The 144,179-nt window shown below is 42.9% G+C and overlaps 3 protein-coding genes and 1 pseudogene across 4 annotated transcripts; all 4 read right to left on the bottom strand.

Moving 5' to 3' along the window:
• Positions 1-5,797: 5,797 nt before the first annotated feature.
• Positions 5,798-25,638, bottom strand: LOC310778696 (G-protein coupled receptor family C group 6 member A-like; the record flags this gene model as incomplete). The annotated part of the gene is made up of 11 exons (XM_083639182.1): positions 5,798-6,897; positions 8,048-8,183; positions 8,286-8,390; positions 8,666-9,544; positions 10,089-10,213; positions 16,905-17,080; positions 21,289-21,352; positions 21,666-22,440; positions 24,204-24,320; positions 24,433-24,552; positions 25,387-25,638. 11 exons carry the CDS (start codon positions 25,636-25,638, stop codon positions 5,798-5,800), a joined length of 3,849 nt encoding a protein of 1,282 aa, XP_083495308.1.
• A 7,088-nt stretch (positions 25,639-32,726) lies between these two features.
• On the bottom strand, positions 32,727-87,664 carry LOC310778695 (V-type proton ATPase 116 kDa subunit a 2-like; annotated as a pseudogene). Its single transcript has 19 exons — positions 87,473-87,664; positions 64,074-64,083; positions 63,839-63,936; positions 60,705-60,832; positions 60,362-60,463; positions 58,619-58,745; positions 54,503-54,597; positions 54,285-54,378; positions 52,975-53,187; positions 52,805-52,880; positions 50,704-50,881; positions 50,418-50,508; positions 48,478-48,596; positions 47,173-47,326; positions 46,946-47,060; positions 37,634-37,712; positions 34,956-35,095; positions 34,819-34,863; positions 32,727-32,849 (listed from the first exon to the last, which is right to left on the bottom strand). The product of its transcript is annotated as a V-type proton ATPase 116 kDa subunit a 2-like (transcript).
• Positions 87,665-87,711: 47 nt separating this feature from the next.
• On the bottom strand, positions 87,712-93,953 carry LOC310778350 (fasciculation and elongation protein zeta-2-like). Its single transcript, XM_083638748.1, has 5 exons — positions 93,840-93,953; positions 93,557-93,673; positions 91,378-91,510; positions 89,654-89,781; positions 87,712-87,848 (listed from the first exon to the last, which is right to left on the bottom strand). Exons 1-5 carry the CDS (start codon positions 93,912-93,914, stop codon positions 87,840-87,842), a joined length of 462 nt encoding a protein of 153 aa, XP_083494874.1. The 5' UTR covers positions 93,915-93,953; the 3' UTR covers positions 87,712-87,839.
• A 35,620-nt stretch (positions 93,954-129,573) lies between these two features.
• Positions 129,574-133,003, bottom strand: LOC310778943 (uncharacterized protein). The gene is made up of 3 exons (XM_083639416.1): positions 132,961-133,003; positions 132,192-132,310; positions 129,574-130,671 (listed from the first exon to the last, which is right to left on the bottom strand). The coding sequence occupies exons 2-3, from the start codon at positions 132,294-132,296 to the stop codon at positions 130,339-130,341; spliced, it is 438 nt and encodes a 145-aa protein (XP_083495542.1). The 5' UTR covers positions 132,297-132,310; positions 132,961-133,003; the 3' UTR covers positions 129,574-130,338.
• Positions 133,004-144,179: the final 11,176 nt, after the last annotated feature.

The following is a 144,179-nucleotide window of genomic DNA, read 5'->3' as shown; positions in this document are numbered from 1 at the left end:
CGTAAAGCACACTTAAAGACACACATGATAATCCACACAGGAGATAAACAATTCAATTGCTCAGTCTGTGGTAAAGGTTTTGGTCAAAAAGGGGACTTGAAGAGACACATGATAGTCCACACAGGAGATAAACAATTTAATTGCTCAGTCTGTGGTAAATGTTTTGGTTGTAAAGCAGACTTGAAGAAACACATGATAGTCCACACAGGAGATAAACAATGTATTTGCTCACTCTGTGGTAAAGGTTTTGGTCATAAAGCAAACTTGAAGACACACATGATAGTCCACACAGGAGATAAACAATTTATTTGCTCACTCTGTGGTAAAGGTTTTGGTCATGAAGCAAACTTGAAGACACACATGATAATCCACACAGGAGATAGAAAATTTAATTGCTCAGTCTGTGGTAAAGGTTTTGGTCATAAAGGAAACTTGAAGAAACACATGGTAGTCCACACAGGAGATAAACAATTTATTTGCTCACTCTGTGGTAAAGGTTTTGGTCATAAAGGACACCTGAAGGGACACATGATAATCCACACAGGAGATAAACAATTTAATTGCTCAGTCTGTGGTAAAGGTTTTGCTCGTAAAGCACACCTGAAGGGACACATGATAGTCCACACAGGAGATAAACAATTTATTTGCTCACTCTGTGGTAAAGGTTTTGGTCGTAAAGAACAGTTGAAGACACACATGATAATCCACACAGGAGATAAACAATTTAATTGCTCAGTCTGTGGTAAAGGTTTTGGTCAAAAAGGACAGTTGAATAGACACATGAAAGTCCACACAGGAGATAAACAATTTATTTGCTCAGTCTGTGGTAAAGGTTTTGCTTGTGAAGTCTACTTGAAGAAACACATGATAATCCACACAAGAGAGTAAACAATTTAATTGCTCAGTCTGTGGTAAAGGTTTTGGTTGTAAAGGAGACTTGAAGTAAGAAACATTTAACTCAGGGTTCCCACGGCCATGGAAAACCTGGAAAAGTCATGGGATTTCAAAATCTTGTTTTCCAGGCCTGTAAAACTCATTGTTAAAATCCTTGAAAGTTTATGAAAAGTTATGAAATGTGTGTAATGAAATTGTTACAGTAATCTTCCCGTGGATAACCTTCCATGTAATGTAACATATAACGGCAAATTGATTATCTGTAGCTATTGACATAACGTAGCTCTAACTTGTGTCGATTTTAGTGCTTCTTGTATTTTATATTAATATTTTTATGGAAAATTCCTGTTTTAGTTCAATAGCTTCCATGATGCAGTGACATCAACGCACTAAAAACCAATATAAAGAGCAGCTGTGTCTATTTGTCTATAATAATCATTTCTGGTATTGATTCAGAGTCACTGTCTTACAGTAAATGGAAATTATATTTGGTTGTTAATCATCTACAAATGTATGTTCATGTTTTGTAAATGGTTAGTTCATCATTAACTAAAGGCCTATAAATGAGTTACGACTGAACGTTATTATAAAGTGTTACCATGGAGGAATAGTGATACTAGATCAAAGATAAAGAGGGATGGCCAAGTAAAGCAGGAAAAAAGTGCAAAAAGCAACAATTTGAGGGGGGGGGGGGGGGGGGAGGAACCACTGACCGCAGTTTCTTACACCAGCAACGCCATTCCTTCCCTTCACTTCCTTCCTTCCTTCGTTCCTTCCTTCCCGGTTGCCAGTGTTTCCCTAGCTGCTCTCCTTTAAGTGGCTGTGATTGACAGGTGCGCTATATCCATGCAATATCACCCGGCGCACGTTCCTATTCCCTCCTGGTGCCTTCATCCGCCGGTCAAATTAACCTTCCGTGCCAACGGGACGGGGCCCTGCATGGGCCAATCAGCAGGTGATTAGGCCGGGGGTGGGAGGGGTGAGGGGTCACCGCGATGGGGCCATCGCAAGCCTGATTGGTTTCAATCAGCGGCCAGCCGCAAGGACAGCTGGGAGCTGAGCCGCAGCCAGCGCTAATCAACGCGTCCCACAGTGAGGCATGGACAGTCACCAGACACACGCGCACGCACGCACGCACACACACACACACACACAGATTGATGTTGCTATATACACACTGACAACACACCACGGCGGATGTACACAAGAAAACACACACAGCAGGACATGCAGAATGAACAGTCGAAACCACAACCGATGAACAGAAAATCCCATCATGGAAAAACCAGAGAGAGAGAGAGAGAGAGAGCATATAGGCCTACACACAAAGCAGCCACAGAATCTCACAGTAAATTGAATGACTAATTGCATTGGACTCGTTAATTTGGCCACTGGCAGATCTGATAGGGGCCCGTGACATTGGTTAGCGATGCTCTGTCCTACAAACCACAACAGCACATCTCCTGTGATGTCCTAAATGTGGAAAAATCCACATTCTCTCCGCTATGCCTGATGTCACGCTACTTCTTGACGAAAACTTACTAAAGGCCAGCATAGACCAGTCACTTATCAGATGAGATAGGATGTCTCCTACAGCATGTTATCTGTCTTGTTCTGCAGGTTGAGAGTGGAGTAGAGACAACGATCTGCTCTGTTTTCTACGTCTTTCATGGTTACCAGTGATCATAACAAGGAAGGAGGATGAGGGACATGTCTGCAAAGCTGTCTGCTGCAACTTGCAAGCCAGGAGGATTTGGATGTGTCTTGTGTACACTGTAGTGTGGATTTCAATATAGCCTCTTTGGTAAACAAATTGAAATTGGAGAGTTAGCCCAACATTGAGGCTGGCTTGATGGAATTTTTCTCAGGAAACTGTAATTTCATCGGTCTGTCAGTTTGTTTCTTCCGTCACTATTGCTCCTCTCTCTCTCTCTCACTCTGTATCTCTCTACTAAACAAATTACAATAAAACATAGCATGTGATGTCAAAAGTGAGTGTTCAGCTTCACTCGAGCGTAAAACAGTTACTACCTTCATCCAAAAATACATGACAAGGAAGAGGATGTTTTAATGTTTTTACTTGTTGTCCAGCATAGCGAGTGCCATTATCAGTTCAAGGAAACTTTTCATAGCCTATAAAACAAATGCCAAACCCTGTTACATGGAATACAAATAGAAAATATATATATAGATATAGATATATTTTTGGCAACTCCGGGAAGAAACTATGAGAGAAAAAACAAGGTCAGAGACCCTGATTTCTATATATTGGAATATATTGACCATTTCATGGTCTATCAGAAGAAAATCAAACAAAATAGAATAAAGTGATAGCTTATCTTTTGGCCAAATTTCTCTCTTTTGTTAATTTACACTGAGATGTAGCAATATCAACATACATTTAATTGTTGTCCTTTACACATAATCTTTTTCAGATACACAAATCTTCTATACGAGGAATCAACGTGACGTCACGACACTGCAAAACACCCTGCCATTGGCAGTTAACTAGTACAGTATGATTTGTGCCAAACAAACGTTAATATCTCAAAAACCATACACCACATCGCTTATATTTTGACATTTTGAGTGAGAGCAGAAGTAGCTCAAGAGTCTGATGTATAATATATGCATGTTTAGTTAAAGTTGTGTGAACTGTTTCCACCCAGTGACGCGGTTTGGTTACCAAAATGCTGCTCGGCTGATCCCTCGTATGGAAGCTTGAAAAGCGAGTTTCGGGAGCGGGACCACACAATCAACCAATCTAGCGTTCACACCATAGACCATGTGTGTCAAACTCAAGGCCCGGGGGCCAAATCCGGCCCGGCACCTAATTTTATGTGGACCACGAGTGCTAGCAAAGAATACAATTTGTGCAATACAATTCTAATTCTAATAAGTTCTAATAGTTGTATGTTACTAGTTATCTATTTGCCATTATTTTTCCTATAAATCTGCTTTCAGACGTTTCAGACCTAGTTATTAATTATTAAGGTATTACTAAAAACCAATAATAATCTAATCAGAGGTAATTATGTAATATGATAACAAGTAGTCTAAATACATTTACATCATGTGACATTTAGAACCGGCCCTTTGAGGACAACCATAATGCTGATGTGGCCCGGGATGAAATTGAGTTTGACACCCCTGCATAGACTGTAAGGTTCACACCCACGCCTCCCCAGGTGTACCTAACATCACCTAACCCGTTCTCTCCTCTTGGCTCTTGCTTCTGCATCGTCGATCAACTAAGTCAAGTCAAGTCAAGTTTATTTGTATAGCACATTTCATACACAAAGGCAATTCAAAGTGCTTCACATAAAATGGTTGACACAAGAAAATAAAAGAATAAAAGAAGAGAATAAAATAGGCATTTAAAAACATCACAACAGAACTTTAAGAAAGAGCATAACAAGTGCATTAAGCGACAGGTGCAGCAGTTACAAAAAGAGCTAAAACTGACAGAGGACTCATTGGCTTTGCATAATAGAATAAATCAATTTTTCTATATTAAATCCCCCGACATCATGATGAAATATGATTACACACACATGATCGGAAAAATGTCCATAACCTTTATAATAGTTGGACTCGAGCCTTTAGAGGCCACATGTATCTCCTAAAAACATCTGTCAGCAGTTAACACATTCACTGCCAGCCGTTTTTCAATACTGTGGTTAGCTTCTGCCAAGGTTTTTTTTTGAGGATTCTGGCTCATCTTTCAAGAGCTGAGGATTCTTTTCTGTTAGGATTTTGTGAACACACAATATCTCAAAAGAACTAATAGAATGTGTGCTTTCTCTGTCTAAAAGAGTTAGTTTGTAGAGTTAGTAGTTATGTAAGCATTAGCAGTTGAATACAGCATGGTTTCAGCGTCTGAAAATTTATTCTGAGATAAATGGCTTTTTGTGAAATTCGATAGAACAGTCACTTTAACCATTCATTTTTGGCATCAGTAAGACGTCAGACATCTAAACAATAGTTTTGAACAGTAATTTCCTCCATAACAGCAGGAAACACCCCTCTCCTTCAAACTCCTCCCTCCGTGTGTGTCTTCTTGGCTGCAGCGGGCGTGTCACAAGCTCGTTTCTGCTGCTGCTGTAACCTCGCGTCACCAGGCTCACTGCTTTGCTGCTGCTCCTGTCTGCTGGCGGCCGCTGGGCAAGTCTGGATGGGCTCGCTCGTTTCTTGCGGTTTCGGTTGAGAGCTTTGATGAAGCTTTTGCGATTCTGGTCTTATTTATGCTGCGTGTTTCAAAGTGTGTTCCACCCGTAATCTATTATGCAAATTTGCAATCCCTCACCGCCAGCAATCAGCGCGAAAGCGAAAGCGTTTTCGCCAATCCATTCTACAGTATGAGAATGGTTTCATTGCGCGTTCCCCTGCAGTTTTGGCTCTGCTTTTTCTAGTTTGGAGGGCACTGTCGCCACTTAGTGGGTCGGTGGAATGGGTTGTACACGGCCGGTGGCTCCAATAATTTTATAGGAGACGTGGGGGGCGTTGATCCACGTCCCACCGTCAAATTTTTTTTTTTTTTTTTGACGACTCAACTCGTCATTGGCAGTCAACCGTTGGATTTTTTTTGACGACTCAACTCGTCATTGGCAGTGAACGTGTTAAAAGCGACTGTAAACATAAAAGTCTTTAGTCTATTTTTAAAAGTGAGTAAAGTTGGGGCAGATCTCAGGTCTTCAGGCAGTTTGTTCTACTACTAAAATAGATTGTTAAACATTCCTGGTTGATTGTGTGGTCCTTGCTCGTGAAACATAAGATTTGAATTGTTACGTTGTCTGCTGCAGTTGTGAGTAATTACATGTGCAATCCTGTTGAATCACTTTGGTAGCAATGTCGGTAAGCTTGAATATCTCCTCAACTGCTTATGATGATTTCTCAAAGTGCATTAATTCACCTTCTCAGTGGGACTTGGCTTAGAGTCTGGAGAATCAGAGAGTGATGGCCCCACTGTGGCTGAGCTCTGGTCCGGCACTGCACCTGATGCTGGTGTTTCCATCTCTAACGCTACGTTCTGGTGCCCTCCAGAGCCCAACGGAGGCGAGGGCTGGTGTTGTCCGTCCTCACGTAGCACATCACCCATGGAATATATCCTAATATCCTGCTGGAACGCGCTCACTGTGTTTGCTTCCTGTTTGCACAGAATGATGTAACACTTTGGCATAAAGTGGCAAAACAGAATGCCAAAGGCTGAGAAGAGGATGACCCCCATCTCCACTGCTGGAAGGTACTGGCCTTTGACATTGGCATACACTGGTCCAAAGATGATCCAGCACATGAAGTAGATCAACATGCCGAAGGTGATGAACTTTGCTTCGTTGTAACTGTGAGGCAGCTTTCTGCCTTTGAAGGCAAAAACAAAGCCAATGAGAGCCAACAGGCCAATGTAGCCTAGCATGGCTCCAAACGCACCAAATGACTTCTCATCGCACTTGAACAGGCGCTCCTCTTTGTTTGTCATTAGCTCCCACTCTGGCCTTGGAGCCTGGAACACTAGCCACAGGCTACAGATGGCTACTTGAATTAACATGCACACTGCAATGATGATGTAGGGCTTATAGAGCTTCTTCAGGACCCTCTGCACACTGGGGTCAAACTCAAAGGCAAAGACGATCTTACAGGACTTGACCAGGATGCAGGAGACACACAGGGTGAAGCTGAGGCCAAACAGTATCTGCCGCGCTTGGCACTGCCACCTGGTGGGCCTACCGCCAAAAAGGACCACACTCACAAAGGTGCCCAAGAGAGACAGGAGGAGAAGGAGGGAGATGGGGCCCACGGACGCCCGCACAACAGGGGTGTTCCAGTAAACTATGAAGATGATCCCAGCAGAGAGGGTGAGCAATGCTGCCAGGGCAGTGATGGCCAGCAGTATGATACAATAGATATTTTCCCAACCGAGGAAGACAGTTTTCTTGCGGGTGCAGCTGCCGCTTCCTATCCTGGAGTAATGGGTGTCGGTGTCACAGTGATCACACACCTCAGAATCTAGAAACAGAGGAAGAACTCTTAAAAACAAGTTGTATCAGCAGTATCAGCAGTATTGTGTTGTTCAAGTTCAAGTTCAAGTTCAAGTTCAAGTTTATTAGTGTCCCAAAGGGCAAATTGAGTTGCAGCAGATAAGGCATACAGATAAAAACACAGACAACAACAACACAAGTGACATGTTAACATGTTACATGCATGTAGTTAAGAATAAATAAATGGTTAAGTAAAACATCAAGAACCTTGTTTGTGACACACAATCAGGGGTGAACTGGGATCATAATTCAGGCCGGGCATTAGATACCGCGAAAAATTTCAATTTGGGCCGTTTGAAGCCCAATTTGGGCCGTTTGAAGCCAGATTTGGGCCATTTGAAGCCCAATTTGGGTCGTTTAAAGCCAGATTTGGACCGTTTGAAGGCCGATTTGGGCCGTTTGAAGCCCAATTTGGGCCGTTTGAAGCCCAATTTGGGCCAAGTCCAATTTTACAATGAGATGCACCCACTTTAACCCTGAATAAAGTAATAAAACCACTAGTAAACCAGTAGGCGGCGCCTGGCCTGCTGTTCAGTGAGTGGCCTGGCCTGGCCTGAAAAAAAATAAAAATAAAAATAATTTGCAGGCCAGGCCAGGCCAGGCCACCGGGCATTTGCCCGACGTGCCCGATTATGCAGTCCGCCCCTGCACACAATGACCGATAAATGTGCAAGGTAGCATTAAAGTGCACAGCGATCAGTAAAGTGCAGACACGACGCAGCGACCGGTAAAGTGAGGTAGCAAAATAAAGTGCACAAACGGCCAGGAAAGTGCACAAGTAATGGAAAGATAAATCAATAATAAAAAACAATAAAAGCAATAAAACAATAGAAACCATAAAATCAATAGAAACAATAAAACAATACAAACAGCGGCGGAGGCTGATAATAAAACAATAAAATCATAATAAAACACTAAGACATCATTACCTTCCCCCAGCAGCGTTCAATGCTCGTTGTTTCAAACAACACAATACTGCACTCGCATACCGCCGCGGAGACCCGGGTTCAATTCCCGGGAGCGGTACTTCCAGCTTGGTCAGACGTGTCAGCATTATTTGGTAGCATGTAAGGCTAGCTGTAGAGGGGAGCCAAAATTAAGGTGAAACTAATACACACCTGTGTCATTGGAAAAGTAGTTCTCAGGGCAGGGGACACATTCATAGCAGCAGACAGGCTGTCCCACGGCTGACTTCTTCCTGAAGCCTGGAGCACAGCTGTTTGAGCACCTGGAAACCATCGTGTGACGGAGTGACTGGGGAGAGAATGGGGAAAGAGAGAATAGAGATTAAGAGAAGAGAAGGAGAAGACATGAAAGAAGTATAGAAAGAAAACATTTAAGAATAAAATGTATTACTGTGAGATTGAAGAAATTCTGTCCTGAAGTAAAAGTCAATTTCCCTTCTTGGATGCTGTAATTGGCTATGATGTCATTCACGTCCACAAATGCTGATGGAATCTGCTGACGCCAAAGGACGACATGATATCCTGTGTTGAGGTCACCTCTTTTATCAAATTTGTAGTTTTGCCCATCCATGTGGAACGTGGCTCTCCGTAGGGCTTCCTTCAACTGAAGTGCAAAATGATGAACATGGAGTGAATGTGTGATCATAGTCACATTTTCATGTGACTTTCAAGCATCTTTAATGTCATGAGTGTGTGTGTGTGTGTGTGTGTGTGTGTGTGTGTGTGTGTGTGTGTGTGTGTGCGCGTGCGTGCGTGCATGCGTGTAGTTACCTCCAAGGGCTGCAGTCTCTTGCTTGTCTTACAGTCTCTGTCAGTGTCACCACAGAGATCTGCCACAGCCTGGGCAATAGCTCTAACTGCCAACCCCACACTCAACACAGCATAGGGGCGGACCTTCTTCTTCAGCATCTCAATGGCTGGTGAGTCACTGGTTTTTACCGGCTTGTCTGTCTTCACTTGATCAAGTCTCATACTCAATTCTTCCTGTGTTGAACTAGCCTTCTGTGCAACTCCCACACTTTGCTTCCCCAATCGCTGCTGTTTCCCCCCATATTCATGTAGAAACGTATGCAAGAAAGTGTTGTTCTTGTGGGCATCAGGATTTACGTCAAGATTACTGAGGTATTGCAGAAACTTGGAGGTGTTTGCTGCTGACTTAAGAGTGACCCCAATGATGGTTCCTACATCACTCAGTTTCCAGTCCCCTAACACACGCCTTGACTCTGACCAATTGTCACTGGCCACCCAAACCTTCCCTCTGCCTCGCCGATCTTGAAGAAGACTTTTAAAAAGAATCACCATATGGTCGGGCTTGGCGAAGGACACGATGACCTTGACGTTGGGGTTGTCAATAATGCTTTTGACTGTTGCCTTAATGCGGCTCTTAAGGTTATAGTCACCCAGAACATCTGGTAGGATGGAGGTGAATGCCAAGCAGATGTTGTTCTCTGCTGCATGATGCTGGAGGCGCGCAAGCGCATAGCGGCCATAGTCACCATCAGCTGTCACCACACCAACCCAGGTCCAATTCTGGTTTTTCAGAATCTCGATGATGGCACGTGCCTGGTGATCGTCCTCTGGTACTGTCCGCATAAAGTTTGGAAACCGGTTCTTATCACTCAGGAGACCAGAGGTTGCACCGTAACTTATCTGTTAAGAATGAAGAAACATGACATTATACAAGAACTATAATCACATGGTCAGACCCTCCGTAGCGGAGGGTCTGAATCAGCATTTCCGGGTTTTGCCATAGGAATTTCTGTGGCAAGCCTCTGATTGGCTGGGCTGTTACAGAAGTCCGGCTCTCTGTGTGCATTGGTGCATATCGCTCAAAATGTACCACCCCACAAGTTGCGTCACGCAAATAAGGAGGTCCATGGTTGGTCAATTCATACTGTATGTCTGTCACGCATTTTGTTCTGGTTTCAGGGGGTGGTCCTTAACCACTTGTCAAGAGTTGTGCCCCAGACATTATTTATCTACGGCTGGCTACTGCGAGACTAATAACCACCAGACAATATTGATCTTCACTCTTTTATATCTTAGAATAGCACTGGACAAAGTTTTCCCTTTTATCAATACTCTTTTTCTGCAATGCAGATCCTAGCTCAGAGCTATATGAATGCAGAGCTCTATCATCCAACAGTATTTAGCAGCTTTAGTTGAATCAACAGGTCTTTAGGCTCAGTCGTACCTCAGGGATGTGCTCCAGGTTGAGTTGCCTAGCAACTGCTATGGATGTCTCTGAGTGGTAATCACCGATGACAACCAAGACAGGTGAGGAGGGAAGCTCTGGACCATCCTTACTGCTGTCCTCACCTAAGGATTAGGAGACACTTTGTTAGTCACTATTTGGATTTTCTGTCAACGAGCACATCACCGATGCTCATCATCATCATCATCATCATCATTTGGGGACATTGGGCCCTATCTTCGCAAAAGCGGTAATTTAGCGTTTGCGCTCATTTAATGCTGCATGCAATGCAAATTGAGGGCGTGGACAAGTGCATGCAAAATTCTGCTGCTAAAATTGGGTATTAGCAGATAATTCAGTGAGGCAATCAACTATAACTCACCGAGAAATTTTTATCACATCGCAAAGAAGGAAATTAATTGAGAAAACTTGTTGGACAATGGACATAGGCTTTCCGCCTTCATAACCCGGAGGGTCGTTGGCACCACAGACGATCTGTCCATAAGCTCTCTCCATCTCTCTCTGTCCTCGCAAACAGCGATTGCGAGACGGGAATCCGATTGGTTTTTATTGATGTAACGTCCAGGCATTGCCTGGCCACACCTGTGAATAATTCTGGTACCGCCCAAATCCCGTTTGGGGCGGCTGTAGCTCAGGGGGTAGAGCGGGTCGTCCACTAATCGCTTTGGACAAAAGAGGTCGGTGGTTCGATTCCCGGCTCCTCCAGTCTGCATGTCAAAGTGTCCTTGGGCAAGACACTGAACCCCAAATTGCTCCCGTTGGTGTGTCAGCACCCTGCGTGGTAACCTGCCGCCATCGGTGTGTGAATGTACCTACTGACTTTAAAGCGCTTTGGATAAAAGCGCTATATAAATGCAGGCCATTTACCATTTTGGGGCTCAGATGATTTTGGCACGGCTCTAATTTTCGCCTGCGGCACGTGCCGTGAACGTTTCCGCGTCCCCGCCAAGAATTGCATCCCCACCATATTTCGGGGCTGTTTTAACTTAGAAATCAGGGAGGTCACGTCTACCCAGACAATTACATCACTTTTAAACAGTTACATTTCTGTATAAATCATTACAATATGCTCCCGTGAGGTGGGGATGCGTTTAGCTGGTGCCGGGTGGGGGTGCAAAACTCAGCATAACACCTGGACAAATGCGCAAGGCAGACCCCTCCGCGCAAACACGTGCGCAAGCGCAAATAGGGGATATCGCCTGTACCAAGATAGGGCCAAATGTCTTTAAACCAGTTGGGCAGGAAAAGTAAACAAACAAGGGTCACAACTACAGCAAGGTAATCTTTGAATCAGCTACTTGACCACAACTGCTCCAGAGCTGCTCAGTTGATACAGTAGAAGACTGCTGTGATTGGGAATCTGTGTGACTGTGGAAGCATGTGCTCAGTGAACCTTCCCTAAATAAATACAATGTTTCAGAAAGCTGCCCAGAAACACATGGCCTGCACCAGGTTTTGTGAATGGATGCTAAAAGAAATATACCATTGCCATATGGTGTGATAGCGGTACTCTCAGTCCAACTGAGACCTTAAAAGATTTGTTTCTATAAAAGGTTTTGTGTCAACTTTACTACCATAAACGTAGCCTATATTTTTGAAAGTTAGCTTGCTTCTAATCCTCCCATATTCGTATTTTGTTTTGTTTTTGTGGTTATTAAATGAGTAATCCATGAGGCAATTGACACCTGGCATTAACATGCATTTTCTGCCATCAGATTGCAATCAGATTGTGACCACATTAGCCTGATTTCATTTACACCTGGCATTAACATGCCTTTTGCGTGATCAGATTTCAATCTGATGGCAATTTGATCACCCAAAATGGGTGTCCTCTCAATTCGCATACAGTTGCTGTATCCAGATTGAGAGGACACATTGTATTTACACTTGTGTTCAATGTGTACACAATGTGTCCCTGACCACCTCCGGAGGTGGTTTGGCGAATCAGATTGCAATCCATCTTCAATGTGTCTTGGGGGCATTTCTCTTCTTCTTCTTCTTCTTCTTCTTCTTCTTCTTCTTCTTCTTCTTCTTCTTCTTCTTCTTCTTCTTCTTCTTCTTCTTCTTCTTCTTCTTCTTCTTCTTCTTCTTCTTCTTCTTCTTCTTCTTCTTCTTCTTCTTCTTCTTCTCTTGTTTTATGTTTTATGGCAGTTGGCAAACAGTTTATATTACCACCACTGGGTTTAGTAGTTTTCACAATTCAGCTATTTACAATGAAAAAGTAAGTGTCCACCCCAAGTGCTTCAGTTCATAATCATAATCATACTATTACTCAAACGCAGTTGTCTGTGTTTGCACAAATGCATCCCGCAGTATTTTATCTATCTCAGATACATCCATCACATCCAAGAACCTCTTAGCAGCATCAACCACCATTTCCGTCCTCTCCGTCTTCCCAGTCATGCTAGTAGCACAGTTTATGACCATTGCTATGAAGGCCAGTCACTCTGTTTTGTTTTGACCTGAGGCCTGTACTACAAAGCCAGTTTAGTGGTTTAGCGAGGTAACTTCAGGTTTAAACCTGGTTTGGCCGTACTACAAAGCAAGTTAACTTCTTACCGACATATATTTCCATAGCAACTTATGCTTCACACTTAACCTGGTCCGTAGCAGGTTAAGTTGCAAGGATAAGATTAGACCTTAAATCCACCGCCCACGAACCAATCGAATCAGCAGTTTGGAAAAATGGCCAACCCCTTTCTGGATGAGTTTCCCGAAGGAGCACGAATTGTAATGTTGAATGAGTAATGGTAATCAATGTTAATGTTAATCAAGGACTAAAGCCTTGCACTTGTTGGCTATTTTAATTAAGCCCTATACCACTTTGGAATATGTTTTTATATATTCATTTTTGTGCTCTCAAGTAGCCTAGATACGTTGTTTGATCCCGCTGATCGATTGCAGCTGAATAGTGAGTGGAGAAATATCACTAAACCGGCATAAAAAGGTTACATAAACGTCTCCAAAGCGCACGGTGCCGTGTGCGCAATGGAGCTGAGACTGACGTTGGGTTGGAATTGAAATAGTCATAGCTTACATGCTGGCCTACTACATCTAAGCAATTTAATATGGGATCACCTGCACACAGGCGATCCCATATTAAGATGATTCATATCTAGCCTACTCCTGCATTTTGCAGCTGCAAGTGTTGCTTTTGGCCTGTATGATGTGATTGAACTTCATATTTCCAGCATCATTATATGAAATATGGAGATATGCGACTCTGCTGACAATATATGTGACCACAAAATAGGCTATTTTTTATAAATGAAATCTATGCCCGCACATACCGTGTCATTCAGAAGCCTCTTTTAATTTTATTATCATTCTTTTTTTTATTGATAGCCTATAGGAATTATTCAATCAGTGCGACTAAACATGACATCATTATTATTCGTTGAGCCTAAATGGTCTACGGATTTTGGACTGAGACATTAGGCTACACATTGCTTCCACTCGCAGTTTATTGAGAGGGTGAATTCAGCTGCTGTAGGATACGTGGAGGCAGAAACCGCTCTTCAAATAAATGACTGATGTGAATAAAAGTGGTAACTTTAGACAGTCATTCGGGAACAGACTAAAAATATCCAATGCGGATTTTGATTCTGACATAGTAGTCGATGGCTTTGATGAATGAGGAAATAGGCGTGTCTGGCGCTGTAAAAGCTACGGTTCTGAGCTGAGCGGTCCATATTGCATTGTGATTGGCTAGTTGTTAAAAACCACGCCTCTTTTGCGGGCACGAGCTCGTGTGCACGGGCATTTTCATGTGCACGCGCAGTCAACTTGATTAGAAAAACCTGGTTCGAGTTAACGACTGGCAAACGAGGTTCGTAGTACAAGTTAACTACAATCGAGCTGATCTGGTTTAGACAAACCAGATCAAGGGACAGATCCTGGATCTTCTTATCCAACATTCGTAGTACAGGCTACTGTTCCTTCTCTGGATCCGTTGGCATAAACACCCTGTCGTGATTTCTTTCCTCTCTCCACCTCTTAGCAGCGTCGGCATTATGACAATCCCCGTTCCTCTCTAATCCTACTCACCATCCCCTTCTTTCTTTCTTCTGGGACACTGAGCATCCCCCACATCATGATTGCCCTCGCAATGCAAGCACTTAGCTTGCTCCTTACTTACTTGACAACTTTCAATATCACAACAACCCGTTATTCCACATGTCTTACATATTTTGTTTTTCCTACACACCGCAGCCACATGCCCGTATTCCTGACAGCAAAAACACCTGAGGGGAGCTCTCTCAAATGCCCTCACTCTACCAGCTCAGTGGCCTTGTGGTCTGAGTGTCTGCCCTGAGACTGGGAGGTCGTGAGTTCGATCCCCGGCCGAGTCATACCAAAGACTATAAAAATGGGACCCATTTGCCTCCCTGCTTGGCACCCAGCATCAAAGGTTTGGAATTGGGGGGTTAGATCACCATATGATTCCCGAGCGCAGCGCACGCTGCCGCTCACCGCTCCCCCAGGGGATGGGTCAAATGCGGATAACAAATTCCACACATTGTGTGACAATCAGTGGGACTTTACCTTTACTTTACCTTACTGTAACACACATAATCCATAATACACTCTTGGTGGCAAATTTCCTTCAAAAGTCAAGCATACACTCCTACTCATCTCCTTCCTCCCGTCCCTAAATCTCGTCAATCTTCTGGCCTCACACACTGCTTCCACGTCCAAAGATTCTTCGGCATCTACCGCTACAGTATATCAATGTCACTCACCACTCCTTTCTTCCTGGCTCACTCACACAATCCTTAACATACTCATTCATCTCCAAAGCTTTTTCCATCTGACTTTCCGACACTAACTCAATAATAACCATACCACTTTTAGTAACCTTTACTGCCTGAATCTTCCCAATTTTCCCTCCAACAGCCATCGCCACCTCATGTGGATCCTGAAAAATCCCGTTTGACTGCCGTGACACAACCACCATTCCAAACAAAATAATCCTCCATTTGGTCATCGTTTGACTAGCTCAACTTTCCATGCTTCCTTTTATGGATATTGTTCCCATTAATCCCTCTCTTATCCTCGTTTCGAATTTTGCCGCTACCAAACTCCTCCGACACTTCTTCCTCCATTATCTAGCTGGGTCGCCTACTTCCGCTTGGGGGCGTTTACACCTGTACTTTCAAGTGGTCAAGCACAAACTGATTGCAATCTGAGGGCAGAAAACGCATGTTAATGCCAGGTGTACCGTAAATTCCGGACTATAAGCCGCGGCTTTTTCCCCGTTTTTTGGCCTTTTTTGGCCCCTGCGGCTTAAATAACGGTGCGTCTTATCTATGGATTTTTTCAGCAAACGGCCACTCGGGAACCTCCAAAATCTATGGATGTTGGTATGAGGCAGAACGAGAGCAAGACAGACATTACGAGAGCGAGACCCTGATTGGATGATGTTGCAAAAAATGTGTCTCGCGACCTGATTGGAGCACTGTGCCACTACGCTCTCTCAGCCACTACGGTAAAACACCCTCCCTCCTCCCTCGCTCCGGGGGGAAAAAGGCAGCGATTGAGAATTCATTGAAATTGAATGTAACATTCCCAATTCTATGTATTACATTCTAAAAAACTAACAGCAACATTTTGGAAGGCTAAGCCACACAACTAGCTCGTTGTAATCTAACATCATGCTTCAAAAGATGGAGAACTGGCTGTGTTACGACGATGGCGGCGAGAAGAAGAAGGAAAGAAGGAAATCGAGTAGCAGCACGTAACCTTGGCATCAGGGTGTTGACACAGAGAGCAGACGGCCGAGGTGCCGTTCAGATCCGACTGAAGGCTCAAGTTTGCCAGTGGATCCTGACAGCGTGGAGGAGTGTCAAAACATCCACGATCAACAACGGGTTCCGAAAGGCTGGACTGCTGCGTGATGAAGAGGAGGACGCCGCCAGCTGAGGGCCTTCAGAGGCTGTTCGATTCCGACAGTGACGAAGAGGAGTTCGTTGGTTTTGAGAGCGACAACGAAGGAGAGAGGAGAGTGGCTGACGAAGCCACCCTGAGCCTGTTCGTTTCCGACACTGAAGATGAGGACTTTGGTGGTTTTAGTACGCAGGAAGAAGACGAAGATGAGGATTAATGACTTGACTTTTCTGGTTACAGCCGTGTACTGCACCTTAGCCTAAAAGATGAAGACGAGGATTAATGACTTTTCTGGTATGCTGATTACCGTATATTTTAAGCAGCCGTGTTACTGCAACTTTAGGCTTACGCGCTTACTGTCGTGTTACAGGCACTTTATTTTGCACTTTAAAAAAAACACATTTAATTTAGCCATTGATATTGCCTCGTCAAGCGCTGTAAGCTTTGTTTTTTGTTATGGTACTACTGTAGGCTATAATGTAGATCAGTGGTTTTCAACCTTTTTCATGCCAAGGACCCCTAAATTTACACAGCACAGTACATGTTCTGTAGCTACTATTGCACTAAATGGTAACACTTGAATACGTTATGCAAATATGCAACTTGTTTTGTTGAAATGTTAATAAATGGGAGCTTCCCCAAACAGCCATCTCTTTTCCGACAATCCCCTCTGTGCACGAAGCCTTACATATGGTAATTAAACATCAAAACACCCGCGGCTTATAGACCGGTGCGGCTTATAGAAGAAAAAAATAGTCACCTTTGAAGGTGCGCCTTATAGACCGGTGCGCCTTATAGTCCGGAATTTACGGTAAATGGCCTCTCAGAGAACCCAAAAATGCATTTTCAGATTTCAGAATCTGCTACTGATTGGACGTCTGCAGGCTCGATACTGAATCAATTACTGACATTGCCCGCTGCCTCTCCTCATGAAGGCCAGGATCTGCTGCAGTGCGGTGGTCACGTCGGAGCAGGAGTCCAGGATGTGATAACCCAGGCTGAGGGGCCCCAACTCAGACCGCCTGTTTACCTCCTCCACCATCTGCACCACTGTGAGAGACTGGACCAGCCGAGCAGGGTTGAACCTGAGGGACGCAAACCAAATGGACTCTATAAAGAAACACAAACACACACACACACACACACACACACACGGTCCAGTGCCCATGTGTAGCCTACTGTACCCATGCTAACACCATTTAACACGTCAGGGTGAAAACGTACCTGTTACAAGTCCGTGTCTCTGTGCCATCTTCTGCAACGGTAATGTTAACACTTTCATGCATTGGAAAAAGTCCCCCAATAATAATGTCACCAGGTGCGGTGGCAGACGCAGACATCCCATTCGTAATATTACCATGGATACCATTGGCCTGGTCCAGAAACACTGAGACAAACATGTAGAAACTGAAAAAACGTTTCATCTTTTGTTCCGTAAGTCAAATTTGTTTTATCTCCTCGAAACTGTGTTGTGTCCAGCGACAGTGTTGTGTCAGTCTTTCTCTGTCTTCTATCTCTGTCGTGTGCTCGCATACATCTGTGAATTGAATCTTTATAAGACTCAACACATTCCTCCTCACATTTATTGTGGTGTCAGTCACTTGTGCCAGACACTTGTGGTGTCACTTGAGGTGTCAAGTGGATTGGAATGGAGGAAATGTCCTTCCTTGTAATCAGTGCTGTAGTGGTAAAAAAAAAGTGGGTAAACTATACTTTTGACTCGAGGCAGCTTTCTCACGCGGCACCGGCAGTGTTATAACGGCGGATAAATAAGCTTCCGTGACCGATATACAAGACAAAATATGAGAGTATATAGAACAACTTAATCTGAATCATATAGCCCTATAAGGTATATCAGGGGGTTCCCCCACATTTCTGAGTAGCCAGCCAGATAGAAAAAGTAGCTGGCTATGGGATGGGCCTTGCCCCTCAAGGGGGGTCTGGGGGGATTCTCCCCCGGAAGATTTTTTTTTTTAAATTTTAAAGTAAAATTCATCAACCTGGTGCATTTGAGGGGAAAATGAACTACACACATCTCTAATGTGTTGTGACTTTACAAATAATTAGGCCTAAACAATGTATTTATTGAACATTTGTTGAATTTCTCCAGGTATGAAAAGTAGTAGGTAGCCTACTTTAAAGGACATTGTATGAACCCAGTATATACAGTTTGAAGAGTAATATAGTTCTCTCTCTCACACACACTGTACCTGTGATTGTCAGCTTCAGCTTTATAGCTAAAAGTATGTAGACAGATTGAATCTGTGATTCTTGAATACCAATATATAATTCAAACTGTCCACAAACATATTGGGCAAGGATAGGTAGACAACATACTGTACATGGAAATAAAAGTGGTTCTGCCACTCTGGCCACTAAATTTTAGTCAGCCAATATTTATTTATAGGCTACAGATCTTGGCACAACAAACACCAGTATGTTTCTAGATAGTTTTCAACATGGTCGTATTATATTGGCTTTATACAGTAGCACCTGGACTATTCAAGTCGACTCGCACGCACCTAATGTTACAAACTTTACTTGATCAGAGGGAAATCAATCATGATTCACTCTTCAGTTGTAAAACGGTGAGCCTATATGATTTTCCCCACTCCGGACACACATTTTTAACCAACCTTACCTATGTTCAGCTCACCATGAGCTGGTCTCCAAATGCGCATTGCGCATCGCTGGCACAATGGCACCGTTAAGTTGTTTGAAGGGAGCGCTGTCTGGGCAGGCAAGCACAGCTCGATAAAGGCACCAACGTGACCGGGGCCGTGTACCTTTCCCGCTCCACAAAAATAGGCTACGGTTCACGGAGATCCTCGTCAGTGCCATGCCCATGTGTAATCTTTTTTCTTTTATTTTGGTGTGTGACATGCTTGGCGTGGTCTCCGCATCAACGGGGCGAACGTGTTAAAACTCGTGCAATAATAAGTGTGCATAAACGATTTAAACATGTGAGTAAACGATCTTAAAAGGTGCCTAAACGCTGCAGAGCATTGAAAAAGGTACGTAAACGCCGTTTACGTGCGTTTAGCCACCACTACAGCCCTGCTTGTAATTGTATTTTAGTTTATTTGCACATATTAAAAAGAAAGAAAATAAAAGAAACATGAAAAGAACAAACAAAAATAAGAAAAAAGAAAAACAACAGCAAAAAAGGACAACAAATAAAACAAAGGGGCAACCAAAATAAAACGTAAAAACATGGCAAGGTAATGCATAGATACTGTAGTGATAGAAATGTAACCCTATACTATAAATGATGCTACATTTATTATATTGTTAAATTATACTATTATTAAATACACTATATATATATATATATATATATATATATATCACTCAAAATATATTAGAAAATATCTAATGTCACTAGAATAGGCAAGTAGACAATAAAATGGCTGTGTGAGGTGTATGTGTACTGTATTTGGGCTGTGTGATTCATCAGGGTGATTCTAGTTGAAATTTTAAGAGATAATGCTTGTTTTTGCAATATTGATATCAGTATTCCATAGCACCTCTGTAATGTATTGAAATTTGGTTATTAGTCGTATGAGAGTAGGGGGGTGGGGTGAAGGTGATCTGAATGTCTTGCATCATGTGTGTATGCGGTATAATTTGGAGCATCATGTGTGTGTATATACATTTGTAGACAAAAGTGCACAATTAAAGTGTGTTGATATCAGGAGTATGTTAAGTAAGAGCAGCTCAAGGGACATAGAAAATGTAGTCAACCTAACATTTTTAAGGGGTGCAACCGCTTCTATGTGTGACTTTGTGTGTATGAGCATGAGATGTGAGTCACCTGGGTTAGGGTTAGGCAGTTGTGAAAAGTCACCTGGGCCGCTGGGCGAATCCATCTCATGCTCATACACAGGAGCAGTCTCACAAGATCTGGCGAGTGATGTCACTCAACTGGAAGTGATGTCACGCAATTGCTCGACTATGATGTCATTAGGCAGTCGTGATGTCATCAGTGATGTCACTCAAGCAACTGTTGAATGCATTTGCAATTGCTCAAAGCAACAAGTTGGGGGCCAAGTTGGGAGGTGCCAAGTTGAGAAGCGCTAGCTGTGAGGTGTTGTAAGACGCCAAGTTGAAGGCCAGGCCAAGTTGGGAATCGCCAGCCGTGAGTTGCTGTAATATGAGTTAACTGTATGACGCCAACGCTGTCGCCTCACAGCTGGAAGGTCCTGGGTTCGATTCCCACCTGGGACGCTGTGAGCGCTCAAGGAATGCGTGCCCGTCCGCATGTCCTCGAGTGCCCGCCGCCCGGGTGGGATCGTCAAAAGGGCCTTTCTGTGTGGAGTTTGCATGTTCTCCCCATGCCCCCTGGGGGTTTCCTTCATATAGGAACCCCTTCACCAAAACATGCAATATACTGGTCACTGATGTGGTGCCTCCTCTGGTCGTTAGGGGCGCCTGTTCCGAGGGAGGGGAACTCGTCGTTGGAATAGCGTGATCCTCCCACGTGCTAAGTCCTACCGGTGAAGCTTCCCCTGTCAGGTGAAAAGAAGCGGCTGGCTACTGCCCATGTCTCGGAGGAAGCATGGAGCCAGTTTCGGCTCTCCCCAGATTGGCAGAGGGTGGAGCAGCAACCAGGATAAATAAATTTAAAAAATTAACAATAACGGGGGATAATGGGATAAGATTTTTGGGAAAAAAAATATTTATTAAAAAAAAAACTAAGACGGCAAATTGAAGGCCAGAAATTATAGTCAAGTTATTTGTTATTTTCTAGTCGAAGTAAGTCAAAGTAATGGATCGATCTCAATTAACCACTGGGAATTAGTTCTTCCTTTTGGGGAGAGGAGTGCCATCTTACAAGCAGATTTGGGTCTGGATCGAGGCAACAATTGTGTGTGTTTGTGAAATGATGTCACTCAACTGGAAATGATGTCATGTTTATCTACGGTTCTGGGTTAGAGAGAGAGTGGCGTCAGCGGCGGACCAAAAATGCGAGACTCATTAGCCAATGAACAGCCAGGAATGGGTCTTGCGCTACTTTAGCATGCTAAAATAAAGCTGATAATGTACAATTTGATTCAAGGGGGGGGGGAACCTTTTCAGAGTACAACACAAACTGTCTATTTTTCTGCAATTCGACAGTGCTGCTTAATCCAGGACCTTACTTCCTGGAACTCTGGAGAGTAAAAAACTGGTCCATTGGAGTGAATGGAGATGTCGGGACTCTTCTATCTACATGCCTCTGGGTTAAGCTAATCAGAGACAGTGAAGGGCGGGACTTGGCGCAAATGCGGTGGGGGAGGGAGGGGGGTCTAACGTGCACGAGCCGACTGTGCACACTGTGCATACGCGGATGTGTAACATGAAGACCAATTTCAAACCTTCGTAAGGGGGACACAGGGGGTTTCTGCTTTGACAGATAAACAGAGGTAGGTTCGTCCACATACCACACACTGCACACACAAAATGTCCGATGTCAGTTTCTAAACGTTATTCTTTGGATAAATGTCCTGAGCAATGTGAGCATGACGATACGTGCTGGTCATGATGACTGTGCCTGAGTGAGGTGGAGGTAAGATGGTGTGTTAGGTTAGCTTACTTCCAATTCCATGCGCTGTAGGTGCTCTTCAAAGGTGGGTGAGAATACAATAACATCGTCAAGATATAACAAGAGTGACTGGAGAGATTGATCACCATAGATGCGCTCCATCAATCGCTGGAAGGTGCTGGGCGCATTGCACAAACCAAAAGGCATTCGATTGAATTCAAAAAGTCCAAATGGTGTGCAGAAAGCGGTCTTGGCCTTGTCCTTCTCAGCGACGGCCACCTGGTTATAACCACTGGCCAAGTCAAGTGTGGAAAACCATGTTGCCCCTCCCAGGGCATCCAGAGACTCTTCTAACTGTGGCAATGGATATGCATCTTTCCTTGTCTTTGCATTAAGGAGCCTATAGTCCACGCACAGCCTCATGCTGCTATCTTTCTTTTGAACAATGACTATGGGAGAGGCATAAGGGCTGCAGCTTGGCCGAATGACGTCACTACGCAATAGTTCCTGAATGTGAGCCTTGACTTGCTCATACTGAGAGGGGAGTAACTGCCTGTAGCGTTGGCGAACAGGGATGTCATCCATCAGGGGGACCTCATGTTCTACCAGTGTGGTGCATCCCAGATCTCCCTCTCCTTTGCTGAACACACCTGCATATTTCTCCAGCAGCGCTTGCTCTGATGAGAGGGTAGGCCAGGAGGCACTAGAAAGATCAGGGGTTGAGCCACTGTCTGCCGTCATGGATTGCACCACAGCTGCCTGGCTCCCATCCTCGCCCTCTAATGTGACCGAACACAGAGGAGACTTTGTCTGTACCATGTGCAGTGCACCCAATGTGATGTTGGGTTTGAGCCAGGCATCTAGTAAGCCAACATTGACAACAGGTATGTCCACCATGCCCCTGTTTACTGTCAACAGGGCCTGAGAGATCAGTACACCTGGGGGCAGACTATGTCCATCTTCAAGAGGCTCCAGTAAAACGGAAGGAAGAGTGGCGGCAGCAGAACTTGGGCAAACAATAGAGATGCATTTCATAGATCCTGCTGGAATGCGTATAGCTCGACCTTTGACCTTAGCCTTTCCCAGGTACCCCTGATCATTAAGACTGACGACAGTCTTTCAACCCGCGTCACCTCCGGGGTCAAGCGGCAGCGCTCCTCATTCGCCTCATTCAAAACAACTATGGTGAAACCCGTGAATCTATTTAGATATCTTTTTATGAATTATTTTTTAACCTAACACCACTTTTTATTGATAATCTTTTTAGACTTGGCGCCAAACTTTGTTTTTCTACCTACTTTCTCCGAATTGTAACATACCTTATTAACTGCAGCCATTTCCTCTTCTCTTTCTCATCGCAAGGAAAGTGGCAGAATGACAGTTGAATCATTTTCTTAGTGTCGGATCTATTCCAACAATGAGGGACACAGCACTGCGGCATATTGACAACGCAGAGAGGCTTGGCGCTTGGACCCGGAAGTCGTATTGTCGGGAGGTCATAGGTCACAGCTTGACAAGGGAATTATTGATTCCTGAAAAGTCATGGAAGATTTTATAAATTTTATCCATGAAAATGTGTGGGAACTCTGTTAATTGCTGTCTGTGGTGGAGGGGGGATTTGAGGTCCAGTTATGTATGTATGTAAGTCTTTGTGCTTTGTGGTGTTGTCCTGTGTTTATGTATCACACAAAAAACTCAATAAAAATTGATCACAAAAAATGATGTGGTAAATGTTTGAAACCTGTTTGAAACCCTTTAAATGTTTTAAACCTGTTTGAAACCCTTTACATCAGACCGGCTACATGTCACACAGGTTTACACTCCAACACTTCTCACTCATCTTCAAAAGCCATCCACTTTAAAATGGCATCTAGCTTGAGGCTGAGGGAACCAGCATCAGAAGAAGCTGATGGGAAACGCATCACATTTGCACTTGTGTTTTTACATTTGGACATTGGTCTTGTCCGCTGCATGATTAGCTTCAGAGCCAAAGTGAAACGTCACTTCCTGCTTCAGCACTGTACCAGAGATTTTCATCCGCCATTCATTTTGCCATAGACATGTGGTAAAATGCTTATAAAAATAGTTTTACTGGTTCAAACCAAATGGTTCAGATATATTTAGAAACAGGAGAGACCACATAACATTTCACTCGGACCAAAACGTTACAAAAATCGCAGATTTAAAGAAAATATTTTTCTGTGTTGTTTTGGTCGCAGTGAAATGGTCTATGGTCTCCCCCGATTCTAAATATAGCTGAACCGTTTGGTTTGAACAGGTAAAACTATTTTTATAAGCATTTTACGAAATGTCTATGGGAAAATAAATTGCAGATGAAAATCTCTGGTACAGTGCTGAAGCAGGAAGTAGGCGGTCACTTTGCCTCTCTATACATTCTTTTCTGCTTCTTTTCTCCTGCTTTGTGCCATTGTCGCTGTAGCTATGGTTTCACCCTGGCTGCTCACCGCTGGCCGTGCGTACACCCACAGCACAGGTATACACCCCCAAAAACTCCCACATTTAAAAGACTATTTCATTCAAATGGTGGGATTTAGGCATGTATACACTGGGTCACAGCCAGAGGTTATTTAATATACACTGTAATATTTCTTGTTATTCTAAGGTGAAAAAGAGTTGCATATTGCAGGTTTAAATGCAATATTGGACATCCAGGGAGAGGACACCTGTTTGGGAATCGCGTCTTTGCTGCTCATGTCATCAAGCCCCTCCTCTTCGTCGTCTTCATACGGCGGTGCTGTGGAGTTGTCGTCCTCACTTACACGCCTCACCCTCTCATAACCCTGAGGTGAGATGATGACAGCGTTAATTATCACCAGTATTGAAGGAATGTATGGATGTTACTGCTCGTTGTGCTCGAGCAGACAACATGCTCAGAAGTGACATCACACTCACTCTGCGTCTGCGCAGGCCTTTGCCACCGCGGTACAGCCAGTAGAGGTAGAGAGGTTTTCCTAACAGCAGCACAGGAACTGACAGCATGGCGACCACGACCAGGAAGATCTGCAGTCCGGTCTGCGCAGTCAAGATAACACACGTGCATACAACACTGAGGTCAAACAAGTGCACAGCTGATACACAGATTATATTCTCAAATATATTATATTATAGCTAAATGGCCTGTAAATGGCCTGCATTTATATAGCGCTTTTATCCAAAGCGCTTTACAATCAGTAGGTAGTCTACATTCACCCATTCATACACCCACCATCGGGAGCAAGGAGGGTTAAGTGTCTTGCCCAAGGACACAACGACAGCAGCTGGGAGGGAGCGGGGATCGAGCCGCCAACCCTTGCGTCATTGGCCGACCCGCTCTACCTCCTGAGCTAAAGCCGCCCTAGCTTCACAGTTCAACAAAAATATGTTATGCTTTAAATCTAAGATGGTTCATGGATTACGTTCTAATCTAACAAACCTATCAATTTAAAAGTCAAGCACGTTACCGTGGAAACAATTAAGCTTAACCCAAAATCACAAATCAGAACGAGGGGGTCCCCGGTCTATTTTCTACCTTGTAAGGGGTCCTTGGCTGAAAAACATTTGAGAACCTCTATTTTAGACTGTATTGTGAGGTGCAGTATCATCTGATTTACTCACAGGATCGATGCAGACATTTTTCATGCTGTAACCTCAGCCTTACCCATCATGGAAGCTTACTAAGCGAGTTTCAGGAGCAGGACCACGCAATCAATCAGGCCTTCACAAGCCACGCCTCCCCAGGTGAACCTAACCTCCTATATAACCTCACCTGGCCCGTTGTCTCCTCTTGGCTCTCGCTTCTGCGCTCGTGCACGCAAACGATTACCGCAACCACAGTAATCTCGCACGCCACGCCGAACGTCTACTCACCCGTGGACACGGATGCCGCTTCCTTGTCCTCGTCGGGACGACCTCCTCCCCTGGACCCCGGACCAGCCCGAAGCCGATGCCTCTCCCGCCGCAGGCAGCGTCCTCGGGACCCCGTTCACCCGCACCTCTGGCCACGGATGCCGCTTCTTTGTCCTCGTCGGGACGACCTCCTCCCCTGGCCCCCGGACCAGCCCGAAGCCGATGTCTCCCCCGCCGCAGGCAGCGTCCTCGGGAACGGTTCACTCGTATCATGGGAGGCGAGTATCTTCCTGGTCATATAGCCACCGACCGTAGGTTACATGGCAAAGGGAATGACAGACGAAATACTAGCTTCTCCAGCAGTACGCGTATGCACCTCGAAGCTTTCTCACGGCCGTATATCATTTTAACGTAATGCAAGTTGTTTACTTTAGCTCGTTAACAACCACGTGATCCGGATGTCTGCTCATGCAAGAGGTTGGATGCCGCTCCACGCTGCAGGTATCCTCAGATGATTGCAAAACATGCATGTTTTCCAGCAACTTGTGCGATTTTCTCGGATTTTCTAGAGCTTCATTTCGCTTCCTACCGGCATGTCACGTGGTTTGCAAACAAGCCAATGGTCAACGGTCTCGCCTCGGTCGCCATTTTGACGTTACGTCACCTGAAAACAAACCTAGGCCTCCCGAGTGTCAAGCCACCTAGTGTAAGCAGCACCACTTCCCATTGTTACTTCAAAATAAAACCGGTTGAACGTTCATACATTTTGCAAACCCCAAAGTAAGGGTAAAGAACGTATCTAATTATAGGACGAATCAGTGTGACGTCAAGGCGATGCTTATATTTTGACATTCTGAGTGAAAGCAGAATTAGCTCAAGAGTTTCATGTACAATAAAGTAAAGTTGTGTGCCGTTGCCACCCAGTGACGTGGTTCGTTTACAAAAATATACGCCCGATCCCTCGTATAGGACGACCGGATCCACACTCCGTTTGCAACGCCGTTTTAAACATTTTCATTCATGTCGCTACTGGTGATCAGACAATCATTCAGATGCAACGTCATCGTGCACGGTGCCCCAGCACCACGGTTATCAGCACACCTGCCCCCACCCAGTGACACGCCAGTACGGCAGCCGGGACATGCTATACCGTAGCGTTACCAGCCACCTCGGTCATCACCGCACTCAAGCACCGGCTCGGCCGCCATGGCGTCAGCAGCCTACATCTAGCGATGCCGCAGCCTACTGCTAGCAATTGGCCGCAGCCTACATCCATCGACAGCCATCTACATCTAGCAACCTCCGCCCCTACGTCCGGTGACTGAAGCTGCCCTATCTAGCGACCACTTGTGTCTAGCAACTACCGTGGCCCGCATCTGGCTATCGCCTCAGCGTACGCAAAGAAACCGTCACAGCCTACTTCAAGCTATGTCTGGCAACCAATGCCGCCGTGTATGGCTGTACTCCCACCCGCGTCTAGTGCTTCAGCGTACGTCAACCGCCCACGCCTAGCCGCTGCCTCAGCATACGTCAACAAACCATCGCTGCCTACGTAGAGCTACACCCGGCAACCACCGCCAACCGTGTCCGGGACCCACCGCACCCACCGCCCGCATCCAGCTACTGCCCAGCATAGGTCAAGAAACCGTCACAGCCTACATCGAGCTACGTCCAGCAATCACCGCCGCCCACGTCTAGCAATTGCTTGGCCTACATCCAGCACGTTCTCTAACCGACATTTGGCAACCACCCCAGCCAGCGACCTCCGCCAACACGTCTAGCAACCGTCGCAGTTTGCACCCAGCAACCGCCACAGCCTGCATCTAACAGCTGCCCCAGCCAACGTATAGCGACCACACAGCGACCGCAGGCTACACCTAGCAACTACCACAGCCTACCTACGGCAACCGCCCATGTCCGGCAACTACCGCTGTCTTCATCTAGCAACTGCCACAGCCTATGTCTAGTAGCCCAGGTCTAGACATAGGCGACGCGCGCCTGTACAGTTCTCCCTCGACACGGCCCCGTCCTCGCCGCTATCGACTCGTTCCCGCAGCTACCGCTGCCTCACGTCGCCCTCGACGCGGCCCCGTCCCCGCCGCCGTTGACTCGTTCCCGCAGCTACCGTCGCCTCGACACAGCCTCGTTACCGCCACTGTCGTCGCATCTCCTTACCACCTCAGTCAGGCGCCACTCGCCATCGACATGGCCCCGCCACCACCGTCCCCATCGCCTTACCACCTCATGCAGGCGCCGCAGCGCCCTCGACACGGACCCGCAGCTGCCGCTGCCTCATGTCCCCCTCGACACGGCCCCGTCCCCGCAGCCATCGACTCGTTCCCACAGCTACCGCTGCCTCACGTTCAGGCACCGAGATGCGTTCAGGCACCGGGATGCTTTCAGGCACCGAGATGCGTTCAGGCACCGGGATGTCTCTCCAGGCACCGGGATGCTTTCAGGCACCGGGATGCCTCCAGGCACCGGGATGCTTCCAGGCACCGGGATGCCAACGCCCTACGTAGACTACAATCAGCACCTGCAGCATTCCCAGTCTACACTGCAGCCAATCCAGGCAGGCCTACCTGCAACCTAATCTACCTCCCTCGATTAGAGAATGCCCGAGTCTCGCCACCTTCAAAGGCCAGTTGAAAATATGGCTCAGATCAAACCAACAATGTGATCACAATTAACATACTTAACATATCATTTGCCATGTTTTGCAGCATGCTCTGTGTGTTTTATTTATTTTAGGTTTCACTAACCTTTTATACTATTAATTTTTTTGGTACTATTAATTGTGTGTGTCTTAATCATTTTTGGTTTTACTAACTTTCTGTACTTTTAATCTTTTTTGTACTATTAATTTTTCTTTCGCTTTCATGATTACATCAACCTGCCATGGGACTACAGGTGGAAACTAGCCCTTGGGCTATAACCTGGCATATTTACTGTACGGCTGTACTGTTCATTAATGTGTAAAGTCCCATTCTTTAAATAAATGAATCTGAATCTGAAGCCCCGCCACCTACTCCCTCCACCCTCAGCATCTGCCCTCGCTCTCAAGCCACCAGAACAATCACAACACCATTTCAGCAGCCGACCTCAGCGAGGGAACCCGATGCCATCGCCCACAGCAGCCGACCTTGGAGGGGGAACCTGACGCAGGGATGCCAGCGCCAGGAGCAGCCGACCTCAGCGGGGGAACCGACGCCAGGATGACAACGCCCACAGCAGCCCACGTACAGCATTCCCCTCAGCCAGAGCTTCCGGCACTAGGATGTCGGTGCCCCTGTTGCCTTTTCACTCCCTCGCTCTCAAGCCACCAGAACAATCGCAACACCATTTCAGTAGCTTTAACAACAGCGGTGCAAGACGCAATGTCACGAAGCACCAGCACCATGCTCCAAGCAGCCTCCCAGTTCTACGAATGGCACAGAGCTGTCAGTTAAACCAAATTCCTCCATCTCAGTGGCTTCCTGATTCGACGAATGGCATCAAGTTGCCAGTTAACCAGTTTCCCTTCATCTCGACAAATGACACAGGGTTGCCAGTTAACCAAATTCCCCTCCATCTCAGAAGATTCCTTTCTGCGACCGGAGTCGGTTGCCAGTTAACGTCTCTGTTAATCAGCCTGGACGTCACCATGCAGTCGGCCATCGTCGTGCATCCAGCAGCCGCCAAGAGGGCCAGGTCGTATCCCTCCCCTGCCTGCCCACATCGGCCTTTTCACTAAAGGTGCTCCTTCCATCGGTTTTGGGGTTCTACGGTGACAGATGGTTCGCGGCAGCATTGCAGTTCCACCGCCGATACAAGATCGCCTTCCCAACATTCAACCTATTAACCTTGATCAGCTTCACCTCCTATGCCCCCTCCGTCCGGCCATCCAAACTCAACCGTCAGGACTCTCAGTGGCGTCAAACTCATAACCGGCATTCTAAGCCTAACTTCTAACCACCCTCAAGTAGCCTCTCTCCGCAGTGGTCTCCTTCGCCTGGAAGCAACCAGAGACTCATGCCGCCTTCCTGTCAATATGTATCAGTACCGCTCCGGCTACGACACTCCTCAACATGTATCAGTACCGCTCCGGCTACGACACTCCTCAACATGTATCTGTATCGCTCCGGCTACGACACTCCTCAACATGTATCTGTATCGCTCCGGCTACGACACTCCTCAACATGTATCAGTACCGCTCCGGCTACATCACTCTTCAACATGTATCTGTACCGCTCCGGCTACATCACTCTTCAACATGTATCAGTACCGCTCCGGCTACATCACTCTTCAACATGTATCAGTACCGCTCCGGCTACGTCACTCCTCAACATGTATCTGTATCGCTCCGGCTACGACACTCCTCAACATGTATCTGTATCGCTCCGGCTACGACACTCCTCAACATGTATCTGTATCGCTCCGGCTACGACACTCCTCAACATGTATCTGTATCGCTCCGGCTACGACACTCCTCAACATGTATCTGTATCGCTCCGGCTATGACACTCCTCAACATGTATCTGTATCGCTCCGGCTACGACACTCCTCAGCTACGACACTCCTCAACATGTATCTGTATCGCTCCGGCTACGACACTCCTCAGCTACGACACTCCTCAACATGTATCCGTACCGCTCCGGCTAAGACACTCCTCGCATAGCCTGAACCTTGGAGGAACCTTCTTTGACTTCCTTCGGTGATCCAACTTCACCGCCTGGACTTTTCTCTTCAACCCACGCCGCCATGTTTGCACGTCCGACCTACATCACTCAGAAGACACTTTGATGACACTTTGATTTCAAAGCCCCGTTACCACCGAATCCTTCGAGGTCCTCTCATCTTACCTAAATTACCTGAAATCATATAGCCGTATACCCACGATCCTCTCTTCGTCTCCAGTTCCGGCCAATTGGCCACTGGATTCTGACTCCACCATCACCTCCGGCTGTCCTCTCCTCATCCGATATCTCCCCCATCCACTACTCCGGACACTCCTTCAGAATCGGTGCCGCCACTTCATCCCTCGCAACGGCACCCCGGAACACCTCATCAAACTCATGGGCCGCTGGTCCTCCCAGACCTACCGTCGATACTTACGATCAGATCTCAAAGATCTCCGTTCTGCTCAGTCCTTTCTCTTCACCTAACTGGAGGTTTTTGGGGGTCTGTCGAAGCTGCTCGACTGCTGGACTCCTCGGAGACCGGAAGTAGGCTGACCCCGCCGAACCTCCCCAAACCACTGACGATCCGCCGAGACGGATCCCACGCTCCACCGAGATGGAGCCCATATACTCCGCCGAGACGGAGCTCATTATCCATTCAAATAAATGGTCAAACGTTCCTGGTTGTTGTGTGGTCCTTGCTAGTGAATGGAAGCTTACTAAGCGAGTTTCAGGAGCAGGACCACGCAATCAATCAGGCCTTCACAAGCCACGCCTCCCCAGGTGAACCTAACCTCCTATATAACCTCACCTGGCCCGTTGTCTCCTCTTGGCTCTCGCTTCTGCGCCCCTCCCCCCCACCCTCTTGTGTTCTCTCTCCTCCATTTCTCCGTCTCCTCCTCATTCTGTCTTCCCGTATAGGTAACTAGAAGTAGGGGGTCTGTCGAAGCCGCTCGACTGCTGGACTCCTCGGAGACCGGAAGTAGGCTGACCCCGCCGAGCCTCCCCAAACCACTGACGATCCGCCGAGACGGATCCCACGCTCCACCGAGATGGAGCCCATATACTCCGCCGAGACGGAGCTCATTATCCATTCAAATAAATGGTCAAACGTTCCTGGTTGTTGTGTGGTCCTTGCTAGTGAATGCGCTTCCAAAGTTATACAGCTGGACAATGCCAGCAATCATGTTGTCATTAAAATCATCTGATGAGTCGAGTAGAGGGAGACTTAGAACAAACCTGCAGGTAATATGAATATATATATATATATATATATATATATCCTATATATATATATATATATATATATATATCCAAGTGCTATAGGAATTAAAGTTATTTTATGGCAGCCTGTATACACTAGAAGGCAGATTTCATTTCTGCACAATTACACAGGTCATAGGACTTCGTGGTGACTGTACAAAAGCTCACTTACTTCCTGAAAACTTCACTGGGGCTGAGATTTGTGGCAGAGGAGCTGCTGCCCACGATGGTATTCTTACCACAGAGAGCAACATTGGTCACATGGTCACAGGACCAGGGTAAAGAAAGGGCTCTGGAAGGAGCTGCCTAAGTAGTAAAACGTCCAGGCAATGAAGATAATATAGTGACGGCACAGCAGAGTTGACACAGGTATTGGCATCCTAATGCCAATACATGCAGTCAGAGACACAACTTCAAGTATCTCTGAACACCGTGGAAACAATTAAGCTTAACCCAAAATCACAAAGCAGAATGAGGGGTCCCCGGTCTATTTTCTACCTTGTAAGGGGTCCTTGGCTGAAAAACCTTTGAGAACCTCTGATATATGGTATATACTTATTTCTTTCATATTCTTCTCCCATTTTCTCACCAATTGTACTGGGCCAATTCCCACTGCTGTCCCAGTCATTGCTCCACCCCCTCTGTCGATCTGGGGAGACTTGTAGACTAGCACCATGCTTCCTCCAATACATGTGCAGTCACCAGCCGCTTCTTTTCACCTCACCTTCAGCGAGGAGTTTCCCCGGCAGGACGTAGCGCGTGGGAGGATCACGCTAAGTTCCCCTGACCGCCTGAACTGAGTTTTGTGCTGTTTAATGTGTGTGTGTGTGTGTGTGTCTGTCTGTGTGTGTGTGTGTGTGGCAGGGTAAGAAATTAGTGGGGGCTCGGGGCAAATTGCCCGTAAAAAATCTAAAATTGCCCTTCGAATTGGGATGATCGGGGCTTTTAAATGCCACCTTAAAATAAAGTTAACTTTGTGTATATTGATACAGACATTACTCTGTATTTGCAACGCGTGTCTAGATTTTGTTCTGCATTGTACCTAGACAACCCCCACCCCCTTCTTCTACTAGCATTATTTACCTCAGTGACAGACAGCACAAGCTAGCTGGCCAGCGAGCTCACTTGCTCTCTAGTTTTTCAATATGCAAACCACCCGCTGAGTCAGGACTAGTAGAAACGGATTGAAATGAAATAGAAACAGTGGCTGACCCTCTCCTGGTTTAGTTTAGTCCCTGGAAATGATCGAAAATTATCTTTTTAAAATACAAAATATTTTACAGGGGCAAAAAAAGCCCTTGTTAAAAAAACATTAATTTCCTACCCTGGTGTGTGTGTGTGTGTGTGTGTGTGTGTGTGTGTGTGTGTGTGTGTGTGTGTGTGTGTGTGTGTAACAATAGTGACATAATGAAAGTGCCAGGGACTTGGGGCTCTAGTCACTCACAGGTGGTTGAAGACACTGAGCACCACTCCAAAGCTCATGTGTACGACACCGATAATGACGGACATCTTCATCTTGTAAGAGTTCAGGAAGGACAGGCGATTTGTCGCCATGTTCCATATCTGCCAGAAGAGCAGAAAGAAACTGAGATCAGTGAAGATGATATGACAAAAAGAGTGAGTAAAGGTCGTTGCACACCAAGAGCGACACAAATAAACGTTCAGAAAAAGTCAGAATAATTCGCGGGCAAATTATTTGTCCAAAAATATTCGCACAAAACGAGACGCAATTTTGCGGTTAAATTAAATCGGTTCTAAGCAAATAATTGCGGCGTGAAAAATGAGTGAACATCAAGCAGCGAAGAAGACTTCTGAGGAGAGGAGAGAGCATGGAGAGTTCCACTGCTTGGTACAGGAGCTGAAACCACGACCTACTTCAGGATGTCTGTGGGACAGCGTTGAGTCCCAGAGAGCCCAGTGACCCAGAACACCGGCTATCCGTTTGTCTGAGGTCAAATAATATCACAAGTAATAATAAATAAGTCCAGTTTTAACAGTGTCCGCGGTGTGCATTTGGTAAGCTGAGCGCATTTGGCGAGCTAACTTGGTTCAAAATGTGTGCCAGGAGGAGTGGGATAATGAAGCTAATATAGCATTTTATAACTCAAGAGTGAATCACTTGATGTCATTTCATAATCGAGACATTTGTGATTTCCCTCTGAATCAAGTTTGTAGATGTGACTTGTGTCAGGTCCTGTGGTTACCAATATGCACATACAAATATAACTCGCCTATGTAGCTGCCTATAGTCATGACTCCATCACAGTATCATTGCCTACACGTTTTTTTTTTTTATATATCCCCCCCCCCCCATTAGTGCTAATTTATATTTATCCTGGTTGCTGCTCCACCCTCTGCCGATCTGGGGAGAGCCGAAAACTGGCTCCATGCTTCCTCCGAGACATGGGCAGTTAGCCAGCCGCTTCTTTTCACCTGACAGAGGAAGCTTAATCGGTAGGACATAGCACGTGGGAGGATTACGCTATTCCAACGAGTTCCCCTCCCTCACGACCAGAGGAGGCACCACATCAGCAACCAGGATATTGCATGTTTTGGTGAAGGGGGTTCCTATATGAAGGAAGCCCCCGGGAGGCACGGGGAGAACATGCAAACTCCACACAGAAAGGCCCTTTTGACGACCCCACCCGGGCGGTGGGCACTCGAGGACATGCGGACGGGCACGCATTCCTTCAGCGTTCACAGCGTCCCAGGTGGGAATCGAACCCAGGACCTTCGAGCTGTGAGGAGACAGCGCTTACCACTGCACCACCGTACCCCCCCCCCCCTACATGTTATTTTTGTCTATGTCTACCTATCTAGAGCTGTTCATGTCACAGGTGGAAACTTTGCTAAAACCCGGGGGAAAAAACGTGCCACAAATTAGTTCAGTGAAATTTTGCCGTTGATATGCACGGTTGCATTGACTGGACATAGGTATAATACTGACGTGCGAATAAATCGCACAAATAAATGACTCTTGGTGTGTAAGGGCCTTTTAGACCAGTGGTTCTCAAATGGGGGTCCGTGGCACTTTGCCAGGGGGTCTGCGAAAAGTTTTCACGAAAATAAAAATACAAACTTTTTGTGTATGCAAAAGCTTCATAGTTCAACAAAAATATTTTATGTTTTAAATCTAAAATGGTTCATGGATTACATTCTAATCTAACAAACCTATCAATTTAAAAGTCGAGCACGTTACCGTGGAAACAATTAAGCTTAGCCCAAAATCACAAATCTGAATGAGGGGGTCCCCGATATATTTTCTATCTTGTAAGGTGTCCTTGGCTAAAAAACATTTGAGAACCTCTGTTTTAGACTGTATTGTGAGGTGCAGTATCATCTGATTTACTCACAGGATCGATGCCAAATGGGTAGGGTCCCGTGAACACGCCACTGATATTGGGGTCTAACGTCAGCAAAGCGTTTGTTTGGAGGGTTTCATTTCTGCAACGTAAACATGGAGGTGTCAAAGAGAAAAAAAAATGACGCATATACACACCATTAATTATTATTATTTGTTTTGAGGACTCACGTCCACTGCTGATTTAGGAACATCATCATAGAACATCATCCAGACCTGAGGGGCAACACAAAAAACCATCCATGAGAAAGAGATGAACAACAACAAAACACCACGTGACAGATGAGAGGGGGAAAAGCAGTCCCTGCCTCGTTACTGGATCGTTTCTTCCTCTGCTTCTTCTCCGTCAGCACCATCCACAGGGCGAAGAACGTCATTACCGCCCCGTGCCCAAGGTCACCGAACATCACGGCGAACAGGAAGGGGAACGTGATGATGGTGTAGGGAGCTGTCAAACAGAGACACGTTGAACACACTTGCTTCTGAAGTGCTCCAAACCTGCGCTCAACAAGGTTTCAAGTTTGTTCATCTAATACAGGGGTGGGCAATTATTTTTCATGGGGGGCTACATGAGAAACCCAGATTGTTGCCGGGGGCCGAACAAATATTGTCATGCCGTAACCCATGGATGGGTAACTTTGGTGATAGAGAGGGCCACAAAAAATGTCCTCGCTACCAGGTTTTGCTGAGGGCCGAACGGCGCCAGCGCAAAAAATTTGGTGCATTTGAAGCCAGGTTTAGAGTAATAACTCATTTTAAATTAACAATTGTGATGTCATTATTCAGTCTTAACCACCAAAATTTGATCCTTTTCTCACTCACTCCTATGTCACCACCTGCTCTCAGGGCTTGAAATAAACTTTTTTGACCACCTGCCAATATGGCTGCTAGATTTTAAAGTTACCAGCCAATTAGAATTTCCACTAGCTGAAATGTTTTTCTTGAAATAAATCAGAATATGAGTGGGTTAATTTAAGCATAAGTATCAGTAAGTGTCCCGGGATGATCAAAGCCTGTGTTGAGGGTCACACGAACAAAAATGCAGTCTTGAAGTTAAATAAATCCAAAACCAATGAGTTATTTGAGTTATTTAAATTTCTACTTCAATGTAGCCTTTTAGTCATAAAGATTATTGAAATATATTCCATATTCCAGACTGAAATGCTATAACAGAAGTGGAGTATTGGCCAGAATGACATGAACATTTGGACATGTTGCGTTCCGGTGCACTGTAAAAAAAAAATTTTTTGGGTGCAATTCCATCGCGGGCCACACAGGTGGCGCCCGCGTATTTTGCCCATGTGTGATCTAATATCTATACAGGCCTTATCACATCAGACTCTACAGAGAATGGCCCTAACTAGATCTAACTGATCAACAATCAACCATAAGAACAGAATGACATGAGTCTGGACAAGCATCAGCAAAAGCACAAGACACACAAGTGCAGATTTGATCGAGACAGAAAAAGCCTACCAATTTTACATAGCCGAATACAGCCATTCTCAACCACTGGTGGGTCTCAGAGTAGGGATGGGCATTGAATTTCGAATTTTCGAATAATCGTTATTATCAAGGTCGACTTTTATTATTGAAAGTCGAAATTCAAAAAAAAAAAAATGTAAAAAAAAAATATATATATATTTTTTTTTGTGTGTGAGTGAAATGTTGTATTGTCTCCCCTGATTCTAAGTATAGTCGAATCGCTTGGTTTGAGCAAGTAAAACAATTTTTATAAGCATTTTAAGCAAGATTTATGGAAAAATGAATGGCGGATGAAATCCCATGAAGAGGGAGAGGGGGTGACTTTGGCACCCCTTTGGCACTCAGACCTGAGCCTACTAAATATTTAATGAACCACTCATGATTGTCAAAACTGTTTTTTATTTTCGAAAATGTCAATGTCATGTAACATGTTCTTTACTTCAGTGGTGCAATGCTTGTTTGAGCTAAAAATCCACAGCAGAAGCTTTTTCTATTAATTAATAAAGCCTTAGACTTAGAATCAGGGGAGACAATGCAACATTTCACTCACAATTTTGCCACAACACACAGCAAATTGACCATGATCTCGAGGACTTGTTTGGGCGGAGGGGCGACTGGACTTTCATCTTCTTCTGGAACGGCTATGTTGGCCTTTTGGATCTCTCTCAAAAGGTATCCTGTCCACAGAGAAAGTATAGCAAACATATTATAAGTGAATAATGAAACATGAAAGCAAGTTAAAGCTACAATGTTTCCACTAGTCATCTGTAGTGCATTGTGGTTCTCAAACATTTTCACGTCAAGGACCCCTAAACACACATATTAGACCACGGACCCCCATTTGATAAGATTTAGTCCCAGGGTCCGGTCCCCCATCTGATATGATTATTTTGCTTTTAGATGTTTTATTACAGAAAGAAGTGTATGAAACCCATGACCGTACTAGTCATACATTCTGTCATTGTTTATTGTTTATTGTGGATCCCCATTAGTCTGCACCAAGGTGAGACTACTCTTCCTGGGGTCCAAACACATAACAATAAACAATAAAACATAATACAGTAACATTGCTAATAATTATAACAACAAGACAAAAAGAGAGTGAATCAGCTCACTCTATTACAAATCATACATTTTAGAAGTTCATGAATTAGTACAGTGTAGTGTTATATAATATAACATAGCATATGTTATTGTTATGTTATAGCATTGTGTCACTTATGGATGGCATTAGTGACAATAAATAAATGATCGCCATTTTTGCCGGGGACCCCCTCAAGGCCCCCGGGCCCCACTTTGAGAACCACTGCTCTCGGGTGAACTCAGTATCTCACTCACAGATGGCAAACTGTTTTGACATGAAGCCAAATGAACAACGTCTAGGTCTCTGAGTTTTTTTTTTTGCAGCACTGGATCAGCCAGTCAGCTGTGTGCGGTCTAGATGACACTTTGCCCAGGTGTACGCCCACGTGATGCGTCCCCGGCTGCTGCGCTGTCTTACCCAGAATCCTCTCCATATCCTCGCATCTCTTGATTTCGCTGACGAAGCGCCGCTGGAATGAGCTGATGCTTGGGTTGAGCTGAAACCAGAGGAGGAGCACACGGTCAGGAGGCTGCAGACACCGGCCACTGCCCTGAGGTTATCAAATGTGATGTCATGCTTTTCACACTGTTGTAATGTAACAGTTGCCCAATGGCTTTTCCAGAAAGGAAGACGCAGAGTAAATTCACTTTTCTCAGTTCACTGTGGTTTATTTTGACACAGGTTTCAGTTGGCGAATCAACTTTGAAACACTAGTTTATTACATTTGCAGTTATATAAACAGTGACATAGATCTCCTACACAAAAACAAAGCAAAGCACAGCATTATAAAACTGTCATTTCTCAAACTGCATTTCCACATATAGTATTGAGCATGAGACCAGCGGATCTTAATGTATGACAGACTAACATACTGCATGTATTGCCTCCAGCGTTAGGGCCTGTGTCCACCTAGCTTCTTTTTCCGACGTTAAAAGCTGGGAGTGCGCTGGGGAACGCTGATCCCAGCGCACAATATACAAGGAAGCAGTCTGCAAGTAACGTTAGTTCAGCTTGATAGCTGACAGCTAGCAAGCTTACAACACAGGTAGGCTACGCTATTAAAAGCAGTAAGCACAACACTCACCAGAAATATTAAGTGTCTAGCCGATCTGCTCCCACAATTGAGCCGTTCTGTCTCTGTTGCGATAGTTTTTCCATATGATTAGTTACCAGAAAAGGAGCAGCCGACACCAGCGTCTTTCTGAAAAGTTAAAATATTTTCAGCTGGAAGCGCTGGGAGTCGGCGCACAAAAACGCCGAAAAAAGACGCTGGGCGCTCTGCACTTTCTCTACACGTCCGTGTGCGCTCGCATACGCTCTCCTCCCATTGGAAACAATTGAAAATAGACGCTGGACCTGAGGAAAAGACGCCAGGTGGACACAGGCCCTTACTAAGTACAATTTTTAACAAGTAACAAGTAACTTTAAGGGATTCCTATTTAAAAGTAACCTACCCAACCCTGATTGCCTCCGTTGTGCAAAGCCAGGAATCAACAGGATGAATGAATAACAGTGAGGACCTCCACCTACCAACAACACAGAGAAATACATTGAAATACATCAACAGCCCTCAGCATGAAACACACAATAAAGATACATTCAAGGGCAGGCACAGAATATGAACGTACCCGTGAGCCCGCACCACACAGCGCTGGCTGTCCTCCTAATGGCGTCCTCGCACTGGCAGCCAATGCGCCCACTATAACGTGACAGGACATTTACTTATTGCACCTCCCAACGCAACTAAAAACAGCATTCATATACACAGTTAAAATATCTACTTACATCTTGTCACGGGCCGCAGGCTCACGCCAAGAAACGACACGAGGACGCTGCCTCACAAAAACAGACTCAGGAAGGCTTCTGAAGAAAGGCTAGGCGTACGTGCTGCTGACCATTGAGTTATAATATGAACCATCTTATATAAGTCGATGGTGCTGACACAGTACCGTGGGAGCGTAACCCATACGTGCTGACGTAGTACCGTATGTAGCTACGCGCTGCGTGCATACGTGCTGACGTCCTTATTTATCTCCTCTGTCTCCCTCTCTCTCTCTCTCTCTCTCTCTCTCTCTCACCCACTCACTCAAGGACTCTCATCACCACACACACACACACACGCACGCACGCACGCACGCACACACACACACACACACAGACACGCACGCACGCGCACGCACGCACACACACACACACGCACTACTGTGCGTAGGCAGCAGTTTAGTTGTGTTAGGCTCGTTTGAGATGAGCAAATTCTGCGCAGATTCGACCAGCGCCTTGCTTGCCCCGTTGCATGATGGTTAGAAAGTTGTCCGACTTCTCCGTCCTGCCCGACTGCGTGAGTCACGTGACTCTCGCGAGAGCGAGGCGGGCGCAGATTTGGAGCGAGGCGCCGCAGTTGCTCCCCACCAACTGCGCCCGACTGCGGATGACAGAGGATGACGAGAAACGCATCAAGCTGAGCGCCCATTGGTTCAACACAGGTGCATCACAAACCCACAGTGAAGTGTAGAAACTTCAATTTTATATCTATTCCAAGCTGTCACTCCATATTTTACATAAATACCACCTGGAATGCCTACATTAAAATAAAAATAAGGAATCTGAAGATCTGTGATATTTGAGCAGTGAGTGTGGGTGGCGCTAATGCATGTTTTAATTTGTTTACAAACCGCTGTTAAACCAAACTGTAGAAGAAGAAAAGCAGCAGCGAGTGTGCCGTCAGGGGTGTTCGACTTGTTGACGCCTCGCCTGACTGTGCTCGCCTGCTCTCGCCTGCTTTCCAGGCGAGGCGGCAGTCATCTCAAACGAGCCTACGCCCGACGCGTGATTTCTAACCCCACATAGGATAAGCAATAACCACGCCCTGTGGCGCCGGGATTGGCCAGGAGCAGCACTCGAGGGCACGCAGCCCAGCGATTTCATGAACCAACTGAATAGCTCTTGAGAACAGACAACGATTTCGAGAACGGACATTGAAATGAATTATGGTCACCTACCTTCCTTAGCATAGTAATAATAATAAGCATAATAATTGTACACAATTGTAATAATAATAATAATAATAATTGTACACAATGTACACAATCTACAAAAACATGCAATAATATAAACGGTGTTGTGTTCACGTTCATAGCTCATATAATATAATGTATCATATCGTTAATTTCAAGCTCAATTCTTACCCAGAGAAAATAGTTTTTTAAACATCTTTATTTTAAAAGATGAAAAAACCCAGGCGCTTTAGTCCCAAGCTTCAATGCTCCTGGCCAATCCCGGCGCCACAGGGCGTGGTTATTGCTTATCCTATGTGGGGTTAGAAATCACGCCCCCCCGACCCCGCTCGCATTTCTTACCGCAAGGCATTCTGGGTATTGGGTGACGTGTTGAAGCTGCCATCATGAAAACGTTCTTGTAACAACACAGAGTAACGTTAGCACTAGCAGTAGCATACTAGCCTATTTCCCGTTTATAATACTTTAAGAAGTTTAATTTACAAACGGAAGACTCGTATGTGCGGATGATATTATCACGAATATATGAAGTGGAACCGAGGCTCCGTTGATCAGAGGAAGAAGACTCACTGGACTCTGATGAATGGTTTAGCTGTGAAGCTAACGTTAGCTGTGAAGCTATTGGAGCTTTGAAGGAAGTTTGTCAGTAAAGTTCAGGAGGAAAAGTTCCTGTCACTGTGTGAAAATTAAAATGTCTAAAGTCCAGAAGCTGAGAGCTGTGGTGAAGCAGCGCCTAACTGCTGCTGATGAAGATAAACTGCTGGACGCTGTGCGGTTACACAGAGAAGCCTTGCCTCCAGACCTCCAGCAGCTGTTAGTTCCTGCTGAGCAGCAGGAGTGGAGCCCCAGTCTCGACCAGGAGGACCCAGAGCCCCCACACATTAAAGAGGAACCCCGGACCAGTCAGGAGGGAGAGCAGCTTCAGGAGGACCCAGAGCCCCCAGACATTAAAGAGGAACAGGAGGAACTCTGGATCAGGAGGGAGGGAGAGCAGCTTCAGGAGGACCCAGAGCCCCCACACATTAAAGAAGAGGAGCAGGAGGAACTCTGGATCAGTCAGGAGGGAGAGCAGCTTCAGGAGGACCCAGAGCCCCCAGACATTAAAGAGGAACAGGAGGAACTCTGGGTCAGTCAGGAGGGAGAGCAGCTTCAGGAGGACCCAGAGCCCCCAGACATTAAAGAGGAACCGGAGGAACTCTGGGTCAGGAGGGAGGGAGAGCAGCTTCAGGAGGACCCAGAGCCCCCAGACATTAAAGGAGAACTAACCTCCAAAACACTTTTTTTCAGCTTTTAACCAATATATATGACTTTGGGGGTGATGTGTGAAGAATTCTGGTCAGAATTTCCACATTTGACACCAAACTGTTGCCATTTTACCATTTGTATCATTTTTCAGCAGCATAACTGGCATAAGCGCCCTCTACGGGTCGAACACTGCTTTTTTTTTTTTTCTCAAATGAATGGGAGATTAGGGGCACACTGACGTCACAGTGCCCCCAAAGACTATGGGATTTCAAGATAATTACTCCCCTACCCCCTCTGTACCCTTTCGGCTCCTCAGAACTCCAAGCCTATTCTTATTGAAGTTTGCTCTTAAAATACTGAACCAAACGTTGTCAAAGTTGGCACATGTCTTAATTATAGTTAGTTTCCCGCTGAATGTGTCACTACTTTATTAATATCTTACCTGAATAAGCTCGAATGATGATGTATATATTATCAGTCCGAGTTGGAAGCAGCTGTCTCCAGCCCAGGCATGCGGGAGAGAGTCCTACTGTAAACCTCATGCACTAGCTCCAAGCTCCGCGGGCGCGCGCAGCAGAGCAGAGCTCTCTGTGCTCTGAGAGTAGAGAGAGCAGTCTGATATTTCCGCAAACAAATATGGTCGCAGTTTAGCGCACATGTAAAATATAACGCTATACTACGACGTGACAACGTGACAAAGCTTCTCTAAACACATCGGCTACTATCATATTTCCCTGCATCCCTCCTACTGAGATTATATCGGTAATGATTTTGGACAGACTGAATGCGCGGAGGAGGAAGAGGAAAGATCTGCAGCCGTGCCCTGAGTAGCCCTGAGAGACACTCGCCTCGCTCCGACTACTGTGCCTGTCTGTGAAAAGCGTCCTGTCCAGTCGCACCTTCGCAAACAGATGCGGGATTCCCTCAATCCTGTACCCAATCTCAGACTGTATTCTCTAAATCGCACACCAGCTATTTCTGTCTGTTTGTTTGTTGCTCCGTGAGGTTACAAGCGCCCCATGCATGCAGGAGGCTGTTTCGCCAGCCTGGGTCTGGCAGGAGGGAGGAGGCGCAGGCAGCCTGCACTGCGCTGAGAGGAAAAAACTTTTGCACAACTTTTAACAAGAATCACGAAAAGCCCCCAAACTAAAATGAAAAAGGGACTATATGGCAACTTGGACGAGGGAATGACGTAGAGAAATCTCGCATTGTGTTACCCCAGAACGGGGGGTTTGTCGTATTGTGCGGTGTGCTGCTGTAACGAGCCCATGCCACTTTGCTCTCGTAGCGTAGTTTAACACACTGCCATAGAGTTACATGCAGAAAAATAATTAAATTTCTAGTTCGCCACTGAATTACCAAATTGATATAACTTTCAACCATTTTGAGCAAAGCTCTTTCCAAACAGGCCACCAGCGTTGGCTAGTTGTTGATATTTATACAGATATGGCCCCTTTCAAATAAATTATTTTTGAGGCAATAGGCAAACTGTAATGGCGTCGATTTGCGAAAAAAAATCTGGACTTCAACACAGCCAAAGAGTCCAGTATAGACAAGAGCATATGTCATTTCTTGGTTTTTTCCATAGGTATTTTCAAATCACTGTTCTAATACATATCTAGGGGGTTAGTCCCCCTTTAAAGAGGAACAGGAGGAACTCGGGATCAGTCAGGAGGGAGAGCAGCTTCAACAGCCGGAGGAGGCTGATATCAAGTACCCATTCTCTGTTGTCCCTGTGAAGAGTGAATATGAGGAAGAGAAACCTCAGTCGTCACAGTTTCATCAAAGCCAAACTGAGGAGAACAGAGAGGCAGAGCCTGTAGCCAGCTGCTCAACTGAACAGATGAAAACAGAATCTGATGGTGGGGACTGTGGAGTATCAGAACCAGCAAATAACTTGATATACTTATATCAAGCTAGTAATTCACAACAAACTAGTGATGACAAGACTTCAGACTCTTCTGAGACTGAAGACAATGATGATGAATGGGTGGAAACTAGTGAACTTCAGTCAGGTTTAGACTCACAGAAAAACAGTGAAGTTATTGGGAACAAACACTTCAGCTGCTCAGTTTGTGGTAAAATATTTGCTAATGAAGCAGACTTGAAGACACACATGATAGCCCACACAGGAGATAAACCATTTATTTGCTCAGTCTGTGGTAAAGGTTTTGGTCATAAAGCACACCTGAAGGAACACATGATAGTCCACACAGGAGATAAACAATTGAATTGCTCAGTCTGTGGTAAAGGTTTTGGTTATGAAGCACACTTGAAGAGACACATGATAATCCACACACGAGATAAATTTAATTGCTCAGTCTGTGGTAAAGGTTTTGCTCGTAAACACTACTTGAAGACACACATGATAGTCCACACAGGAGATAAACAATTTAATTGCTCAGTCTGTGGTAAAGGTTTTGGTAATAACAGAGACTTGAAGAGACACATGATAGTCCACACAGGAGATAAACAATTTATTTGTTCCGTCTGTGGTAAAGGTTTTGGTAATAACAGAGACTTGAAGAGACACATGATAGTCCACACAGGAGATAAACAATTTATTTGTTCCGTCTGTGGTAAAAGTTTTGGTCGTAAAGCAGAATTGAAGTCACACATGATAGTCCACACAGGAGATAAACAATTTATTTGCTCAGTCTGTGGTAAAAGTTTTGGTCGTAAAGCAGAATTGAAGTCACACATGATAGTCCACACAGGAGATAAACAATTTATTTGTTCCGTCTGTGGTAAAGGTTTTGGTAATAACAGAGACTTGAAGAGACACATGATAGTCCACACAGGAGATAAACAATTTATTTGTTCCGTCTGTGGTAAAAGTTTTGGTCGTAAAGCAGAATTGAAGTCACACATGATAATCCACACAGGAGATAAACAATTTAATTGCTCAGTCTGTGGTAAAGGTTTTGGTCAGAAAGGACAGTTGAAGAGACACATGATAGTCCACACAGGAGATAAACAATTTATTTGCTCACTCTGTGGTAAAGGTTTTGGTCATGAAGAAACCTTGAAGAGACACATGATAATCCACACAGGAGATAAACAATTTAATTGCTCAGTCTGTGGTAAAAGTTTTGGTCGTAAAGCAGAATTGAATTCACACATGATAGTCCACACAGGAGATAAACAATTTATTTGCTCACTCTGTGGTAAAGGTTTTGGTCGTAAAGAACAGTTGAAGAGACACATGATAATCCACACAGGAGATAAACAATTTATTTGCTCACTCTGTGGTAAAGGTTTTGGTCGTAAAGAACAGTTGAAGAGACACATGATAATCCACACAGGAGATAAACAATTTATTTGCTCACTCTGTGGTAAAGGTTTTGCTCTTGAAGTCTACTTGAAGAAACACATGATAATCCACACAAGAGAGTAAACAATGTAATTGCTCAGTCTGTGGTAAAGGTTTTGGTCGTAAAGGAGACTTGAAGTGAGAAACATTTAACTCAGGGTTCCCACAGCCATGGAAAACCTGGAAAAGTCATGGGATTTCAAAATCTTGTTTTCCAGGCCTGTAAAACTCATTGTTAAAATCCTTGAAAGTTTATGAAAAGTTACGAAATGTGTGTAATGAAATTGTTACAGTAATCTTCCTGTGGATAACCTTCCATGTAATGTAACGGCAAATTGATTCTCTGTAGCTATTGACATAACGTAGCTCTAACTTGTCGATTTTAGTGCTTCTTGTATTTTATATTCATATTTTTATGGAAAATTCCTGTTTTAGTTCAATAGCTTCCATGATGCAGTGACATCAACTAAGCACTAAAAACCAATATAAAGAGCAGCTGTGTCTATTTGTCTATAATAATCATTTCTGGTATTGATTCAGAGTCACTGTCTTACAGTAAATGGAAATTATATTTGGTTGTTAAGACAGTCTTTCAACCCGCGTCACCTCCGGGGTCAAGCGGCACCGCTCCTCATTCGCCTCATTCAAAACAACTATGGTGAAACCCGTGAATCTATTTAGATATCTTTTTATGAATTATTTTTTAACCTAACACCACTTTTTATTGATAATCTTTTTAGACTTGGCGACAAACTTTGTTTTTCTACCTACTTTCTCCAAATTGTAACATACCTTATTAACTGCAGCCATTTCCTCTTCTCTTTCTCATCGCAAGGAAAGTGGCAGAATGACAGTTGAATCATTTTCTTAGTGTCGGATCTATTCCAACAATGAGGGACACAGCACTGCGGCATATTGACAACGCAGAGAGGCTTGGCGCGTGGACCCGGAAGTCGTATTGTCGGGAGGTCATAGGTCACAGCTTGACAAGGGAATTATTGATTCCTGAAAAGTCATGGAAGATTTTATAAATTTTATCCATGAAAATGTGTGGGAACTCTGTTAATTGCTGTCTGTGGTGGAGGGGGGATTTGAGGTCCAGTTATGTATGTATGTAAGTCTTTGTGCTTTGTGGTGTTGTCCTGTGTTTATGTATCACACAAAAAACTCAATAAAAATTGATCACAAAAAATGATGTGGTAAATGTTTGAAACCTGTTTGAAACCCTTTAAATGTTTGAAACCTGTTTGAAACCCTTTACATCAGACCGGCTACATGTCACACAGGTTTACACTCCAACACTTCTCACTCATCTTCAAAAGCCATCCACTTTAAAATGGCATCTAGCTTGAGGCTGAGGGAACCAGCATCAGAAGAAGCTGATGGGAAACGCATCACATTTGCACTTGTGTTTTTACATTTGGACATTGGTCTTGTCCGCTGCATGATTAGCTTCAGAGCCAAAGTGAAACGTCACTTCCTGCTTCAGCACTGTACCAGAGATTTTCATCCGCCATTCATTTTGCCATAGACATGTGGTAAAATGCTTATAAAAATAGTTTTACTGGTTCAAACCAAATGGTTCAGATATATTTAGAAACAGGAGAGACCACATAACATTTCACTCGGACCAAAACGTTACAAAAATCGCAGATTTAAAGAAAATATTTTTCTGTGTTGTTTTGGTCGCAGTGAAATGGTCTATGGTCTCCCCCGATTCTAAATATAGCTGAACCGTTTGGTTTGAACAGGTAAAACTATTTTTATAAGCATTTTACGAAATGTCTATGGGAAAATAAATTGCGGATGAAAATCTCTGGTACAGTGCTGAAGCAGGAAGTAGGCGGTCACTTTGCCTCTCTATACATTCTTTTCTGCTTCTTTTCTCCTGCTTTGTGCCATTGTCGCTGTAGCTATGGTTTCACCCTGGCTGCTCACCGCTGGCCGTGCGTACACCCACAGCACAGGTATACACCCCCAAAAACTCCCACATTTAAAAGACTATTTCATTCAAATGGTGGGATTTAGGCATGTATACACTGGGTCACAGCCAGAGGTTATTTAATATACACTGTAATATTTCTTGTTATTCTAAGGTGAAAAAGAGTTGCATATTGCAGGTTTAAATGCAATATTGGACATCCAGGGAGAGGACACCTGTTTGGGAATGGCGTCTTTGCTGCTCATTTCATCAAGCCCCTCCTCTTCGTCGTCTTCATACGGCGGTGCTGTGGAGTTGTCGTCCTCGCTTACACGCCTCACCCTCATAACCCTGAGGTGAGATGATGACAGCGTTAATTATCACCAGTTTTGAAGGAATGTATGGATGTTACTGCTCGTTGTGCTCGAGCAGACAACATGCTCAGAAGTGACATCACACTCACTCTGCGTCTGCGCAGGCCTTTGCCACCGCGGTACAGCCAGTAGAGGTAGAGAGGTTTTCCTAACAGCAGCACAGGAACTGACAGCATGGCGACCACGACCAGGAAGATCTGCAGTCCGGTCTGCGCAGTCAAGATAACACACGTGCATACAACACTGAGGTCAAACAAGTGCACAGCTGATAAACACATTATATTCTCAAATATATTATATTATAGCTTCATAGTTCAACAAAAATATGTTATGCTTTAAATCTAAGATGGTTCATGGATTACGTTCTAATCTAACAAACCTATCAATTTAAAAGTCAAGCACGTTACCGTGGAAACAATTAAGCTTAACCCAAAACCACAAATCAGAATGAGGGGGTCCCCGGTCTATTTTCTACCTTGTAAGGGGTCCTTGGCTGAAAAACATTTGAGAACCTCTGATATATGGTATATACTTATTTCTTTCATATTCTTCTCCCATTTTCTCACCAATTGTACTGGGCCAATTCCCACTGCTGTCCCAGTCATTGCTCCACCCCCTCTGTCGATCTGGGGAGACTTGTAGACTAGCACCATGCTTCCTCCAATACATGTGCAGTCACCAGCCGCTTCTTTTCACCTCACCTTCAGCAAGGAGTTTCCCCGGCAGGACGTAGCGCGTGGGAGGATCACGCTAAGTTCCCCTGACCGCCTGAACTGAGTTTTGTGCTGTTTAATGTGTGTGTGTGTGTCTGTGTGTGTGTGTGTGTGTGTGTGTGTGTGTGTGTGTGTGGCAGGGTAGGAAATTAGTGGGGGCTCGGGGCAAATTGCCCGTAAAAAAATCTAAAATTGCCCTTCGAATTGGGATGATCGGGGCTTTTAAATGCCACCTTAAAATAAAGTTAACTTTGTGTATATTGATACAGACATTACTCTGTATTTGCAACACGTGTCTAGATTTTGTTCTGCACTGTACCTACACAACCCCCACCCCCTTCTTCTACTAGCATTATTTACCTCAGTGACAGACAGCACAAGCTAGCTGGCCAGCGAGCTCACTTGCTCACTAGTTTTTCAATATGCAAACCACCCGCTGAGTCAGGACTAGTAGAAACGGATTGAAATGAAATAGAAACAGTGGCTGACCCTCTCCCGGTTTAGTTTAGTCCCTGGAAATGATCGAAAATTATCTTTTTAAAATACAAAATATTTTACAGGGGCAAAAAAAGCCCTTGTTAAAAAAACGTTAATTTCCTACCCGTGTGTGTGTGTGTGTGTGTGTGTGTAACAATAGTGACATAATGAAAGTGCCAGGGACTTGGGGCTCTAGTCACTCACAGGTGGTTGAAGACACTGAGCACCACTCCAAAGCTCATGTGTACGACACCGATAATGACGGACATCTTCATCTTGTAAGAGTTCAGGAAGGACAGGCGATTTGTCGCCATGTTCCATATCTGCCAGAAGACCAGAAAGAAACTGAGATCAGTGAAGATGATATGACAAAAAGAGTGAGTAAAGGTCCTTGCACACCAAGAGCGACACAAATAAACGTTCAGAAAAAGTCAGAATAATTCTCGGGCAAATTATTCGTCCAAAAATATTCGCACTAAACGAGACGCAATTTTGCGGTTAAATTAAATCGGTTCTAAGCAAATCATCGCGGCGTGGAAACACGAGTGAACATCAAGCAGCGAAGAAGACTTCTGAGGAGAGGAGAGAGCATGGAGAGTTCCACTGCTTGGTACAGGAGCTGAAACCACCACCTACTTCAGGATGTCTGTGGGACAGCGTTGAGTCCCAGAGAGCCCAGTGACCCAGAACACCGGCTATCCGTTTGTCTGAGGTCAAATAATATCACAAGTAATAATAAATAAGTCCAGTTTTAACAGTGTCCGCGGTGTGCATTTGGTAAGCTGAGCGCATTTGGCGAGCTAACTTGGTTCAAAATGTGTGCCAGGAGGAGTGGGATAATGAAGCTAATATAGCATTTTATAACTCAAGAGTGAATCACTTGATGTCATTTCATAATCAAGACATTTGTGATTTCCCTCTGAATCAAGTTTGTAGATGCGACTTGCGTCAGGTCCTGTGGTTACCAACATGCACATACAAATATAACTCGCCTATGTAGCTGCCTATAGTCATGACTCCATCACAGTATCATTGCCTACACGTTATTTATTTTTTATACCCCCCCCCCCCGATTTTTTCCCCCCATTAGTGCTAATTTATATTTATCCTGGTTGCTGCTCCACCCTCTGCTGATCTGGGGAGAGCCGAGAACTGGCTCCATGCTTCCTCCGAGACATGGGCAGTTAGCCAGCCGCTTCTTTTCACCTGACAGGGGAAGCTTAATCGGTAGGACATAGCACGTGGGAGGATCACGCTATTCCAACGAGTTCCCCTCCCTCCGAACAGGCCCCCTTCACGACCAGAGGAGGCACCACATCAGCAACCAGGATATTGCATGTTTTGGTGAAGGGGGTTCCTATGAAGGAAACACCCGGGAGGCACGGGGAGAACATGCAAACTCCACACAGAAAGGCCCTTTTGACGACCCCACCCGGGCGGTGGGCACTCGAGGACATGCGGACGGGCACGCATTCCTTCAGCGTTCACAGCGTCCCAGGTGGGAATCGAACCCAGGACCTTCGAGCTGTGAGGCGACAGCGCTTACCACTGCACCACCGTACCCCCCCCCCCTACATGTTATTTTTGTCTATGTCTACCTATCTAGAGCTGTTCATGTCACAGGTGGAAACTTTGCTAAAATCCGGGGGGAAAAACGTGCCACATCCGTTCAATGAAATTTTTCCGTTGATATGCACGGTTGCATTGACTGAACATAGGTTCGAAAAATAATACTGACGTGTGAATAAATCGCACGAATAAATGACTCTTGGTGTGTAAGGGCCTTTTAGACCAGTGGTTCTCAAATGGGGGTCCGTGGCACTTTGCCAGGGGGTCTGCGAAAAGTTTTCAGGAAAATAAAAATACAAACTTTTTGTGTATGCAAAAGCTTCATAGTTCAACGGAGATATGTTATGCTTTAAATCTAAAATGGTTCATGGATTACATTCTAATCTAACAAACCTATCAATTTAAAAGTCGAGCACGTTACCGTGGAAACAATTAAGCTTAGCCCAAAATCACAAATCTGAATGAGGGGGTCCTTGATATATTTTCTATCTTGTAAGGGGTCCTTGGCTGAAAAACATTTGAGAACCTCTGTTTTAGACTGTATTGTGAGGTGCAGTATCATCTGTTTTACTCACAGGATCGATGCCAAATGGGTAGGGTCCCGTGAACACGCCACTGATATTGGGGTCTAACGTCAGCAAAGCGTTTGTTTGGAGGGTTTCATTTCTGCAACGTAAACATGGAGGTGTCAATTAGAGAGAGAGAAAAAAAAATGACGCATATAAAGCCCATTAATTATTATTATTTGTTTTGAGGACTCACGTCCACTGCTGATTTAGGAACATCATCATAGAACATCATCCAGACCTGAGGGGCAACACAAAAAACCATCCATGAGAAAGAGATGAACAACAACAAAACACCACGTGACAGATGAGAGGGGGAAAAGCAGTCCCTGCCTCGTTACTGGATCGTTTCTTCCTCTGCTTCTTCTCCGTCATCACCATCCACAGGACGAAGAACGTCATTACCGCCCCGTGCCCAAGGTCACCGAACATCACGGCAAACAGGAAGGGGAACGTGATGATGGTGTAGGGAGCTGTCAAACAGAGACACGTTGAACACACTTGCTTCTGAAGTGCTCCAAACCTGCGCTCAACAAGGTTTCAAGTTTGTTCATCTAATACAGGGGTGGGCCATTATTTTTCATGGGGGGCCACATGAGAAACCCAGATTGTTGCCGGGGGCCAAACAAATATTGTCATGCCGTAACCCATGGATGGGTAACTTTGATGATAGAGAAGGCCACAAAAAATGTCCTCGCTACCAGGTTTTGCTGAGGGCCGAACAGCGCCAGCAGATTAGGTCCTAATCTACTGAGCATTAGACCCTCAAAGCATAGGGAAGGAAAAAAAAAAACGAAAAAAACGAACCCCACAAAACAAAATGGCCGAGATATAGAGCAGATAGACGTGAACTTGTTGGTTCTTAAAGGAACACTCCGCCAATTTTCAACCAGCTTTGTATCATTAGAACATCAGTAGTATATCAGAAAACTGTAAACGGTTTTGAAGTCTGTCATTTAATTTGACAGTTATTGAATGTTAAAGTGTGGACCAGTGACATCACTGGTCCACACTAACTCAAATTAATAACTCATTAACTCAAATCAACTCTCAATAACTGTCAAACTATTCATCATTCATCTAGTTTGACAGTTATTGAGAGTTGATTTGAGTTAATGAGTTATTAATTTGAGTTAGTGTGGACCAGTGATGTCACTGGTCCACACTTTAACACTCAATAACTGTCAAATTAAATGACAGACTTCAAAACCGTTTACAGTTTTCTGATATACTACTGATGTTCTAATGATACAAAGCTGGTTGAAAATGGGCGGAGTGTTCCTTTAACACATTCACTGCCAGCAGTTTTTTTTTTACTGTAGGTAGCTTCTGCCAAGGTTTTTTTTTGAGGATTCTGGCTCATCTTTCAAGAGCCGAGGATTATTTTCTGCTAAGATTTTGTGAACACAAAATATCTCAAAAGAACTAATAGAATGTGTGCTTTCTCTGTCTAAAAGAGTTAGTTTGTAGAGTTAGTAGTTATGTAGGCATTAGCAGTTGAATACAGCATGGTTTCAGAGATTTTCAGAGAGTTTTGAGATAAATTGATTTTTAGAACCACCTCACGTGCCTGTGATTATGGGTGCCCTTGGGCAAGTGTGTATACTGTATTGTGTTTGTGTGTGTGTGTGTGTGTGTGTGTGTGTGTGTGTGTGTGTGTGTGTGTGTGTGTGTGTGTGTGTGTGTGTGTGTGTGCGTGCGTGATTCGATAGAACAGGCAGAACAGTCACTTTAACCATTCATTTTTGGCATCAGTGAGCCATCAGACATCTAAACAATATCGTTCTGAACAGTAATTTCCTCCATAGCACCCGCACCCCCCTCTCATTCAAACTCCTCCCTCCGTAGGTGTGTCTCTGGTGGCTTTGCAGTGTTTGTCTCACAGGCGAGTTTCTGCTGCCTGTTTGTCTGTGCTGCTGCTGCTGGCGCGGCCGCTCGTCGGGCGAGTCTGGATTAGACTGTAAAATCGGGCTCGTTCGTTTCTGGGTTTTCGGTTGTGAGCTTTGATGAAGCTGCGTGCGATTCTCGGCTTTCTGCTGGTGTTTCAAAGTGTGTTGCACCCATAATCTATTATGCAAATTTGCAATCCCCCACCGCCAGCTCCCAGCGCGAAAGTGAAAGCGTTTTCGCCAATCCATTTTCATGAGAATGGCTTCCTCACGCGGCTGTTTTTTCTTGGCTTTCTCTCGTCTGGAGAGCACTGTCGCCACTTAGTGGGTCGGTAAAATAGATTATACACATTCAATACCTCCCATATTTTTATAGGAGATGTAAAAGGGTTAGATCCACGTCCCACCGTCAAAAAAAAAAAAAAAAAAATTTGGACGAGATATCTCGTCCACGGCAGTCAACCGTTGGTTTCTGCTTGACGAGATATCTCGTCCACGGCAGTGAACGCGTTAACAGGGTGGGCGGAGTGTCGTTACTCGGGATGCGGTTTACGAAGGACGGAACGGTGGCGTCACCTTTTCTCTGATCAAACAGAAACAAAAACATAAGAGGATGATGGGAAAACTGGTACTAACTTTACACACCTGATTCATATTTGACGGACTTCCCCACTCACCGAGCTTTCTTCCAGCGCCCCCCGCAGGTTGGCCAGGTCACTAACAGGACACCACACCTCCGCAGTTAGACACTTGTTGGTGACGTGGAAGCTGCAGAGGTTGAGGATATGGTAGATAGCCTTCATCTTCTTCACCTGCACGACCCAGGTGAAGGCCGCCTCGGAGGCCTTCTGCAGAACCTGCCTCAGATAGTCTTCAGTGCGGTGCAGCACCTGGAGGGGAGACAATACATCATAAACCAGTGCTACCATGATCACCCTCAAATAGGAAAATACCAGTCAAATATGACACAAGTTAATTGTATTTTATATCATATCATAATCATATCATATCAATATCATAGGAAGAACAACAAGAGATTGAGGAAGTCAGAGTCAGGTGGACAGCAGAGAGCACCCACACCAACCAAACCCCAGATCCAGACAGGACATGGCTTTACAGCTTTTTTTACTTTATTTTGTTTTCAGCTGTGTGAAAAAGTGAAATATGTGAGGTACACAATATATTATACATCAGTGTGAGTAATAATAAGAGTTATACTAATAAAGAGTAAGGTGCATTAGGTCCAGTCAGTGGATCATTTGATTATTGCACAAATTGCAATATTTAGCAGTTATTGCACTTGAGTTTTATTTGATCAGATATACAGGTATCGAAGGTGAGTTTTTGATTTGTAGACGGGTGGAGTGAGACCAATGTTATTGACTGACTCAGCTTGTAACGCAGTAGAGTGCCCCAAATGCTACCCAAATTGTTGTGTAGAGTAAAATACATGCAATGTTCATGCCTGGTTCAGCCCTACATTACTTGGGCTCAGTCCCAAATGTATTCAAAGTGTTTGAATGTTACAGTTAGATGTGATTCTGGACCAACTGTATTTTTTTTTCTTCTGATTTCCCCCTCATTTTCTCCCAAATTGTACTTGTCCAACTCCCCCCCCTGCTGCTGCACCACCTACTACCGATCTGGGGAGAGACTGGCACCATGCTTCCTCCGACACATGTGCAGTTGCCAGCCGCTTCTTTTCACCTGACAGCGGGGAGCTTCACCGGCAGGACGTAGCATTTTCCCACCAGTTCCCTTCTGCCCCGACCAGGCGCCCCGACCAAGGAGGTGCTAGTGCAGCGAACAGGACACACCCTCAAGCCGGTTTCCCACCTGCAGACACAGCCAATCGTGCCTGTATGGACGCCCAACCCAGCCGCATATAACACGGGGTCGCGAACCTGCGACCCTCATGTTGGTAGGCAGAGAATCTACTACACTACCCGGACCAACTGTAATGAGGTAAAAGATTGATCAGTCCTACATTGTTAAGGTCTTGGATGGGTGTCCTTAGGCTGTCCATCACGTGGGCTCTCTCCTCATCATTCTCAGGGTGTGGATAAAGATGGCAGTGGTAACTGAGAGACACCAAAGCAGACGGATATGATGACAGCAGGCAGATTGACACCAGGCGGCTTCACATATGAGAGCAACAAACTGTGCTCAGATCAAGTCGCCGTGTGGTGATGATGGACAACTTACCAATCACACATCTTTTGAACTTTCTGTCCAATCTGGTCACCCCAGAACCCGCCGACGAATTTGGTAGTCGACGTAATCACATGGTTTTTTTTTAGCTGAAAAAAAGAAAAAAACGTTTGTTTTGTTTCCGCGAAGCTGCTGCCTGCGATGGCCTCACTGGCTGGCTTGGCATCCAGGCGTCTCCGTCCTGTCTTTGATGCACATGCGCAGTACCGATCATCCGGGGAAAACGTGACATCACCGTGACCGGAAAAACAACAAGCAGCTTCTTGTCTGTGCTTCTCCACAGAAAAAATGTCTAGCCGTCCTCATACTACGTCCAAAGTGTGGGAGCATTTCACCCACAATAATGTGAAGTGCAAAATCTGCTAAATAAGAACTCGCTATCATGGCAGCACGAGTATGATGCGCGAGCATCTCAAAAGGAAGCACGTTGTGGCGAATGCAGATGAAGGCTAATTAGCTTGTTAGCTCACTGGCAACCGCAACGTTAGCTGCTAACGTTAGCTATTGGCTAACGATATTAACGTTAAAAGGCTGCTGTAACGTTGTCATCTCATAGCAACGTTAAGCTCATGTGTTGCCGACGGGAATACTGGAAACCTCATTTTACTCAGCAGTTTGCACTCTACGACATTTAAAAATGTGTTTGATGCCTGAGAAGACTGAAACAATTTATTTTTGTTGATATTTTGGTTGCATACATAGTGAATAGTTTTTGGTTCCATTTCCATGCCACGTAGTAGTGCCCTAATTTTATTTTGCATTATTCATTCAATGGATAGTACATATTTCATTGCACTATATGTTTTCAATTTCAATGTGCACTATTTTGCAGTTTTGCAATTTGCAATACTATACTATTACATTTATTACATGCAAGTACTGTACATTGATGCCAGAAATACATGCTACATGCTCTAAACTTTAAAGTTCATGAAAATATTATTTTTGAGTGAATTATCATCATTAATTGTCTTTATTTTTATTTGGCACATGCTTAAAACAACTTGAAGCTAAATTTAGAAGCTGATGATAGCTAAATCAGAGCGATTGAGTAATTGTGCGATATGATCCGATTAGTCGACTAATCGTTAAAATAATCGGTGACTAGCCGACTATCAAAATAATCATTTGTGGCAGCCCTATCTGGGTGTATTTGTTTTTTTTTGTCACTGGCATCTAGGGGTCTGTTCCAAATGTATTTTCATCGTATTCGTAATAGTGACAATAAAGTTTTTTTTTTTTTTTTTTTTTTTTTTTTTTAGCACATATTCAAACATACAAAAATACTGATAGTTATCAACACGACAATAAATGTGCAAAGTAGAGGCAGGAGACCCGCAAGGGCCTATACGAGGCCTCTACTTGTATAACATCATAAGTAGAAATAAAATCAGTAAGTATGAAATCAAATTAAAATTTAACGAACAAAAAGAAAGAAAAGAAAGTAAAGAAGAAGAGATAAAAACATGTATGCAGATAAGAGATGTTATTGATTTAACAGGGTTTTTTTCATTCTTGATTTAAGAATAGGCAATGATTGACAGGTTCTGATTGAAGGGGGGGTGGAATTCCATAAGGATGGACCTCTATACCTAATGTTAAATTGACCTAAATTTGTGCGGGAAAATGGAAGGTGAATGTTATGTGATTGTCTGGTTGGATATGAGTGAACATTAGAGTTCAGTACAAAGAAATTATAAAAGACAGTAGGTAAAAATAATTCTTGGTGCATACATTTATACATAAAAACAGTAGTCTGATATATACGTTTATATCGAAGATTGACAATATGTTTAGTTGCCTGAACAGAGGGGCCGATGGCTCAAAACGATTTGATGACGTAGCCAGTCTAAGAAATTTCTTTTGAATTAGCAGGATTTTCTGAAGAGAATAAGGATATGTACTGGCCCAAACAATATTGCAATATGATAAATAAGGATATATCAGACTATAATATAGTGACAGAAGACAGGAGCGATTTACCAGTGATGAAATCCTTCTGATAATGCCATAAGACTTCATAATTTTGTTACACACATAATCAATATGGTTTTTCCATGATACATTTTCATCAACTAAAACACCAAGAAATTTTGAAGAAGACACCTGTTTTATTTCAGTATTATTAATGAGAAGTTTTGAATTCTGCTTGGAATAACTTTTGTTTTTATTTCTGAAAATTATGAAATTTGACTTCTTGGCATTCAAGGAAAGCTTGTTACCACTTACTATGTATGTACAGTATGTATCTCTGTATGCATGTGTCTGTTTCATTTTCCTCGGGCACCGACGGCATTTGGCACAGGCACCACAGGGCCGGCGGCAGATGAAATGACTGAGGGGGCTGTTATAACTGGCGAGGGGGCTGATTATTATTATTTTTTTATATATATGATATTTTTATATCGTAAAACATAGGTTATATACCCGCTATGCCTATTTCTGGACTTTTTAACCATAATAACCTCTGAAAAGCGCAATAACAACACAAGAAAGACTACTATTCAAAATCAAATAAAACATTTATTTCACAGCAGCAGATTAAGGCATTAATAGAGGTTCAAGGGTTCATAGGTTCAAATTTAATAAATAGCTACATCTCTGACACCTTGTGACAACCAAAGCACAGCAAATAGCGCTTCCCTGCCAATTCTGAAACAACAGAGCTATGTTTACAGAGGGTAGCCTACATCAACTTAAACTGATCAAATTTGATGAAGACTGCAGAAACAGCAGCCTAAACATGTCAGGTACAAACATTGCCTAACTGGCCTTTATAGATTAACTATTCTTAAAAAAAAAAAAAAAAAAAAAAAAAAAATTCAAAGTGAGGGGGCCAAAAATTGAACTGAGGGGGCTAAGCCCCCTTAGGCCCCCTCGTGGCGCCGGGCCTGAGGCACCAGCAGGGGTCCTGAACAGACGGTGACAGGGCCTTATATTTGAATGAGCTCATTAGGGCCGACTAAATCGGCAAAAAATAGTGCCCAAAATGAGTGAACACACATGTTCAGCACCATGGAGAGCGCCATTCGTTAGCTACTGACGGAGCACACCTGAGCGGAGTTGGAATCAGCCTGGGAAAGCCCTCTGGGGAGAGAAAGGAGAGGCTGCATACCAACTTTGTGAGTGAGGCATATATATATATATATGCATAAATATATGCATATATATATATATATATATATATATATATATATATATATATATATATATATATATATGTATATATATATATATATATATATGTATATATATATTAGGGGTGCTCCAAAAAATCGATTCTGAAAGGATCGCGATTCTTAATGCCACGATTCCTGGATCGATTCCAAACTCCCAAGAATCGATTCTTAAAATCGTAAAAAAAAAATTACAGTGCACCTGAACGCAACATGCAAGATAGTGAAGATACCGGCTGTAAGTGTCCAAATGTTCATGTCATTTGTGTACTGTACTGCCACGGTGCCACCACCTCTTGCACTTAAGAACTCTGGTTAATGTATTCCCCCCAAAATCTATAAATCCTTCTCAAAGTCTAAAGATCCCCCCAGCCTATAAATCCATCTTATCTGAAGAACATAAGGGGGGAATTCCCCCCTAGTTTGCAAAATGAATTTAGGCCCCGACTGTAATACAGAAGTTGAATTTGAAGTTCAGCATTAATACATTTGTAATTTTTTGTCTTATATTTACCCTTGTGTGTTATTGCAATATAAAACTACATAATTGAGAATCGATTCTAGATTCTGGAATCGAGAATCGTTGGAATCGAGAATCGTTGGAATCGAGAATCGTTGGAATCGAGAATCGATTCTGGAATCGGATCGTGACCCCAGGAATCGGAATCGGATCGGATCGTGGCTTAGCCGGATCGGAGCACCCCTAATATATATATAAATACTATAAATGGCCAGTGATTGTGTGCTCCAACGGCTATCAGAATTAGTATAATTTAATATCATTTAGTGATGATCATTTTTACTGATATGGTTGTTGTGGCATTTTTCTTCTAAAACACAAAAAAGTCGTTCCAGCTGTTTGGTTTTACAAGGCAGAATGGATAGCACACACATTTCTCTGATCTCAATCAAAAAGAAAGCCAATTCAACTCACAGTGTCCAGGTCGGCCAGGCTCTCATCCATCTGGGCGTAGCTGAGGATGGTGTAGCCCTTACACACTCTCCACATCATGCGCTCAAACGCCTCCACCTTCACCCGCTGGATCAGGCCTGACACAAACCTGCAGCCCCGAGTTCAGCGTTAGCATCTAAACCTTCATCGTGTTGCCCAATTCTTGTTGTGTGACTGAATGATAGGTATTAAAGGAACAGTTCACCCAAAAATGAAAATTCTGCCATCACCTACTACTCACCCCTCGTGCCAGTTGAAAGTTCTATTGTACTGTACTGAAGTCAATGGTGACTGTTTTCTCTCCAGTTGTGCTGGCAAACTCCCTGTGTGTTCTATGGACAGACTTCACCTGGGTTTCAACTAGGGTTGTCAAAAGTATCGATGGTATCGAAAAGCATCAATACTGAAAATTTGAATCGGATACAATACTCATTTGCATCAGGTATCGATAATATCGAAAGTATCAATACTAAAAATTGGAAATGGATACAATACTCATTTGCAACAGTTTTGATACCATCAGTGCTTTCTTTTAATGAAAAATCACTGATTTTTCCCTCCCTATCATTGGGTATCTGTTGCTTCAACAAGCTAAACGTGTTCTGATGGCTATAGAGCAGAGCTAATCTGCTGTCTAAATTCAAAGTTTGATCAGACCTAGATTATGGAGAAGTGTGCGTCTGTCCGTCCATCTGTCTAACTTTATTTGTATGCCTCTTGATGTGTCTTCATCCAACCCCTCCCTGTGGTATCAAAAATGGTATCGAGTATCGATATTTTCCTGGGTATCGATATCGAAGTAGAAATTTTAGTATCGTGACATCCCTAGTTTCAACTGGCATGAGGGTGAGTATAGATCATCATCATCATCATCACTTTATTGTCAGACACAAGGTCCAATAAAAAACACACAATACATGTAAAACAAGGTAAACAACACAATAAGAACACTAGCAAATCATCAATACTACAATAAGACACTGTACCAATGTTTCCAGATGGAAGACAGGTATCTAGTGTCACTGAGATTGGGTTGAGACAGCAACATAATGAGCATATTCTGAGACATATTCAGACGACAGATAAACCTATACATCAGGTTTCTCAACAGGGCATGAAAGGTGCTCACTCCTGCTCCACAAAACATTTCACTGGCGCTACTACACCTTGGCTTCCTAAGAAGGATCCTCAGGCAGTCATTATAAGCAACCTGGAGCTTTTTAATGCTAGCCTGCTTATACTTGACCCACAGGGGGGCAGTATACAGAGGAGTACAGTAGGCTCTAAACAGGTTAACCTTTACATCATCTGAGCAAAAATAAAACTTCTTCCTCAGCATGCTAGCTTGAGCATACAGTGCACGCCTCTGTCTGTACATGTCATCATCATCACTCATTTGATCAGTTATAATATGACCCAAATATTTAGTTCGACAGCAAACTGCCAGCACCTGCCCAGACAGATAAAAAGAAGGAAAGGAGAGATCCTTATCATCTCTTGTTCTGCAGATCATAGTGACACTCTTTTTAGCATTGTATTTCACATCAAAACGACCTCCATAGTCAGAACAGATATTCAGCAACTGTTGGAAACCAGTACTGCTTGGAGACAGGATAACCAAATCATCGGCATACATAAAGTGATTTACAGTGGTGTTACCAATCACATATCCCGTGATGATGGCAGACATTTCATTTTTGGGCGAACGGTTCCTTTAAAGCTCACCCCAGCTTGGCTCCGAGTCTCTGCATACTGGTGCATCCGGTCACAGAGTCTGTCTCCATAGTGGGGAATTCTTCATACTGCGGGCCAAGAGCCTCGTGCTGAATATATAAAGAACACGTTTTATTTATGAGACGTTACATTAAGTTTCTGCTTTGCTGTGCTGTTTTTATCATCACATCCTCCCGTTTTCTACCCAGTTATACTTGGCCATTTCCCCCTGCTGTCCCAGTCATTGCTCCACCCCCTCTGTCAATCTGCGGAGAGCCGTAGACTAGCACATGCTTCCTCTGACACAAGTGCAGTCGCCAGCTGTTTCTTTTCACCTGACAGTGAGGCATTTCACCGGGATGATTGCGCTAGTCCCCTCCCCAGTCCCTGCGTGTACTCGGTGAGCTCCAGCAGGTTCCTCTGGAGCTTCTCTTTGTTCCTGGCCACCTCGCTGAGCTCCATCTCCAGCCTCTGCAGCTGCTCCTGAACATCACACACATCACATCACCACCAGCAGCTAAAGGCCTCGTTTAGAGACGACAACGCTCGCTCGTTTGGCCTTTTCGATCCACGTTCGCATGACGTTGTGATTACGATCCTCGTGCATGCGGATCTGCAAAAAACGATTCAGCTGAACTCCCCCCCCCCCATAAAACTGTAACTCATATCTACCGTAAATTCCGGACTATAAGGCGCACCGGTCTATAAGCCGCACCTTCAAAGGTGACTATTTTTTTCTTATATAAGCCGCACCGGTCTATAAGCCGCGGGTGTTTTGATGTTTAATTACCATATGTAAGGCTTCGTGCACAGAGGGGATTGTCGGGAAAGAGATGGCTGTTTGGGGAAGCTCCCATTTATTAACATTTCAACAAAACAAAAGTCAGGTCACTAATCCCCAGACAAAATCACACATTGTGAGATGCTTAAAAATCACCATCGGCGGGAGCTGCTGTGCAGCCAAGAACACAAGTGAAATTCGTTCTCTCGTGACCTGTGGTTCTCAACGTGATGGACGATTCACCTTTCTTGTTAACAGTCCTAGTGAGAGGCAGGTCGAACGTCAAAGGCACTTCATCCATATTTATGATCTGCTCCGGTCCGATGGAATATTCCTTGATCTTTCTTTGTGTGAATTCGCCGAAGTTTGTAATTTTCTCCTGGTAGTCGGGAGGGAGTTGCTGACACACAGTCGTCCGCGCCCTGACGGACAGTCCCTTTCGTCTCGGGTTTGTGCATGATCCTTTGCTGCTGCTGCTGTTGTTGTTCCTGTCTCGCTACTGTCTCAGACATGGCTTTCAGGCTCAATCGCCGCCATCGTCGTAACACAGCCAGTTCTCCATCTTTTGAAGCATGATGTTAGATTACAACGAGCTAGTTGTGTGGCTTAGCCTTCCAAAATGTTGCTGTTAGTTTTTTAGAATGTAATACATAGAATTGGGAATGTTACATTCAATTTCATTCAGACTGTCTTTCAGGCTCAATCGCTGCCTTTTTCCCCCCGGAGCGAGGGAGGAGGGAGGGAGGGTGTTTTACCGTAGTGGCTGAGAGAGAGTAGTGGCACAGTGCTCCAATCAGGTCGCGAGGCACATTTTTTGCAACATCATCCAATCAGGGTCTCGCTCTCATAATGTCTGTCTTGCTCTCGTTCTGCCTCATACCAACATCCATAGATTTTGGAGGTTCCCGAGTGGCCGTTTGCTGGAAAAATCCATAGATAAGCCGCACCGTTATATAAGCCGCAGGGGGCAAAAAAGGCGAAAAAACGGGAAAAAAGCCGCGGCTTATAGTCCGGAATTTACGGTAATTTAATGCCTGTTTAACTGGGACTGTAAATTCATGTAAATTCCTTGCACATTTAATGCCTTTTTCATTTAACTTAGACTGTAAATTTCATGTACATTCAATGTAAACTCTTATTTAACTCCGACTGTAAATTCATGTAAATCCACTGCCTATTTAACGCCTATTTAACTCAGTCTGTAAATTCAATGTAAATTCATATTTATCATCCACAGAACACTTCACCACTCATGAACATATTGTATATATTTACTCGATTTGATTGCACTTGCAACTTTGTGATTGTCTTTAGTTATCTTCCTACTTCTTATCTCTGTATATTGATGTGACCGCTACCCTGCATACAGACACTAAGACAAATTCCTCGTATGTAACTTGCATACTGTGGCAATAAAAGTGATTCTGATTCTGATTCTGATTGAAAATGCTGTATTGTGCGTGCCAAAATCTCATTGCAGAATATGAGCGGCGAAATGCCCTTCTGGAGCCGAGGTGTCACGTGACTGTTGAGATCTATTTCCTGTTCCTCTATTCGTGCAAAAGCCTATTAGGCTGAAAACGTAAGGTAGCGTCACAGTTTTCACAACAATTGAATAATTGCCAGTTCACACGGCGACATAACAGTGGCGTTTGAAAGATTGTACTCTGGAACCCGGTTTCAGACATTTGCCTTTTCAGATCCCCAAAAACGCTGAATAAAAGGCCAAACCACAACAAAAGTGTGATGTTTTAGGACCGTTGCCGTGTAAACGAACGGCCCCTAACTCGTTCTTCTCCAGCTGGAAAAGCTGCTCAGGTTCACTTGAGCTGCTAAGATTCAACAGCGCACATCGTTAACCGATACGATACGATACGATACGATACGATACGATACGATACGGACATGATGTGGCCTCATTTATTATCATATTATCACATTATCACCATTGCCATCAATAGACACAGTTCTTAAAACGTATTCATAGATAAATCACATAACCAATCATCAATCACACTTAAGCAATGTCACATGAGAGGGAGTGCTCGCTCGGTGCTGTTATACTAAATATCACCAAGGATTTACTTTGGTCGTAGGCATAATTACAGATAGGGATGGGGCCGATCCGATCCAATATCGGTATCGGGTGCTGATATTGGCACTAATTCATGGATCAGATCGGATCGGAATAAAAAAGAAAAAAGAAAATGCAATTCCAGCGCATGGTTGTAATTTGCCCATGTATAATAGTATCCTTCTTTGCCTTGTATATTTTCTTAATTTTGTCTGCTTTTTGCAAGGTATATTTAAAAAAAATGTAATTGGCCAAATCTTTTCCTATACTGTATATTCAAGATAAATATCGGTATCGGCAGATATCCAAAATGTGGATCGGTGCATCCATAATTACAGACTTGCCGATACACAGTATCGGCGCAACCTTGAGTGTGACATTGCTTTTATACAAGAGTTCTAGTAAAGAAAGCTAATTATCAAGTCATTTGAGACAACAGATTATGATTTTTGCCTTTTATTAGTCTCCGCCAACAAAAACAGTTCCCTTAGGATTCCACTCGACGACCAAGCAAACTGTTTTGTGAAGCAGAGTGGTCGATCTCTATCAGCACGACCTGTCCAACGAAATGACCCAAGCCCAACTAAGTGTTGTGGAAAACACATGAATGACACAACACACGCAGCAAACTGACCATGATCTCGAGGACTTGTTTGGGCGGAGGGGCGACTGGACTTTCATCTTCTTCTGGAACGGCTATGTTGGCCTTTTGGATCTCTCTCAAAAGGTATCCTGTCCACAGAGAAAGTATAGCAAACATATTATGATAAGTGAATAATGAAACATGAAAGCAAGTTAAAGCTACAATGTTTCCACTAGTCATCTGTAGTGCAGTAGTGTAGTGAAGCGCCGCTGGAATGAGCTGATACTTGGGTTGAGCTGAAACCAGAGGAGGAGCACACGGTCAGGAGGCTGCAGACACCGGCCACTGCCCTGAGGTTATCAAATGTGATGTCAGGCTTTTCACACTGTTGTAATAAAGTGGATGTTGCAAACTAGCTTCACTCTGTGTTTTTGGCTGGATGCTGGAGGCTACATTTCACCCAATCCATCCCCTAATGGAGTGTGGAATATTTCAAGGCCAAATTCCTTATTTATCTCCTCTGTCTCTCTCTCCCACTCACTCAAGGACTCTCATCACCAGACACACACACACACACACACACACACACACACACACACACACACACACACACACACACACACACACACACACACACACACACACACACACACACACACACACACACACACACACACTTTCTCTTCAACTTCCTCTTTCTGCTTTGTCTATGTAGCTTTCTCTTTTTCTCGCTATTTTTGCATCACACTCTAAATGGGAGCCAAATGTGGACTAGATTCTTATAAATAATGAGGATTTTGACTGGATATTAAACTATCCTAGCGCCGCGGCTCTGTGCAGGCGTTTAGCGGAGTAGTTCTGCGGTTGGGAGGAAAAGGTGCTGAATGAGACCGCTGTTTGACGGTAAAGTAAAGCGCTGAAAATTGTCAAAATAGAGAGTACATGTACACTGATATTGATTTGTTTAGGTGGGCGTTGTTTTAGGTGGCTAAATTACGTTTTAGTTCCTGGCCCCGTGTACTAAAGAGACAGAGCTCTGGAGGCTGCTGCTTCAGAGTGCCGGGTCTCGATACACGGTGCGCTGAGCGTCCAGAACGCTTGACCTATTTCAGTTAGTGTATGGAACTAGCTGATATAGGACCCCACACAACAAACCAAACTATCCCTTTAAACCCTAGTTCCTCATTGCGCGGCTCGCGAGACGATGGCAGCTCTCAAAGCTTTAGTTGGCGGCTCTAAGAAATTGCAATTTTTTTTTTTTTTTTTTTTTTTTTTTGATTTTTTAAAAATGTTTTCCCCCCCTGCTCTTCCCAAAATTTCAATAAACCTTTATGGCATATTATTACAATACAACAATACTGGTGTTGACAGTAATAGAAGGTGCCAAATCATTCAAAACAATAAGCATTTTGCTTTTAGGAGTATTGTGCCAGCGCTGTTCCAAAACGTGTCAACGTGTGTCGTTGCCTGGGAAACGCACTTCCCATAATACAATTGTTCGCATCGCATCCCATAATAGTATGATGATACTTGGGATGCCATTGCGAAAATAGATGTGAACAGGTTAGCTAAAACTTCAGCGTCGCCAGCGACGGCCCCCACCGTTGCGGTCGGGGTACGTTTCGAGTGTGTGTGTGTGTGTGTGTGTGTGTGTGTGTGTGTGTGGAAAACAATAAAACAAAAAAATGTTAGGCAGATGTGCTTGGTTGGGGTGGCTTTTGGTGTTTTGCGGTAAAAGTGGCTCTCCTATTGACTTTGTCCTGCCAGTGCGGCTCTCATCGAAGAAATAGTGAGGATCACTGCTTTAAACCATGATTTTCTTAAGGCCGACTTTGACTTTCTCCACTGATTTGTCTTTGTTGGTGTGGCAACATGTAAATGAACTAATGTCTCTTTTCGACCTGGGCTGTTGTTAGCAGGTCTCTCTGTTGTTAGCAGATCTCTCTTGAAGAGTAGTTCTTGATCTACAAGAGACTTCCTGGCTTAAATGAAGGAAATAATATTTACACGACGTCGGTTGACCTCTCCACAAGTTCACATAGTGGTTGTGCTCTTCATAAATCTACTCTCTAGCCAGGTGACAGTGAAGCAGCTTGGGAGGCCACCACAAATCTCTTACTCAGGGTTTATTTGTGGTAACGCCACGGTTTGTGAGCTATATACTGAGAAACTGGGACAGTAAGAACTTCTGGTGGGCGGTGTGGTCAGTCCTGCATTTCAAGAGGATGTCAGAACAGAAGGCTGTCAGAAGGTAGGTGAAAATGAGGTAAACACAACGTTGGTAACAGGACTTGTGACTAGAAGGCCACCAGGGCCATCTCCCACATCTCAAATCACAAATCAGATCACAGAACTCATCACCAAGTCCAATAGCACCACATGTCACATGGATCCTATCCCTACCACCACACTACTGAAGTCATGCCTGCCCTCTATTATCTCCCTCATCACCTCCATCGTCTCCTCCCTCTCCAACAATATAATGGTAAAGTGCAATTATATAATTGCACTTTACCATTATATTGTTTTTAACATACATTGGTCAATCTGCTGTATATTTTTTGCAGTTGACAAACTACTGATTTCTATGTTGGTTTGTCTTTGAGGTTAAATCTACTTTACTAACTGTATTTTCCTTGTATTCTGTAACCAGGTAAAACCCTGGTTGAGTGATTTACCTCCTGAACTTTTTCAACGGTCTTTTTCTAACCATTATTGGTTTTAATGTATTTATCATCTTGCTGCTATATATATTTTTGCATTTGACAATTAATACTGAATTCTTTGCTGGTCTGTTAATGTGGTGGTAAATTGGATTGGATGATTGATTGTATGATTTGGCAGCCAGCTTGCAGATTGTTTGCTCCTCCCCTCTGATCCTCATTAAAACACACTGTGAATCCAATGCAAACCTCTGAAGAAGACCAAGTGTCGAAACGTCAGTGTTTGATCTGCACCTTATAATAAACCATCTAAAGACGACCTGAGTGCTCCAGTATTCTCCTTCTGATATATATATATATATATATTCATATTCATTTGAACCAGATTCACTCTTCCCAAGAGAGACAGTGGAAGAGCTGTCCAGCGGGCCAAATCCTCCCTAATCCTGCTTATAATCAGTGTTGGGCAAGTTACTTTCAAAATGTAATATACTACATATTACTAGTTACTTTCATTTGAAAGTAATAAGTTACTTTACAATATTACTGTCTGTGTAGAGTAACTCGTTACTTATTACACTACTTTTGCATTACTTTGACCAAAACAACAGCAGCAGCAGAATGACATTACCGCCCCGGAACCATCCCGAAAAATAATTTAAACGGCCTTGAAATCAGTGTAAACAATCCAAAATTCTAAATGTTATTATTTTCCTTTGTTATTGTCATCTATAGTGGTTATTTGCATAAAAACACACAGTTTGATTAGGAAATAACTATCTTTTTTAAATATGTGCTTTGGATTTGATCAAATGTAACTCAATTTGTAACTTGAGTTACTTGACAAAGTAACTGAATATTACTGAAATCCTAAAAGTAATAAGTTATATTACTGAGTTACTGCTAAAAGTAATATATTACATGTAATATGTTACTTTTGTAATGATTTACCCCCAACACTGCTCATAGTCATAATGGGCACAAAATGAGCTTTGCACAGGCCAGGGAGAGAGGGGGTAATATGTACAGTATACCCAAGTAGACGAAACCTGATGGCGACCAGCGAAAAGCGGCAGAACATGATGGAGACCAGGCTACATGAGGGGTCAGGGGCATTTTGCCTCAGATTTAGCATAATTGATCTTATAGCCTAAAAAGTGGCCAAATGATTTAATTATGTCCACTACTCTTGCAATAGAGGCCTCATGGTTGCTTAAAGGAACACTCCGCCCATTTTCAACCAGCTTTGTGTCATTAGAACATCAGTAGTATATCAGAAAACTGTAAACGGTTTTGAAGTCTGTCATTTAATTTGACAGTTATTGAGTGTTAAAGTGTGGACCAGTGACATCACTGGTCCACACTAACTCAAATGAATAACTCATTAACTCAAATCAACCCTCAATAACTGTCAAACTATTCATCATTTCATCTAGTTTGACAGTTATTGAGAGTTGATTTGAGTTAATGAGTTATTAATTTGAGTTAGTGTGGACCAGTGATGTCACTGGTCCACACTTTAACACTCAATAACTGTCAAATTAAATGACAGACATCAAAACCGTTTAGAGTTTTCTGATTTACTACTGATGTTCTAATGATACAAAGCTGGTTGAAAATGGGCGGAGTGTTCCTTCAAAAGGAGAAGAACGTCGTCCGCATAAAGGGAAATTGTATGCAGCACGGGACCTAATTCTATACCTGACACCAGCGGATCGCTCCTAATGGCCTCCGCCAAGGCCTCTGTGGCGAGGGCAAACAAGAGGAGTGAGGCTGGACCTGTTTCATATTTTTGATGCAAAATAAAGTTGTCTGGCTCCCCCTGACCAGTGACACTTAGGAATAGACTAGGTGACAACCAAGTATAGATTGGTGACAAGCTGGAGAGACAGTTGACGGTCGGAGAGATGGCACCCGGTACGGGATGGGTTTTAGCACCCCAGCCTGGCTCTCTCGTGAGGGAGAAATCCACAAACGCTACGGATCAGCCTCCTGAAAATCTGTGTATAGGTCGGCGCGGCCTGGCGTCCTTCAGGCTAGAGCGAGGTGCTCGGCGCAGGCGAATGACGTGCAGCGCACAGGCCTTCTTGAGGCATCCTCTCTGCCCATGGTAGGATTGGCTTTTCCCCAGGAGGGTCTGGTGAGACGAAGGAGGAGCCCGGCCTGGAGTCACCCACAGGGCCTTAGACCCTCCATGCACCGAAGGGTCTTTCAATGCTGCGGTGTAGCACTAACTCTATTGCAGCGGATTGGGCGTGATCAACCCTTCCGCGGGCAACGTTGCAGACAGAGTAGGAAGGCTGATCCGTGAGCGGCTGCTTCTGGGACGCGGGTCGGGGTCTTAATCGGCCTCGGCTGGGTCTACTGGGCGAGGGTGTATGATGTTCGACAGACCCGAAACACCTTACGACCCCAGTTAACATCACTGATGACGCGTCCCAGCGCATGCTGTAGTATGTATTTTGAATTGACTCCCAGGTCTCTGAGTCCAACTTTTATGGACGTTTACATCATTCCTATCTGTCGGGGGGTGTCATGCAGGTTGTTTGGCACGGCCCGACACCCTGTTGGGTGTTCACAGCCTGACACAGGGCTCCATGGAGATGTTTGTTTTAACTTCTGCTGGGTCGGATCACTCGACACATGGCGGCCACTCGGGGCACATCTGCTATGAAGACAAACAACATTCACATTTATCACCACATTTTTACAGGCGTGATTTTTAGCTGAACACTAAAAACAGAAGAAACCAGGGAGGTCCTACTGGAGAGATGAAACAAATATTTCATAGAGGAATGAGAATCATAGATTTCGTAGGGTGTCAATTAAATTTAACCTACAGATTATCACTATTTGGTTCAATTAGAAAAATGTCTGACAATAGTTTTCTGGATTTGTGATATAAATGTTATCCAACTTGGAATTTTTGCATCCGATTGCGACGTCATTCAACCATTCTAGTATTGTTGTCATCTTTTTTCCCCCTCAGTTTTTCTCCCAAATTGTATTTGGTCAATCCCAGCCTGCTGTCCCAGTCCCACGTTGCTCCACCCCTTCTGCCGATATCGGAAGAGACTAGCGTCATGCTTCCTCCACTACATGTGCAGTCGCCAGCCGCTTCTTTTCACCTGACAGCGAGGAGTTTCACTGGCAGGACGTAGCACGTGAGAGGATCACGCTATATTCCCCCCACAGTTCATCCTGGGGGTGCTAAAGAGGGGTACGGTGGCGCAGTCAGTAGCGCTGTCGCCTCACAGCTAGAAGGTCCTGAGTTCGATTCTCGCCTGGGACGCTGTGGGCGCTGGAGTTGTGACCCCCCCATATCTTCAGTGCCTACTGCCCAGGTGGGCTATCTCGTCGAAAGGGCCTTTCTGTGTGGAGTTTGCATGTTCTCCCCGTACCCCCCAGGGGGTCCCTCCGTACATAACCCCCCACTAAAAAGATGCAGAAGATCGTCATCCGACCAGTGACGACAACATCTGAAGTTGGTCCCCGGGCGCTGGAAAGAAGATTCAAGATTCAAGATTCAAGATTCAAGATTTTTCAAAGAAAAAGCGACCACTGCTCCTGGCCTGCCCCCTGGAGGAAAGGACAAGCCTGGATGGGTCAAATGCAGAGGACATATTTCACCGGCCACCGTCAGCATGAGTGTGTTGTGGCCGCATGCATGTGTTGAAGTGTTCGTGTGACAATAAAGACGGGCTTGTCCGTCTGAAATCGTGTTTAATGTGTGTTTAGTTTTTTAATCTGGCCTTGATTCTGTCTCACTTTTATCCAATCAGGCGAGAGGATTCTAAACAATTATTGTTTCCTGCAGAGCGGAGGGACTGGGAGACCCACGTTACTGACCAAACACTCTATATCAGTGATGGCTGTTGGAATGTGGAGCTATTTACAGTTTTTCACAATTGTTAACACACAAAAAGTGAAAATTCTGCACAATTTGCACAACCTTCACTTCATGTACCAATCGCTCGACCCAATTTGGCACTACGTCACACTCCCTTATCTGCATTAGACTCTGACTTTCCTTCTTTACACTCTGATGTCAATTACACATCACCTTGTTGTCAAAACACTACACACAATGTTCAGTTGTTGCACACACTTCTCAAGTCAAATCTCAAAGCATCAACCTACAACACACAAATATTCAAATCTCTAAACATTCAGGTCTGTTGAGCAATTTGCAATCAGGACTGCAGCATAAAAGTGCCTTGAGCCTCTGTTTTGTTTGTTGACCAATGGAGAACTTTGAAGAGAGAGACAACCAGAGAACTTTTTTTGCTGCATATTTGTGTGCTGTTTTATGTTTGACTATGAAAAAAGTAGGCCTACACTGAGACATTTTACAAAAGGAGAAATGGCTCCTTCTCCAGAGTCATTGTCATTCATATGGTGTGTTCCATTTCTATGATTGTGTTTTCAATTTTGCCCTTCAGTCAGTGTGCTGTAAATGCTTGGTAGTGTGCAGCAAATGCTTAGTTGTGTGTACTCAATGAATGGTATGTGTGTGTCATTTGAAAATATGGCTGTGTACCAAATGAAAACACCAGTTCCATTTTGTGAACAGTTACAAGAGATTTGATGGCAAAGAGTCATCTTGCAAAGGGAGTGTCAGGTTTAGCATTTTGTGTGTGTGAGGTTTTCAGTTCTGTGTGTGCAGTTTTGAGAAAGCCGTTATTGTTTTGAGAAACGTGTGTTAACAATTGTGAAAAACTGAACAACAACCAAAATCACTTACAGCACCTTCAAGGATACGTTTCGCAACCTCTACCTAATTCCTGAGATGGCCACAAAGCTCGTTAAGTTAAGAGACCTAACGCACTGTGAGATGGTACGTCACAAAGCTCGTTACGTTAACAGACCCAAAGCACTGTGAGCACACATTTGAGCATATTTACCCAACACCTTCGTAAATACAGGTCCCCTTTGGTTAGTTCACACGTTGTCGGAGTGTTAAAGTGCCGTGTGACGCACGCGTCGTACGTCATGTTTTTTAGTGAGTTGTCGGTCTTGTCTCCGTATTTCTATACTTTCTTGTCACTTATAAAACTCTTCCATTGGATATGGCTCTCCTATGTTACATTTTGCTTCACATACATCCAGTGTTGGGCAAGTTACTTTCAAAATGTAATATACTACATATTACTAGTTACATTCATTTGAAAGTAAGTCACTTTACAATATTACTTTCTGTGTAGAGTAACTTGTTACTTATTACACTACTTTTGCATTACTTTCACCAAAACAACAGCAGCAGCAGAATGAAATCGCTGCCCTGGAACCATCCCGAAAAATAATTTCAACCGTCTTGAAGTCAGTGTAAACCGCCCAAAATTCTAAATGTTATTCTTTCTCTTTGTTATTGTCATCTATAGTGTTTTTTTGCATAAAAACAAACAGTTTGATTAGGAAATGATTGTATCTTTTTTCAATATGTGCTTTGAATCAAATGTAACTCAATTTGTAACTTGAGTTACTTGACAAAGTAACTGGTATACTATTACTGAAATCCTATAAGTAATAAGTTATATTACTGAGTTGCTGCTAAATGTAATATATTACATGTAATATGTTACTTTTGTTATGAGTTACCCCCAACACTGCATACATCAGATATAATTTGAATGATCATACCAAAATATCAGAAAGGTGCAGCACATGCTGGTTAAAACCATGATGATGGTCTAAGGATGGGAACATCGTATCAAATCAACATTTGCCAGTAGAGGACAGAGTGCTCTCTCTTCTCTTGCCTATGGACTTCTCCTCCTACGCACCTGTCCAGAAACTGAAGGTGTGCATTAAGCCTCTAATGTCAGGATTAAAAAAGCAGCTAAGAAAATGACTGCAATCTGCAGCAGACTCCACATCATTTAGTAAATGATGATGATTAGTATTATTTATATTAATATTATTACTATTACTATTGTAAATTATATGTTATATTATATAATGATATAATATTGCAGTGTACTATCTTATATACTGTTGTATATTATATGTGTTATATATGTTATATATATTGTATATATTATTATTATTATCATGATTATTATTATTATATGTTATATATATTATATATGTTGTGTTATATGATATATGTTATATATATATAGTGATGATATATATTATGTATATTATATTATATTATATTATATTATATTAATGAATATATATATATGAATGAATTATGGACTTGGGGGTAGGACTATATAAGTACATTGTACTTCAGCCTACTCCTTTTCGGACTTTTGCCGCTGGCATTGTATTATGATTTGATTTGTATTATTTATTATTATTTGTCCGAAATAAAGCTTTCATTCATTCATTCATTCATTCATTCATAAATAGACAGTGGGTCAGCTCTCAAGATTTCACTAATGCGAATACATGGCTGTTAAATAGTGACATAAGCAGCGCAGTCTGTTTTTCTGTCTCACTCCCCCGTCTGTTTACGTGACTCTTTGTTTAACGATGCAGTTGGAGTCTTGTGTTTTTTACTGTGCTCCTCCTGTAAAGGTCACCGACAGCCTCTCAGATGGGACCATGGAAACCACATCTATACTGTTAGGCTATAATGTGAGTTACCTTTAGTATTCCGTGTGAAGCGCACTTTAGCACCGTGGCATTTTGGGGAGTTGGGAAAGTGACGTTTTCACCTAGGAGAGCGCCGGAAAAACGCAGCGAGGACCGAGGAGACCTTTTAAGGGTTACAAATTTACAACACCTGTCGTATTTGCTGTTTACTCAGCCGTTGACTTGGGGGGGAAGGAGAAGAAAAGAGGAAGGGAAAAGAAATGAAAAGGAAGAGGGAGAGAGGTATGGCTGACCCTGGGAAGAGCCTGCTCCTGCAAACAAGCTTATTTGGTATTGGTTGCAAACATAGATGTCCGATTGGGAAAAATGACCTTTCTCACTTGATTTTTGACCTCAGTCATATGAATACTGAGGTGGTGTCGCCTCACAGCTAGAAGGACCTGGGTTCGATTCTCGCTCATAAAATGAGCACTAATGGGGGATAAAAATGGGATAAAAAAAATCTGGGGGAAAATTAAAAAAATAAGTGAGAATAGGGTCATTTTCCCATTGAGTTCCATACAATCGGACCGCTTTTTGCAGCCAGTGGAGTCGCCCCCTGCAGGCCATTTGAAATAATGCAGGTTTTTAGACACTTCCGCATTGGCTTCACGAATGGAGCTATGAGCTACCCCCTTGGTTGCAAACTGACTTGGGTGAGTGCTTACTTGAATGCATGTGGTTACAGTATTTGCGTGTGCCAATAGAGACAGTCCGCATGTCTGGGAACGCCCACAAAATGATAAACGGCTGGCGCGCGAGTGGGGTAAAACCACCGATATATCTCATGGGCTGACTCACCAAAAGACGGTGCTGCGGCTCTAAACTATTTTTGGGGGTTCTAGAGCAGAACACAAGACGTCTGCTCAGATGTGCGTTTACTGCGGTGGTTAAATCACCGATCGTGTCTGCCTGGGCTGGGCTATCAGCTAAATTCTAACTTTGCTGAATGGATAGAACGGGGGAATTTACCCCACCCTGACCCCGCCCCCAGGCTAACCCAGCGTCTATTGTGGGCGTTCCTAGAGCCTGTATGGGCTTTCCCAGACATGCAGACTGTCTCTATGAAGCTTTTGCACACAAAAAAATATTAAATTTTTATTTTCCTGAAAACTTTTCGCAGACCCCCTTGCAAAGTGTCACGGACCCCTGGGGGGACCCCCATTTGAGAACCACTGCTCTAGAGAGTGTGAGGAGGCTACTTTAGTTTTCAGTCAATGGCCAGCAGGAGGAGGAGAGCAGCCACAGACAAGGAGTTTTGACAGCTGGGAAAGGTGTGTGTGTGTCTGTGTGTGTGTGTGTGTGTGTGTGTGTGTGTGTGTGGGTGGGGGGGGGGGTGTTTTGGTTCCCCTCCCCCCCGGGAGAACGGGAGAATTTACCCCACCCTGACCCCGCCCCCAGCAAGGCTGAGGCCGCTAACCCAGCGTCTATTGTGGGCGTTCCTAGAGCCTGTATGGGCGTTCCCAGACATGCGGACTGTCTCTATGCTTATACATCAGTGTGTAATGAAGTGATGTCTGTTCAATGTTTACGATCATTTTGAAGCAAAAGATGAATTGGAGCATGCAATACAATGTAGAAATTGACATATTTTCTGGTTCAGGGTGAGTGGGCAATTGTTTTTCACATAGCCTAATCAAACTATTGGTTGTATGTGCATCATCTACATCTGAGAGCAAAAATATTTCGTTTGTTTTGTTGAGTTTGAGGACAATAATGACATAAATATCGGTTGAAGAAGTGTTGTTTTGTCATGTTAAATCCAGTTTATAATATCTTTATTTTTCTCGTTCCCATAAAATTGCCATACAATAAAAGGGTACGCCTATACTGCCCTCTTCTGAGGGAAAGATGAACAATGCACTTTACACAAGACTGAAATCCTTTTCTTGCACTTAATGGCTGCATTAACACTATTTAAAGTGATACAATTTTATGAATTTATTATTCAACTGAGTTGAGTGAAAATAATAATAATAATAATAATAATAACGAATAATAATCTCTACCAATTTGTTCATCATTAGCCACAATGGTTATTTCTCAGAATCTTCTTCTGTGTAAATGGCTTAGTAGTATACGCTATAGTCATTGACAACATATTGTGATATTATCAATATAGAATCTATATTGATCTATATACATTTATATTATAGATGCATTCATTCACAAATATTGTGATATTTGATCTGGCCTGTATCACCCAGCTCAGCATGTGTGTGTGAGAGAGAGAGAGAGAGAGAGAGAGAGAGAGAGTGAGTGACCAAATCATGTTCTGTGCGACCAACTGAAAAAGTTGTTTTTCTTTTATTGAAGAAAGACAATAAAAATACATTACAACCTATTTGTGAGGCATATTGTCACAAAGCACTTTGCAGAAATGATTGTATCATAAAAAATTTGTTTTCACAAATGACTGTGATGATGCCAAAAGAAAAGAATCCGCTGTTAAAGCTGTTTACTTATTGATGCATATTTAAACATGGCCTCCCCTGAAAAGGATAGGGGGGGGGGGGGGGGGGGGGTTCAAATGCTCCAGAAAAAGTCAAGAAGCCTGTAGGCTTAAGGAGGAGGTGGTAGGGAAAAAAGAAGATTTAATTTATTTTGTCCAAAAATCAGCCTCCTCAGTGCTCCTGAACCCGACTACAGGCTGTATGAAGCATGTACAACACATCCAGGATGGTAGTAACTCTTCACTTTTGGCATGTTGATAGTGTCTGACAGACACTATCCTTTAGTTAGGACCTAAAGGATCCCCCCTCCCCCCCTTTCCTCTTCTCCACCTGTCTGCATTAGTGCACTCCCCAGCAGAGCCCGTATCAGGCTAGATGAGATTCTGGAGCGTGGGATCTAGGGCTGTCAAAATAGCCCCAAAATCATATTCGAATATTCCCTCTAAACAAAACATATTAATTTGAATATATTAAAATACTAAAATTTAAAAAAATTGCGTGCGTGGCAAACCAATGCGACCAGAGAGCTTATATAACTACTTGGTATATTTATTTGAACATAAAGCTTTTTTTATTTCAACATAAACATTGTTTCACCCCCCATATTTATTGAGTCAGTAATACAGTAGTAGCCTACACTTTTGTACTGTTTTTAAATACCAGAAATGATAATTATAGACAAATAGACACAGCTTCTCCTTATATTGGTTTTTAGTGCGTTTACTGCATCATGGAAGCTATTGAACTGAAACAGGAATTTTCCACAATAATATTAATATAAAATACAAGAAGCACTAAAATTGACAAACAAGTTAGAGCTACATTACGTCAATAGCTACAGAGAATACATTTGCCGTTACCGTTATGTTACATTACATGGAAGGTTATACACGGGAAGATTACTGGAACAATTTCATTACACACAACAAAATGTCACAACTTTTCATAAACTTTCAAGGATTTGAACAATTCCATGAGTTTTACAGGTCTGGAAAACAAGATTTTGAAATCCCATGACTTTTCCAGGTTTTCCATGGCCGTGGGAACCCTGAGTTAAATGTTTCTCTCTTCAAGTCTCCTTTACAACTAAAACCTTTACTACAAACTGAGCAATTAAATTGTTTACTCTCCTGTGTGGACTATCATGTGTCTCTTCAAGGATCTTTTACGACCAAAACCTTTACCACAGACTGAGCAATTCTATTGTTTATCTCCTGTGTGGACTATCATGTGTCTCTTCAAGTGTTCTTTCTGACCAAAACTTTTACCACAGAGTGAGCAATTAAATTGTTTATCTCCTGTGTGGACTACCATGTGTTTCTTCAAGTTTCCTTTATGACTAAAACCTTTACCACAGACTGAGCAATTATATTGTGTATCTCCTGCGATTATCATGTGTCTCTTCAAGTCTCCTTTCTGACCAAAACCTTTACCACAGACTGAACAATTAAATTGTTTATCTCCTGTGTGGACTACCATGTGTCTCTTCAAGTTGACTTTACAATCACAACTTTTACCACAGACTGAGCAATTATATTGGGTATCTCCTGTGTGGATTATCATGTGTCTCTTCAACTGTTCTTTACGAGCAAAACTTTTACCACAGAGTGAGCAATTAAATTGTTTCTCTCCTGTGTGGACTATCATGTGTGTCTTCAAGTGACCTTTCTGACCAAAACCTTTACCACAGACTGAGCAATTAAATTGTTTATCTCCTGTGTGGACTACCATGTGTGTCTTCAAGGTTCCTTTCTGACCAAAATCTTTACCACAGACTGAACAATTAAATTGTTTATCTCCTGTGTGGACTATCATGTGTCTCTTGAAGTGTGCTTCATTAGAAAATATTTTACCACAAACTGAGCAGCTGAAGTGTTTCTTCCTTGGAACTTCACTGTTTTTCTGTGAGCCTAAACCTGACTGAAGTTCACTAGTTTCCACCCATTCATCATCATTGTCTTCAGTCTCAGAAGAGTCTGAAGTCTTGTCATCACTAGTTGGCTGTGAATTACTAGCTAGATGTAAGTATATAAAGTTCCTGGCTGGTTCTGATACTCCACAGTCCTCTTCATCAGCTTCTGTTTTCATCTGTTCAGTTGAGCAGGTGGCTACAGGCTCTGCCTCTCTGTTCTCTTCAGTTTGGCTTTGATGAAGCTGTGAGGACTGAGGTTTCTCTTCCTCCTCTTCACTCTTCACAGGGACAACAGAGAATGGGAACATGGTGATATCAGCCTCCTCCAGCCGTTGAAGCTGCTCTCCCTCCCTCCTGATCCAGAGTTCCTCCTGTTCCTCTTTAATGTCTGGGGGCTCTGGTCCCTCCTGAAGCTGCTCTCCCTCCTGACTGATCCACAGTTCCTCCTGTTCCTCTTTAATGTCTGGGGGCTCTGGTCCCTCCTGAAGCTGCTCTCCCTCCCTTCTGATCCAGAGTTCCTCCTGTTCCTCTTTAATGTCTGGGGGCTCTGGTCCCTCCTGAAGCTGCTCTCCCTCCCTCCTCATCCAGAGTTCCTCCTGTTCCTCTTTAATGTCTGGGGGCTCTGGTCCCTCCTGGAGCTGCTCTCCCTCCTGACTGGTCCAGAGTTCCTCCTGTTCCTCTTTAATGTCTGGGGGCTCTGGTCCCTCCTGACTGGTCCGGGGTTCCTCTTTAATGTCTGGGGGCTCTGGTCCCTCCTGAAGCTGCTCTCCCTCCTGACTGGTCCGGGGTTCCTCTTTAATGTGTGGGGGCTCTGGGTCCTCCTGGTCGAGACTGGGGCTCCACTCCTGCTGCTCAGCGGGAGCCAACAGCTGCTGGAGGTCTGGAGGCAAGGCTTCTCTGTGTAACCGCACAGCGTCCAGCAGTTTATCTTCATCACCCGCAGTTAGGTGCTGCTTCACCACAGCTCTCAGCTTCTGGACTTTAGACATTTAAATTTTCACACAGTGACAGGAACTTTTCCTCCTGAACTTTACTGACAAACTTCCTTCAAAGCTCCAATAGCTTCACAGCTAACGTTAGCTTCACAGCTAAACCATTCATCTGAGTCCAGTGAGTCTTCTTCCTCTGATCAACGGAGCCCTGGTTCCACTTCATATATTCGTGATAATATCGTCCGCACATACGAGTCTTCTGTTTGTAAATTAAACTTCTTAAAGTATTATAAATGGGAAATAGGCTAGTATGCTACTGCTAGTGCTAACGTTACTCTTTGTTGTTACAAGAACGTTTGCATGATGGCCGCTTCAACACGTCACCCAATATGGGGCAGCATAAGGGACAAAATTAAGACTACTGAGAAGCCGTCGGAGGCTATATCTTTGCCGAAGCCAGCTATGGATCTGGCCAATGATCTGTCAGCACCGGCAACTGAGAGACCGTCAGTGAGAAATGAGAAGCCGACTATTGATTTGTCTTACCAAGCAATCCACTGGATCGGCTATTGGATCGGCTGGTCATTAGCTTGGAGAGGCTAGCTACTAGCTTGGAGAGGCTGGCAACCCACTGAATCAGCTATTGGATCGGCTGGTCATTAGCTTGGAGAGGCTAGCAACCCATTGGATCGGCTGGTCATTAGCTTGTCTAGGCTAGCTACTAGCTTGGAGGGGCTGGCAACCCACTGGATCAGCTATTGGATCGGCTGGTCATTAGCTTGTCTAAGCTGGCTACTAGTTTGGAGAACTGCAGTCAACTGAGCCATCGTTTGCGAAACCACAGTCAAGCCAGCCGCCACTTGCCTTTTGATGCGCGTCTATTCGTGCTGTAACTGTACTACTGCTTCACCGGTGTTCGGAGCGGGCTAAAAAGTCGAGTGTCACAATTCAGCGATCCTTTCTCACATTTACTTTACCATACTAGATCGACATTACAACAAACAGCGTATTGAATGACTGTTGAATATGTCACAAAAGTCCAACCTTATTGAACGATCGTAGCAGGAGTTTCGCTTGGTACTATCATGTTGATGCGCTCAAGTTGGTGGGAAAAACAGGCATTTCCGGGACTGGTTTTTCAAAATAAAAGCACGATTAGACTCCAGTCTAGACCACACAGATTTAGTGTTTTTTCCGACTTTCTAAGTAGTGTACAATCGCATAACTCCATAATCCCACACCATGACTGACAGTTGTGTGTACACTACCCCCCTGGGTATACACTCTCATGAAATTAGCCATTTTCACGGTTCCATTTTGGAGAAATTGACAAAGTCTCAATACTGAACTTGAAAAATGTGTTTATTCCGACTTTCTAAGTACTGTACAATCGTATAACTCCATAATCCCACACCATGACTGACAGTTGTGTACACTACACCCCTGGGTATACACTGTCATGAAATTAGGCATTTTCACGGTTACATTTAGGAGATTGACAGTCAAATTCTCAATACTGACCTTGAAATATAAGGAAATAAAAATAAAAAAACACCCTAAGAAATGAAAGGTAACTAAAGACAATCACAACGTTGCAATTGCAATCAAATTAATTATATACAATACGTACATGAGTGATGGAGTGTTCTGACTATATATGAATTTGTGTTTATTTACATGAAATTTACAGTCTGAGCAAAATAGGCATTAAATAGGCATGAGTTTCCATGAATGTACAGTCTGAGTTAAATATGAGTTTACATTGAATCTACATTAAATTTAGAAGCCGAGTTCAATATTAATGGGCAGTGAAGTAACATGAATTTACAGTCCCGGTTAATTATCAGTTTACATTGAATTTTCCATGAAATGATGATGAGAATAATTTGAAAAATAATATAATAATAAAAAAATAAAAATGGCAATAAAATAAAGTGCAGGATAAGACCAACAATAATTACTATAACAAAGTGTAAATATAGCAGCAAGCGGCAATACCAGGGTTTCAAGTCTGCTGACGTCACAATAATGTCACAATGTCTATGGCATCATCAGTGATGTCACAATTGCTCGAGTTAACCAAAAACCCCAAATGGTCGAGTGACATCACCGATGAAAACCCCAAATGGTCAAGTGACATCACTGATGATGTCAAATGCCTATAACATCATCAGTGCCAATGACATCATTAGTGTAATGAGATCAAAATGATGATCAATAATGATGTCACAATGTATGACATCATCAGGACTTACCTGATGACATCACATACGAGCAATTTCTATGACATAATTTCCAGTTGAGTAGTCTCGCTGGCCAGCCTCCTCTCGATGGGCGGCACTTAGCGGCAGTGCCCTTGGAAAATAGTTTCCAACAATACAACTTATCATTTTCAGCGTGTAGCAATGAGCTAGCGTGTAGGTTTCTGTCGTTAGCTTGCTAGCTAGTTACCATTGTGATTGACATGGTCGGAGCCAATGACAGACTTTGTAATAAGCCGGGAGCGGACATCCGGCTGCCACCGAAACAGTCGCTCCAATGGGAGAGCAGCTGTAGAGCAGGGGAGGGTTTATCCCAGTTGCCTGTTTCTGCGGCACCAGACTCCTCGGACGGAAGGGAAAGGAGGCTGGCCAGCGAGATTACCAGTTCAGTGACATCACTTTACATCCTTTTTTTTTTACACTAGATGAATTAGCCATGGTCAACTACTGACCTCCACGTGCACATGAGCGAAATCACACAGAGAAGGGGCTGCACTGCTTAAAAAGTGAGAATTAAAAAAATGCAGATAAGAAAAGATATGCACATCAACACGAAAATTAAAAAAAAAAAAATCTAGGGTATCTAGTGAGCACCAATATCTGTCATTGGACCAGATTTCAGGTGTCTGTGATGTACCAACGCACGGGAATTTGCATCGTGGCGGAAGAGGAACAAAGAAAGTAAATAAAGTCAAAATAATAGGGGTTCTGCACCTGTGGGGCTTGAAGCCCTAACTAGTATGAAGGAGCACTTAGAGTTCAATGAGGGGAGGGTTCATTTGCATATACAACAATTCCAGATGAATGCATCATCCGTTGCCCGTTGGAACTCTTCTTCATCCATCTCCAGGCACTCAGTATGGTACCAACGAGGACAGCTGTCACACTGGATCTGTAAATGCATAAGTAGAGACGTCTGAGAGGTTTGCAGCAGACAAGTGGAGCGACTGTGGGGGTGAACGCCCCAGGACCAACGCTCAATAGGACCCACCCGGCTGAGCTACGTCTTCATTAGCCTAATTCAAATCTGTGAATCCAACAACTTGTGTGAAACCTCCCTAGTTATTGTTTAATAATGATCTCTGCCAGGCGAGAATCCCCTGGAGTAGATGTATTTGGCCGTGTGTGTGCTTGTGTGCGTCTGTGTGTTCTCCTCTCCTAATGCGATCTGAGTAAAGCCTAGACGGAATTTCATCAAATTTGCCTCAAACTGATGGACTCACTGATTAACAACTGATTTTAGTGTTCAAAGGTCAAACTTAAAAGGTCACTGACTGTGACCTCACAAACGGCATTCCCAAGTTCGTTAACGCGATATGTCAAAAATGGCTAGATGGAATTACTTCCAATTTGGTTAAAACGTCGACTTGGATGCAAGGATGAAATGGTTACATTTTGGTGATCGAAGGTCAAGGGTCAATGTCACTGTGATCTCTTCAACGCCATTTTCAAGCTCGTTTCCCCGAAATCTCAGGAATGTCTTGATAGAATTTCTTCGAATTTGCCTCAAACGTCCACTTGCACTCAAGGATGACCTGATTACATTTTGGTGGTCAAGGGTTAGGGTCATTGTGACCTCTCGAACACCATTTCCAAGCTTGGTAACCCCATCTCTCACCTTGACCTAATTTCTTCATATTTGGCCCAAACATCAAAGTCTAAAAAGACATGCATTTCAACTGTTCACTGGTTGGGGCAGGCATATATTTGCGGGGCAGTCTTTCTAGTTTTAATTTATAAACGAAATCCATTCAGCTTTTTTCTCACCGACTTCACAAGTCAACGGCGAGTGGCTTCAGTTTTTCCCCTGCCCAGGGCAGTTTCTGGCCCTTTTAGCAGCCCTATGCTACATCTTATAGTGGGGCGCCCAAACCACTGTCATCATAATATCCCTGAATGAACATGAATGACGATGCATAGTTCATCATCTATAAACCTTCTAATTAATCAATTACACACAATATTAACAATAACTATGAACAAATTATTTTATTTTCGTGTCAGCACAATTGACCATCCCACATGCGATTATCAGACACATCAACAATCAATAACTTAACAAAACGTTCTGGTGTGTTATCCAACCCCAAATCTATATATTCATGTATAATAGAATATATATATATATATATATATATATATATATATATATATATATATATATATATATATATACTGTATATATATATACTGTATATATACACTGTATACACCATATTATATCTCAATGGTATACACACACACACACACACAAGGGTAGAACAATACCATACCCAGTCGGTCATCGGAGGCCCTGTCTCAGGTGGTCTTGTGTTGCAACAGAGGATGCATTGGCTTTCTATGGGAAACACTAATGTACAGAAGCAGACGTTACATCTTGAAAAGTACAATAACAAAATTAAAATATAGCCACAAGCGCCGATTGACGGGTGACCTGGGGATATATGAGACATAATAAACACCAAATAGTGCACATTTATTCACAGTTGGTATGCGCACAAGTAAACAATGTTTGGTTGAGATCCGGTGACCTGATGGTTTCCAAGCAGTAGTAGTAGTAGTAATAGTAGTAGTGTTGGTAGTAGTGGGACTGGTAGTAGCAGCAGTAGTTGTAATTGACGATTGTACAGTACTTAGAAAGGCGGAAAAAACACCTTTTTCAAGGTCAGTATTGAGATTTTGTCAATTTCTCCACAATGGCACCGTGAAAATGACTAATTTCATGAGAGTGTATACCCAGGGGTGTAGTGTACACACAACTGTCAGTCATGGTGTGGGATTATGGAGTTATGCGATTGTACAGTACTTAGAAAGTCGGAAAAAACACTAAATCTGTGTGGTCTAGACTGGAGTCGAATCGTGCTTTTATTTTGAAAAACTAGTCCCGGAAATGCCTGTTTTCCCACCTTGTTGAGCGCATCAACATGATAGTACCAAGCGAAGCTCCTGCTACGATCGTTCAATAAGGTTGGACTTTTGTGACATATTCAACAGTCATTCAATACGCTGTTTGTTGTAATGTCGATCTAGTATGGTAAAGTAAATGTGAGAAAGGATCGCTGAATTGTGACACTCGACTTTTTAGCCCGCTCCGAACACCGGTGAAGCAGCAGTACCGTTACAGCATGAATAGACGCGCATCAAAAGCCAAGTGGCGGCTGGCTTGACTGTGGTTTCGCAAACGATGGCTCAGTTGACCGCAGTTCTCCAAGCTAGTAGCCAGCTTAGACAAGCTAATGACCAGCCGATCCAATAGCTGATCCAGTGGGTTGCCAGCCCCTCCAAGCTAGTAGCTAGCCTAGACAAGCTAATGACCAGCCGATCCAATGGGTTGTTAGCCTCTCCAAGCTAATGACCAGCCGATCCAATAGCTGATTCAGTGGGTTGCCAGCCTCTCCAAGCTAGTAGCTAGCCTCTCCAAGCTAATGACCAGCCGATCCAATAGCCGATCCAGTGGACTGCTAGGTAAGACAAATCAATAGTCGGCTTCTCATTTCTCACTGACGGTCTCTCAGTTGCCGGTGCTGACAGATCATTGGCCAGATCCATAGCTGGCTTCGGCAAAGATATAGCCCCCGACGGCTTCTCAGTAGTCTTAAATTTGTCCCTTATGCTGCCCCATAACCCAATACCCAGAATGCCTTGCGGTAAGAAATGCGAGCGGGGTCGGGGGGAGGGAGGTGATGGGGGAGGGGCGCAGTGAGAACCTGGTGAGAACACAACAAAACTGCTGCCTACGCACAGTAGGAGTGTGTGTGTGTGTGTGTGTCGGCAAAAAGTTGCTGTCAGGATTCATGAAGTGCTTCAGTTCTCATAGAAGCCCCAGACAGCAGTGAGGTGGTGGCTTTAGCTCCCTTGCCTTTAGCTGCCTACAATTCCACAAAACCACCACTAGATGTCGGCATCGTCCCTCTTAAATTATCGAGCCACAGCAGACTGCAAACACGTCATTATTTTCACATCACCCTCCTTGGCTTGTCTGCACATTCGTGCAATTCATCAGTCACTTTTTCACCATTTTCAACCAAACATGAAAAATCTCATATAGTGTGACAAGTGTGTCCCCTGCACTTTTCCACAAAGTTTAAACTTGAGTAAAACTAAGAAAAATAAATGGAATTCTCCTCAACAAAGTAGCTACAGAATGATAACAGTCTATTTGTGAGTCTGCTCTTTTCAAAGTCCAGGCATAGTAGCCTATTTTGTCATTTCTGATCAGATTTCTGATTGTCCCACAAATGAAAATCATATGTTGTGACTGATATTTAAATGGTCAATTGTTTGGATACCCGTTGGGATGAGAGGTCCTTTTCTAACTAGGCAGTAGCCTACAGACAATATCTCAGGAGTAGCCTACATGGAAGGAATAGCCTACATGTCTCTTGTCTTTTCTCATGTTTCTTCAATAAATACAATCTTTTTGGCACTGCCACTTCAGTTATGTTTCAGTGTCTTTTGGTGTGATGCTTTTTTACATAAAAATTCTGAAGATCAATTACTTTTTGGTCATTATTACTTGCAAACAGGCCCGTAGCTACCATTGAGGACACCGAGGTCATGACCTCGGTATTTTCCTTTTTCCCCCCCAGAAAAATAGCCCCAGATCTATTCATCGGTCATTGATGTTTTAATGCGACAGTTGATCGGAAATGCAACAATTTGCTTCCTCTCTGTGTGCTATAGAAGGAAGAGAGATAACTCACATTCTCACAACATTCAGATTTTGCATTGAGGCTAGATTGGGGCTAGACTTTGGGGACAGTTCTACTGAAGTGAATGGGTAAGTAACTCCCCCGTAAAGTGATGTTTGTGTAGATGGGCCATTGTATTTAATTGAGCAGTATTCTGCCATGTGACCTGTATGCAGAATATAAATTATATTATATGGGGAGACATTTATTTTTTGTATCATTTTAAAGCAACAGCACAGTAAAGAGGATATTAATATTTAATTAATTAATTTAATTAATATTTCTATCCAGCCCCCCCTGGGCCCTTCCACGTCGCGTTAAAATGACCTGGGAGGAGAGAGAGGGGGAGAGAGACTGAGGGAGAGAGACTGAGGGAGATGGAGAGAGAGGAGAGGGAGAGACTGAGGGAGATGGAGAGAGAGGAGAGGGAGAGACTGAGGGAGAGAGAGGGGAAGAGACTGAAGGAGAGAGGGAGACATTGCGCACACGTCAATAGGGCAAGCAAGGCCACGCAGCAGGCGAGCTGGGGGCGAGGCCGCGCAGCAGCCGAGCTGCGTATGCGAGCTGCAGGGCCAGCTCAGTGAGCTGCAGGATGGGCAGCGGCTGAGCTAGCGAGCCTAGGAATCGAGCGTGTGTAGAGATGCCTAGTTATTACTCTAAAATAGCCTATATTTAAACATTTAGGACATGTCGTACTTTGTGTGATGATAAGAAATTAATACAAAATGTCATGAATTTGCATAAGGAAATGCTGGATCTCAAGATAGTAATGATAAAGAGTCGTGATAAAGTGAGGTACTTAAGAAAAACTTTCATGTCACACCATATGACAATTTTAGGGACTGATAAAACAAATTAGTGAAAAAATGCATATTCCAATACCACATATATTTTTGGAAATCTAAGAATTCGTATTACACAACTCTATTATGTGCAATATTTGAAGTAAAGAAAAACTTTTTTCAGGGCCCTATGCCAACCACCCATATACACATACAGTAGATGCCGCATGACTTGGTGGATCATACGTCAACGTCGGCGCCATGTTGGAGGGGTCAACCACAGCCACAGGGCAACTCTCAATTTAGCTGCATTCGACTCAATGAGAGATCAAAGAAAGGAGGGGAGAATTGGCCGGCGAGAGAGAGATTTTTCCTCATTTCAGATTCATATTAAAAGGAAACCCTCCGCTTCCACAGAATCATTTCACTTCAGAATGACAGGACCAGCTCACTGTGGCTGTCAGAAAGTTTCATGTCATTCTGATGTGGCATTTCAAAATAAAAACTCCCTAAACCCATTTCAGATTCATATTAATAGTGTCATACAATATAAGCAGCACAACCTGATCATCCTAATTTCAGTCCTAGAAACAGAGAGACATGAGAGAATGGCTTAAAAAGCAAATTATATCATTGCTAAAACAAAAACAAAAAAAATGTTTTTAATTGAATGAATCAGCAGATATTTGGAACATTAGAAAATAAAAAAATAGACATTATGCTATTAAAGACAAGCCATCCATTAGTGTTTTCCTCTAAATCACAACCTTTTTCAAGGACCCTAGTCCACATTAGGGCCACGGACCTCCATTTGATGTGATTTCTTCTGTAAAACCCAAATCTGAAAAGAGTTTATTGTGAGATTATGATTTGCTCCAGAATTCCATGACTATCTGTATTGAAACACGCTATCACTTTATCAGAACACATTTTAATTAATTTGTTTTGTATATAAAATATGACCTTCCAATGGTTTTAGCTTAGGCTATGCAGTCACACAAATCATCCTGTGGCCCCGCTGGGGTCAGATGGAAAAGTCAGGACACTCAGTCACTCGTGGACGTTTAGTGAGTTTAGTGGAAAAGGGGCCGTAGCTAGGTAGCTCGGTAGCTCGGGATAGGAATGTGGAAGAGAGTCTGGATTTGAGGGGTGCGTAGGGGGAATTACTAGGAGGATATGGGTGGTGGTAGAGTGTGTGTGTGTGTGTGTGTGTGTGTGGGGGGGGGGGGGGGGTGCAAGGAGGGGGGAGGAAAAAGGGTCCGTAGCTAGAGATAGGAAGGTGGTAGGTAGAGAGTCAGGATTCGAGGGGTGGGTGGTGGGAGTGGCTAGTGGGATGTGGGAGTGGCTAGTGGTATGTGTGTATAGTCAGAGATTTAGCAAGGAGAGCAAAGCAGCTGTGACCCCTAGACGATGTTGAACTCGCAGGCGGAGGCCTTTTCCTCACGGCAGCTCTCATCAAACCACTTCTCGTTGGCTGTGCTGGAGAGGACGGTGCAGTTCTGGCCCCGGCCCCCGTCCGGCTGCAGGGTGATCTCCGTCTCCCAGTTCTTGAAGCGCACGGCGGTCCCCGACTGGTCCACCCACTGGCCCTCTGTCACCATGTCGTCTCCTCAGGGCCCACGCTCTGCCGCACGTAGCTGTAGAGCTGGTCGTTCTCGTACCCGGTCAGAGGCGTGCTCAGGCTGCCCCCCGTGGCGATGCAGTCGTTGATGGCTGCGTGGTAGCTCTTCTTCACCGGGTCGGCCAGGAAACACTTGCCCAGGACCTTGGTGCCTCTCAAGCAAACTGAAGGTAGGAAGGTGAGAAGTCAGTGCTGTCCTTTCTCCTCACCACCACCAGGCCCGGTTTTACAGGGGTGCAAAAGCACGCATTGCACCCTTATTTTAATTGTCTGCATGCTCAGTTGAAAAGAGGGGTAAAAAAATATATATATATATATATATATATATATATATATATATGTCAAAATGTCAATGTCAGTGAGTTAACAATGGTGTGGTGTCTCCGTCTGTGAGTGAGTGAGTGAGGTGTCTGCGACTACGTGCAGCCTGCACCTCGAGGGCAAACCAACGAGGCACGGTAGAAATGGGCACTGCCAGTCGAGTGAACGAGCACGTGCGTGAGCTGCGTATGCTAGAAATACTAGAATAAAATAGTGAAATAGAATAAACCCTGTTGCAGAGTAGGAAATAGTGGGGAAAGCAGCTATACAGTATATAGAATAAAATGTTGAATATATAGCACACAACAAGTACAATAATATCAGCATGATAATGACTGAATAATCTTGTCACCTGCAAACATGACACATGTGTTGTGGTCCTGCCCTTGTCTTCAAGACTACTGGACAGTTATTCTCAACCATCTCACCAAGGCTTTAAACATAGTGTTAACCCCTTGTGCAGAAATAGCCATTTTCAGAACACTACCAGGACCTCAAACAATTAGGAAAACATCATTGGATATCATTGCATTTGCTTCTCTAATAGCACGGAGAAGAATATGATTGGAGTGGAAATCAGCCTCCCCCCCTAATGCATCTCTGTGGCTAAAAGACCTGATGATGTTTCTTAACCTAGAGAAAATCAAGTACAAAATGAGGGGATCAGCCAAGAAATGTGACTCTGTCTGGGGTCCTATGATCACTTACATCATACATGGGCAACATACGGCCCGCGGGCCGTATGCGGCCCGCGGGCGCCCCCTGTGTGGCCCGCGATGGAATTGCAAAAAAAAAAAAAAAAAAAAAAATTTTTTTTTTTTTTTTTTTTTACAGTGCACCTGAACGCAACATGCAAGATACCCGCTGAATAAGTGTCCAAATGTTCATGTCATTCTGGCCAATACTCTTCTGTTATAGCATTTCAGTCTGGAATATGGAATATCTTTCAATAATATTTATGACTAAAAGGCTAAAAGTAATCTCATGTGTAAGAAATGACTGTTCTACATTGAAGCTTTAAATAATTAACTTGTTGGTTTTGGATTTATTTAGCTTCAAGAGTGCATTTTTATTCTTGTGTGACCCTCAACACAGGCTTTGAGAATCCAGCCACTTAGGCTACTGATACTTATGCTTAAATTAACCCACTCATATTCTGGTTTATTTCAAGAAAAACATTTCGGCTAGTGGACATTCTAATTGGCTGGTAACTTTAAAATCTAGCAGCCATATTGGCAGGTGGTGAAAAAAGTTAATTTCAAGCCCTGCAGGCAGAGCAGGTTCACATAGGAGTGAAAAAAGGATCAAATATTGGTGGTTAAGACTGAATAATGACATCACAATTGTTACTTTAAAATGAGTTATTCCTCTAAACCTGGCTTCAAATGCCCCCAATTTTTCGCGCTGGCACCGTTCAGCCCTCAGCAAAGTCTGGTAGCGAGGACATTTTTGTGTGGCCCTCTCTATCATCAAAGTTGCCCATCCATGGGTTACGGCATGACAATATTTGTTCGGCCCCCGGCAACAATCTGGGTTTCTCATGTGGCCCCCCATGAAAAATAGTTGCCCACCCCTGACTTACATAGACAAATTGAAAACTTTATAAGAGATCACACTATTACTATACTGAGATGAAGCTGTTCCTCACCTCCTTCTCAAACTCCAGCTCGTCCCTGAGAGCCAGCTGCTGGACCAGCTCCTCCGAGAACCTCAGGATCGCCGTCTCCGTCTCCTCCAGCCGCTCATTCAGCTCTGCCACAGTCATGGTCCTCACCCCTGGCACACGCATAATATTTAATACAATCTCTTTTATTGTATATATATATATATATATATATATATATATATATATATATATATATATATATATATATATATATATATATTCAAACCAGCATGTATGTGCAAGTTTGTGCCACTTAGGAGAGAATTACTACAGTTGGCAAATTGTTATCTCCTCTGCCGATCTGGGGAGAGTTGTAGACTAGCACGTGCTTCCTCCGATACATGTGTAGTCGCCAGCTGCTTCTTTTCACCTGACAGCGACGAGGTTCCCCCGGCAGGACACAGCGTGTGGGAGGATCACGCTATTCCCCCCAGTTCCCCGGCGAACAGGCACCCCGACCGACCAGAAGAGGCACTAGTGCAACGTCTAGGACACGTAAGGGTTAATGCACGACGAGGTGTCCATTATCAGAAATTATTGGACGACGTGGAGGCGTGAACTGTCCGAGGCGAAGCCGAGGTCCAATCGCGAGGTCCCTCCGCGAAGTCCAATAATTTCTGATAATGGACACCTCGAAGTACATTAACCCGCTTATACCATGGTCACTTGCCAAAGAAACAAAACAAGACCATTCATTTATATGTTCATGCATTTTGCAATCAAAATCTAGTTTTCATAACCTTGGATATGAGTTGAGAACCGGCGAGACAAAATAGTCCCTTCGGCTGCTCAAGATTATCATTGGAGAAAATGGCGGACTAGTGCCCGCACCTGGCAGAATTTCTAGACCATAAACTAACTAATAATTTTGCCAATGTCTAAGAATGCAAAGCCATGTAACTGGCTGGTTAAACTCACATTCCAGGGAATTACGTTAACGTCTGCGGGTCTTTTAAGACGTAAGTGGCGCGTGCCGCGCTCGGAGTAGAAAACCATCTGAAGCTTTCTATGTTGGAGTCCAGGTATGTTTTGTACAAGGACATCTCTCAGTGTGTTGCTGTTAACTGCCCATTTCGTTGTTTTCTTTTTGTTGATCTCGTCTTTTTCCTCTTTGACTTGATTTGTATCAGTGATAGAGGCAGCGCGCGCTCTTGCAAAGCGCCTGGCTGGCTTTCTGCAAAGTTATAAACAGAGGTGGTTTGACAGTTGACAGCTGAGAGCCGGCTTCTGTCAGCTGACATTACAACATCTCCGAAAACGACACATAGCCGTTATTTTAATAAACTGAGCACACAGGGGTAATCTAAATAGTTAAATTTTTTTCTTAACTTATAAAAAGTGCCATATTAACCCTTAACGGTGGTATAGAGCTCAAATGGCTCTGTCGAGACCATGGCACATTGATATGAATGGTGAACAGACCATTTGCCTGGAACTACTTAGCTAGGTGTACATTATCACAAATTAATGGACACCCTGCAGCCAATCAGAATCGAGTATTCACCCAGACCTTTAATCTGGCTTCCCACCCGCAGACAAGGCCAATTGTGACTGTATGGATGCCCGACCAAGCCGGAGGTAACGCGGGGGCTCGAACCCGCGACCCTCGTGTTGGTAGGCAGGGAATGTACCGCTGCACTACCCGGACACCCAGACGATCTAATTGATTACACACAGACCATCCGCCCTGTTCATTGGACACTCACTGTCCTCGTAGCAGTTGCTGGTGCTGGAGTGCCGGATGTCCAGTGAGAGCATGGACAGGTCCGACCGAGACGGGTTCTGCTGCGCCTCCATGTCAGGAGAGTCCTGCATCATCTCCTCGATCTCCTCGATAACCTGCAGCAACACACAGTATAACATTGAGGGTCAATTCATGAATTAACTCAGCAATTCCAATTTAACTGAGGCACTGGAATTGGAAGAAAATTACAGGAAACAGAATTGGAAATTAATTGGAATTTCAGTTTTTTTTCCTCCATTCTGAGATTACACATAGTGTTATACTATATATTATCAATAGTGAATATCATAAAATGTTAAAGGTTCCTCTTAGGCGATACTTGATGCATGACACGTAACCGTAATACAGAAATTATGATTGAATACATTTATTTTGTTTAATTTGAGTCATGATTAGTTGGATTTATAATGTTTAGCACAGTGGTTCTCAAACTTTTTCATGTCAACGACCCTTAAACGGACACAAATTAGACCACAGACCCCCATTTGATCATAATTGTCCCAGGGTCCCCCATTTTTGCTTTGAGATGTTTACTACTGAAAGTGTACCAGCCGCTCCCTACACGCGCACAACGCACTGAGCGTAGGAAACCAAGTGTCGCACTAGGGCATCATCATCCAGAGCAGGAATACCACGGTCAAACAGACAGTGCGGTGGATGCCCCGCAGTTTGGTAATGCCCCTTCTAAAATTTACTCTCCACACGGCCAGTTTGGCATTTTGAATTGGCCACTAGGGATGTTCATTTTGAAAATTTTCCAAAATCGATAATCGGTGAAAATTAACGATCAATTATCGATTATCGATCATATTAATACTTAGAAAATTTTCAATATTCTTTTTTTTTTTACAAAATGAATGCCTATGGCAGAAAATACGAAAGACAATGTGTTCTCCTCAATGAACTCTTTATTTCAATGTGTCTCCTCTCCAACACTCTGCTGTCCCCGGCGCATGCCGGTGTGAATTCCCCATGTTTAAAACAGTTTTGTTGGCACAAACGCCCGTGCCCAGCCAGAAAACTAGAGACTATATGAAGCTCCACCTCGCGTTAGTCGGCTGTGCAATGGAGTGGGGCGAGGAGGAACGAATTCCACCCAAACCTAGTCCAATTTTTTTTTTTTTTTTTTTTTTTTAATAATTAAAAAATCGATCTAAATGCCACAGGATCGATTCCAATCCTTAACGATCAATTATCGATTTTCGATAATTGATGAACATCCCTACTGGCCACGGTGCCCCCTTAAAAGAAAGTTGTGGGATCTCCTTGTTAACTACATGCTACGCAGTAAACAAACTCACGTTTCCATCGGTCACATCTGTACAAGTGTGAGATTCCTCCCACTCCCGCAAATATGTAACGTAGCCTACGTAAATACAGTGTTGTGTAGTGGAAGCCGTCATCTTGCTCTATAATGATCAGAACGGGTGTTGTTCAAACTGAACATTTATTTCTTCAACATGCTGCAGCAGAAATGGAGATAAACAGCGGACTTTTCAGTCCATCTTGCAACACACTATTTTTGTAGTTAAGCTACTTCTCTGCATAGGGCAGATACAAAATAAAGCGCCTCTGCTTGTAACATGAAATAATTCAGGCATCTCAAGTAAAATATAACAAAATTACTATTGGTCTCACTCTGTCCATCTCTTTTTACAGTCTGACACACACACACACACACACACACACACACACACACACACACACACACACACACAATACATACATATATATAATTTGTGAGTTTTTCTTGGGACGGGGTGGGGGCACAATGAAAACATTTACGCTTAGGGCACCCAAATGGCCAGCAGCGGCGCTGCCCATGACTAAAATAGTCATACATTGGGTTACTTATGGATGGAATTATAGTGAAAATAAACAATTCTCCTTTTTGCTGGGGAGCTCATGGAACCCGGAGCCCACTTTGAGAACCACTGGTAGCGAGTCGAGTCAAATTCAATTTTGTTACTCTTGTCATTCCAATTCAATTGTAAATTCTGTTTCCTTACAGCTGGGTGACATTTCAATTCCAAGATTTGAATTTACTATGCATTCTCAATTCAGTTCATGAATGGCCCGAAACCCTGATCAACCAAACCCAGTGAACGTCAGCCCAGTCAATGAATGTGTCTGAAACTTACCTGCTCTGCTGTGAAGAGCGGCTCCACGCTGAGGCAGGAGACGATGATGGAGTGCATGTCCAGCTGCTCCCTCAGCCCCTCCTCGTCCGACAGCTCCGTGGCTCCATCACTCGCTCTCTGCCAAAGAGGATGGGGGGGATTTAATCAAAACCCTGAAGCTAGCACAATGAATATTTGAGATGTGTGGGATGAACTGAAAGGGCAGGAGAGGAGGGGTTGGATAGGAGGGGTAAATTAAAACATATATATGAGGCATGGAAGGGAGGGGTGTAGTCCAACGCACCGGTTTCTCTTCCAGGTTGAACATGAGGATGTGGAGGGAGCGTGTTCGAGACTGTTTCCAGTCCACCGCCATCATCTTCCCATAGTTGTCCGTTAAGGTGTTCCAGATTCTGTGGGGGGAATGAAAGAACACAACTCATGTCTTTTCCAACTTCTGATACCTGAACCTGAATACATAAATGTCCTGCTTTTAATAACAACATTTCAGTCAAGACATATCCACAGAAATATCCCAATCAGATGAAGCCATTCTGATCAGTAGGTGAAAAGTATGACACACTTCCGACCATAATGATAAAGCCACTGCTGCACTAACCTATTTTAGAGGACATTATTGTTTTAAACATCTGTTTATTGGTATTTTAGAACAGACAGTAAGCAGTGTTATATAAATATGACAAAAACAGTGGAGAATTTGCATACACACACACATGAAAACAATAGGACACACCAAAGGACTGTGTATTTATACAGCATACAGTCTAAACATCATCCAAGGTGAAGGTGTCTTATCAGATGAGGTGCTTGTCTTGAGTTGAAAGCAGCAGCAACATGGATATGGCTGTGTGACTGACGAGTCACTAATGGTCAAAAGTCCTGGCAGCTGGATAAACATTGCATTTCCTTTCATTTCTTCACAATAAAATGCTTTTCACTAGTTTGTCAGTGGAAAGCTTTTTTTTTTGCGTTTTACCTGTCAAGTTGTGTCTTTAGACTGTGTGCAGTTTCCCCACTTGAATGAGATAGATGCATCTACTCCAAATATTTTGCTGGATTCCACTCAATGAACCAAACAGTTGTTCCTTTTCCACCTTTTATTTTGGCAACTTTGGAAGTTTAGTTTGACAGTTCCTTTTTTTCTTCAATTTGTCATTTCCTTTAGCCATTAGATGTAGACATTTCTGCTCAGTTTGATTATCAGTCAGTTAGCTTGATCATCAATTAGTTTAGGTCATCAGTTAGCTTGATCATCAATTAGGTAAAAAACCTTTGAATAGAAACAGAAAAGAAACATTATATAAAATATGCTATTGCAATATAAATATCACGCAACAGACAAATATATGCATCTGTAAATACTTCAAAGACATTATGCAGAGCTGCCAAGTCTCACCCATTGAGAGTGAGAGTCACGCAATTTAACCTCTTCACACACGCACACGCCACACTTGCTATTTCACACGCTCATAAATGTTTCCCTCGCACTTCTTATATTTCCATAACTCGCTGCTTGCGGCTTGCCGTAGTTCGAGTCTGTCACAGGGTGAGCCCGCCCTATTCTGCCTCTGATTGGCTGACCGATATTCTTACCCTAACTTTAACCAATCATCAGTCCCCCCTGCCTACATCTAACCAGAGCCGTATAATAGAGGATGTTGCTATCGGATAGCGTCTTCACTTCACGTGAAGACTCAGGTAGGAGCTGGCATTTATACCCGTGAAAATGGCAGAGTGTTTGATGGGAAATGCGTGACGTTCGCCGGGCGCTAATGTGCTCAGTATGAGCGAGAAGCGCCCGGCTAGCGGGGTAAGTGAACAGCGTGGCACATTGCTGCTGTGGTTTTAACAACAAACAACCGTGACAAGCAGTGTTCATTAAAATCATCACGTATTTGCATGTGTGAGATAATTGATACTTACTATGAGCTAAGGGGATTTACATTAACTGCACACTTGGATTTTTGTCTGTTTGAAAGATGTCAGGGAAGAAGAAGCAGCAGAGAGATCTGCTGTCATTCTGGGCAGTGAAGGGTCAACCACCCCCTGCCAAACTTGCCAGGTCAGAGGAAACAGTGGAGGATCTGACAGAAAATGACAGAGCGGAGGAAAATGAGACTCCAGAAGACACAGAGGATGAAATAGTGGAAGAGACAGAGAATGAGACTGCAGGGGAGACAGGAGATGAGGGAGTAGAAGAGAGTAAAGACAGAGAGAGAGCACGAGGAGGCTGACAGTGCAGGGAGAGCAGCTGGCATGGGGGTGAAGACTGAATAATTACATCACAACAGTAATCCTAATGTTAATTTAAATTGAGATATCCCTCTAAATCTACCCTAAAAAAGGGCCAGAATCTCACTCCTAACTGTGGCTGAAACTTGGCATCCCTGCATTATGCATCAGCACTGTTTTCCCACATTAAGCAAAGGTAATCTCAGTTTCTCAATGCTCAGTTTTTATCCTTTAGCTTAGCATCAGGTGGTAATGTATTTTAATTGGATTTTAACACTATTTAAAACCATATTTATTTAACACACTATTAAATTATTCAGTCATTTTTAAACACCCATTTTAACCATGACTAATTAAAACCATCTGCAATTATTGCACTATTTTTATACTTTTTATCATCCATTTTTTACACCAGGTTAGTGACTAAAGTACTTTTAAACAAATAACCAGCACTTTTTCTCATCACCAATTATCTGTGCTTTTACCCAGACAAACGTCCATCAAATGTGCAAATAAAGTTACAACCCACAAACGATATTGTCAATAAATAGCCCAGCTTGCGCCTGAAGACAGTTAACGTTGATGAGCCACGTAAGTTGGTCAGAGTGGCTATTAATAGCAGCAGCGATCACACACGGAAAAGTCTTGTCTTAACCCTTTATGTTCCTCCTCTTACCGGCTGCCTCTCGGGTTTTGTAGACGTCCTGCACAGTCTGTTTGCACAGCGCGGTGTTTGTTTGCTCTGCTAACGTGATGCTGGCTAGCTGGTGCTCATCACTTCCGGACTGCTTTCACTGTGACACTCGTGTTTCATTTTAAATGGTCCGTGCAGCAGGGCAGACGTTCCATCCAGTTTGCTCTTTTGCTCAGAGTCTCAATATAGGATACTTCCAGAAAACTCCAGTTTGACTTGACATTACCCCTCAATTTAAATTTTTTAGAACACAGAAAAACGAACACACTCAGATACAGGAAAATAAAAGAAATAAAGAAAAAACATACATACACTCCAAAATTACAACACAGTGCCACCAGTTACATACAGAGCTTATGTGCTTGTAAATGTGCTTATATACACACACACACACGGTATATATATATATATAACCACATATAACCACACATATATATATATATATATATATATAAGCAATATATCACGAGAGCAAGTGTGTTGTGGTGAATATATCCCCCTGATCAGCTGTTATCCCACGAGGCCGCAGGCCGAGTGGGATAACTGCTGAGCAGGGGGATATATTCCACAACACACGCAGCTCGAGTGCTATATTGCTTTTATAAAACGGTTTCCAAGTATGATAATATAATAATAATAATAATACTATAAGTCCGACTCCGACTGGCATGTCATTCTGATAGAGTCAGTTGAAACACTACTGTAAGGCGGGACCGCAAGAACATGTGGGTGATTTGATTGGATTGTTCTGGAGACTGAAGTTGACATTGGCCAATCCTGGCGCTTGCTGAGTAGCTGAGAGCTTTCTGGAAACCCCGACACAGGCAGCTCGAGCGCAGCGTTGCATTCTCAGCACTTGCTGAGAAGCTGAATGCTTTCTGCAAAGCCCGACACCAACTAACGTTACGGGGTTAAATGCGGGGTTAAATGCGGGGTTAACAGCCTTTCTTTTGCAAAGAAGATGTGGTATATGGCCCATTGACCCTTTAATATTTTATATTATCTTATATTTTATCATTAAGAGAGGAGTGCAGTTATGAAGTGTAGTGTTAACTAAATCAGTGTTAACTAAAGGGAGTTGAGGTTAGTGAGACAAAAGGGCAGGCAGGGGCAGGCAGGCTCCTCTTTGAAGCATTGGAAAAGAGCAATAAATAGACAGCTGAAGACACACACAGGAGTTTTAACAAGAGGATTAGATAGCATCTCAGGGGGTGACTAGGAGAGTGACACACAAAAGTACAGTTTAGGGGGTTACGCACACACAGAAGAAACAGAGGCTTGTTTATGAGAGGATGAGCACACATGCTCAAAGGCACTCAAGCAGTCACATGCACACATTCTGTTGTGATAGTGAGAGGAGATAGTGGGGATACTGGGGGGCAATAACCCTGCAGGCCATCGTGAAAGGAGATAAAAACCATTTGGTGGGGACATCTAAGCAGGGAAGCAGGAAGCCCTTTCAAGGATGAGGGGAGCAGCTGTCATGGGGGTTTGATTGATAGGTGACACACTGTAGTGGTTCGACAGACAGCACATACACATCTAAGCAGGGAGATGATTGGATGATAGAGCATTAAAAGTGGGAGTTGCCCTGAGTGGAGGAAGTTTTCATATACAGAGGACGGAGGTTGAAAGGGCAGAAAGAACACCCTCAAGACCATCTTTCTCCATGACTCTTTCAGAGAGCCATGTCAGATATCACATGCAAATAAAACAATACTTTAATTAGACATCATGTCTCTGTGGTTAATTCCTTCTTCTCTCGATGCATTTAAAACACGACAAAGTGGCGAGCCAAGCCGGAGATGGTTAATCGGCGGCCAGGATGGAGCAACTGCACGGCAGGTGAGTAGGCCTATTTCTAAAATATTGGGATGCGCTGTGTGTTTGCTCTGTTTCGTCGACCATCACGAACGCTAGTGGGGTAGGGAGAGAGAAGTGAAGATGGAACTGTTTAAAGTTAATGCAATGATTTTAGAATAGTAGAAATGTTTGTTAGTTTTTAGTGAGAATAAGAGAGACTTTTCAGGGTTAAACTGGCACACAGAGTCGGATCTGATAAGTAAGGCAGATAGCCTAGCTAGCTACTGTGGATGAAGACAGATATAGACTTGGAATCACATAATGAAACCAACACGCTGAACATCGTTTTTTAGAATGAAGTCAGTGTGGGAGTGATTGTGTAATAACTGCTTTGATTAAGTTTTGCTCTAGTAGAAATGTTTGTTAGTTTTTAGTAAATTTGTCTAATGTAAACTAGGACAACAATTAATAATTAGACTCCGCCCTCCAAGCGTGATTAGAATTATTGATTGGTATTGCTTATGGATCCATAGGATTGATCAATTATGGCTATATAAGTAATGCGGTCCGAGTCGTCGGTTGCCTAGGGAGTAATTAAATGTGTGTAAGCGATTTGGCGAGGCAGCTGAGAAAACGCAGATTTAAATAGATTGATTGTGGGATCACACAAACCGTTTGGCAAAAATACGTGTGCTGTTTTGAAAGATTAAAATGAAAAAGGAGTGTCTTTCACTCTAAAAAAGTTGGAAAAAGTCGCACGGTAAATAGATCTTGGGGCCCAAAAGCAAATAGTCAGAGTTTAAGAGATATTGCAATAAGAGATGAGATTTGAGAGATATTGAAACGCGCGTTTGTTATGTGTTATGTGTAGTATGATTGACTATGATTGATTGAGTATGTGTGTGTATCTGGCCAGATCGTGTGAGTGGGTGTGGAATAAATGAAAGTAATGTTTAAAGTGGGTTTAATATTATAATGTCAGTGCGATCAGATGAGGTACTTTGATTGCCACGCAACCAGATTGGGGGTGATGGCTAGAGTGGTTGAATAATGATAGATAAATAGGAGTCAACAGTGGCTAAATAAACTAGATTGTTAGTCCAATGCGTACAATAAAAGGTTGCCCCATGGCTATATTATGGGTTATTCATGTAATGTTAGTATATTTTAATAGGACTGATTTGAGAAACTGAAGAGGATCCAGTTTGCGTGATGCTAAAGCCGTTAGCCATTTAGCATGTAGTAGCAACTTTGTAAGATACTGGTCGAAATAATAACTAATTAAATTATATTTTTAGTCTAATGGATAGAGTAGCAGTTCGCGATATCCTCACATCAAAGAGGACTGTTAAGATTGAGATAATAGTACATTTGAGTATGAATTAAATTTGAGTTTAGCGAGCGGAGAGAAGCTAGTGGAGTGCATCATTCTTAGAGGCTCCGGGTGGAAAAGATGGCTGGTGATTTAAGTTCCGCCTGAGGAAAATGCGTTACGGGTGTTGGTTGTTTATGGCTGGTTGCAAGTTGGCGAGAGTAAAGAGCGTGTATTTCCTTTGAGATTTTCAAAATAAGCAATAAGAGTATAAGTTTAGCGGGGGATCTTGCTAGAATATAATAGATGGGGTTTATAATTTGTGGTGACCGGACCAATAGGAAACTGATTATGAAACCGACTAGGTAATGAATATAATAGAATAGCGCTATATTTGTCATTCTTATAGGCATATGGGAGAATAGAGGCTATATATATATATATATATTTACGCATGTACCTAGACGTGGACTGGTGTGGAGCGTGGAGCGTGGTGACGTGTCTATTGTGATTCTGGATGGAACAGCTGTGATGGTGCGTGGCGGTGTATGATCTGAGGAGCGTGTATGGATTGGTCACAACAATGTTACAACTGACGCTATCATGTATTATTTTAACAAAGCGTGAATAAGCAGACCTTAAATAGCCAATCTAAGTAAGAATAAGAGTGGATTGGAATAAAATAGGCATATGGGAGTAATCTATTAAATGATGAGTTACGCGGGGGACATATAGGACTTTGTGTGTGTGTGTGTGTTTTTGTTTGTTTGAGTTATTACTGTCAGGAAAGGTTGGGCAGGATATGGGACGGCTGTGTGGAGAGTTGAGCGGGTGTGAGATGCATTATAGTTTGTCTTAGTGAAAAAGAATGACTTTAGTGTGTGAATGAGGATTTCGGGGAATAATCATTTATCAAGCTGAATAAATATTGGTCAAAGATGGATTTTACAGATAGGTTATAGCTTGCGTGCGGAGATGAGATGGCTGGTTTGTGTCTTGAGAGAGAGACTGTGGAGTGTGGTAGCCTATAGGGATGTGGCTTAGGTGTAGGCTGCTAGATGGTTTGGAGTAGCGTATAGTGGGAACGTTATAGCCTAGGTAGGAACGTTAGGCTGAAGTGGTAGCCTATATGATGATGTGAATGTGTGCAATGATCCGTGAATATTCATTTATAAAGTCGATTGGGTGCCTGATTGGTGTTGAATGAGTTGTCTAATCAAGAAGTGTGTGTAAGTTGTAGTCCACTCGATAGCCTACCTGGAGCTCTATACAAATTTGTGACATCACTTAGCTAGGAGAGGGAAAAGAGAGGTTTCCGCCACAAGCTCTGTGTGCGGCGGTTATTCTGACTTAAACTGAAGTCTTTTGATTAATGTCTAGTTGTGTAGTTAGGCCACATATACAACAGTTTATGTTGGGGTTTATTTACTTATTTACATGTTTATAATACACTGCTGAATTCAACTTTCTGGGGTTACTATTGGTGTAACATCCTGATTCATGCGAAGCTAAAATGGAATGTGCTATACAGGACACCGTAGTTTAGTGTCAAGTCCCGCGAGAGTTAACGTGACTTTGTCTGACTTCAAGATGGCTGAATAAATAACAGTAGCTACTACGTACAGCTTGTGTGGATATCATTCAATAACTGATAGATTACAGTGTGCCAGAGGGTAAATGCAACAACTGCTGAGGTCATTCTTCATTTTTATTGGTCCCATTCAGTCACATGTTTAGTCAAAACACGGAAGTAGGCTATTAGATATAGGTGAGAATGGTTACTGTAGGCCACTCTGCAGTAGGTGTTAAGTAATATGAAATATTGATAGGGGAGAGTAGACTACAAGAAAAAGTTATGGTAATTTCTGCGAGTGGGGATTATTCTTCTAAGGGCTGTGTTTAATGATACTATCAAATAGGAATGTATAGGGATATTGTATTAGAATAATGATTAATGACTGTAGACTCTGTTTGTTTTGGTCAAATGGGAAACTTTCAGGGATGCCGTAGGGGACCTGGTGAGGGCTGTTGTTTGCTCGGTAGTAGTGGTAATAAATAAGTTAATTACAGTAAGTTGTTTTTATTTTAAATCAGCTTCCAAGTGACCATTAAACATATTCAATGCGGTTATAGAAGGAGAGGGATGTCTTATCGTTTTAGCTTAATAGTCTATGCAGCGGAGAGTAGTATACTGTAGAATATATATAGCACAAATAGGGTTTTTTCTACAGCTGTAGTGGGTTTGAAAATCAGTGGGCAAATATCTGTGTATTTTAGTGAGATGCACATAGGCTGGTATTAATAATTAAAATGATTAGATGGGGAGAAAGTACATTTGCAAACTAGGGCAGAGTTGTAAACAAGCGTGGCATACGTCTTAACGGTGGTAACATAACATAGCAGTTGACTGCAGTTCATGCCAGGATATGACATTGAAACTACAATACCCAGAGTGCTTTGCAGCGTGGAGCAGGAAGTAGATTGGCCAATCAGCAATCAGGAGCCTAGGATTAGCGGTTGTGAGTTATTGTAAGCTACGATTTGGGAAGATTATTGGTAAAGATTAATAGTATTACAGTGAAGAATCTTATTTAGTGTTATGGAAGTAGGATAATAATGTGCGGAGCTATTTAAGAGAATGGGAGGTGATTTGATAATCGCATGTCGTTTGTCTACTGTGAGCTGCCGTAGTGTTTACATGCTATCAGCGTGCCTCTAGCGGTGCCTGTGTGATGGAGTATCGGTAGCATGTAGTCAAGTCAAGTCAAGTCAAGTTTATTTGTATTGCACATTTTATACACAGAGGCAATTCAAAGTGCTTCACATAAAATGGTTGACAGGAAAATAAAAGAAAAGAAGAGAGTAAAACGGATATTTAAAAGCATCACAACAAAACTTAAAAGAAAGGAGTATAAAAAGTGCAATAAGCAACAGGGGCGGCAGTTGCAGAGAGAGCTGGACTTGTAGAGGACTCATTGGGTTTGCATAGTAGCTGTCAGCAGTTAAAAGCGACGGTAAACATAAAAGTTATAGTCTATTTTTAAATTTTAATAGCCAGATCGATATCACATCTGCATGCAGCTCTTGCTATTAAAACGAGTGATCGGTGCACAGTGTGATCCTTGACTCACACACCGCATGTGAAGAGGAGTGATTTTACACAGCGAGTGAGTGAGTGGGGGAGCGAGAGAGAGCGAGTGGGCATGTGTGAGCGTATAAGAGACCTAGTCAGCGTGAGTCAGCCTGAGGCTGTGAAGGAGTGAACGGAGGAAATTGATAGATTGGTGAATGAATTACTCTGCTCTGTGTTAGTTGTGAAGTGAATTGGTTGCTTGCTATTGTTGGTGTGAATGAATGTTCAGTATTGAATGGTTGGATCAGTTGCTTTATTGCTGGAACTGGATGAGTACTGTGGAGAATGTTGGTTATTGAGGTGAATGAGTTAGGGGGTGATTGCAGAGGATAAGCATTGGTGATTAGGTTGTAAATTCTTTGTGTGGGTGTTTCATGTTGAAGTGAGTTTGTCTTCCTGGGGGTAGCTAACAGAGATAGATGGTATATGAAATTATTTAGGCTAGAGATAACATTGACTGAGGTTTGATAATCAGTAGCCTATATAAGAACTCCAGTTTAAATTGAGTGATTGGGAAATCATTTATTAGGCTGTTTTGATGGATGGGGGTGTTTATTTGAGGTGCCAAAGAATCTGTAGCTTTGATTCATTCTTGGTTGTGGATAGAAGTTGATTGGAGTTATACTGAATGGGAGTTAATTGATGATGCATGTTGAAATATTGATAGGGGTTTGTGAATAGAGATTGCATTAGAATATTTGGATGGAGTTGAACCAACAACCTTAGTGATTATTGAGCGTTCAGGATGTTTGGGGGGAAAGAATAGCACAGTGTTATAGGGAGGAGAGATAGTCTAATAGTTATGGAAAAAGGGAAAAACGATGTCATCAGCAGAGTTAATCAGTCAGATATACTGAGATGGGTTTTTTGGCATACATGATTTGATATTTGATGTTTAAGTCAATCCAATTGAGCAATTTTAATTGCTTGATTGCTTCTGTAGAATAAAGGTAAAGTAGAGTAAAGTCCCAACGATTGTCACACCTGAGTGTGTGAAATTAATATCTGCATATAGTATAGAATAATACCTAATGAACCCTACAGGTGTTTGCTATTTGACTACTTCACATGAAAGGGAGGCCCTATTGATTAAAAAGATAAATTAATTTGTGGCTTTTTGATAGAAGCATTAGTGTGGGAGACCAGAGGGGTGGAGTGTAAATTATAGATGTGATCATATTAAAATTGTTATGGGGTCTGGTTAGATGATGCTATCATCTATCCCACAAGCTTGGCTGGGGAGACCTGGATGAATCAGTGTTATTGAAGTTATGCTGTGACACACTAAGGCAATACTAAGGAGTTAAACACAGCTTGTGTGTCAGAGTCATTCATTTTAGGTTATGCATCATACATAAATAGTTATTATATGACTACAAATAGGGGGAAGCAAATTTTTGGGGAATGATAAAGTTAACCTCATCAGTATATTAATTTTTTGATCACAGGTGATAAAATAATATGTTTCTACATCACAGGAATCACAGGTGGATACACAGGTGGATGATTAATTGGGGGCTTATATGCATTGTGAGGAAGTCAATGAGACTGGATGGAACATATGTATTTAGAGCTGCATTTTAAAGTATGCCAAAAAGACAGAAGGTTGTAAAGCTGAAAATAAAATGCTCCCATCAGCTGTTATGTACACAGCAAAACAATCAGTGTTAATTTAACTCGCAGAGAGTTAAAATTAACACTATCGCAGTGTTTATATAATTCTCACCGGATCCGAGTTAAATTGACACTTTAGCTAGTGTTCATTTTAAACTCTTTATTGGTGTTCAACTTCTAACACCTACAGTGTTTTTTAATGACACATTAAAGTGTATGTTTTACTCCAAGTAGAGTTATTCACCTTCACCAGCAGAGTTACTGCCTAACCCCAATAGTGTTATCTTATGACACATTAAAGTGTATGTTTTACTCCAAGTAGAGTTACTGCCTAACCCCAATAGTGTTATCTTATGACACATTAAAGTGTATGTTTTACTCCAAGTAGAGTTACTGCCTAACCCCAATAGTGTTATCTTATGACACATTAAAGTGTATGTTTTACTCCAAGTAGAGTTACTGCCTAACCCCAATAGTGTTATCTTATGACACATTAAAGTGTATGTTTTACTCCAAGTAGAGTTACTGCCTAACCCCAATAGTGTTATATTATGACACATTAAAGTGTATGTTTTACTCCAAGTAGAGTTATTCACCTTCACCAGCAGAGTTACTGCCTAACCCCTATAGTGTTATCTTATGACACATTAAAGTGTATGTTTTACTCAAAGTAGAGTTATTCACCTTCACCAGCAGTTACTGCCTAACCATCTGAAAGTGTATTTTTACACTACATTGAGCTATTCTTGAGTGTTATTTCCAATGCACAATTTCTATATATTTTAACAGTTTAGCACAATTTGAATGCATGCACTCCACCATGAATGTCTACAGCAAAATTGACAATTCTAGACTCATTAAGACAGAAAACCCTATACCACATGATTCTCTTTGAGCCAATTAACAGTGAGCAGCTATAAATCATTCAAACAAAACTATCACTGATCACTTTACTTTTATTTCCAAGCACCATTGCACATGTATTAGAGATATTGCACATTTAAAACAAAAAAAGGGGGACAATATATTCCGACTCATTCTCAGAAGAATATGCGCTTTGTAAATCAAATGGCCTGTACATTTGAAGACACTTTGCTTTTATCACATCTTTCTCATCACTGTCAAACACTTGATAGGCATGAAAATGTTCACTGAAATTGTCAACAAAAAGCTTGTTTACAAGGAAGTAGATGTCATGATCGATTAAAACAATTTTTTGAATTCTGCAAAACACAGGCATCTCATCTTCAATTTCACTGCATATCACTAGTCCTGTCCTGTACTCTGTCCCACTGATTTTAACCCAGTTGGTAGAGAAGATGTCTATTGGTACAGCTGCATTCAAGACTTGAGCAAACATGTCATTATTCTCATTGTCCAAACTAAATGGTTTTAAGGGTCCATATTCAGTATGGTTCAATGGCGATGTCTCCCAATGGTACCCTATGGACATTTGATGTTTTTTTGCAAGTGATTTTGTAATGTTCTTGAAGTTTTTCAGGGTGGTTTTAAAAACTCTGTGTTTTGCCTCGAATCTCATGCTCCACATATGTATTAGGGGTCCTATCTTTCGTATACAAGCTGGGTAGTGTATCATAAAGTGATGTTTTGGGATCAGATTTCTATGTGGATACAACTGTTTGAACAATTCATGATGTTCCATTATCAAATGTTTCAAGTGTACAGTCATGCCTAGTGTCACAGATGGAGAAAATACAATGTTGATTATCTGTAGTAAAAGCAAAAGCAAATTCCAGTTTTCGTTTCCTTCTGGCACAACGTCACCAAAAATTAAAGGCATGTTTCGAACCAGACAAAGAGTCTGAATAGAATTGAGTCCTACATTATTGCCAATGCTGTCCAGGTTAACCCTTGTAGGTCGATTTTTGCGCTCTAGGTAGCCATAGTCAAAAGCATAAATTCTTGAGAGTACATCAGCCTTGGACAAGACATTTTCTGAGAGATGCTCCAAAAGTAACTTTAACTCAAATTGTGCCACCCCTTCAAGAATGTCATGCATAATGTCCAAAGAAAAATTGTGACAAACGTGAAAAAATTGTAGGCTGTTCAGATTTGAGTTCTTCTTTAAACCAAACACGGATAACTTCTGTGGGTCTGACTGCAACTCCCTCCAATGCATTTCAAAGAGCTCTTTTCCACGCAAGATGATCTTTGGGTCATCCTCACAGTAAACATGCTGAGCATCATTTTTTTCGATCAAACACAAACGGCAGAAATGTCGTCCACTAAAAGACTCTGTAAAACCTAGAATTCCGTGCATCCCCAAATTGTCCCCAGTTATCTGAGATATGGTGCCATGAACTTTTTCAGTGGAGAAAGGTAAATCAAGGCCATGAGTCTCCAGTGTTTTGATGTCATTAATCAGAGGCTGTAGAATTGGATCAAAGCCATATTTTTTCACATCTTCAGTATGAAACAGTGCAATCAAATGAATGTTCGTAAGAGCAGAGTTAAAATTTGGTGGCAAATTTCTGAGGACAAAATAGATTGCACCTACTTTGTGTAGTCGCAGACTGTAGTTCAATCATGGAAGACCAAATAAGGCACATACCCCTCAGCCCAAATGACGTCACTAAATGACGTCACCATCTCCGACGTCACCTTCTCCATGACGTCCCAAATGACATCAGTTATGACATCATAAATGACATCATAAATGACATCAGTTATGACATCATAAATGCCCTTCTCCCAAATGACATCAGTTATGACATCATAAATGACATCAGTTATGACATCATAAATGCCCTTCTCCTGGTACTATATAAAGCCCCCATCACCACAGCTTAAATCACACTTGTGCAGTCATCACTCACCTTGTGTCAGCATCACGCATTCATCCAGCATCTCCAGAGCAAAAAGCTTCATTCAGTCCAGCACCATGTCCGAGTCCGAAAACGAGCAGCAAAGTTTCAGCTCCACCGTGGACGCTTTCCTCCAGAGCACATTCAACGCCCCGGCCAGCCTCGGGCAAATCCCCAATCCCCAGGCTCCATCTCCGGGCGTCACAGGCGTCTCATGGGACGCTCCCCTCACCAGGGGCCGCGGCCGCAAAAGAAGATCCAACGTCAAGGAGGTCCTCGTCTCGCCTGGATCCCAGTCCGCACAGCACTCCGGAGGCCGCGGCCGCGGCAAAAGAGCCCAGAAGTCCACCTCCCCCGGATCTCAGTCCGCACAGCACTCCGGAGGCCGTGGCCGCAGCAAAAGAGCCCAGAAGTCCACCTCCAAGAAAGGCCCAGCGAAGCGCACCACGACCGCCGGCTCCTCGGCGGACGCGCCAAGGCTCCAGCCCCTCCAGGCCTCCAAGATCCCCTGATCGCAACGATGTCTTCACTGGTCGGGTCCCTCATCGACATCGATGCCCGGCCGAGGACGCTCGCGAGCCCCACGCTCCCCACGGCAGCAGCCCAAACAGCCCTGCCCCAGGTTTCAGGTCGTATCCCCCCTTTTCAGCCGGCATCTCTTCCGGCGGCCGCACTCATTGCAGGCCGGGTGCCAATCCCCGAGCAACTCTGCCCTGTTGCATACGGCCGCTTCCCTCTCCCGCGTCCGGTCGGGTATTATCAAACATGCATTTAGTCCCTGGTTTCAGTCAACGTTGCGGCATTGCTGCTGCACTCATTTCAGGCCGGGTGCCAATCCCTTAGCATACGGCATACGGCATACGGCCGCTTCCCTCTCCCGTGTCCATTCGGGTTTTAACAACATGCCTCTAGTCCCAGTTTCCAGTCAACCTTTTCTTTTTCATAGCATGGTTCCTCTCTTACGCATCCAATCCATCGATCCAATCCCAGTCATTTAGATAAAGTATAACCCTTGTAAACTTTTCCGGCCATGCTGAGTAGCGCGCTAGCTACCTGGCTAGCCACCGGCCTTCCATGCTATACTGCGCATGCGCGTGGCTGGTCTAGCGTTGCCAAAGATGCGCATTGCAAATGCAAGATGCGACACTATCGTCTCCCGTCGCATGCTTCAGGCAAAATGGCGATAATCATCAGTTCTGCTGTTGCCGTCCTTCAAAATATAAGAAAATGTATAGCTCAGCGCTAGAGCGGACTGGCTTGAATGTGGGAAAGCGGGGTTCGAATCCCGTGTGCGCGCTGATATTTTAATTTAAGATCCTGGTGAAATATGGTCTAAATCTGAAAGTTCAATAAACGTCTGCAAATAGTGGGTGAAAAAACTTTCACTTTCAAATTTAAACGTCTTTTCAACCGAAAAATGCTCGCGGGTGGTTCTGGCTTCAGCATATGCTTGAATTAAGTTCTAGAGGTGAATGGTTGCAGAAAAGAGGCACCATGAGTTCCCTACTTTCTCCCAGTAGGGAATCGATCTTCCTCTACGAGATTTACTCTGGTATTGCAAATGCATACGAAGCTTCAGTCTCGATCATAAACAAAAGGTGCTCCTCCCAGTCCACCACGGCTTTAACGTGCAGTGCAGCATCACCCGGCTTTCCGTTATGCATAACTCGTCAGGTCAGCAGAGCTCATTCCCCAGTCACGGCGCAGTAGATTCAGCAGAGCACATCCCTGGTCACAGCACAGTGGCTACAGCAGAGCATATCCCGGCAGCGTTGCCAGACGTACGATAATTATCGTACCTGTACGATAATTTTGACCTCTGTACGATGTACAATCAATAATCCCCAAATCCCCCAAACGCACGAGAATCTCATCATTTCGTGACACTTAGACGAATCCTACGTCTATCACTCTATCTGTTTATACAATCATCTCTTCAAACAAACATATTTGCAGCTAATACGTGCAGGGTGTTTTGTTGTTGTTGCAACGCAGGCTGAGACCACAGTGTTGAAAAATCATGCCAAGTCCAAAAAGTAGCCTGTGATCAGCGCAGCCCCCCGACATAGGCGCGCCGAAGGCACGCGCGCTGGGGAGGGGGCGTACGATAAATTCACCCCAAAAAACGATAATTTGGACCCTCTGGTACGATAATTCAACATTTGCCATCTGGCAACACTGTATCCCGGTCACAGCAGTGGCTCAGCAGAGCATATCCCTGGGCACAGCTCAGTGGCTTCAGCAGAGCTCCTCCCCGGTCACAGCACAGTGGCTTCAGCAAAGCATATCCCTGGTCACAGCACAGTGGTTTCAGCAGAGCTCCTCCCTGGTCACAGCACAGTGGCTTCAGCAAAGCATATCCCCGGTCACAGCACAGTGGCTTCAGCAGAGCTCCTCCCTGGTCACAGCACAGTGGCTCCAGCAAAGCATATAGCCGGGCACAGCACAGTGGCTTCAGCAAAAGTATACCCCCTGGGCACACCTCTTAGAAAATTGGAACGGAATCTCATTTTTCTACGACGAAATCGTCTCGTCTGCCGACGACTTAAAACTTTCTACAGATGCAGCACATTCACTGCTCCCCCTCCCGCTGGACGTCAAAACTAATCAAAAAGGTCATGGCACGAAAACCGCGTGTCTCCACAGCCAGTCTCTGCCTCAACTGAACTAAGTCCACCGTACAACAGCTCAGCCGAGGGTGCGGGTGCAACTCTCCCGAAGTGACAGTACACGACTGTCAAAACAAATGAAAAAGGCCCATAATAGACATACTGTAGACACGCAACTTAAAGTCAAATCCAAGGGGAAAACGTACTTATTAACAATGGTCAGCCCACCTTTAATATTCCAAATGTCAAAATGCACAAATCAGAACGTGCATCTATTAGGAATAGAACGGATAGATAGGAAAACTATGAGAAAAATATCAAGCCTATCTTTGCCTCATACAATTTGGGATAAAGTAAGTGCACAACTAAAGAATATAACATTATGTCTACTCATTTTTAGACATTTTCATGCCATAATAATATAATGCTAAAGGTTAAATATTGCATCTTTAAGCCATTGCTGGCTATGCTCATGCAGGTTGTTGCGACCTTGGTCATTACTGACCTTAAAAAATGCAGGTCATCGCTGACCTTTTTCTTTTGGGGGGGGTGGTCCCCTCCCGGGGGGGTCCTCCCTTCAACAACTGGCCTGCTGTCCTCATCAGCCATGCGTCCTACATCCATCCAGAGCAAGCTGCTATATCATCAGCCCAAAGATGCCTCCTTCCATGATTGGTAGGAAGTATTAATGCATTTCGTTGGTGGCGGTCTTCTCTCCCAATCCCCGTTTGGTGCCCATGCCCGGGCAATTTGCATATAACCCCATAAGTGTCCTTGCCATTGCTTAACCTCAGTCAGCCCACGTCCTGACAATTTGCACAACCCATCATCCCTGCATTCTGCTTAAACATCAGTCAGCCCATGTCCTGACAAGTCAGCCCCCGTCCTGACAATTTGCTCAACCCATTATCTCTGCATTCTGCTTAAACCTGTCAGCCCACGTCCCGAGAAGTCAGTCCACATCCTGACAACTTGCTCAACCCATTATCCCTGCATCCTGCTTAAACTTCAGTCAGCCCACGTCCTGACAAGTCAGCCAATGTCCCGACAATCTGCATAACCCATCATTCCGGCATTTGCATAAACCTCAATCAGCCCTTGGCCCCCTTTTCCTCATCTCTCCCCATCATCACATGACAGGATCCTGGTTCATCCTTCACTTCAAGACCACACTCCAGAAATGCAACATCCCTGCAGAGAACTATTCCAGTCACTCCTTCAGGATCGGAGCAGCCACATCAGCAGCCATGCAGGGGGCGTCCTCCGCCTCCCTTCAACAACTGGGGCGCTGGTCCTCATCCGCCTATGCATCTTTCATTCGACCAGAGCAAGACACCATATTATCAGCCCAAAGATCCCTCCTTCCATGACTAAAGAGGCAACAAGCACTTCGTTGGTGGTGATCAAACTCTCCTTTTCCTCATCAATGCGCCCATGCCCGGGCTATCCACATCCACGCCCTTGCAACCCCGCTTTGCCTTAAAAAACCCCGGTCAGCCCCTCATCTCCCGACATGCCTAAATTCTCCCCCCGTCAGCCCACGACCTGACTAAAGCATACCCCAGGCGAGCTCCATGACCCCCGTTTTCACTCTCCCAGTTCCTGAAATAACTTTAAATTCCTTTGGGGGATGTCCTATCTCATACAGCACTGACGCCCCTCTCTCATAAGCAAGAGGAGCGTCACATCATGGAGTCATACGCCATACTCAAACTGTCTATTCTGATTCAATAAAGTTTGTTAAAATTATATTACGAGTCTCTCATGATTGAAGTGTAGTCGCAGACTGTAGTTCAATCATGGAAGACCAAATAAGGCACATACCCCTCAGCCCAAATGACGTCACTAAATGACGTCACCATCTCCGACGTCACCTTCTCCATGACGTCCCAAATTACATCAGTTATGACATCATAAATGACATCATAAATGACATCAGTTATGACATCATAAATGCCCTTCTCCCAAATGACATCAGTTATGACATCATAAATGACATCAGTTATGACATCATAAATGCCCTTCTCCTGGTACTATATAAAGCCCCCATCACCACAGCTTAAATCACACTTGTGCAGTCATCACTCACCTTGTGTCAGCATCACGCATTCATCCAGCATCTCCAGAGCAAAAAGCTTCATCCCACCACCTCCCCAGATCACCACCAATGTCATGACTCCTGTTGGAAACAAATCCCCTTAGGGGGGATGTCCTATCTCATACAGCACTGACGCCCCTCTCTCATAAGCAAGAGGAGCGTCACATCATGGAGGGGGATGTCCTATCTCATACAGCACTGACGCCCCTCTCTCATAAGCAAGAGGAGCGTCACATCATGGAGTCATACGCCATACTCAAACTGTCTATTCTGATTCAATAAAGTTTGTTAAAATTATATTACGAGTCTCTCATGATTGAAGTGAACACCTCGTTTCGAGCCAAGCACCCCCGCAGTTTCAAAGTCATCATAAAATATTTGTATTTGTAAGGCAGATTGTTGTTTAGAGAACAATGGATGGCTTTTGAAATAACTTCCATCAGAAAAATCATCAATTCTGTCAGTTTCTGATACATGAGGTTTCCGAAGCAGCTCGCAAATATCAGAATTTCGACACATAAATTTTATCGTTTCCAAAATTGGAATGTACATGAATGTTTCTTTAACTGGGACTTGATCATAATTACCAGTTTGTTTATTTCGCCTCGTATCAAATCGAACTCCTAACATTACTTCCACTGGCTCCACAATCCCCCATTTCTCATTGAAATATCTTATTCTTTTAGTTTCAGTATTAAAATCTACAACTGGGTTTTCAAAATTCTCAAATCTTTCTTCTAATGTAGCTCTTATAGGATCATCTTTAGGCACAGCAGACAGTATTTCATGCTTAACTTGGGAATGTACTCCTGTAGCAAGTTCTTCCAAATCACTAACAATTGTCGAAACAAGACTATTTGCAACACCACTTCCTTGGAGTTTAGCAATAATTGAAGCACAAATTTGTTTTGTATTTTTTTGATGACTATTTGATTCATTGTCCTCTAAACATTCAACCTCTGAGCTCAGCCTGCCAGTTGCTGAGCAAGTTGCTGCAGCCTCTGAGACCTGCCTGCCACTTGTTTCATCAACTTCAGTAGGATCGTGGAGACCATGGAAATTAGCTAGAAATGCCTCACCACTTTCAGGAACATCCCTCTCATGAACAGTACTTAAATGCTTCTTGAAACCTGCATATGTACAAAACTGGCGCCTACAACGACCTTGTGCACAAATCAACTTAAACCTGGTGCTTGGATAGAAACTGTGATCAATTCTTAAATGGGTTATCAGCGACTGGTTACCCACATGTGCTTGTTGACAAATGAAACACTTTTTTTTTTTTTTTGTCATTTAAGTTTTTTATTTGCCATTTTTAAACATAACAAGGACAATAACCGAAAAGAAAGAACATTACAGGACAAGACAATAAAAACTAAAACTAAAACTAAATAACAAAAAATAAAATAAAAAGGATAGTGGTTGGGATGGGGATGGGGGGGGGGGGGGGTGATGCAGGGGTGTCAACCTGAGCCCGTCATATTATACAATAGGTATTTGTACAACAAAAATGCCACAGATATTAGACATGGGATTCATTACCAGTAAAGGACATTATAATGAAAAAAGATACAGAGCAGAATAACACAAAAAAAAAAGAGAATCAAGTTAGGAACTTGCGAACAATATCCCAGTGGTCATCCTCTAAACCCTTATCAAAGTCCTTTAACAAACAGGCTGCACGCTCCATATTTAGTAAGTCCAAGTATTCCTCCAACCATGAGTCCCTGGAGAAGCAGGTTGGTTTACGTTCCTTCCAATTTAAAAGGATTAGTCTCTTAGTGGTTAAACAAGCCAGTGTCCAGAGTCGGTCGACAGAAACGTTATTATTGCCTGTTTTTAAGCCCAACAAACATTCCTTAGGACATACAGAGAAAGGAAAATTAAGAAACTTCGACATTAGGGCTATTACATCTGACCATAATGTTTTTACAGCTGGGCAGTCCCAAAGCAAGTGTAGTAATGAACCTCGATTGCCGCAGTTATGCCAGCATAAGTCTTGACATTTATCATCCATTTTTGATATTCTAACAGGAGTGATATATGCTCTACAAAGTATCTTAAATTGTATAATCCTGAATCTAACACATTTAGACGATCTTAGAGCTGATTTCCAAATTGTACTCCACTGAGGAGCAGTCAAGCATACATTGAGGTCGTGCTCCCAGGCCTGCTGAACAGGAGAATATGCATCAGGGGTGGCCCTGGACAATAAACTATAAATATTTGAGACCACACCTCTTTTCAGTGTTGTGTTCTTGAAGAGCTGGTCCCACTCTGAGCAAGAGGCTGGCATGACTCCCTCCCCACATTTCTTGTTTATGATAGAACATAATTGTGCGTATATTAGAAAGGAGGAGTCAGTAAGGCTAAATTGAATTTTAAGGTCTTGGAATGAAAGCAAATTATCTTTAAAAATCTGACCAACTGTTGTGATGCCAAGCCTCTGCCAGGTTTTATTACTTAAAGTACCACCTCCTGCTGAGAAGATGGGGTTACTCCAAATGGGGCAGGATGGGAGAGCAAGCCCCACAATGTTAAATCTCCTATGCAGCTGCTTTACCACAGAACAAGAAAACCTGATGATGATATTGTCTAATGGAGGTGGACTAGGACAGTACCACAGTGATGTCAAGGAAATTGTTTTACATTTAGACATGATGGATTTCTCCAACCAGTCCCAGCTACCTACCACAGAGTCGGGTTTGTAGGTCCACATCAAAGGATACTTTGCATTATATGAAAGATAATACTGGAATACATCAGGGACTCCCAGTCCTCCCCTCGATCTTGGTATATTTAGTTTCTTGTAAGCAATTCTGGGTTTTTGGCTATTCCAAAGGAAATTAATAAAAAGAGATTTGACATCTTTAAACCAGTTCTGCGGAATTCTAAGGGGAATAGATGAAATTATATGCGTAAGTCTTGGTAAAACATTCATCTTCAATATCTCCACTCTGCCCCATAAAGACAGTGGCAATACTGTCCATCTGTTAATGTCATCTTTGATAGATTGAAGCGTACCAGGACCATTAAGGCTGAATATTTTAGTAATAGGCAAAATTATATTGATTCCAAGGTACCTCATTCCATTTGTTTTCCAAATGAAAGGAGCATCCTTTAGATCTGATTTAAATGTATAAGAGTTAAGAGGGATTGCCTCACTCTTGTTCCAATTGATCTTATAGCCTGAAAATTTTCCAAATAAATTAATCAAATTAAGAATGGCAGGAATAGAGATAGCTGGGTTGCTTAGGGTGAGCAAGATGTCATCAGCATACATATTCAATTTAAAATTATGACCATGGAAGTTCACACCGTGTATATTGCCACTAGTGCGTATTGCACACGCTAGTGGTTCTAGGGCGACGATGAAGAGTAAAGGACTGACAGGACATCCCTGTCTCACGCCACGTTGTAACAGGAAGGAGTCTGAAATTAAACCATTAGTTCTAACTGAGGAGGATGGGGAGTTATAGAGAGCTTTTATCCAGCTGGTAAATTTAGGGCCAAAACCAAATTTTTTAAATGTATAAAATAAATAAGACCATTCTATCTGGTCAAACGCTTTTTCAGCATCTAAAGATGCTGCAATGACTGGTGACTTACTGGAACTTGCTTCTAGCATAACCTGGAAAACCCTCCGCATGTTATTTGAGGAGAGACGGCCTGGGATGAAACCCACTTGGTCTATATGTACAATAGATGGGACAACTTTCTCTAATCTAAGAGCTAAAATCTTGGCCAAAATCTTATAATCACAATTTAACAAACTTAAAGGACGATAATTACTCAGCTGCGCCTGATCTTTGCCTGGTTTTGGCAACAGAGAGATGATGGCCCTGCACATGGAAGGAGGCATAGATTCAAATTTAAGTATTTCATTAAATAACAACAAAATATAAGGAGAAAGTTGTTCCTTGAAACATATACAAATGAAACACTTAAACATTTACCGTAGTTGAAAAATCGACATGTGCTTGTTGACAAATGAAACACCAACATTTAGTTGAAAAATCTTGCCCGCAACTCACGGATAGTTGGGGTCTCATTGGCTGTTGCAACATCAATGTTGAAGATCGTTGTTTGCACAAAGTTGTAGAGCTGGATCAGGGCCTCATCGTAGGACAGGTTGAACACGTAGTGGGACTTGAACAGTTCATCAAAAGCCCCCAAGGAGCTGGTTGCTTGGCAGGGGATGAGCTGTTTGTCCACGACGATGTAGAATGTATCAGTCTTGTCCTGGGTTCGGCCAACTGCTAGGATGTATGGTTGCTTCCCCTCTCTTACACGCAGGTGTTCCTCGATGCTGCGGCATGACTGAAAAACACAACAAAAACATGCAAAAACACATTAGTTTTCTACCCCTCATGTCCAAAGGACTACGTTTTTAATAAAGTAACCCCCTCAAAAAGGAAACAAAACGCCATCTCCTGACCAACCCCAGCACTTGACTGCTGCGTAGGCAGGCACAGGGCGTGGTCTGCCCAAATCTGCTGTGGGTACTGACAAACACCGTCCACCTAGCTAATTTTATTATAAAAGATTCTAACAAACATACCTTGTGAAAGTGCACCATTTTGTCCACTGCATCACTTGGACTGATCTTCACCCTCTTCCGTCCAGCTGGGGGTGGCAAGAGATGGAGAAGCAGCAGCAGGGATGCCATGCCACTGTCCCAGTCTGGAGGGGGGGGGGGGGGGGGTTGGTGGAGGAGGAAAGCCAATAAATTACTTTGAATGCACAAAGCCTAGGTGTTTGAAATATAAACAAAAAAGTTTTTTTTGCTTACAGGAGTCATCATCATTCTCGTCCGCAGCCGCTTTCAGCAGTCTCCGCAGCTCAATTGACCGAGTCAGCTGTTTTGCCTGTTCGATAACCTTGGGCTTGAATGTTGTGTCCCACTTCTCCAACATCTTGGCAGCAGTTTCCTCACCAAACAGCAGCAGGAAGTCTTGATTCAGCTGTTGAGCACATGCAAATACAGGAACATCAAGGCAATGGCCAGTACAGCCTTACGGGTTTACATCTAAACAAATATAAGACTGGATTTTAAATAACAAAAATGCACTACTCACTAGCCCTTTGACATCTAAAAAACGTGGGAACGTTTTGAAGATGTCTGTGGTTGTCTGCGAGTCATGGACTAGGCCTTGGCGATGTTGGAAGGTCATCTTCATCTTCTGAAGCACACTTGCTTCATCAGGAGTGTGAGTCATGAAGGATATAGCTTCTCTGCAGGCATCTCCCTCAAGCTGCTGAGGCACTGTGGCTGCAGATCTTTGGCGGTTTGGTCCTTGTGCCTGCCTATCTGTGGCTTCTCTGGCTGGCCGTTGATCCTTCCGGGTTCTCCTGGATATGGTTTTGAGGCGCCATGATAAGTATCCTGTGCCTTTTCCGCCATCATAGAAGTGCTCCTGTTGTTTTTAAAAACATTAAACCATGGTCCATTGTCATTGGTGTCAAAGAAAGTTCAGTGCATTGGAAATGAACATTGTATAAATGTCAACCATAATACTTTATTTTTGCATTTGTATAGCCATGCTGTTGATGTGAGATAGGGCTTCAAGGGATAATGATCAAACTCAGAGGGAATTGTTTTACTTGTGTAATGACACATTCACATGTGTGAATTCGCATTCACATTGTGAACGCACTAGGACTGATTGATATTGCCGATTATGGTGTTACAAGCATGGAATTACAATCTGATGTAATCACTTCACCATCACTTAAGGGACATTCCGCCAATTTTCAATGCCGATTTATTTTGCACATAACCTCACACATATGTGAAAAGTGTGAGGTTTTGCAGGCATTCATCTAGTTTGACAGTTATTGAGAGTTTATTTGAATTATGGTATGGACCAGTGCATCCATGCACAAATGCATTTTCATGACAATTTTCAATAGCAAGTTGTAGTATGGCATACTCAGAGCGTCAGAGTTTCTTTCTTACCAGGACGCATACCCTTAATCCGGCTTCCCACCCACAGACACTGCCAATCGTGTCTGTGTGGACGCGTGACCAAGTCGGAGGTAACACGGGGGTGCGACCCTGCGACCATCGTGTTGGTAGGCAGGGAACCAGAACCTTCTAAGTCGCTGTGTTTGCTACTTGTTACTCAGAGAGGCTCAAATCTGTAAAACTGAAAGTAAGCCTAACTTTAAACTTACATAGCCATTTGGAGAATAGGGATCCTTCAGTGATGGGAAGAGTGTGATGATTCCCAGGGCATACTTCTCCTTCTGCTTACGGGTAGGAATCCTCCTTCAGAATTAAAAAAAAAAAAATGTTTCTGAAGAGTTCATTCACTACAATAAAATGAATTTGTTGGATGATTGGATCATAGCGTTTTTGTGTGAGCGTTGTGTGTGTGTGTTTATTGCCATTTCATCTCAATCTGTGAAGCTAGTCTATTTCGGCACGTAAATAGACTCTACGGGGAGGACCTACATTTTGCACCAGCTTCCTGTACAGTACGCCTCTCCTGGCGCCATGACTTTCCTGTCCGCGTTCGTGCTCCACTGTTTACAGTGTAAATTGCCAAAATAGACGTGAAAACAGTTGGCTTTTCCTTGTCAATTTCGGCTATTTCCGAATAACATTAATGCATAAAAACACGGCATATAAGATGTCAACTTGTCTTACAACAGTGGAAAATTATTGTAAAGTCACAGAGCACAATTTGATATTTAGACTAACCAGTGCAACACTGACGTGGACAAGGAAGTTACGTGGCAGGAAAGGCACGCTGTACAGGAAAGCTGGGGGAAAATGTAGGTCCTCCGCAGACAATGGTGAATAGTTAGATAACCATTTTAAAATAAAACACCAACAAAGATGATTTAAAAATAATATAATTTGCTAGAAATATATAATAATTGGCTATGTTATGTATTTAAGAAATAATTACATCTTTCTTTTTCCAATACATTTTGACTGGGCCAATAAATATTCTTTTTGGCTGGAATTCTGGAATGTTGCCGGCTGCATTGGCCATTTAGAAAAAAGTCTTGCGGAATCCCAAACATGCATCACAATGTATCACATTGTGCAGCACTGTGGGAAGATGGAGGGGGCACTTCAGCAGACATTCCTCTACATTTGTAGTTACTTAAATTTGGCTGTGTGGTTATCACATTTTTCTGTGGTGTGACCAACACAAAACATTTTTAGTTTACAGTGCGGGTTCAAGGAACACTTACCCATGCATCTCAGTCATATGGCTAGCCAATATGTTGACGAGTGTTCTCCGGCTGCGGGTCACCAGTGTTTTTTCTGACTTGTACTCTTCCAGGACTTCCTCACCTCCAGCTTTACATAGCAAGACATTTTCAACCATCTATTCACAAGAGGAAACAGAATGTTCAGTGTACAATTCTGTCTACCAAATCTACATTAAACAAAGGCATTACTATTCGCTTTATTTTTATGTTCCCTTATTTGCTGGTGTCCACCCGCTATGCCGACCACCCGCAATGCCGACCTTAGGTTTAGGCGTGGGGGTGGGAGAGGTTAGGTTTTGGGTTAGGGTCTGGGGGAGGTTAGGTTTAGGCATGGGGGCTGGGAGAGGGGAGGTCGGAACAGCGAGAGGTCGGAACAGCGACATGGAACCTATTTGCTAAGTTGCATGAACATTTATGGGCTAGCAGTTTTTGCCCATAGGCAGCCATGTTGCAAGCATTCCAGTCTTCAATTTTCTTCGAGCCATGAAGATCGATTGACAGCCATCACATCATAGATTATTGGTTAAAATTGGCTAGTACATGTAAGCGCACTTAATTTTAAATGAAGAAAAAATGCAGATATAAAAAGCAAAATAATCCTTTTTTGTATACATTGTTAAATAGGTGCACTATAGGCTAGCACCAGAGTTCATTTCAGCTCGACGTAAAATAAAATAAGTAAAAGGTATCTACTGCTTTCAAGTACCTGTTTTGCAGTCTCTGCCGGAGAACTATCTGCGGTAGACCGGTTCCTGACTCCAGGGCTGGATTGGTTCCCAACTGCAGAGATGGATGTATGGCTCCGTATGGGAATCCCAACTTCCATGCGATGGTCAGTGTCACTTGAAAGTGACATGGTATCCGTGAAGGAAGATGCCGTTGAATTATCTAAAGGGGAAGAATCTTGAAAAGAAGGTAAAACATTTTAGAAAAAATATGTCAATGTCCAGTCTCTCTAACACACCTAACCTAGCAGGCTCCTACCCTTGGACGATTGATTAGCCACGTTTAATGCCCAAATTAAAGCGGGCAATAAACTTTTTTTTATTGGTACAGAAATATAAGTATCATCATACATCATCATCAATATATAACAGTGTGTACCAGAGTTTTTTCTTTCTTTTCTCTGAACCCTAGCAAGACTTGCAGAGCAGACTGTTGAATCATCCAAGATGAAAGATATAATATATATCTTATTATCTTTATATATAATATTAACATCGAGACATATTAACATCGACAGTACCACATAAACCCTTACAAATCTTGTTTAAACCCACCCTTTACACTCCCACCCTCAACAACCTCAGGCCTCTAAAAACAAAACACAAGACAAAGAAGCAAACAACAAAAATTATAGAGAGAGGGGGGAATCTGAGAGATAGAAATAAGCGGGGTTAGGATAAAGGACATGGGGGGGGGGGGGGGAATCACTCCTCTTCCGTATCTGGAATGATATCGAGCAGATCGAAGTATCCCAATAGAGAGTTCCAGGTCTTTTTGAATGTCTCTATTGAGCCTCTGAGTGGGCACTTTTAAACTAAACTTTTACTAAACCTTTACTTTAACTTATTAGCACTACAGGTGAGAGGAGAAATATGTATTTTGGATTTTAGGGTGATCTGTCCCTTTAAGTTGAAGTGTTGCGCCAACTTTGTCAGCCAGGCAGCATTGGGCTATAAATGGTAAATTTCCTATTCTCTGTTTCGGTTAATAAGCGTCGTTGTCGGTCACAAAAATATCACTTTCGCCATCCCTAGTACTGTCAACCTACTGACATCATCTAGCAGTGGACTATTTGGCGAAAAGCTGAAATGTTAATCTTTCTAGCAAATCTAGGTACATTTCAGGTTTGAAAGCAGCATCATGTCTTGTCTGAGGTGAAAATGAATTAGTCATATGATCATGTTTCATGTCCTTTTTTTTCTTTCTTTTTTATAATAATTTCCCCCCCGATTTTTTATCCCATTTTTAACCCCCATTAGTGCAAATTTAATTTATTTATCCTGGTTGCTGCTCCACCCTCTGCCGATCTGGGGAGAGCCGAAACTGGCTCCATGCTTCCTCCGAGACATGGGCAGTTAGCCAGCTGCTTCTTTTCACCTGACAGGGGAAGCTTCACCGGTAGGACATAGCATGTGGGAGGTTCACGCTATTCCAACCAGTTCCCCTCCCTCCGAACAGGCGCCCTTAACGACCAGAGGAGGAACCACATTAGCAACCAGGATATTGCATGTTTTGGTGAAGGGGGTTCCTATATGAAGGAAACCCCAGGGAGGCACGGGGAGAACATGCAAACTCCACACAGAAAGGCCCTTTTGACGACTCCACCCGGGCGGTGGGCACTCGAGGACATGCGTACGGGCACGCATTCCTTCAGCGTTCACAGCGTCCCAGGTGGGAATCGAACCCAGGACCTTCGAGCTGTGAGGCGACAGCACTTACCACTGCACCACCGTACCCCCCTTCATGTCCTCTTTAACCAGTGGTCGCGTCAACCGAATATTTTCTCTTTTACAGTTTTGACAATGACAGAAAAATCTGAAGGCTGTTATTTTAACACAGTAGGGTTGTCAAAAGTATCTATACTCAAATTTTGAATGGGATACAATACTCATTTGCAACAGTTTTGATACCATCAGTGCTTTCTTTGAATGAAAACTCAGATTTTCCCTCCCTATCTATCATTGGCTATCTGTTTCTTCTACAAGCTAAACATGCTCTGATGTCTAAATTTAAGTTTTATCAGGCCTGGATTATAGAGAAGTGTTCATCTGTCCGTCCATCTGCCTAACTGTATTTTCATGCCTCTTGATGTCTCGTCATCCCGTCCCTCCTGTGGTATCGAAAATGGTATCGAGTACAGATATTTTCCGGGGTATTGGAGTAGAAATTATAATATCGTGACACCCCTATAACACAGGTAATAATTGGAATGACAGTCTGTCAAAATGACAGACTACAAAAGTCTAACGCAACCTCTGTCTTTACCTATGTTACCTCCACAGTTAGGACAAATGTCATAGATCGTTAGAGCATCAGCTCCTGCTTGGTAGCCAAGGGAGTCATTCAGCTGCTCGCCAACAGTTGTCGTCGCTGTGGTGAAAAAGCCAGTGATGGGGATCACACTAGCAGTAACATTGTTACCAATATTTGTTATTAATATTTTTTCCATTACTTTCCAGGTCAGGAAATACCCATTTTTAAATTCCATTATTTTTTCAAGTTTTTCATAAAAGTACAAACCCTGTATAGGAGATGACATGATTTAGCTTGGCACGGCCAAAAGCACCAACGGAAAAATAGTAAAAGCATTCTCACTTCAACAATTATGTGCAGCAGAAAAACACATGGGACCTGGGTGCAGGCAAAATGGTGGGACGTTCGCAAGAAGGTGACCACAGCAGCGGAAGTTGGCTTTGTAAAGTCGTGCCGCCTGCGCAGGATAACCCACCTACTCTGCCTCCGATTGGGTTAACTTGATATTTATACAGTGGTGTTGTCTACGTGATACGCAGGTATACGCCGTATACACACTGCAAAATGACTCCGATTTGCGTATGCGCACTGGGAAATGCGCTATGATACATATCGTTTTCAATTTCCATTCATAAAATTCACCCTGTGCGCTCTGTGTATTACCCTAAGTTCACACACAGCACCCAAGCCTTGCCTTTACCCACGCTTTTAAATAGGCATCCTTTTTAGTCAATGAGGCGGTGTACACAGGGCACCTCAACGTGAACCTTCCGTGTACCCACACCTCGCCTGAGCTGCGCCAACTTTTACGTGAGTTCTATTTTCAAGCCGACTAGGCGCGTGAAGGCAGACTTTTTCTGTCAAGCCATGAAAGAAAAACGAGACAATATCTGTGGGAAATGGCAAAGTCAACTGAATAAAAAAAAAATTGTGTTACTACAACAGTGTTGAGCAGAGAGAGAGAGAGAGAGAGAGATTGACGGGTGGCTATCATGTGGGGCTTTCTCCCCGTCGGTAAACAAATCTTCAGGAGAGAGAATAGCGACCGAAGAAGCAAGATGTGGGGGAGTGGGGGGTCAGAGTCAGTATACAATCTGAAAAAAGGTAGACTACACCACTGTATTTATACACTAACTAACCATGACCAATCACTCATGTCCAAAATCACATGCAAGGTTTTTGTTATTTAGTCCTAACCCAAACCATAACTCTAACCTTAACCAAGTTGTCCATTATTACAGAGGTATACAGACCTTCATCTGAAATGCTGTTCCGGATTGTCAGGCACAACTCAGGACGGGCCTCCAGCAGTCCAGGAAGGATGTCTTCCTCCACTGCGGTGTCCGTCTCATCAAAGATGTCAAGTTCAGCTGTGTCAGCAAGCCCAAACTTGTTTTTGACTAGAGGGCGATAAACATGACACCAGATAAGATAATTGAAGCAGGATTAGAACTGCACATAATGCATAATTGATTCATCAATGCACCGTTTTTATTCGTTTTATTCTCCTTATATATATTCATATATTGCCCAATATATGAAAAGCTTTGGATTGCTTCGGCATATTATGAAATGTGCAAAACCTAGTCTCTTAAAACAGATGAGCTGGCTGTCGGTAAAGGCAGGGTGTATCTTGGTTATGTGGGGGGGATGTGGCCTAACTAAATGAGCCTAACTAAAAAGTGGCATGAAATACATGTTACCAAATGTTTTTCATTACAATTACTACATGTGTGCCTTGAAAACAAGATAGTTCAAAATTAAGTGGTTAAATGCAAACCTAATTTTCTTTTCATGTTTTTTAATAATGAAAACAGGTCATTAAACATTTAATTATCAATAATCATCTATATCGACTGTAGGGGTGCACCGATCGATCGGCACGCAATCTGTATCGGCCGATTTGGACCTCAAATATGTGATCTGCTGTTTCCGATATTCCTTTATTGTCGCTGATCGCATAGCCGATCATGCTGCACGTGAGAAACATGAGGCAGCCCATTTTCATGTCTTCAATGTCCATCGTTTAACTTTCATATTGTGCTCTAACGTTTATATCATTGTGTTGCAAAGCACACGCTTTGCTTTCGTCAGCCAAGGCGGACCTGAATATAAGCTGCAGCAGCTAAATTGAATGATTGTTACATATATAAGCCGCACTGGACTAAGCCGCAGGTGTTTTAATGTTTAAAACTGGTCAGGAGGAGGCGTAGCGCCTGCCTGTAACAGAGATCTCCGTGTCTTATCAGCGGAGACCGTTTTGAGTCCGATGAACAAATCAATCAAAAACACTTCACTATGTCCAAGGCTACAAGATTCGTTTCATTCCATTGAATTTGGCAGCGCGGACGAAACATGGGTGGAACGAAACATGCAAATTACATGTTTTGCATCCTCATCGTCGTAACACAGCCAGTTCTCCATCTTTTGAAGCATGATGTTAGATTACAACAAGCTAGTTGTGTGGCTTAGCCTTCCAAAATGTTGCCGTTAAGTTTTTAGAATGTAATACATAGAATTGGGAACATTACATTCAATTTCATTCAGACTGTGTTTCTGGCTCAATCGCCGACATTTTTCCCCCGGAGCGAGGGAGGGTGGGAGGAGGGAGGGTGTTTTACAGTAGTGGCTGATAGAGCGTAGTGGCACAGTGCTCCAAGCAGGTCGCGAGGCACATTTTTTGTCCACACACCACACCAGACTGTCATGCTGTCAACACACCCCTTGCGTCTTTGAATCACACACATCAGCTGGTGATGAGCAGACTCAGCAGAGAGAAGTTACCTCCAGTCCTCCCGCCCGGTGCCTACCGAGGCATTTGCATGCTGTTAAGTCCGTGTTTGATCCATATTTGCGTGTATCCTCCTAACGTTAATAGCTCCGGTTAGCTTTAGCCGCTTTAGCTTAATCGATAAAATAGTTAACTTGGGTCGAAGTTATTTTTCTTGTGTAACAGGGAAATCCCGGAAAATTGAGTATTTTTGTTGAGTGAACTGAACTGCATTGAACTGGTAACATGGAAATCCCGAAGTGGAATCAATTTTGTTCTTTTATAAACTGAACTGAGGGAACTGGACTGAACTACTAGCCATTTAGTTCAACACAGTCTTGTGCTCCAATTATCTCACACACAAAAAAATCATGTTGGCGGTTTCCTTTAGCCTACAAAATATAAAATATTGATGTAGAAAAAAAAGAAAATGTGCTGCACTTTCAATTTGATGCATGAAATGTAGGCCTATATGTAAAATGGAAACTGTTCTATAATAGACTGCTATAGCTGCTTACAAAATAAATAAATAAATATATATATATATATATATCGGTGATCGGTGATCGGTCGATGATCGGTTGGGCAGATATTTCTCATAGGTGATCGGCAATCGGTGATCGGTGGCAAAAAACGTGATCAAATGAAATATTTGACATTGATATACTTTTTAGCTAGATCACCCAGCCGTATTTGACACTTCACAGTTATTGAGAGTTGATGCCAGTGATGTCATTTGTGTAGGGATGGGGCCGATCCGATCCAATATCGGTAGCCGATATGGCACTAATTCACGGATCGGATCGGAATTGAATTTTTTTTTTTTTTTTTTTGCAATTCCAGCGCACAGCTGGCCGTAATTTGTATAATAATGTATAATAGTATCCTTATTTGCCTTGTATATTTTCTTAATTTTGTCTGCTTTTTGCAAGGTATATAAAAAAATAAAACTTTAATTGGCCAAATCTTTGCCTATACTGTATATTCAAGAAAAATATTGGTATCGGCATAATATCGGTATCGGCAGATATCCAAATTCAGGTATCGGAATCGGATCGGAAGTGAAAAAAGTGGATCGGTGCATCCCTACATTTGTGCATGAACGACATAAGGCAGATACTGTATATAGTACCATTTACTACACAGCTCAAGTACTCACCTTCATTAATGAAGTCAAGATACGTGAAACCTGGTTGTAATTTGATGTACTTCTTTGTACCCTGGTATTTCACCTTTGGGAACATGGTTGCATCTCTCCAAAACTGCTCCAAGTCTAGTAATTCACAGATGCAAACTGTCAGCCAAGTGGCCAAACATTTCCAATAAAGACATATTAAAATGATAAGTATATACTTCTATTTGCACACAGTCAGTCACTGAACACGTTGATTCATACTTGATTTGTGATGGGCCCCAAATAAGGCAATACTACTGTTAAGAGTTTAAATGAAAGCCTTCACTTTCAAAGAATCTCAGTCACTGCTGAAAGCAATTTCTTATCTGTAAAGCCCAACTACCAAAAATGCATACTACATCTTTTTCTGCATACTGGATTCATTGTTTTATCCTAGAAACTGCATAAAATGTGAAAAAAATCAACCAGTCTGATTAGAGCAGCAATGCACTAGCAGCTAATACGCGCGCCTCTGGCCCATCTCCATGACAGGCATGTTGAGACTTGTCTAAACTGAGACAAACTACCTGCTAGCATATTAAGGAGCTAGGTTAAATGAGCTATTAACGTTACGAATGTATTGCATTACACCCAACCTTCTTATGTTGATCCTGAATCACTCCTTCAGACAAGTTGAGACAACGCCCCACGAAAAACAAATGCTAACGTTAGGAGAGAAAGATGCTAAGTTGTCAATTTTACCAAGCCTTACCCATTAACAAAACCCTGATGATTAAGATTGCACTAAGCTAACGGTTAACATTGCGCTAACCTTCAATGTTGATAGTTTGTGGTTTTGTTCATGGCTAATGCTAGTTACAATATATAACGCTAGGTATCTTAGCTAGAAACATTTCGCCATGCGCGCACGCACACACACAAACACACACACGTGTGCATTTTAGCTAGCATTAGCATCCAATAATTGGATGCTAATTAGCTACATTGACACGGCTAAAATTGCACTAACCTTACGTGTTGGTTGGTACACACGTTTAGATACAGCACGATTAATTGCCTTAAATATATTTACATAACCTCACCTTTAGAAAGCGAAAATTGCAGATACAAGATGAAGTAGACAGCCAAAGAACAGCAAACATTCAGAAGACAGCCAGGTGGATTTGACCTGTGGCGGGTGTGGCGGCAACAGGATGGAAGAATGTGTGCGCCTTCTTCTTCTGATTGGTTTTATGGCGGGTGGCATCTAAGATGTTGCATTACCGCCAACTACAGGAATCAAACGGAACTGACTATAAAATAGCAATAAAACAAAAAATCCAATTGTGTGTCTGTCCCTAGTTAAAGACGAGAAAAAACACCAACATAACAAGAGACAAAATACACCATTGTGTTGAACTAAACCTAGAAATTAACTTTTTGGAGATGTGATTTTAATGTATTGATCCCAGAGGAAAACATGTTATCCCAGGCACCCACAGCAGGAGGTTGGAAGTGGTCCAGAAGCAGGTTTCTCTTAGATTTGTGACATTATCTGACAGAATACCATCACTGGAAAGATCAACAAGCTGTGAAGGGGCAAAGTTTTTACAGCAGAGCGAAAAGATTAGGACTTTGATTTGTTCCTTGAGTCAAGGCTTCAGAATTGAACAAGTGAGCATAAATAAAACAAATCATCACTGATCACTTTTATTTTCCAACCACCCATTGCACATGTTTTGGAAAATTACACATTCAAACATTATTGCATACACATGTGAGTAAAGTATCAAATACAAAATAAAATAAGTACAAAAACATAAACTCACATTTCATTTAGTTCTACCAGACCATCTGGCCTTAAGCTTTCACGCAGTGTTTGCAGTGGGCGGAAGTTGGGCAGGTGTACTCGCCTTGACAACTCCTTCAGCTAATCAGTGTTGGATCCAGTCAAACCCAAATCCACTTGGGAGAACGGCGTAAACATATTTTCCGCACAGAAATTCCACGGTTGCACACTCCTGCTAAATTGTTATTGTTGTGTTATTGAGTCTATTTCTGCAATAACTGCACTTTATGGCTGTTTAAACTAGACACACGTTGACATTACGCCTCGAGCCAGACAGGCAATGAGACAGTCATTGTTTTGCTAGATGTTTCTGATTGGTCGCTTACAGAACAAAATGGTAGAACGAAATGAAAGTTCACATGACCGGCTGGTTTACCAGCCTGCCGGCTAGCAGGCAGAGCACAGAGACTGCAACCAGTAGCAGGCTGAGCCCAGAGAGTGTTTAGAGACAGCCTCTCATCTTACGACCCAGGATGTCGTTTGTACAAGCAGCCGAATACGACCTGAGATCACATTTTAACCTTAAGTGCCTCTCTAGCGGTCGTGTGAATAACAGCCCAGTCTCAAAGTTTGGTGAAAATAAATATTCAAGTGCTGCAGGATTTGAACCGGCGCTGCTGGCGTGGCAGCCGCCTGTCATAACCACTCAGCCTATAACTCTGCTATATGGTCGTATTCGACTGCTTGTACAAACGACCTTGGAGGTGTTATTTAGAAAACATTGAATCAAATAGTCCTCAAGGAAATCCAAAAACTAGTCGCACTTCAAAAAAAGAAAATAGTGTTTAACATTGTATTTTCTCCATCTGTGACACTAGGCATGACTGTACACTTGAAACATTTGATAATGGAACATCATGAATTGTTCAAACAGTTGTATCCACATAGAAATCTGATGACATGTTTGCTCAAGTCTTGAATGCAGCTGTACCAATAGACATCTTCTCTACCAACTGGGTTAAAATCAGTGGGACAGAGTACAGGACAGGACTAGTGATATGCAATGAAATTGAAGATGAGATGCCTGTGTTTTGCAGAATTCAAAAAATTGTTTTAATCGATCATGACATCTACTTCCTTGTAAACAAGCTTTTTGTTGACAATTTCAATGAACATTTTCATGCCTATCAAGTGTTTGACAGTGATGAGAAAGATGTGATAAAAGCAAAGTGTCTTCAAATGTACAGGCCATTTGATGTACAAAGCGCATATATATGAATCAAATAGTCATCAAGAAAATACAAAACAACAAATTTTAACTCTGCTCTTACGAACATTCATTTGATTGCACTGTTTCATACTGAAGATGTGAAAAAATATGGCTTTGATCCAATTCTACAGCCTCTGATTAATGACATCAAAACACTGGAGACTCATGGCCTTGATTTACCTTTCTCCACTGAAAAAGTTCATGGCACCATATCTCAGATAACTGGGGACAATTTGGAGATGCACGGAATTCTAGGTTTTACAGAGTCTTTTAGTGGACGTCATTTCTGCCGTTTGTGTTTGATCGAAAAAAATGATGCTCAGCATGTTTACTGTGAGGATGACCCAAAGATCATCTTGCGTGGAAAAGAGCTCTTTGAAGCAACCAGCTCCTTGGGGGCTTTTAATTAACTGTTCAAGTCCCACTATGTGTTCAACCTGTCCTACGATGAGGCCCAAACGATCTACAACATTGATGTTGCAACAGCCAATGAGACCCCAACAATCCGCAAGATTTTTCACTAAATGTTGAAGTGTTTCATTTGTCAACAAGCACATGTCGATTTTTCAACTAAATGTTGGTGTTTCATTTGTCAACAAGCACATGTGGGTAACCAGTCGCTGATAACCCATTTAAGAATTGATCACAGTTTCTATCCAAGCACCAGGTTTAAGTTGATTTGTGCACAAGGTCGTTGTAGGCGCCAGTTTTGTACATATGCAGGTTTCAAGAAGCATTTAAGTACTGTTCATGAGAGGGATGTTCCTGAAAGTGGTGAGGCATTTCAAGCTAATGTTGAATGTTTAGAGGACAATGAATCAAATAGTCATCAAAAAAATACAAAACAAATTTGTGCTTCAATTATTGCTAAACTCCAAGGAAGTGGTGTTGCAAATAGTCTTGTTTCGACAATTGTTAGTGATTTGGAAGAACTTGCTACAGGAGTACATTCCCAAGTTTAGCATGAAATACTGTCTGCTGTGCCTAAAGATGATCCTATAAGAGCTACACTAGAAAAAAAGATTTGAGAATTTTGAAAACCCAGTTGTAGATTTTAATACTGAAACTAAAAGAATAAGATATTTCAATGAGAAATGGGGGATTGTGGAGCCAGTTGAAGTAAAGCGAACTAATTAAACTGGTAATTATGATCAAGTCCCAGTTAAAGACAGTTAAACTAACATTTACATGCCGACCAGCTTTAAGATGTTTCTTAAAACCGGAACGTTGAGAAAACTTGGGCCTACAATGATCTTGTACACAAACTAACTTGAACATGGTGCTTGGATAGATGCGGAACAATTGACTGGTTATCCACATGTGCCTGAGGACAAGATTCTTGCCCGTACCTCACACGCTCGTGCGGGGGTCTCCTGGGTTGTTGCAACATCAATGTTGTAGATTGTTGTTTGCACAAAGGTGTAGAGCTGGATCAGGGCCTCATCGTAGGACAGGTTGAACACGTAGTGGGACTTGAACAGTTCATCAAAAGCCCCCAAGGAGCTGGTTGCTTGGCAGGGGATGAGCTGTTTGTCCACGACGATGTAGAATGTATCAGTCTTGTCCTGGGTTCGGCCAACTGCTAGGATGTATGGTTGCTTCCCCTCTCTTACACGCAGGTGTTCCTCGATGCTGTGGCATGACTGAAAAACACCAATGCAAAAACAGATTTAGCCTTCATGTAAAAAAAAAAATTGGGGACACTATACTGTAATTCTCAAGGAACCTGAAGTCAAAAGTGTGGTGATAATAAAAACGAGTCTTCGCCGTCTGTGTGTGTCTGTAAGAGTGAGTGTGTGTCTGTCTCTGAGTGATGGTGATGTCACTCTCACTCTGATTAAGAAATGCCTGTGCAAGGTTTTTCAAATCGAGGTAAAAGAACACATGATTTTCAACCATTACAAAATCAGTTGTATATTAAAAAACTGTAAACAGTTTTGCAGGCATTCATTTCCCGGGTTCCCACACCACCTTCAAATTGAAATTAAATTTCAAGAACTTTCAAGGCCCGATTCCCTCTAATTCAAGGACCAAACATGGCTTGGACCAAGGTTCAGAATTTTTATGAGAAATAGTAGAACTCAGAGACAATTAACTCATTGAGTGCCAACGACGTCGATCGACGTCAAAGTAAATAGTGACGTAGAGTGCCAACGACGTCGATCGACGTCAAATGCGTTTTTTGACGGTGGGACGTGGATCAAAGCCTCCTGCATCTCCTGTACAAATATTGTAGCTATTGAAGGTGTATAACCTATTTTACGGACTCATTAGGCGGCGACAGTGCTCTCCAGATTAGAGAAAGGTCCGGAAAACAGCAGGAAAAAGCCCCGTGATGAAAGAGAAACCGCTCATGCTGCAGCCAGAGCCATATAGATTGCTCTGGCTGCAGCTGGCGTTGGCTGCGAACAGCAGTCAATCCGCTCCCACAACTGAGCCCCTCTGCCTCTGTCTGTCTGCATAGTTTCTCCACACGATTAGCCGCCAGAAAAGCAGCACCCGACACTGAAAAGCCAAACCATTCTCAGCAGTCCGGTTTGGCTTTTCCGTGTCGCGCTGGGAGCCGGCGCACAAAAACGGAGCACTCCGAAAATAGACCTGGGTGCGTGAGGCTGTGTGTTAGTGTGGGGAGGAGTTTGCAGCTGAGGGGGGTGGGGCACGCAGGGCACCATGACAACTACACCACGTCACTACATCAGAAAATATTAGCTAGAGTCAGTGAATGTGCTTGAAATGCTTCATTTCACAAAAGGCTGAATAACTCAGCTTCTAATTTGAAACGCCTGAAAACGCTGAAAACAACCTATCTTCTCCGGCTCATAACTAAAGAACGGAAAATGGTATCAATAAACTATTTTTTGCTGATGATACAATAGAGTCTCCTTGTTCTTTGTGCGTGTTCGGTGTTTACATAGTAATATCACACAATATTCTGTGGGCCTCGAGAAATCACTGAAAACGCTCGGAAACTCTGGCACTGGGAGCGTCCGTTCTCCAAAAGTGGCTGGCACTCAATGAGTTAAAGAGAAAACCCATTCAAGGACCTCTGTAGCCCCTTCCCAGACCACTGGTGTGTGTGTGTAAACCCGGGCTGGTCAAATTGTGACGGACAGACACTGCCGAGCCAATTTATTTATTATAAAAAATATTTTAACAGACATACCTTGTGAAAGTGCACCATTTTGTCCACTGCATCACTGGGACTTCTCTTCGCCCCGTTCCATCCTGTGGATGGCAAGAGATGGAGAAGGAGCAGCAGGGAGGCCATGCCACTGTCCAAGTCTGGAGGGGTGGAGGACAAAAGCCATTCACTTACTTTGAATGCACAAAGGCAGTAGCCATAGGTGTTTGGAATATAAACAATATAATAAACAGTGAAAAAAGGAGCTTCTTGGTTACTTTGAAGAGCATGATTTAAAATAGAAGTAATGGTACAAGGTAACGCACAGGTTTACAATACAATGATCATCTTAAAAAAGCAATAAAGTCACGTTCAAGAAAAGCGTGTTTTCGCAGGTTTTATCAAGTTTAAATCAAAGCTTTCATTTTAAAACATTCTGACCATAAGTCGAAATTATTCTGAAGCTTGCTTGACCTTTTTACATTCTTTTCCTACATAAAGATGTTTTCCCCCAATCAACTATGCATAGTGGAATCATTGCTTCATCTTGTTTAATGCTAGAAACAAAACTCAAGCTATTGAGTCTGTTTGATTAGAACAATGAGCCAGAGGTTTTGTAATTGACTTTCTATGTTGCCTGGAGCAGCTAGCATTAGCCTCTCACCCACATGATACTGTAGCTCTGCTATTACCAGAGGTACATTACTATGAGCTAAATGCACTCACTACTAACTACGTTTTTACCTTAAATTCCCGAAGCACTCAGGCAAGTTGAGACATCACCATGTACTGAAAGAGAAACGGGTATTACCTTGCGTACAAAGCGACCACTGCTCCTGGCAAAGCGACCACTGCCCCTGGCCTGCCCCTCGGAGGAAAGGACATGCCTGGATGGGTTAAATGCAGAGGACACTTTTCACCGGCCACCGTCAGCATGAGTGTGTTGTAACAGTCTGGCCTGCCATAAGTAAACGGTGCCATGGCACGAGTCCGATACCTCACGAGTCCGACACCTCACGAGTCCGAAAAAAGAGGCTAACTTCCCCCAGACCCTAACCCAAAACCTAACCTCTCCCACCCCCACGCCTAAACCTAACCTCCCCCAGACCCTAACCCAAAACCTAACCTCTCCCACCCCCACGCCTAAACCTAACCTCCCCCAGACCCTAACCCAAAACCATGAGGTGTCGGACTCGTGAGGTATCGGACTCGTGAGGTATCGGACTAGGGGGCAGTCCCCAAGTAAACTACCGTACATGTGCATTCAACTAGCGTTAGCAATTAATGCTAGCAAAGCCATGAGCATTTATAGTTGAATTACATTGACGCATTCGACCATAACATTGTGCTCACCTCATTACATTCTATCGAGACAAATGTAATGTTAGCTGTTGGCTTCACGTGTGTCTTAGCTAGCGTTAGCTCGTCGTCATTTAGCAAATCCATAAGCATCTAACGCTAGCTTTTACAGTACATTGCCACATTTGAACGGCTAACATTGCGCTAACCGTTAATACATTGTTTTATGTACGAGTTTGCCCTTATAAGTAAATACATTCACCTAAACGTACCTTTATAAAGCAAAACATTGTAGACGTTAGCCATGCTAATCGCTGCTAATGGTTCAGTGTATTTTCGGAAAAGAAAGATGGAGGTTACCAGACCGGATGTGAAATTGACTCAACCAGGTGTCCACCCTCAACTCGCTCAGATAGCACTACCTACAGACGATTTTAAACACTGCAGGTGTGCAAAGTACACCCAAATCAACACTCATTAACTCAGAATAATTTTCACTGAAAAATTAACACTAATTCACACCACAGATTTTGCTGTGTAGGTATGGGGTTTCCTTCCTCCCCAATGATTATAAAATAAGGGGAACTGGTCCCTCCCCTGAGAGAGAAAAAGGCACAATGAAATCTTGATGTTGATAATGCTGTCATTGGCAATGAGTTGTAAACTTGAAAATATGGCTCTATTATCCGTATGGTTTGGAAGTTTTATTGCAATCAAAAATGACAAAAATAATTATGGGGAAATTTGAGAAGTCTGCTGTGTATCTTCCTATAGACTGACTGAAGATGAATTATATTTATGAGGAGATACATAGATGCAAACACAGGTTATATATAGTACACTGTAGAACTAGTTTCTGAGTTATATTATAAAGATGGGCAGTTGTGGGGATTTTTGAAGATCATAAATTCTGTTTTTGATTTGGATTTTTGAGGTCTCCTATTAGTGTTGTGGTTTTAGCAAATTATGTTATTATATATGATTTGAGAACTCAAGAGTGGGGTTATAGTTGATAGTGTTAATGTTAATGCAGTGTAAAGTCCGATTTGCTGGTTGAGTAATTAGGTAAGTTACAGCTGATAGAGTATTGATGAAATCCAAAATTTTGTAATGATTGAAGTAGGTTATTAGGGGGGAGATAACTGTATTTAGGAGGTTGTTTAGAGAGAGGTGTGATTTCTTAAAAGTTGGCATCTTAAGTAAAAGTAAATTAAGTAAATTGGGGTTAGTATAGGGGAGAGTACATAAGATAAAGTTGCTGCTGACCTATGTATTGAATCTTGACATAACACTGATAGGTGATGGGGGTTTAGTTGAGGAATATTACATAAGCTGATCTTTGATGTTGCCTGGGGGATGAGTTTGAGGGATTGTAATATGATAAAACATAATGAGGAAGATTATTACATGGAGGTGTGAATGACTGATTTTGCATGCTATAAGTTCCAGTATATTTGAGTTGATTTGAGTGTGATATTTGAAATAGGATCTGAGTTGGTTGTTGGTATATTATTTCGACATGTCTTAGAGGGTTTCAGAGTGGAGTTTAAGGTGAGACAATGATAGTGATTACAGTAGGATGATAATATCTTGGAGGATTATATAATATGATGGAGAAAGTTGAAAGAGCTTGTGGATTGTTTTTGGGATGTGTGATGGGGAGTTGGTAATGAGAAACATTTTTGATGAAGGCGATGGTATGTTGAAGAGATGGGAAATGATGATTTTATGATTTGTGATGTCATGGTTTATAGGATGGTAATTAAAGAGGGTCAGAGGAAGTTGATTGGCGATAGATGGGTGATAGAAGGTTGATTCATATTCTAGGGAGTATGTGAAACATATGGTGTGGCAAATGCAGAGAGTTATTTTTTTAGACATAGTACAAAAAAAAGAGTGTGTTTTATCATATAATGAGTGAAGTGAATGAGTGGGATTTCATTTGTGACATCTTTTTCAGTGTGAACGAGTGGTGGTCTAAAGTTGGGAGAAAAAAATGATAAGAAAATGAATGGAAAAATAGTGGAAGAAAGCAGGTAATTTGCAACAATGCAAACTGAGAGTTCTGAGTACATAATGAATGGTTCAAATTGTTTGAATAGAGGTTTTTGGGGATTTTTATGACATTAGAGAAGGAACAAGGGGGGTATGAAATAATACTAATTCTAGAGTTGTGGTGAGTGGTAAGTATGTACAAGCATCTGATGATGATTATTTTTTGAGGGCTCGGCCCAGGTAAAGGGAAAAAATGGAAGAACATCAAGGTGGATATGAACATGAATAACTATGAAGTATGTGTGGGAATTGAAGGTGTAACAGTTTGGGTTGATTCATAAATTTAAGGGGTATGACAACCTTTAAATGATAGAATAGCAGTACATTCTGTTAAAATCGGTCATTGAGTGCACGCGATGACTGAGTTTAATGTGAAGAGTCTGCTATGATGTGATAGGACACATCAAGTGATTATTTAATGTAGTTATATGAAATTGGGGAGATTCAATTATGATTTGGTTCATTGGTTGTCATTTATGTTATGAAGATTGGGTTCTTTTGAGCTGTGGGGTCTTTGTGGTTGTGGGAGATGTTTTGTTTCAGTTTACAGGAGAACAATAGCCGGATAAAAGCAGGAAACCAATGTGGATATCGGACAAACCGTGATGAGAGGAGAGAGAGAATAGACTGGGGAGTCTACTGGAGAGGTGTCTTGGTAGCATTTTGATCACAAAAACATTAGGTTCCTTTGAGTATTGGGTAAGTATAAGTATTAATCATTTTAGTGAGAGATGGTAAGTTAATTATGTATATAAATATCAAGTGGTGGTTGTATTGGATTTTTGGGTGTTGTTTTGTGTGTGTGTTTCTTCTTTTTGTCCAATAGGAAATAGGTTATGGGATGTAATGAGATGACGGCATAATGGATGGAGATTTCAAGGGAAACCTTATGATCAAATGAGGAAGTGAAGGGGTAATGTATGGTAAGAGGTTAATCTAAAGGGAAGTTATGATAATGTTATGGATTAAATGGTTGAGGAATTACACCAGTGATAATGTGAAATATGAGAGGTAAATATAGTTTGATGATTGGAGTCTCCCATGTATGATTAAAATCTTTACAAAGAGAATATGGATATGTCAAATAGTCTGATGGTTAGCAGGACATTTAAAGTTTAGGATTGATAGAGTGACTGCTTGTAATAGAATATACATTATGTCTGAGTCTAGTTTAACAGGTGGTTAGGAGGTAGGATGTTGTTCTTGTAAAGTGTGTTTCAGGGGTTTAATGGAATCAGAGAGAGAGAGAGTGTCTGGACGAGAGAGATGTAAAAGGAGAGGCAGTTGGAGCCAAACGGGAAGCTGAGAAGATGATTGATGCCCAGAGTGAGCCATGTATGCAGAGGGGTGCACTGCAGTCTGTACGAGCTTGGAAAAGAGGGAGCAGAGCCAAGAGAGGGAGTTGCCCTAGAAAGCCCAATGCACCAAAACATACACTACATACATACATACATAACAAAGAGACACGTGGACTGTAAACTATGCAGGCGGATGCCAAAAGAAGAATACATGCGTATACATTCGTGATCTTAAGACCGGTTGGTAAGTGGAAGAATCTGGAGACTACTTGCGCGGCTTTAATGTGAAGATGGAGCGAGTCCAGGGGGGTTTGATAGCCAAGAAGAAAATGGGAGAGCAATAAATATTTAAGATGCTTAGAATGATAGAGTGTCTGTTGACAGTTGTGTGAATTGTGTGTTAACATATTTCTTCCTCAGCAGCGTGGATAATGGGGTACTATTAGATATAAGATAAGTAGAAAGGGGGGTGTCTGAGGTAGGATTATATTGGAATGGGAAAAAGGAACTTTGTGGGAATAAATTGCATAAGTTAGTTTAGTAAAAATGAGAAAATGTATTATTCTTGATTGATTGATATGTCATATCTGTATTCTTGATTATAAGGATGTTTGTGGGTGTTTGTTCTGGATAGACTGAGTTAATGGAAGCTTATAGTTTTTGATTGATGTATGTATCTGTCTTTTGATTTTCATAATGATGAAGAAATGTTGGAGAATGATTGGAATAGGAGATTATAAAGATGTTGGTGCATGCTTGAAAGAATATATATAAGTTAGTAACAGAATGGATAAGCGATACTATATGATAGATGCTAGAGTACTCAATGATTTCAGATGTTTGATGATGTTACAGATGTCTATTCTTATGATAATGATTTAGTATATCTTTTGAGTATGGTTATTAGAAGTGAAGTGGAATATTAGATGCTCAGTGGAATGTAAAGGGTTATCTTATGATAGAGTGTTTAGAACAGTAATGGAATGGTTTCTGATGTTGTATTTCTGTGTTGTGAATAACTTCAATTTGCTTTACTTGCTACACAATAAGGGAGATTTTCTCTAATAGATATAGATTTGTAAAAGTAATGGTATAGGTTAATTTGAATTGGCAATAATTTGGATGGTAAGTAAATAAGAGAATGTTAATTATAATAGGACTTATTTTTGAAGGTCTCAGAACTAGTCAAATGATAAAATTCTGGCGTAATATAGAAAGTTTAATGCATGTGTAATGGCAACTAATTGGCTGGAAGTTGCTTGTGATAGGCGTAAATCTCATTGGTCTTTTTTGCACTTTTTCTAGAAAGAGTGATTATTTGGCCAGAATTGAAGATTATAACTCACTAATGTTTAAGGGGGATTGGACATGTCCATGAGGATCCTGCAGTGATACATTCTTGGTAAAGAGAAAATAATTGGAGTCATGAAGATGGAGTGTGATATGACCAGTGTTTCTCTTTGTGGAGCATGTGAAAAGCAGAGAGGAAATGTCTGATCTTCCTAGTGGGTTATTTGAACAAAATTAAGCTAAGAATTAAAAGAAAAACGAAGTAGTTTTATATTACTTTAAGTAATCCCTCTGAGTGGGAATTTAAGTAAGATCCACACCAAGGGTCATTGATAAATAGCAATAAATAGGAAACTGGGAATTGTTTGAGTGGAAACAGCATGTTTGAGGATGAGAGGAGAGGGATCCAACTAGAATTAGGATTGGAAGTTAGTGGCTATTGGATAGACTAGTATTAGACATAACTTAATAAGTTAACAATCTGGCTTTTTGTGGCAATGTAGTTTTACATTGCCAAGGGGGGCTTATGTGGTATATGGCCCATTGACCCTTTAATATTTTATATTATCTTATATTTTATCATTAAGAGAGGAGTGCAGTTATGAAGTGTAGTGTTAACTAAATCAGTGTTAACTAAAGGGAGTTGAGGTTAGTGAGACAAAAGGGCAGGCAGGGGCAGGCAGGCTCCTCTTTGAAGCATTGGAAAAGAGCAATAAATAGACAGCTGAAGACACACACAGGAGTTTTAACAAGAGGATTAGATAGCATCTCAGGGGGTGACTAGGAGAGTGACACACAAAAGTACAGTTTAGGGGGTTACGCACACACAGAAGAAACAGAGGCTTGTTTATGAGAGGATGAGCACACATGCTCAAAGGCACTCAAGCAGTCACATGCACACATTCTGTTGTGATAGTGAGAGGAGATAGTGGGGATACTGGGGGGCAATAACCCTGCAGGCCATCGTGAAAGGAGATAAAAACCATTTGGTGGGGACATCTAAGCAGGGAAGCAGGAAGCCCTTTCAAGGATGAGGGGAGCAGCTGTCATGGGGGTTTGATTGATAGGTGACACACTGTAGTGGTTCGACAGACAGCACATACACATCTAAGCAGGGAGATGATTGGATGATAGAGCATTAAAAGTGGGAGTTGCCCTGAGTGGAGGAAGTTTTCATATACAGAGGACGGAGGTTGAAAGGGCAGAAAGAACACCCTCAAGACCATCTTTCTCCATGACTCTTTCAGAGAGCCATGTCAGATATCACATGCAAATAAAACAATACTTTAATTAGACATCATGTCTCTGTGGTTAATTCCTTCTTCTCTCGATGCATTTAAAACACGACAAAGACATTAGCCCGCATCTATTCTTGTACAAAACATCATTTTCTGCGAAGTATTAGTAAAGTTATAAGCGAAGATCGATTCACAAGGATCTGACAGCTGTCTCCGCCATTTTTTTTTCTACGTTGTCATTTGAGGTAAGCCTTATTATTACTCTCTTAGTAAGAGAGTTGCCATGGCAACCAATAACCCATGGCCATGGGTTATTGAACTCGGTTACTGGAATTATACAATGGCTGTGAACCAATCAGATTGCTTGATTTGAGAGAGCCGTTTTATAAATATATATATATATATATATATATGTAACTGACCGCTTACCTCCTATTGTTGCCTGAGTTTCTCTGTCTTTGTAATTAGTTAGTTTTGCACCATCAACTGGATTTGAACAGCTTGACACCGTGACTACCTGTAGCATCCACAAGATGGCAGTCCCGCGACCCCCCCCCCATATTCTTGTTCTCCGTCCCTGTAAAGACGAGTCGGAGACCCCGCTCGTGAAACCGCATTTTCACTCGTTCCAAGATGGCGTGGCAGCGTGTTCTCTCTTAGCAGCAAGAATAAATGGAGCCTGAGAAACGCAATTTTCATCTATTGAGAGATGAATAGAGCTACCTGGAATGAGCACATGTAAACCCCCGGAGGTACGTACTGAGCAGATTGGCTATCCTTGAGTTGTTCAGTCTAGTTGATGGTGACATTGTTTGTTTGTGTTGTTTGTCAGTGTGCCACTGAGCGATGTCCGTGACGAACCTACAAACCCTCGTTTAACACCCTTGGTGGGCGGATTGAGGTATGCCAATTGTTGGTGTTATCTGTATTTATCCGTGTTTGTATGAATGTGAATGTATTCTCGTCCGGTCTGGTTGATGTGTTGTTGTGGACGTACTTTACCCCCTTTGATTTCTATGTGAACTAAATGGAGGTATAGCCTGACCAACTTCAGTGTTTGGCACTTTACATTTTGTACTTTTACACGGTGGATAATTAATTTTAATAGTAGATCGTTTATTAAAGTTACATTTTAAAAGTCTGTTTTCTATTGAATGTTTGCATTTTATCCATTTACACTTTAACTTGGGGAAAGGTATTTTAATGGTTAATTGTCAAATAAACTTTGCCTTTTAACAGTCATCATTCAATCTGATGCAAAACTTTATATTGATATTTTGTATGTTTAATCTTTATTGATCCCTTGCATATGTTTGATCTTTTTATAGTTTTCACAGTGTTTACCATGATGTGAGTGAAGAGAAAAATAAATTGTGGATCACCAGTCGAGACTCCCCGCCTCCTGTTTGTCCAAACCAAGGGCCGTTACAGTGAAAACTCATCCTCTATACTGGAGACAGCTACCCAGCCTTCATCATCATCATTCTTCATCATCAACGACATCAACCTAACCCACATTTAATCGTCAGGCAAGAACTGTATAACAAACCATATGCCCACAATGCTGCAATGACAGACTCTTAACTCATTCAGGGCCAGTTTAGGACTGCCAATATTTAGCACAGGCCAAAGATTTTCATAATTGTTGGTCATCTTTCAAGACCCACAGTAAATTATCTATTAGCACCAGAGTGATTTGCAATACCTCAAAATGAAGATGTACGTCTCTGGGTTCACCAGGAAAAAAAAAGTTAGCTTTTAGCATGTTCTGTACTCTACTTATATCCATTTATATACACCCTGTTTTCACCCAAAATGTCTCTCTCTCAGATGACAAACAGGAGCAAATGCAATTTCTGTAAAATATACATTCTCAAGCAGAACTCGCTCTCAATTCTTTTATTTTGAACTGTATTGACATCAGACATGTAAATACTATTCGTTATGACACAAATGAAAAAAAAAATATATATATATATATATATATATACACATGAAGTGCTTTTTTTTTACATTCAACAATACTGCAGTGTGAGTGAGTGTGCAGACAGACACACAGACAGACAGACAGAGAGACAGACAGACAGACACACCGACAGACAGACAGACAGACAGACAGACAGACAGACAGACAGACAGACACACACACACACACACACACACAGACACACACACACACGATCCCCCTTCGTTGCGTGATTTCTAACCCCACATAGGATAAGCAATAACCACGCCCTGTGGCGCCGGGATTGGCCAGGAGCAACACTGGAGCAGAGACACTACACTGGAGGGCACGCAGTCCAGCGATTTCATGAAGCTCTTGAGAACGGGCAGCGGGCTTCTGCCTGCGTGCCTAGCTGTTCGTGTGCTGCTCGTCCATGTCTCCCCCTGTCATATTCTTCCTGCTATCGTTGCCGTTTTCCCCTCGGCTATTCAACACGTCCTCACCGCCCTCTGATCACTGCTGATCGATCATTTCCTCATTCCTCCGATGATCAAACGCATCTGTGGATTACTTTCTCCGGTTTTCTCCGGCTGGCACACAGGAAGGCTGGCACACAGAAAAGCGACCAGCTCCTGCAGCGCGCGAGGGGCGTTTCAATGGGGTTTCTCCTGTCTGCACAAGGCAAGCTCCTTATCCATTTTCTGATATTCCTCCTGCTCAATTTCAAAACAACAGCTGCGGTATGTGTTTGTTCACGTGTTGTCTTAGATGATAGGGACCTGATACCATGTGACAGGCTGGGGAAGTGTTTTAACTACGCCCTGCAGTAATAAAAACAAAAACACGTCAAACACGTCATTGGCCCTCTGGGCTATTCCTGATAAGACGTCAAAGACGTCATTGGCCCTGAATGAGTTAACAAGGGATATAGAGACTGCATTTTGCACACATAGCCTACTGTATGTTTGGATTAACCTGCAGCACTTTAATTGCACTCCTTGCACACCTACATTTGGTTTACCTGCAGCACTTTAACTGTCCTTTATGCACTTTACTTGATGGTATGGTCCAAATGTGACAGTTTTATGTTGTTTTAAGCGCATCCAGTCCTTTTAAAGTTAAAGTTTTAAGGTAAAGTCTCTACTCACATAGGTTTATTCCGAACATATTGCATATCACATTCAAAGTCATAGCCAAACCTACTGGGCAAAGAAGATGTCACTCTCTGGAGCAGGAACAAGCCACCCCCCTGACATACAACAGGACAAGCCAAGATTAAGAGCGTTAACAGAGAAGGGTCAGGACTTACATGATGAGAATGTCAAAAAACACAGCGGAGCATTTCATAAAGCCTATGACTCCTGGAAAAAGACGGCAAGAGAGAGCAGAACAGCATTGAAGGCCTACTGTTGTCCAGATGACCTCGACAAAATCGAACAGGATACACGCACAAAACACGAACTAGTATGCCTTCAGTATGAACCCATTTCGCGGAACCAGACCGCCACTCCAGACATTACCAGCAAAATGGACACATGTGCAACCCTGACTGAAGAGATTTTCACCCTTGTGAATAAACGAAAGAAAACGATTGACTTAGAATATAATGTCCGAGTTGAGAAAGAAATGGTGAGAATAATTCTAGACAAAGAAGCATATGGATCCGTCTTTGGTCATACAATAACTGAAACGGTAGCCTCAAATAATTCCCACAAATCAAGCCACTCAAGTACACACTCTAGCAGTTCTAGCAAGCGACTAGACGCGGAAGCAGAACTTGCACCCAAACGGGAACAAGCAAAGGTGATGAAAGATATCCTGGCCCAGCAATCACGGCTCAGCAAACTTGAAAATGAATCGAGACTCGAAGAGGCAGCAATGCTGGCAGAAATGGAGCGCAAAAAGGCAGAGAGACAATTAAAGCTGGAGGAAGAACGAATAAAGCTGGAGCAGCTACGAGTAGAAAAGGAAGTCCAGGTAGCTGCTGCACGAGCAAGAGCATATGAGGCTCCCGAAATGGATTACGAGCAAGAGATCGAACCCACAGCCCAGTTAAACCCACATGCTACATCATTCCACCCTCAATCAGCATCTCTAAGAGCAACAGCACCCGAGGAGACTGTCAGCCTGGCTCAGGCAATAGCAAGCTCTTTAAGTATAAGCCGCCTGCCTGTGCCTGAACCAACGATATTTAATGGCGACCCCATGGAATTCATTGACTGGAAAATGTCATTCATGTGCCTCATTGATCAGAAACCCCTCCCAGCAAGCGAGAAGATGTTCTATTTGAAAAGGTACCTCACTGGAGACGCACGCAAGGCAGTGCAAGGATTCTTCTACCGGAACTCGGAGGAGGCATATACGGGCGCATGGAAGATACTAGAGGAGAGGTACGGGAATCCATTCATCGTTCAGAAGGCCTATCGCGATAAGCTCACCACCTGGCCCAAGATTAGTGCAACCGATCCTCTGGGACTTAGGGAGTTTGCGGATTTTCTCCAAGGATGTGCGGAGGCAATTCCCCACATCAAAGGCTTAGCAATCTTGAATGATTGCGAAGAAAATCACAAGTTGCTCAAAAAATTGCCGGAGTGGATCGTGCGAAGGTGGAGCCGGATCGTCGTTGGAGAATTGGATGGGTCTGGAAATTACCCAGATTTAAATAGTTTCACAGCATTCTTAAACAAAGAGGCACGCATAGCGTGTAATCCTGTTGCCTCCCCATTTCTAATTGACTTTAAGACCACAGACGACACATTACCCAAGAAAGTTAGAGCACTCAACCAGACAATTTAATCAGAGAGACGGAAGAAACAACCGATTACAAGACAAGACCACCGTGCCCAGTCTGCAAGGATGAGACACATAACATCGCCAGATGCCCCACCTTCGCTTCAAAAACTAT

The sequence above is a fragment of the Poromitra crassiceps genome (assembly GCF_964638095.1).
Source record: "Poromitra crassiceps genome assembly, chromosome: 6".
NCBI lineage: Eukaryota > Metazoa > Chordata > Actinopteri > Beryciformes > Melamphaidae > Poromitra > Poromitra crassiceps.
Note: the sequence above shows the minus strand (reverse complement) of the source record. Positions and strands in the feature narration are given on the sequence as shown.

Coding starts and splice junctions, on each gene's coding strand:
- LOC310778350 (XM_083638748.1), bottom strand. CDS start 93,914: ATGATGGCGGTGGACTGGAAACAGTCTCGAACACGCTCCCTCCACATC. Junction 93,674..93,839: donor TCAACCTGGAAGAGAAACCG/GTGCGTTGGACT, acceptor CCTCTTTGGCAG/AGAGCGAGTGATGGAGCCAC. Junction 91,511..93,556: donor CGCTCTTCACAGCAGAGCAG/GTAAGTTTCAGA, acceptor GTGTTGCTGCAG/GTTATCGAGGAGATCGAGGA.
- LOC310778943 (XM_083639416.1), bottom strand. CDS start 132,296: ATGGCCTCCCTGCTGCTCCTTCTCCATCTCTTGCCATCCACAGGATGG. Junction 130,672..132,191: donor AAATGGTGCACTTTCACAAG/GTATGTCTGTTA, acceptor GGTGTTTTTCAG/TCATGCCACAGCATCGAGGA.